General features: G+C 50.5%; 2 protein-coding genes and 2 long non-coding RNA genes across 6 annotated transcripts; 2 read left to right on the top strand and 2 right to left on the bottom strand.

Annotated features, from left to right (window-relative positions):
- Positions 1–8,170: 8,170 nt before the first annotated feature.
- On the top strand, positions 8,171–46,245 carry LRRC74A (leucine rich repeat containing 74A; the record flags this gene model as incomplete). Its single annotated transcript, XM_082451963.1, is given in 15 exon segments — positions 8,171–8,203; positions 8,472–8,519; positions 8,523–8,574; positions 10,109–10,237; positions 12,984–13,156; positions 15,427–15,534; positions 16,578–16,674; positions 21,217–21,266; positions 21,617–21,698; positions 26,884–26,969; positions 27,338–27,532; positions 31,030–31,125; positions 33,635–33,781; positions 37,952–38,059; positions 38,963–46,245. Coding segments are annotated over 15 exon segments (1,560 nt in total). The 3' UTR covers positions 39,119–46,245.
- A 1,140-nt stretch (positions 46,246–47,385) lies between these two features.
- Positions 47,386–55,372, bottom strand: LOC309655973. The gene is made up of 2 exons (XR_014261094.1): positions 53,351–55,372; positions 47,386–49,828 (listed from the first exon to the last, which is right to left on the bottom strand). It is a non-coding gene; the product is annotated as an uncharacterized lncRNA (long non-coding RNA).
- An 8,126-nt stretch (positions 55,373–63,498) lies between these two features.
- Positions 63,499–105,512, bottom strand: LOC309655959. Of its 3 annotated transcripts, XR_014261070.1 has the most exons (7): positions 103,387–104,958; positions 102,397–102,496; positions 81,559–81,766; positions 79,233–79,433; positions 78,504–78,716; positions 69,344–74,055; positions 63,499–65,326 (listed from the first exon to the last, which is right to left on the bottom strand). It is a non-coding gene; the product is annotated as an uncharacterized lncRNA (long non-coding RNA). The 3 variants fall into 3 exon arrangements; XR_014261069.1 differs by lacking the exons at positions 81,559–81,766; positions 102,397–102,496; positions 103,387–104,958 and adding an exon at positions 104,969–105,512 and having other exon boundaries at positions 79,233–79,438; XR_014261071.1 differs by lacking the exons at positions 81,559–81,766; positions 103,387–104,958 and having other exon boundaries at positions 79,233–79,438; positions 102,397–103,373.
- Positions 87,921–118,127, top strand: LOC309655876 (uncharacterized protein). The gene is made up of 8 exons (XM_082451746.1): positions 87,921–98,856; positions 101,648–101,773; positions 105,507–105,694; positions 105,916–106,050; positions 111,351–111,472; positions 111,970–112,034; positions 115,522–115,612; positions 116,126–118,127. The coding sequence occupies exons 2-8, from the start codon at positions 101,692–101,694 to the stop codon at positions 116,424–116,426; spliced, it is 984 nt and encodes a 327-aa protein (XP_082307872.1). The 5' UTR covers positions 87,921–98,856; positions 101,648–101,691; the 3' UTR covers positions 116,427–118,127.
- The last annotated feature ends 6,176 nt before the right edge of the window (positions 118,128–124,303 follow it).

Here is a 124,303-nt window from a genome sequence, read left to right as displayed (position 1 = left end):
GTTGGGGCACACAGGCTTAGTTGCTCCGCGGCATGTGGGATCTTCCCGGACCAGGGCTCGAACCCGTGTCCCCTGCATTGGCAGGTGGATTCTTATCCACTGTGCCACCAGGGAAGCCTGTTTTTCTGGGGTTTTATCTTGTTCCTTCATCTGGTACATAGCCCTCTGCCTTTTCATCTTGTCTATCTTTCTGTGAATGTGGTTTTTGTTCCACAGGCTGCAGGATTGTAGTTCTTCTTGCTTCTGCTGTCTGCCCTCTGCTGCAAATGTTTTTTAAACACAACTTCCTAGGCCCTAGTCCCAGGGTTCTGATTTAACAGTTCAGGGATGGGGCCCTTAAACACTCACCAAATTATCCTGATGTACAGTCCTCTGCTAAAGGACCTACCCTCAGCTGGGCTGTTCAATGAACATGTGGGCAAAATATGTCAGGCCAACTGATGCCATGTTCTTTCAGAGCCTTTTCCTGAGGCCAATTAAGCGAGGCTGGCTTCTTTTTGTTTCCTGATCCATTATCAGCTATGCTGGAAAGGATCACAAGCTTTGGAGTTAGACCACCTGGGTTCAGATCCTGACTCTGCCACTTCCTAGCTGAGGAATTACCTAACCTCTTGGAGCTTCAGTTTCCTCACCTTGCCCAACACAGGGTAAGCTCTCAGTGTTTACTATGACATTTTTTAAATTTAGGCCCAAAACAACTCTGACTACTGCTAATGTAGGGTCATCTTCCACAATTCTGGGCAGAAATAAGGGCCTTCCAAACTGTAATGTGGCACCGCTAAGAAAGCCATAACAGCAGATCCAAGGAGACTTGTTCAGGAGAAGTGCAGCCTCATGAATCCCCAGTCAAAGGAAAATTACAAGTATAATCTGCACCATCTGCAGCCTCATCATGTCAGAAATATTCCAAGAAGAGGGACCACATGAGCCCCTCGATTCATCCCAACTGTGACCACAGCGCAGGCAATGATAAACATTTGCCTCCACCACTGAGGGTTTTCAAGGAGCCAGAACCTACCAAATGGGGCAGGTGGGAGGTTTTTCAATACTTTCAGGGATTTAAAATGTTCTTTTAGAGGGAAATTCCCTTTATATAGGATAAGCCCTCGACGGTTCATATTTTACTTATGCTAACAGACATGTATGGAAGTTCAACATGGTGGCTGCTTTTATTAATTTATTGGTTGAACTGTGCAATATACAGGATGGCATAACGCTTCCTTCAGGATTGCAGAGGCTACTGACCAAAGCCTAGAGCAGTGCTGCCCAAGACAATTATCATGTCAACCACATATGTGCTTTAACATTTTCTAATAGCCTCATATAAAAGGTTGGGAAAAAAGCAGGTGAAATTAATTTTAATAATGTTTTATTTAATCACACTTAAAAATTTAGCATTTTCATGTCATCAATATTTTAAAATGAGATATTTTGTGGGTTTTTTCCTTTTTTTTCTACTAAGTCTTTGAAATCCAGTGTGTGTTTCCTGTGGACAGCCCATCTCAATTCATACTAGCCACATGTCAAGGGCTCAGTAGCTATAAGATGGTAGTGGCTACTGTACTGAATCCATGCAGGTGTAAAGGCCTCAAACAGCCTGTCAGATGGGATAGGCTGAAAAGAATTGCCTATGCTCAACTTTTATGATAATCTGAGACCCATACACTCCTAGTAATTGGTTACTAGGAACTCCTAGTAACCATACACTCCTAGTAACATTCTTCTGGGAAGAATGTGACGGATTGGTCTGAGTTGATGCATTCATTCTTTCACTCTTTCCGATTCATGCTTTCATATATTCATTAGAGATTTATCAAGCACTCATCAGTATTTACCCCAGCTTCACCCTGGTCTTATCTTGACCTCAGGTCAACTCCTCCCCTTTCATTGAAGACTCTAGCCCTGGACTCCCAGTCTTCCCTACCTCAAGTCCTCGCATCATTATTGTGGATAAGCCATCCCAAATCCTAGAAGCTCATTGTCACCACCTCCTCATGACCTAATTCCCACTGTACTTCAGACACCCTTGATGTGTCATTACAGGGTACCGCTCCACCTCTAGAATCATAAACTCACACCCCCACTCTACTGGATCACCTCATGGCTTTCTGCCTCTCTCACTTTCACTCCTGCATCATCTGTTCTTTAACTCCATTGAACCCATGAGCCATTTTTCAAATCACTCTCTTCCTAATATTGACTCTCTTGCCCACTGTTCTTTGATGACACCTGCCTAGGTTAGTAAAAGCCATTCTCCTTCTTGGCTCTTACATCTGGGCTGCTGAGCACCAGTGAAACAATTACCAGCCGCATAGATTGGAGCTATTAGCGTGCTGGTCTGCAACCTCACTTTAGCCCTCAAATTTCCCCAGCCATCCTGTGTTCTTCATTAGCTCTGTCTCCTATTTCCACAATGACCATTCTTTTCAAACTTGCTGTTCTGTTGCCTCCCTTCCTGCTCTGAAGATCAACTTTAGAGAAAAAATAGAACCACCCAGTGAATACTCTCTGCTCCCCGTTGCCACACCAACACGCTGGCCAGCATCAGCAACCACCTTTTCCTCTTTCCCTCCCAACACAGTGGCTGACCGCTCCACCACGCTTGGGATCCCCCACTCTTGCCTCCTCAGAGACTGTGCTCCTTCTGCTTATCCCTCTCCTTTTCTTCCCTGACTCCTTCCCATCAACACTTAATCATGCTCAAATCACTCCTATATTATGAGAGTCAGGCGATGGCCCCCTCCAGCCATTCCTCCATCTCCCCACATCTCCTTCAAAGCCAAGCTTCTTGAAAGACTTGTCTTCTCCTCTGTCTCCTTCCTCACCCCTCATTCATCTTCATTCCACTGAGGTCTAGCTTCCACCCTCGTCACTCCACTGACTCCCCACCAAAGTTCCCAATGCCTTCCTTGTGGATAAATTCAATAGACACTCTCCAAGCTTTATTATTTCTTGAATATTCTGTAACTTTGCATAACTCCCCCTTCTTAGAAGATTCTCTTCCCTCAAGTTCTGTGACATTCTCGTTTTCCTTCCAACTCTGTGGACATTTTGTCCTAGTACCTTTAATTTCTGTTCCATCCTTTCAATGATGGTATTTCTAGGATTTCATCCTTGGCCTCTCTCCTCTTCTTTAAAGTGCCTCTTTGTGAAACTTTCACCACTCCAATGGCTTCAAATAGCATCCATATACAGAAAACTCACACATCTACATTTTTAGCCCTTTTCTTGGGCCATAGACTCATAAATCCTTCTGCCTATAGATTTCTCCAGCAGATGTCTCAGAAACACCTCAAAGACCCAACACACAAAGTTACACTCATTTCCTTCCCCACCATCCGCTAAAAATCCACTACCCCATCTTCTCAGTCCTCTTCTTTGTGAGTGGCACAATCATCTATCAAGTTATCCTGGCTTCCTGCTTTTTCCCCATCTTTTACTTTCATATCTGATCTATCCCCAAGCCCAGGTGGTTTGGCCTTCTTTATACTTATTTAGTCAGTCCACTTCCTCCCCGCAGCCACTCCTAACTGGTGTTGATCCTCCTCCTACCCTCCATCCACTTTCCACACTGTGGCCGGAACAATCCTTCTACCATGCAAATCACGTCGGGTCATACTGCTGGTTAAAAACCTCTTTGCAAACCCTCACTATCTTCAAAATTCAGTCAAACTCCATAACATAGCATTGAAGGCCCTTCATTATTGCCCTCTGCTCACCTCCTATCTCATCTCTTAGCTCTTCCTTCCTATCACAACTCTCCCTGGAGGCGAGAATCACACTGCTAAACTGCCTGAGACTCTAACATGCTGTTGGGACTTTTATATGCTTTTTTTCTCAGCCTCAAATACCTCTCCTTCCCCACCAGGTCTACCCCATCCCTCTGCCTTCACCCAATTACTGCCTAACAGACTTTCAAGTCTCAGCCTAGACATTCCTTCCTCAAGGAAGCTTTCCCAGATCTCCTACACCCACCCACCCACAGACACACCACTGCCCACAGCCCCGGTCTGGGCCAGAAGCCTCCTCCTATTTGCTTCTGAAACATCCTCACTTACTTTGGGCTCAACACTGTCACTGTCTGTTTACTCATCAGTATCTCAGTAAGTTGTATACTTCATGAGGTTCACCACTCTAACCCCATCACCCAGCCCAGTGCCAGGGCATTCAACACATTCATTCATTCATTCATTCATTAGTAATTAATTAATGAAAAATCCTTCTTTCTGAAGAGCTTTGGTTTCATAAGGAAACCTGTAAAATCCAGACTTGCAAAGGTGGACGGACACACAATGGGAACTTCTCTGTATTTTCCAAAGATTTTTTTGCTTTACAAAATAATTCTGAAAGTGCTTTTCTTTCAAAGTCCCCCGCATATTTGAAATCTGACTTGATTTACAGTTATCATTTAAAGAAAAACAGCCCTTGCATAAAATTGGATATTCTTACACCTAATAATGAGACATCTGTTTCCTTCTGTGGCTGTGCTCCCTCACCCTGCCTCCTCACATGGCTCCTGACAGCCTTCTTTCTTTGATTCTTTTCTCTCCATTCCTTCCCTTGGAGTACTAGGGCCTTCCGTAATTATCCCATGCTAATGGCCATCAAATACAACAGCAATCTTTCTCCCAAAGGACCAGATAGAAAATGTTTTTGGCTTTGCAGGCCATGGGTCTCTGGAGCAACTGCTTGACTTTGCCATTGTAGCATGAAAGCAGCCACAGAAATACCTAAGTGAGTGAACCTGGCTGTGTTTCAACAAAACTTTATTACAGAAACAAGCAATGGACCTGACTTGGTCCTTTTGAACCATGAACAACAGCTGCCCTGAGTGGGGAACAACCTTGTCATGTTCAAGGAATAGCAAGGGGGTCAATGTAGAGAAGCAGCAGCCAGACCGACTTCACTTATATCGCAGATCTACCACTTTCTCGCTGCTTGACCTTGGGCCAGTAACTTAACCTCTCTGTGCTCAATTTTCTCCTCTATAAAATGGGAATAAAAATAGCATCTTATAATAGTTGTTAGACAATTTAAATGTGTTAATACATGTAATGACCATCAAACAATGCCTGCACTTATAAGTGCTATATAAATGGTTATAGGATAGTAAAGGGTCCCTCTGCCACGATCCCCACTAAAAGATAGATTGTAACAAGAATATTGGCAATAAAGAAGAACATGGTCATTCTCTTAGTATTTGGCCATACCTTGCTCTGGGTGACATTCTCTTGGACTCATTTCCAGTCAAAATCACAGCTCCCTCCTCCCCTGAGACTGTCTCTTTTGCCCTGCTCTGTGGATAACCTGTAGTCAGTCCACCTCCCACCTCTAAATGCCTTAGGCCCACCTCCCAGCACCACGGGGGCCTATCATCTCACAAACTAGTGGTTTAAAGTACATTTTGATTAGATGGTCCATCGCATGCTGGTTATGTGGTTTTGGAAATACTAGCCCTGCAAAAAGATACATATTTTTGACAGTGGTGAAAAGATAATACATGGAGAAAGGACAGTCTTTTCAACAAATGGTGCTGGATCATGTGAACATCCACGTGCATATATAGGTATATTGTATACTTCACACCTTATCCAAAAATTAACTCCAAATGGATCGTAGAAAAAGTTCTGGAAATGGATAGTGGTGATGGTTGTGCAACATTGTGAATATAATTAATGCCATTGGATTGCACACTTAAAAGGGTTAAAATGGTAAATTTTATGTTAGCATTTTTTATTATGACAAAAAAGATAATGCATCATAGACCTAAATGTAAAAGCTAAAGCGGTAAAATTTCTAGCATAAAACAGGAGAAAATCTACATGACCTTGGGTTAGGCAGAGAGTTTAGATATGACACAAAAACATGATCCATAAAAGAAAAAAATGGATAATTTTGATAAAATTTGACTTCATCAAAATTAAAATTTGTACTCTGTGCAAGACACTGTTAAGAGTAAGAAGCTAAACCATAGACTGAGAGAAAATATTTGCAAATCACAATTCTAACAAAGGACTTATATCCAGAACACATTAAGAACTCTCAAAACTCAGCAGGAAAATAAACAATCCAATTTTAAAGTGGGCAGAAGATCTGAACAAACAACAAAGAAGATACAGGAATGGCCAATAAACATATGAAAGGATGCTCAACGTCATTAGTCATTAGGGAAATTCAAATTAAAACCACCAGGAAATACCACTACACACTTATTAGACTGGCAAAACCAAAACAAAACTGGCAATATCAAGGACTGGTGAGAATGTGGAGCACTGATACTCTCATATATTCCCAGTGGGAATTCAGAATGGTACAGCTGCTTTGAATAACAACTTGGCACATTCCCAGAAATGCCTTTTCCCCACACCTTACTTGTCCAGAGCCCAGGAATAATAGGGACTCCTAGATGTCTATTTTATTCTTTGGGTTACAGTACGATACCATTGTTTATTTTGCTGTTCAAGTTCCAACCCTGGCTATGGGAGCTCATTCAGGTTGGCTCCTGGGCCTTTTCAAAATGCCCCCTCTGTTTTATTTTTGTTTTTGATCCCTTCCTTCTTTTCTGGCACCACAGGAATTAACCACATTTCCAAGGAAAATGGAAACCTAGACCTGGGCACTGGCATGCTCATCACCACTGGGTTGTCACTGCTTCTGGTCCCTTTCAGTGGATAAAGTTAGGAAATATATGTATGTATAACAACCCATGCATAACCCATATCTATATTTATTTCTATACCCATCTATCTGTGTATGTATATTAAGCAAAACCCAAACCCATGAATCTACACAGAAACCTCTGACTCCAATCCAGCATCACTCTTTGTGAGCCCATGAATACTCCCCAGCATGACCCTTATCAATTTTCAGTACTGCCCTTAGACCCAGGCAAGCGGTGTCGCTGCCCAGTGGCTATTTGGAGTGCCTTCCTCCAAATTTTCTAATTTGCCCTTGGTACCTGAGACCACATGGTACTTTGTCCGGGCAGAGCACCCAAAACTTAGACCAGGATCTACATACTCTCCAGTCACCATTTTTCTCCTTTAAGTACACTTTCTTATCCTCAGCACCAGCATGGGGTTGACCAGATATCCCAAGGGTCTCCAGGACTTGTGCATACCGAGTCATCCTAGGAGTGGATCACTCCCTCTGGCTTGTTCAGTATTTCTTTCACAGAACCACATGAGATTGGACCACTAGAATGATGTTGTCATGCTGATTTAGGATGACTCAAATTGTTTATTTGAACAGGAGCTCTGCCAAAAGTATTTATTTGCCCAGGACCCTCACAACCTAGGAGTGGCCCTGTCAATTTCTATCTTGTTTTATACATGTGTTGAAAGGTCCAAGTCTTAATCATATCTGCATCCCCCCCCCCACGATGGTGCCTATCTTAGTGCCTTGTATGTAATAGATGCTCCATAAATATTTTTCAGAATGAATGCCTGGAGGAATGAGTAATATCTCAGATTTACATATTTCTTTTGATCCAAGGTTCTAACTATGTTTTTCCTACACAAATTCCCAGATCTTCATCATTCTTCTGAGTGGCAAAGAGGGATTTTCATGTCCCCAAGCCCTCCAGTCACTGACCTGCCCGTTGATGTGCTGATAGCTTATCAAGAAGGAACAAACACGCCTCCAGGTTCTCTTGACAGTAAACTGCAAGTGCACTTCAACTCCAAGACATGTGAAAACAGCCAAGGGTGGGAATGATGGTTGAGTGGTTTCAAGTTAGACAGCCCGGTAGTTTGAACAATGTTTTGGCTGCAACAAATTGTAGTGATAGAACATATGTTTGTCGTGCTTTGCTTTTGATCTTCTGCTCCAAGGTTGAGGATACTCTCCCAAGGGAGAAAGAAAAAAACAAGAAGAACTGTGAAGAAGAAAACTGACCTCACCCATCACTGAAATATTTCGTACCTGAAGCACCTTGAGAGAAGAACATGGTGGCGGCTTAAAGCAGTCACCTGATTAAGGGCCTTGGGTTTGGTCCTGACTCAGAGGGAAATACAACTCCACCTAGAGGCCCCCGCACAGCACCTGCACACTCACAGCCAAGCCTGGGCTTGGTCCCAGCGGATATAAGAGAAAAGATGACTACCAGAGCCACCAGGAGGGTGGGAGGCTTGCTGTTGCCAGGTCCACCCACGTGGATCACAATGACCGCATGAGGTCATGGAATGTTAAAGATGAAATGAAAGTGGGTCCTAAGTCATAAAGTTGCAGGTGGGTGGGCATCCTTTCAACAGGGCTCCCAGGAATAGAGCTGTACCTCTCTCCTTGATGATCCCGGGAAGTAGCTACCTCTCCCAGACAGAGTTGGGGTCAAATCCAGACATGTCTCACCAAAACCCACTCTCCCCAGGGCTTGCTGGGATGGAAGGGTAACTACAGCCCCCAGCCCCCAGGATCTGTCTAGGTGAGAGAAGGGTACGCAAAGTTTGAGACAGAGGTGAACTGACAGGTAGCTTCTTAGGGAAGCAGCAGAAAGGTGGCAAGAAGCTGGCAGCAGCCCCTGAGAGGGCCCCGGCACCATGGACAATGACGACCCTCTTGAGCCTGAGACAAAAGGTGAAAATGCATCCCATTTCTCACCACTCAGGCCCTTCTGGCTGCCTCAGTGTAATGCCTAGTGACCACGTAGACCTGGAGGCCCCCTTCCCTCTTCTCCTGGGACCCTCTAGAATTGGGGTGATGTGTGACATTGACCTGACTTCAGGGCTTGCCAAACAGGGAATGAGAAAGTTGGATGCAACGCTGTACTGGAACTGGCTCATACTAGCTCTGGCTGACTTTAATTTTCATTCTGTGAGCTGGCCGATGTCAATGTTGGTAGTTGGAAATCAACCATGTTAGGAATATTTACACCACCTGAATTGGCTAACATTACAAAGCAGGATTTTTTTTTTTTTTTCTGGAGAGCCAGTTAAACAGTTACCAACATTCCACTGGTTGGATGGAATTCTAAAATTGTTTATCTAATGAGGAAATTAAGAAATCATCACTTTTTGAGGGCTACGTCTGATGGCTAAGCTGCTGTATGTCTTCTAAATGTCTGACCACTGCTACTTCCACCCCTTGTCACACAGACCTTGTCTTATAGGCTGGGAAATAAATGTTGGAGCTTGGGTCTATGGACAAGGGCTGAGAAGGACACAAACCTGCATGGAATCATTAGGAACTCCACTATCTTAGAAACCGGGTGGTCAAAACTTGCGACCCGTGCCATGAATGCTCAGCCCACCCGAAGAGAGAAGGTTGGTTGAGTTGTGACAGGCCATCCAGTGGTGCAGCCTGGCTTCCTGAAACCATTGCATCCTGCTGACGTGGGAGGACGAGCCCTGGACTTTGTGTGGCTTTCAGAAGCCCAGGGCTGGTTCCAGATCAGTGGCCCAACGGCAGAAAAATCACATCTAGCAAGTGCAGGGGACTAGTGTGAGGGAAGCCTAGGACACGTATTTAATCATAGCAATTAGTTTCAATCCCAGGGAGATCTGCAAGCCCTTCCTTCTGCGTGGTCATAAATTTGGACTGGAAGGAAGAGAAGCTAGGTCAGATCCTTAGGAATCAAGTTATCCCTCTCACTCTCTGGAACTGCTTCTGTTCCGCTTTATTTTACACTTGACCCAAGGCACCTGCCCTGCCCCTTGCCCTCCCAGCATCATCTGTGCCTGCCAATGAGGAAGTCTAGGCATCAGCACACGTCCTTCCCCTGAAAGAGTAAAGCAGACCCTGAACCCCACCTGAGCTAATAAGAAGGAAAAGAAGGAGCAAGCAGCCAACGTCCAAGGCTGGCCCAACACAGGGGATGGGACAGGAGAGAGGCCTCCAGAGAACACGAAGGGCGTTTAGCACAGACGATTCAGCCAGGAGGCAGCTCTGTGTCAGGGAAAGAGGGCTCGTAGAGGGGAGCCCCCTGGCAGGGCTGAAGGCAGGTTGTAGTCCCTTGGCACCTTGAGCCACGCGAGGCTGAGGGACAAAGGTTGCAGCCAGGACTCGGGTTGCAGATGAGAGAAACAGAGGCGCAGGGCAGCCAGTGGTGGGCTCCACCTGAAAGGCCAGCGGGTTTCGTTTCCAGAATCAAGGAGATGAGTTTTTCTTCCAGATGAGAGTGACACCGTGTCGGCATGGCAGAGCAGTGACGAAACACTCTACTGTGAGGCTGAAGCCCCCATGGCTGTCGAAAAAGAGAAACCAGCCCGGGAGAGCTCAGAAACAGACCTTGAGATTGAAGGTGAGCGAGCGTGGGCCTTTGGTGGGTGAGGGGTGGCTTGCCTCCTTCCTCAGAAGCTGGAGAAATCAGTTTCCCAGTTGGCCAAGGCTCTGCCCGGTGGGACCTGCTGCAGAGGGAACGGGGCAGAAACACCTGCGCTCAGTTTTATGCCACGACCTCCCCGAGGCTGGCCCGGGGGCAGCAGTCTCTGCTGCCCCATGCTCGTGGCTGGACTCATGAGCAGAGGGGTCCCATCAGCTTGTGGAAAGCTGGAGCAATAAGTGAACAGGGGCTTCTGGTTTTCTGAATGTTTCCACATGTGGCATCTTATGTCACCTTTGCAATAGTCCCGGGAGGTAGGCATTATTACCTGCCCTTTACAGAGGGGGAAACTGAGGTTTAGAAGGATTGTGTGAGTTGCCCAAGGCCACCGAGAGTTTGCCAATGTCTGCTGATCCTATGTTCCCCCCACCTTGTCGATCTACCTTCCCTATTCCATATTCCAGGGGCCCCTGGAGGATTTATGGCCCATCTTGCATCCTGGCGACATTCCTCTACTCACATTAGAGTTCTTGTTTCCCCAGCTTGAGAGCCCCGTGTTTTCCCTCAACAAATCCAAGCGTGTCTGGGTATGGGGAGGGGTGCAGGCTGAGTTGGAGCAAAGACTCTGTTATTGCAAACAACACGTCCACCCTCTTCTCCTTTCCAGTTTCCCCAAGGAAGGAAGTGCCAAAAAGGACACTTGGGAAGCAGGGCCAGAACAGTGCTGGCTCCACCTGATGGGCTGGCCCCAAACTTCCCAGGCTGAGGCCAGCCGGCCCAGTGGCCCTTTCCCTCCCATGTCCCGGCGCTAGGTGGTAGGTTGTGATCAGTGGCAGCAGAGATGCAGGGGAGGCTGCTCTGCCAAATTCCGCTGTGTCGCTCGTCTCCATGGTTACCGCCCCCCCCCCAGGGTCCACATACTTCACCCTCAACACAGACCTCCTCCCTTGCCTTCCTAACTTCTTTTCCGCTTCAAGGCTGCTGCTGATATTGCCTGCGACACTGAATTTTACCTGGTTGGCGGGGTGGCAGATGGAAACACTGGATGTTTTGTCCCAGACTCCAGCTTCTAGCTCATTGCCCCTCCCCACCACCACTCCCCGCAAATGATAACATTGTTGCAAGCTGCCTCTAAAACATAACCTAGGGAATACAGCTAGAAGGCGTCTGCAGAATCAACCGCAGCAGAGCGAGTGCAAGGACAAAGCTGGGGGTCACCTACTCTGCTTTGGCAAACAGGAGCCCCTAACGACTGAATCTGGCACCAACTATTCTGTGCCGGACGGACACTCAGGGCTCAGCTCCTCCAGCTTCTGGTTCCCCTACAGCTGGTGCTGAGATGCTAGGAATGGGGCAGGAAGGGCTTCCTGGGATGAACTGAGACATGAGCCAGGCGGGAATAGCAAGCTGGTGGTGAGGCTACGGAAGAGGGGAAGTTGCTCGCCCACCACGTGCTGCTCTTCCTATACAACAGGCGATTTTGCACCCCAGGGGACACTTGGCAAACTGAGGGTGGGGTGAGGGGTGGGGGGATGCCACTAGAATCTCATGGGCAGAAGCCAAGAATCCTGCCAGATATCTTACACTGCACGGAACAGCCCCTCACAGCAGAGAATTATCCAACTCAAAATGTCCTTAGTGCCGAGGCTGAAAAATCCTGGTCTGCAGCCACTGGGAAAAGAAGGCCAATTTGCAGCTGTGCCTGCAAAATCAACTTCCTTGCAAAGACCTTGTCCTTTCACCAACAAAGCTTTCATTGTCCGTCTTAGAAATGTCTGGGGTGGGTTGGCCAAAGACTCTGAGATCTGAAGGAAAAAAACAGATGCTGGCTTAGACCCCCGCTGGCCACAGAAAGCCCTGTGTCAACAGAGCTTGCTTAATGAGGACAGTGCTGTGGGGGCATCCAGAACCCAGGGAGGCCCTCTGCCCACCGACCACGAGTCAGGATGGTCTAAAGCCCAAGGAACAAAAGCCCCCAAGAGGTTAGAATGGAGAGGAGCAGCCCCCATTCTGTTCGCTGGTTTAAGCGCTAATCAGCTGTGTTTGATTTGGGGCTAGATCTGTCATTGGTAAAGTAGGGATGACAGTCCTTTTTGTGAGGAAAAATGATATGCAAGTCTTTGAAAGAAGCAAACCCACTCAAATGCAAGTTTGTTTCCGACGGATTTGGGGGTCTCTCCATCTTGCACTGATCTGCCACCTTCAGAAGCCCACTGTGTCCTACTTGGGCTTTTTCTAGTTGGTACTTCTCTAAATCTTTAGGTAAACTTTGTTTGTGGCTCACATTTTTACAGTGGTAGTGAAACTAAAAGTGCAGTGGAGACTCCCTCAACCATCACAAATCACCAGCTTTTTGTCTGGTTGGCCTTTCAAAGCTGTCCTGAGGTGGGCAAGGATGCGCTCACACGTCCTTGTGCTCAGTCACTAGATGCAGTCAACCTGGGAAGGTCGGGGCGGAGCACATTGTTTCTCCTAGGTAGTGTGGAGCCTAAAACCAGGGGCCTTCTCTCTTACCCAAAGGGAGATGTCCACGTGGGGCTTTCTGGATTTAGGGTCTCCCACCACTGGCTGACTTTCCAGTTGGAGCTGGAACATACACCCATAGGGACAGAGCCTCAGATAAGAGAGGACGCCAGTCAGAATCGAATGTGGTCTGGGTTAACAGGGAGATAAGGCAAAGGTAGAAGAGAGACTCTACTTCATCCACTTGCATCTTTTTCTGCAGATACCGAGAAATTTTTCACCACCGGACAAAGGGAGCTCTACCTGGAGGCCTGCAAACTTGTGGGCGTAGTGCCCGTCTCCTACTTCATCCAGAACATGGAGGAGTCCTATGTGAACCTCAACCACCATGGGCTGGGCCCCAGGGGTACCAAGGCTATTGCTATAGCCCTGGTGGTGAGCATACCAGTGCGGGCACGTGAAGCCTGGCGGAAGTGGGGACTTGACAGGGTGGTAGGCTCAAGAGTCAGAGAGCCCCACCTTGGGACCCTGCATTGCAACCTCTATGCCCACCTTGCCCTAAACTCTGCATGACTACCAGTTGCTTTCCCCAACAGGCATGGATGTCCATTAGCTCCTGGGAAGGAGGCTGCTAGAGACCTGGGCCTTGGAAGTCTATGCTGTTTCCTATTCAGAAAGCAAAGGCACCAGCCTGTGGGCCCTGGAAAAGCAATTGGTCTGGGCTTGGGCCCAAACGCTAATGTGAGAACACAATGCAAAATGTCAGCCAGATCTCAATTCCAAAGCTCACCTTTGCCATAAATGAGTTCACTACTGAGCCATTCCATTTGATGTCTGCCTTTTGCAATATTATATGTAAATCTTCAAGACCACACTGTAGAGTGGATCATGTTTTCCCACAGGAAGAATGTTCTCTCCCGGCTTGGCTTGGACGATAAGGACTTGTCCTTGAACTCATCATAGCTTTCTATAATTATAATTGATTATATACAAAACTGACTCCATCCCAGGAAAACAGAAAATGTAACAGGTGTATGTCAGCACAACACTGTTTGTTCACTTAGGACAGTAAAGAAAAATTTCGATTTTTAAAAAAAAGTACCCATTTTTGGAACCATAACTGCATTTGCACTTAGCACATGTCCATTAAGAAGTCACATGACGTGAGATTGTGCTGCTCTCTGGGGAGGGGGAGGGAAGGGAGGGAAGGGCAGAGAAAGAACAAAGGCATCTTGAAATTTATGGAGCATTGAAAGACTGATTAATGAAGTGTTAGGAATTCACCATTACCTCATGAGCTTCATGGAAAAAAATGGATAATAATAAAATCCACTCAGGACTTGAGCCACTTGTCTCTCAGTAACAGCAGTTTCTGTTTAGGGGGAGTTTTTCTTCTCTGATTCTTTGTATCATCCATTTGACAATCATTGTGACATTCCGATGGACTGAACTTTTATTTATCTTTGGTACTGTTTAACTTCTCACATGTTCTGTTTCCCTGGCTTAGAGGAAGAGTATTCCGATAAGAGGGATCATTTTCATACTTCTTTGGGTCTGTCCCTCCTCCACCTATCTCCATGCCCTTGGACTTGGTGGGCTATGAGCCCCTCGAGAGGAGGAAGGGTCTCTGTTCATCCCTGTTTCCTCGGCAGTTAGCACAGAGTGTGACAAATAGATACTCACCCATGTGAAATGAATGTGAATGGACTTGGTGATCAGGCCACCTGCTACACCACATACTGTGCTGGTCCCCAGGATGACTCTGAAAGTGGTCCTTCAGCCCCCATTTCTGCTAAATGACACCTAGACTGGGAGGCCCCCTGAGCCATCTCACTTGCCTTTGAGCACGACTGAATTTTCCCACCCCCGCAAGAGAGTGGAGGCCAGAAGACACTTCATGAAGGCCCTGGGGGACCATTCTGCCTCGCAGTAATTCACACTATCACACTTTCCCTTTGCCTGAAATGGGAGCTACTTCTCTCACTGCTTTGTGTGCTTTGAAAACCGCTCAAATTCAAAGACATGTCTGTTCTCAGTGCCTTTCTGCACAGGGAACGAGGTGGGGAAGGGAAGGAGAAAAGTTCTGGTTAGAGCTAACCTCAGTCCCTCATGCTGCAACGCCAGTCATATCCACTTGTCTTGCTCCCTGTGGGAAGACAGACTAACTTGGATGTAGATATTTATTTAAGATTTAAGTTCCAGCTCCTTCTAAACAGCCTTGAGACAACATCCTGACTATCAGAGAGTACCAGACAACCCTTAAGCCTAAACTAGAAGAAAGGCCTCTGAAGGAAGCAGGCACAGTAAAGGCGTCATGCTTAAATACCCTTCTTAAATAGCACGTTCTCCTTAAACTTGGAGTAGGTCACAGGCCTCTCTCCTTAAAGCTAAATAGTTAAAATCTGTTCAGCTCACCCTTGTGCCTCATCTTTTTCAGGACTTTATTTTAATGTCCCTTTTCTAAATCCCCCTTGGTACCCCTTTTGTGGAGGGAGGTGCCCAGAATAAGCATGTCATCCTAGCAAAACTCACTGGGATGGCTTGTCCCCTGCGCTATTCTCCTGTTCCTAGCCACGCCTCTAGAATTGCTAGCCTGCATCTCTGTACCCTCTGACGTGGCTGGGATCTTCGAGAGGGGTGATGGGCTCTGGGCAAGGGCACCAACTACCTCTGTCTCTCTCCCCCTTCCCTTGTGGTGGCTGAAGTCCAACACGACTGTTGTCACGCTGGAGCTGGCAGACAATTGTATCACGGAGGAGGGCATCTTGAGCCTGGTGGAGATGCTACAGGAGAACTACTACCTGCAGGAGATGGTACTGTGCCCTGTTCTACCAGTTCCTACAACCATGCTTAGAGTCTCAGAACACACTTCAGACAAGCCAGAGTCCCCTGCCCGAGCCCAGGCCAGGCTCCAGGCTTTCTGCAGTCAGTCTGGGGCCTCCCCTCCCCTGGTGGCGACTTCTCAGAGGAGGTTCCGCACTTGAGAGCCTGGCCAGGGGCACTGTGTTCCCTGTGGCCGTAGGAAACCCTGAGAAACCGTTTCCGTCTGGATCTCATAAGCCCCCTAAATGGACAAACTTGCTTCTCTAGAGTTGCTTTATGTAAAGCAACTGAATTAAACTTTCTTAATGTAAACTTTCTTAAAGAAAATAAAGCCATGAAATAATTTCATAAAATACAGTGTGCCTGGAGACAGATGTTGGTGATGGTTGTACAACAATGTGAACGTACTTCAGCCCATTGAATTGTACACTTAAAAACGGTTAGGATGGTACATGCTGTGTTACGTCTATTTTACCACAATTTTAAAAATTAAAAAAAGAAGGGGAAAGACAATTAGGATGATAATGGCTGGCTTATATAAAATCCCTCCCACTCGCCTGAAAGGACTATGTCCTTTTATACCCCTACTACTTCTGAGCACAGTGATTCATGCTTGTGAACCAATGAAGGGAATTACAATGATTGCTTACTCTAAATTCATTTTTCAATTGTTTCATGCCAAACCCTCCAAATAAAGTTGTCTTAGGTTTCAAAAAAAAAAATAATACAATGTGCTCATCTAAAATACCAGGGCTAAATTGGGGAGGTGGGGAGTCACTGAGGTCAACTTCAGAGAACTGAGATCGGCCTGAGGGCTTCACGGTGAAGCATTAGAAAAGCCAGGGTTCCTCTCCTCCTCCTCCTCCCCTTTGCACCACCCTAACCCTCCCCATCCTTTCACCCCAGCCCTGCTCTCCCCACCCCACCCCTACTCCCTCAGTGTAGGCCTCAAGTAAGCCCCCACCCCCATCATTTGTTCATGAGGGCCCTTTGGTGGGATTGTCACATAGTTAAGTGTTCTCTTGCCTTTTAGAATATTTCCGACAATGATCTTGGTTTGGAGGGGGCCAGAATCCTCTCTGAGTTCCTCCAGAATAACACCTCTTCGCTCTTTAGTCTTCAGCTTTCAGGTGAGCCTATGAAGGAGGAGGGGGAGGACATTGGGAATGTAATGGAGAGAAGGGTCAGAGCAGAGAGATCCAGGGTCTAACTGAGCCAGACCAGGTCCTGCTGATTTCAGACACCAGAACACTGCGTCTACACCCTGCTAGATTCTTCCAACCATTCTCGTCCCCTCTCCACAACCACACTGGCTTCACGGCTGTCCTGGACAAGCGACTTCTGATTCACTTTGCAATATTCCCACCTCTGCTGGAAAGTCTCTACCCCAGACACATGCACGGCTCCCGCTCCCCCTTCATTCCTGCCTCCGCTCACAGGTCATCTCCTTAAGGGGACTTCTCTGACCTATCAAAGCAGCACCTATCCATCACCATCACTCTCTAACCTGTTTCTCTTCCTGGTTTTTCTTAACAGCACTTATTACTACCTGACCTTCTGTAGTATAACTAATTTTTAATTAGTTTATTATCAGTCTCACTCACAGAAAAAAAAAAGTCACTTGAGAACTCTATTACCCACAGACCTGCCCTCACTCAGGTTTATGGTTTGCATTTATACTATCTGCAGGGTCCTGGAATCCCTATGGCAGGAAATGAACATGCAAAGTGGTCCTATATTGGTAATATCTTGGGGCACCCAACAGAAACAAACATAAACCTCTGACAGGCTCCAGGCTGTTGGGGGTTCCCACAGATAAAGCTCCGCTAAAGACGGGCTCACAGTCCAAAATTGCAAAACAAGGAAACACCATGAGAGCTGTCAGACTTAACAAGTAATAGCATGGGACCCTTGAGAACTTCAGGAAGTAACATTACCCTATATAGACTGTAAATTGAGTGACCATAAAATTTATCCATCAAACTGCACAGGAGCACTATCAATTAACTGAAACTTCTAGTAAATAGATATCTTGCACCCAACTCTAAATCAAGTTTGATATGATTAAGAACATAAAACATACAAGAACAAATCACTATTTTTTAATAGATCCCCCCCAAAATAGAACTTCTACAAATGAAAAATATATAATTATTGAAATTAAAGACTCAATGGATAAATTCAACAGCAAATTAGATACAGTGAATAAAATTAGTGACCTGGAAAATAGATAAAAGGATATTTTACCTATCTTTGCAGTATAGAAAGGTAAAGATATAGAGAATATAAAAGATAAAACTATAAAGGAATGAATAGACTCAATATAGCTAATAGGCAGTCCAGAAGAAGTGAATGGGTGAACAACAATATATGAGCAAATAATAGCTGACATGTTTTCTGAACTGATGTATTCTCAGATACAGGAATCCTAGTGAGTCCTAAGTACAGTAAAGTAAAAAGAAATCCACACCTGAGTATATCATAGTAAAAGCACCTAAGATAAAAAGATCTTAAAAGTATCCAGAGAGAAAATACAGAAACAGAAGTTATGTATTTTTTAATATAAATGTTACTACATATTAGATATTATTCTCCAATTTTCCTTTTTTCCCCGCTGAATATATCTTGGATTTCTTTCTATGGCAGAACCGATAGATTTATCTCATTGTTTTGAACTCCTGGGTAGTTTTTCATGGTATGGATATAGCATAATTTATCTAATATCCCCCTTTTTGAAGGGGAGTGCATTTAGGTCATTTCTAGTGTTTCAATCTTCCAGATAATTTTTAAAGTATTTTCTTATCCATGCATCTTTTGAGCACATGTTCTAGTATTTCTATAGACACCCAGGAGCAGAATTATTCAATATAAGGTATACCCGTTTTGGTGAAGTTAAAAAGTAATTTCCAAATTTCCCTTAAGAAGACTATACGAGGTTATAATTCCACCAGTGGAATGTCTGTTTCCCCTATATCTCCACCAGAAGGGTTATTACCAAGCTGTTTGTGAACCAGATGGTTAAGTGTGTTGAAGTCACAGTACTTGGGTTCAGATCCCAGCTTTGACACTAGGCAATTTATTTAACCCTTCTGTGACTCACTTTTCTCATTTATAAACTAGAGACAATTATATTACCTATCTCAGGCAGTGATTGTGAGGATTACGTTAATTAAAATCTGAATCACCTAGAACAGTACATAGGACGCAAGTATTCAATAACTGTTCACCACTATTATCTTTATTACATTCCCACATTACTATTGAAATAGAACATCTTTTCAGATGCTTATTTTCATTTTAATTTCTTCTTCTAAGAAATGGCCAATTGTTATATGGGGTTGTTTGTATTATTAAGTATTAGGCACTCTTTATATACTACAGATACTCATACTTGAATGTTACATATGGCTTTCTTCATGGTGTTTTCTTACATGAAAGTTTGTATATTTACTGTTGTCAAGTTCATCAGTCTTTTCTTTTATGGATTTAATTTTTGTAATCTTGCTTAAAAAACGGTTTCCTACTTCAGATTTAAAAACATTTTTCTTTACTTTCTTCAAATATTTTTGTATTTGGTTTTTTCCATGTAGATCTTCAATATACCTAGAACTTATTTTTGTTCATGGCATTAGGTAGGAGTCATTCTCTTTCCAAAACTCATAGCCAGGTGCCCCAGCATCATTAGTTGAATAATCTACCCTTAACTAATTTGAATGTCATCGTCTATTAAATTCCCGTATAAATATAAGTTCCTTTCTAGAGTCTCTATCTCACTTCATCAATCTATTTCTATGCCAACACTGTACTGTTTTAGTATGCTTAGAATGTTAAAATTATAATATGCTATATAATATAATAATTAGTTGTAATTAAAATGATATATCAAGTATGTAATATGCAATATATTAGTTTTATAATTATATGATATGCTATAATATATTTTATATTTGAGTGGACAAAGTCTGACCTTTTTCAAAGTAATCTTGGCTATTCTTGTGTGGTTTCTCCTCCAGTTGAATTTTAGAATCATTTTGTCAAGTTCCATTAAAAAGAAAACTTACTGGGATTTTGGTTGGGGTTATATTTAATATTCTAGGTAAATTCAGGAAAGAATTGACGTATTTAAAGTATTGAATATCTTCATTTAAGAACATGGTTTCTTCAGGTCTTTTTTATGTTCTTCAATAAATTTTATAGTTTTACTTCATTATAAGTCATGCATATTTCATATTAGCTTTATGTCTAGGTCTTTTATCATTTTATTCTTATGAGAATAGAATGTTTTCTATCACATTTTCTAATTATTATTGGTATGTTTGAGAGCTATTAAGTTTTGTACACTGAGCCTATTACCAATCACTTGATTGAATTATCTTACTGGTTCTAACATTTTGTTAATTTTCTTGGATTATTTAGGTAGGTGATCATGTCTGCAAACAATGGAAGTTTTTGTCTCTTCTTTCCAATATTTATAGCTCCTAGAGAGGTTTCTGGTTGTATTGGCTAAGACCTCTAATATAACATTAATACAGAAAGCTCTTTGCAAAAATACAAATTTCCCAGCCCTATCCCAGGCTGCTGAATCAGAATCTTTAGGGAGAGGGATCTAAGAATCTGTATTTTATCAAGCTTCCCAAATGATTTCTTACAGCCAATGCACTGTTGGTAACCAACGGTATAAACACAACAATTTGAATAATAGATTGCCTAATTTTATACATTGACTAGATTATTATCTCATTTTATTGCACTGGTACCAGAAACAGCCAAAGAAGTACTTGTGTTTCAGTGGGTTCATTCATCTGTTCATTCATTCAGTAAGGATTTACTGAGCACCTGTTATGTGCCAAGTACTTTTTAGGTGCTAGAGACATAGAGCTTATTAAGGTTTCAAAGGAGAAATTTGGGAGTAAGAGTTTGTGTCATTTATTCTCCGGAAATCACCAATGTTTTAGATTGCTTAGCAATCTAGGGCTGGGGTAAGATAAGGGAGGCACTCACCTCAGCCACAAAACTTAAGGGGCAACAAAAAAAACTCAGTAACCAAGTAAGTAATAGCATAATGCAACATTTTTAAAAGTGAAAATTAATGCAAAAACAAATCCATGATGAAAAAAAAATCAACACTTTAAATAAAAAACAGGATCCAACAGGGACAGATTGGGGTGAGGTGAGTGAGGTCTGGCCATGCAAGTACAGGGTCAGATCCTGCTTTTATTTAAAATTTGGTTCATCATAGATGTTTTTGCATTGATTTGGATTTTAAAATATTAAGATATTGCCCATCGTGATTACTGAGATTTTCAAGTGCCTCATTCATCCCTCTAGGTCCAACACTGCTGCTCAGACTTGGATTAGCATTTTTATAATGTTACACATTTTAGGCACTAGGCTAGGGGTTGATGCTGTCAATGGGTGCACAGGGTATGGTGTACCAACCCCTGGAACTCCCTGGACAGTCATGGCAGAGAGAGAAGGGAAGGACTGTTAAAGAGATGGTAACTGGTTGCCTTTTTTCCCCTGTGTTCGCTTATGCCCAAACATTTGCTTTAAGTACTTCCCACCTTTTCTACGTCTGATTGTTCCAAAGGCAAGAGACTGGCAGGGCTAGGATATGGAGAGTAAGGGAGCCTTAGTCTGGAGAACGTTGCTAATGCCCCCCTTCACTACAGGAAATAACTTCAAGGAAGAATCCGCAGAGCTGTTTTGCCAAGCCCTGTCGGTAAGAAGCAAGGGGTGGGTGCAGCCAGCCATGTGAGAGATGCCCCGGGAGATGGGTGGCTCTGAGCATAGGGAAGTGAGGCTACTTGCCTGATTTAGGGAGCTGGCGAGTGTTTAGACTCCGCCAATCCTATCAAAAACCTCGGCAAGTGGTAGGACTGTTTGGATGGTGCTAAAGTCTCGCAGCAGTCATCAACAGTTCAGCAGGAAATGAACAAGAAATTGTCCTCAGTCTAAGAACACTAGTCTACTTAATTTTTGACATATGGGGGCCCACACTGTTCTAAGAGAGGTATTTGCAGTCACAAAGAAGACAAAAATTACCTCTCTCTGCACTGTTTCTTTCTCTAGACCAATTACAGAATTAAGTCGCTGGATCTCAGTCACAACCAATTCTCTGATAAGGCAGGAGAGTACCTGGGGCAGATGCTGGGTGAGTCTTCTGCGGAGAAAGGAGCCAGCAAAGGAGAGGGACATGGGGTATGACGGCTTGTCAGAGCTGCATCTCCGGTTTCTTATTGTTACTGAACGTTCTGATTATAAAAAGTGATGTAAACCACACCCAAAGTACACTTTGAATGGAGCAGACACCTGAATGTGGGAAGTAAACTTTAAAATGATTAGAAGAACGTAGAGAGAAGTAACTTGCTGACTTCAGGGAGACTACGGATTATTAAACAGAAATGGGCAGAAACTGTAACAAAAATGATTCATATATGTGACAACAGTAAGTTTAAAACTTGCATGTGATAAAAGACATTGTGGGGCAATGATAGAAAACAAGCGATAGTTAAGGAGTAGAAATGTGCAGCATTTGTATAATAGAAAAGATTACTCTTCAGAATATTGATAAGAGATCCTATAGCTCCATTAGACAGTGTTAAATACTCCCAATAAAACAATGGTCCAGGAGCTTCCCCGGTGGCGCATTGGTTGAGAATCTGCCTGCCAATGCTGGGGACACGGGTTCGAGCCCTGGTCTGGGAAGATCCCACATGCCGCGGAGCAACCAGGCCTGTGAGCCACAACTACTGAGCCTGTGCGTCTGGAGCCTGTGCTCCGCAACAAGAGAGGCCGCGATAGTGAGAGGTCTGCGCACCGCGATGAAGAGTGGCCCCCGCTTGCCGCAACTAGAGAAAGCCCTTGCACAGAAACGAAGACCCAACACAGCCAAAAATAAATAAATAAATAAATAAATAATCCTTCCCTAAGAAAAAAAAAAAATGGTCAGAGAGTATGGACAGTGACCAAGGAAAGCCAAGCGCCCACGCTCTTTAGTAGTTATAAACATGCAGCATAAAACAACAAAAAGATCTCCCTTGTCATCTAGCAGAGCTGTAAAAATTTCCCGTCAGAGAGTATCAAGGGCGAATACAAGCAAGAAATAAGAACGCTCACAAGTCTACTAGGTAAAGGCACTTTGGAGAACAATTTGACAGTGTTTACTAACGTCGAAAATGTATATATTTTCTATGACGCAGTTCCCCTCTATACGTGTCTCAGAGACGCTCTCACACATACACAGAGAGAGATGTCTGAGGAGGTTTCACTGCAAAAGTGTTATAAAAGAAAAAAAAACCCTAAACGCTCATTCCTGGGGCAATGAGTAGAAAAGGAAAGACTCCTAGCAGTGGGGATGGGCTGCTAATCTAGATGGAGTGGTGAGGGAAGCCCCTCAGGGAAGGTGGCTCTTTGTTGAAACCTGAATATCAAAGAAGAAAGAGCCGTGCTAGGGTCTGGACACACAGTGCTCCAGGCAGAAAGAAGGGAGCGTGTCCTGTTTGAGGAACTGGGGGGACAGTGTGGCTGGAGCAGAGGGGACAGGGAGGAGGATGGAAGGAGAAGAGGTTGTTGCGGTGGCCTGCAGCCCCTCACGTCGGGCCATGGGAGCCATGACGTGGGAGTCGTGGAACGCCAGGAGCCTGGGATCCATTCAGCGCACGACGAGGAGTCGTGAAGGCTGTGAGCGTGGGGACGACACGGTACAGCGTGCAGGTGTAGACGTGCTGCATGAAGCCTGCAGCTGAGGAGGACAGGAATGGAAGAGGGAGGCCAGTCAGGGGGCTGGTGAGGTGGTCCAGGCAAAAGAGGACAACAGCGTGAGCTCAGGGAGGAGGCGGTGCCTGAGCGGTGGATGGATTCAGAATCTACTTTACAACTAAAGCAGAAAGGACTTGCTGATGTGAAGAAGGAGGGAAGGGAGAGATAGACTCACAAGTCTTCTGTTTCAGTTACTGGTTAGAGGCAGGTGTCATTTACTTAGAGGGGAAAACTCAGAGAGTAACAGTATTGGGTGGGGCAGGAGTTAGGAGTCAAGTTTTCTGTTTTGGCCGTGGAGGGCTTTTGATTCCCCTTCGACGCCTACACAGAGATATCAGGCTGTGTGAGTTTGCTGTGTGAGTTTAGAGCTTGGTGAACAGGTCAGGACTAGAAACATATATTTGGGAGTCATAGCCATAGGGAGGTATTTAAAGCCATGTGTCAAGATGAGGTCATCCAGACGAGGAGTGCAGATAGAGTTGAGTAGGTGGCCATCCCACTGGCCCCTGGGTCACTCCAACATTTTTAGGGGTTGCAGAGGAGGAGGAGGAGCTGGAGACGGAGTGGTGAGTCAAATAGGAAAAGTGAGGAACCGAGGAGCCGTATGAGGGCGTATTTTCAAGAAGGGGTAAGTGGTCAGCTGGGTCAAGTAATGCTTAGAGGTCAAATAAGATAAGGACAGAAAAGTGACCACAGGGCTTAGCAACATGGAGATAATTGGTGACCTTGACAGGTGCCATGTTCGTGAAGTGGGCGAGTATGGAAACCCAACTGGAGTGGGTTGAGTTGAAAATGGGATGCCAAGAAGTGGAAATGACCACATAAGCAACTCCAGACGTTCCACTGAGACAAGGTTCGAACAGAAGGACGGGTGGCATAGAGTCCAGGAAGGTTTTTAAGAATGGAAAACGCTGATCGGAAGGAGAGAAGAAGAAACTGAAGATGCAGAAGAAGTAGGAGATGATTAGAGGAGCAAAGTCTTTGAAAAGGCTGGAAGCAATGGCATCCAGAACAAAAACGGAGGGGTCGCCTCTGAGAGCAGTAGGGACTAATCATTCACTGAAAGAAGGAGGCGGCAGGAGTGGGTGCGGGGGCAGGGGAGCTGGTAGACTGCACGTCGGAGGACGAAGCTCTCTCATCCCATTGCTGCCGTTTTTGCAGTGAAGTACGAGGCAAGATCTTCAGCTGAGGGTGGGAGGAGGGGAAGAGTAAAGTGTAAAAGAACTGTTGGGCAGTTTGAGTCTCCATTTGAAAATTAATTGTCAAACATTTTAACATCAAATTTTAGGGATTCCCGGCTGGCACAGTGGTTGAGAATCTGCCTGCCAATGCAGAGGACACGGGTTCGAGCCCTGGTCTGGGAAGATCCCACATGCCGCGAAGCAACTGGGCCCGTGAGCCACAACTACTGAGCCTGCGCGTCTGAAGCCTGTGCTCCGCAACAAGAGAGGCCGCGATAGTGAGAGGCCTGCGCACCGCGATGAAGAGCGGCCCCCGCTCGCCGCAACTGGAGAAAGCCCTCACACAGAAACGAAGACCCAACACAGCCAAAAATAAATAAATAAATAAATAAAAATTTTTTTAAAAAATCAAATTTTAAAACAAATTTAAAATGAGACAGACTACATTCTGTTTTAATATGGTTACCATCATAATATATATGCAGCTTTTAAAAAAATCTTTATTATTATTAAAGCTACCAAATATAAGATGATTACTATGTGACAGGCATCAATACTAGGCTTTTTACATCAATCCTCACAAAAAAAACCTTGTACAGGTTACCATCTCTATTTTATAGATAAGAAAACAGAAGTACGGGAAGGATAAGTAACCTGTTTAAGGTCACAAAGCTAGTAAGTGTTGAGAACAGAATTAAAATTTTAATTTTGTGGCCATTTAAGAGAGGCAGGCTTGCAAGGTTTAACTTAAGGGACTTCCCTGGTGGTCCTGTGGTTGAGACTTTGCCTTCCAATGCAAGGGGGGCAGGTTCGATCCATGGTCGGGGAGCTAGGATCCCACATGCCTCGTGGCCAAAAAAGCAAAATATAAAACAGAAGCAATATTGTAACAAATTCAATAAAGACTTTAAAAATGGTCCACATCAAAAAAATCTTTAAAAAAAAAAAAAGGTTTAACTTCAGTGAGGGACTTGGCACAGAAGAGGAGAGAAAAGTAAGAATAGGATGAGGGAAACAGGCAGGGAGAGAGAATGAAGGCAGGACAAAAGTTTGTTCTCAATATAATAGAAGGTATTGTGCACTTTCCTGAAAGTCTGTCCTGGTGGTTGACACAAGAGAAAGACACGATCAGTACAGAGTGCTCTGTCCATAAAAAATAAAACAAGGGCTTCCCTGGTGGTGCAGTGGTTAAGAATCCGCCTGCCAATGCAGGGGACACGGGTTCGAGCCCTGGTCCGGGAAGATCCCACATGCCGCGGAGTAACTAAGCCCATGCGCCACAGCTACTGAGCCTGCGCTCTAGAGTCCACGAGCCACAACTACTGAAGCCCGCGTGCCTAGAGCCAGTGCTCTGCAACAAGAGAAGCCACTGCAATGAGAAGCCCGCGCACCGCAACGAAGAGCAGCCCCCGCTCACCGCAACTAGAGAAAAGCCCGCTTTCAGCAACGAAAACCCAACGCAGCCAAAAATTTAAAAACAGAAAAAGTTAAATAAATAAATAAATAAAACAGAATAACACATTTTTCCTGGGCCTGAAGGCGATTCCTCCCACTCAGTAATCCTTCAAGAGCACTTTAGTCTCTCCTTCCAACGGTGTCCTCGGCACATCCGCCCTCCCCAGATAAAAATAACAATGATGAAGTGTTTAAATAGGATGCTTTCCCAACCCTATGTAGCACGTGAGCAAAAGCATCTTTAAGTTAAAAAAATGTGCAATTTCTGTGCAAACCCAACTTCTAGACAAGCTTGATGCCTCCGCACTTCCACCTGGCTGTATCCCTAAAGCTCTCCTGGATAGAAATTCTGGGGCCTCCACTGCTCCCGTAGGTCTCCATGAAAAAGACATCACGCGATACCACACGCCATGACTATCACAGTGTCCCTATGTAAATACAAGGTTTGCCATGCTCTCTCCATCTGTTTTAATGGTTGTGTAATTTGCCACCAGATGGATATTTATGTTATGCTTTACCCTTCCCCTGTGGGTCACAAACCTTACTTTTATACGTGATGCCAGGGAAAACATCTACAAGCATGTCGCTCTTCTTAAATCCTGTACTGTCTCCTTAGGAAGAGTCTCAGGGGTGATATTGCTGTGAGATAGAGTAAACAGATTTTAACAGGAAAATGTCTGTGACCAGATAGTATTTGCCAAATAGAGTATACCATTTGCTTGCCACCTGCAATGTATGAGTATTTTACTACGTTGTTGCCAGCCTTGGGAATCATCTTAGAATTTTGTGTTTAAATGAATAACTGACGAATGATTACCTCCGTGTTTTGCTTTGCATGAGGATTGAGCGATGCTTATCCCCAATGTGAGGGACCTCTGCCAACCCTGAGACTGGGTTCTCTGGGGTGTGGTGGACGCTGAGATGACTCCTTCCCTCCCACAGCCCTCAACGTGGGGCTCCAGTCGCTGGACCTGAGCTGGAACCACCTCTACATCCAGGGAGCGGTGGCCTTGTGCAGCGGTCTCCGGGTAAGCACTCCGGGAGTGGTGTGTTGAGCCCCGATGAGGACGGCCAAGCCCTGGAGTCAGCCATCTTGAACCCCTTCCCCATGGGTAAATTCACCCTGCTGAAACCTAGTTGGCATCTTTGGGGGTACTTCAAGGCGGCAGTTTAACTAGGGGGTAGGGAATGACCTCAGGCCAAAGGGAATGAGCCTCAAGAGTACTTGAGACTCTGAGCCCAGCTAGGAGGGATCTGGAAAGATCCGGCTGATCTCCCTCCTGGGGACCACTGAGCACCCTGTCTGGATGACAGCAGGGGACAAAAATTGGGGCCCATTGGCTGGATGAGTTGCATGCAGTCTTCATGCTGGTGCTGTTCTCCCTTCTCCCTGCAGGCTAATGTGTCCCTGAAGAAACTGGATCTCTCCATGAACAGCTTTGGGAACGAGGGGGCTGCAGCCTTAGGGGAGGTCCTCAGGCTCAACAACTCCCTGGCCTACCTAGACCTCAGCAGCAACAACATCAGCAATGAAGGGCTCTCCAAAATCAGCAAAGGATTGGAGTTGAATGAAAGCCTCAAAGTTCTGAAGGTAGTCTTCACCCGAGCTGGGAACGGGCCATCTTGTGCATGCATTTGTGTGTGTGTGTGTGTGTGAGTGTGTGTCCGTGCATTCATGTGTGTGTCCATGCTTCCACGTGTGTGCATCCATGTGCACATACCAGTGCATCTGTGTGTCTCTGCACCCATGTATGTGTGCATCAGTGTATGTATGTGCCCGTGCATTCATGTGTGTGTCCATGCTTCCATGTGTGTGCATCTGTGTATGCGTCCCTGCGTCCATGTGTGTGCATGCACGTGTGTGTCTGTGTGTATTGGCGTGGGGGCAGCAGGACGATGGAGCTGGATGTTGCTGGAGAGAAAATCTACCTTGTGCTTCATACGTGCGTACGTTCCTGGCTGTCTCTCTGCTGTAAACCCAGTGTCACCCTCTGCTCTCACCTGGCACAGGGTAGCGTCTTCCTTCCTCCCATCTGGGTCTCCTCCAGTTTCTTTTTCTTTTCTTTGCTGAGAGGGCTGTGGGATCTTAGTTCCCAGACCAGGGATTGAACCCCAGCCCTGGCAGTGAAAGCGCTGAGTCCTAACCACTAGGCCACCAGGGAAGTCCCTCCTCCAGGTTTTCTCCACACTGCGGCCAGAGTGTGCATTCTGAGCGTAAATCTGACTTCCATCCCCACCCACACCTACTCTCCTCCCACTTAGGCCCCCCCCGACCATGGCCTCCATTGTTCAAATCCCGTTCTCTCACCCTGTGTGCTTCTCCAGCCTCAGTTTACCCCCCACTCTCCCCCGCACTCCAGCCATGGCCTCAGGGTCTTTTTTCATCTCCCTTCCCGCAGGGCCCGCAGTGCTCCCTCCAGTGGCCTCAATTACTGGTCTGCCTCAGGGCACAGCTGGAGCAGCAATTCCCCAGGGACCCTGCAGGAACCCTCAGAACCTGTTTACCCCTTCACGCAGAACACACCGGAGTTCTTCCTTATACTCTCATTTGAGTGACTGACTGTCTGTCACCACTAGTTCGAAAGTTTCCTGAGGACAAAGACGTGTTTGGCTTTGCCCATTACTATATCCCCCGTACCTAGCAGAGTCCTGGGCATAGAGTAGATGCCCATTGAATATTTATTAAGTGAATGAATGAATACATATTTCATTTTAAATCAATTTGCTCATAGATGCTAATTTATAACATAGAAGCTCATGGGAAGTTGGGAACTGATGTGAGATGAGGACTTCTATGAATAGGTCCCCTTTCTGGGACTCCTACCACAAGCCAGGTTCCATATCAAGTGATTTGCCTCCTTCTTCATGGCCCAGCCCTACCAAGCGGGCTCCAGTAGCCCCACTTGTCAGATGAGAAGACTGAGGCTGTGTGACTTGTCAGGCCGTGCAGCTAGCAAGAGGCAGAGGGATGTCAGCTCTACCTGGCTTTCCACTGCAGCTCCAACTCCCGCAAGATGTGGAGGTGACTCGGGGGGACCAAAGACCTGGGGGTGCTGGTGGAAGAAGAACGGGAGTTAGGAATCAGTGAAGGTGAGCCACCATCCGAGAGGACAGCCACCTTAGAGCTGCTGAGGTGACGACAGGGAGTCAGATTCCAGCCAGTGGAGGGAGCGTGGTGACTGCAGACCAGACCAGGTGGCCGTCTAGTGACTGGGGGAGCTCAGAGGCCGGCCTGGCTGGAGGGCCACCAAGTGTGACTCAGAGAAGAGAGACTGACCCAGCCTGCAAAGGACTGAACCTCGGTCGGTGGCCAATGAAGCCAAGGAAAGTTCAGAGAATCTGAATGTTAAGACTAAAATGCTGCCTCTGCAAAATGGCAACAGGGATTTTCTCTGGTTAGTGGGATATAGGCGATTTTAACATTTTTTTCTACTGCTTTTTAAATTTTTTCTACGATGACCAAATATTTTAATTTTTTAAATTGTTTTAAAAGTGAAAGAAAAAAAACTTAAAATATACCTTTTAGTTTGGTCATATGTGGAGGCCACATCAGTTTTGCCACAGGAAGTATCTGTTGCTCTCCACAGCCAGCCCCAGTCCTCCTTTTCTTAATCTTGGAAAAATAAGGAATTCCCCCCACCCGTGAGTCAAACCAAAGATTCTAGATGCTAAGCCCTAGGAGGGCAGGGCTCCAGGCTGTCTTTTCTCACTGGAGTACTGAAAGAGCCTGGGAGCCCCCTGACATAGAGTTTTGGTCAGCCTCATCAGGAAACCATCAGCTGAAAGTCTTCAACAATAATAAGTAACATTCACTGGCTGCTTACTATGTACCATGCACTCTTTTGAATGCTTTACCTGAAGTTATGTATTGACTCTTCTGCGCAGCCCTAGGCGATAGGTACACGGTAGTGAGGGAACGAACACAAGACCAGAAAACTAGTCAGCAGAGCCAATGGGCTCCGTGCTCCCTGCTGTTAACCTCCACACCACGCCTCAGTGGCTCCCAGTACCGTGGAGATAAAGCCCTGAGTGCTTAGCTAAGCCCCCAAGGTCCTGTGCAATCTGACCCATCGCAGCTCTGTAGCCTCACGCTCTCTCCTCCTGCTCATGAAACGTTTACTTTTGCCCACACACCGCTGCACCTTTGCACTTGCCTTCCCTTGTCTTCTTTGGTGCACCTTATTCCCTCCTCTGGTCCTGTCTGCCTTCTTCATCCCTAGCTAATCCCCATTAGTCCTGCAAGGCTTAGCTCAAGTGTCCCCTCCACCATACTGGATGCCCCTTTCCTTGTTTTCTTTTCTTATTTTTTTTTAAATAAATTTATTTATTTTATTTATTGTTTTTGGCTGTGTTGGGTCTTCGTTGCTGCGCGCAGGCTTTCTCTAGTTGCGGCAAGCGGGGGCTACTCTTCGTTGCGGTGCATGGGCTTCTCATTGCGGTGGCTTCTCTTTTTGCGGAGCACGGGCTCTAGGCGGGCAGGCTTCAGTAATTGTGGCACGTGGGCTTCAGTAGCTGTGGCTCGCAGGCTCTAGAGCGCAGGCTCTAGAGCGCAGGCTCAGTAGTTGTGGTGCATGGGCTTAGTTGCTCTGTGGCATGTGGGATCTTCCCGGACCAGGGCTCGAACCTGTGTCCCCTGCATTGGCAGGCAGATTCTTAACCACTACGCCACCAGGGAAGTCCCCCTTTCCTCGTTTTCTACGGTATCAATGGGTACCTCTGTCATTGCCATCATCGCACTTCAGATTTCATTTGCTTGTTTGCCTGTGTCCCCCTCTAGAGTGTAAGCTACCTGAGGGCAGAGATCTTGTCATGTTTGCCTGTGCATCCCTCAGCGCTTAACCCAGTGACTGGCACGTGGATGTTTGTTGGATGGATATTTGGATGGATGGTTGGATGGATGGATGGATGGATGAGCAGTGAGATGGACAAGTGAATGGATGACAAATAGACAGGGAGATGGGTGCTTACAGAGAAGTCTGGGAGGAAGACAGAGATTGTGATTTGATGGGAGGAAATGGCAACCATGTTCTGAGCCAGCCTCTCCTGTCCTCATCTCTGCCTCCTTCTGCCTCGCCTTTCCTCCCACAGCTTTACCTGAACCCTCTAAGTATGGATGGGGCTGTGTTACTTATCCTGTCCATCAAGAGGAACCCCAAATCCAAGATGGAGGATATTGACATTTCCGTAAGTGATCAAATTGTTTGCTTGCACTTGGGAGCAAGCCAGTTACCATGGCCACTGTGCCAGCTCTAGCCCTCAGGGCCCTCACAGAACTGCTCCATGAAAAGGCTACTCCTTTTAGAGTACAACTCTGCCCCTTCCAGAGGTCCTTTCCATAGGAATAGCCATTCGGTCAAAAACATCATGGTGTGAAATTATTTACCAGATCCTGGGAACCCAGGACCTGCACCCCCAACAGTGGGCCTGAGGGCAGAGAGGAGGAACACCAGACGCAAAGGCAGGGGGACCCCCCCAGAACAGACTTGTCTACCGTCAGCTTTGTTGATGGATGGCTTTGGGCCTTAGAATGCTTCCAGAATCACAGGATTTTTAGACTCTGAGTATTAAAACGTGTACAGACCTGTGTTTTCATTTCATGACTCAGCCTACTCAGAGTAGTATTTGAGTGTAAATAAACCTTGATGGAGGAGGGAAGCCTGAGGAGGTGACTCCACTCTGCCAGCTTCTCTCACCAGAATCATCCTAGAGGTGGGAGCTGGTGCCAACAATATCTTATACTTATCTACTACTCTATACTCTTTTTTTAGCCCCAAAGTCATTTTATAGACACCAGTTCATTTAATCCTACCCTGGGAGGTAGGTAGAGTGTATCCATGACCTAGGGCTGCCATGGCGAAGTACACAAACCAAGTGGCTTAAGTGACAGAAATTTATTGTCTCACAGTTCTGGAGGCTAGGAGTCCAAGATCAAGGTGTTGGTAGGGTCGGTTCCTCCAGAGGGCTGTGAGGGAGAATCTGTTCCTGCTTCACTCCTAGCTTCTGGTAGTTTGCTGGCAATCTTTGCTGTCCCTTGGCTTGTAAAAATAACCCCCTAATCTCTGTCTTCAGCCTCAGTGGCTTCTCCCTGTGGGCATGTCTGTCTCCATATCCCAGTGTTCCCTTTTTCACAAGGACACCAGTCATATCAGATTAGGGCCCACCCTAATGACCTCATTTTAACTTGATCACCTGCCAAGACCCTATTTCCCAATAACGTCACATTCACAGGTAGTGGAGGTTAGGATTTCAACATTTTTTTTTGTGGGGGATACAATTCAACCCATAACAAGTACTTTTCCTCATTTTCCCATTTTACATGTAAGGAAACTGAAATAGAGAGGTTAGGTCACTTGCCCAGGACCACACAGCAAGTGAGAAACACAGCAAGGAGTAAAACGCAGGGCTTCTGCCTCCTATTCTAGAGTTCTGTAAAGGTACAGTGTTAAAGTCCTTTTCCATTTGCTTAATGCCACACTAATGTGATGTTTTATTAAGATTTTAATACCTTACAATTCTATCAGTGATGATATTTTGCATTTGAAACCCAAGCTTTTTGGAACTGAATAATAAGTAAAATTTGCCACCGATTTTAAAACATTACAAAAACATACCTGCTTTTCTTTTCACTTCGTTCCCTCGCCCCTTCCTCCCTGCCCCAGCCTCCTCCCTGTGCTCATGGTTCTTCCTCTTCAGAGGCCCTCTCCACCTTCATCCTACAGCTCTGACCTGCACCCCGTGAAGCTGCCTCTGAATCTCAACCACACGTCCCCAGTTCGTTAGCATTTGGCTCCTTCCCCCGCCCCCCGCAGTGCAGGTTGGAAGGTATGAACCCCAGCACTGCCTGTCTGAGGAAATGTTAGAAATGGTGCTGTTTAGGCCCCAAGACGACATATAAACCCATGAGCTGGGATCTCACTGCCACTCCACAAGCCTTCCAGAACAAATAGGTCTGAATTGGCCTTTTCCTTCCCTTTTGTCCACGATGCTGCCATAACTCTAAGTGGTGTTGGAATCCTTTCATTGTAGATGCTTCTAGAAATTTCTCTAGAATATCTCTAAAGGGGAGGGAGTAAGTCTTCAGCCCTTAAGCATGGATTTAATTCTTTGAAATGCCAAAAGATACTGAGAACCACATCTGAGGAATGAAGCAGGTTAATCACACTGAGGGAGGCCAGGTTTGATCAAACACCATTTCACAGACCACATGTTCTCCTGCGGCCTCCAACCCGGCTCAGAGGCCACTTCCACAGGGGGCGTTCCCAGTGCGTTTTGAGCCGTGACGGGATGGTTGGAATGAGGGGTGCTGTCTGCCACGGCACCTGCTCTGAAGACCAACACTGGTGTAGGAATGGGCTTTTCAGGGCCTTTGTTTGGGGACCAATCTCGTAACCCCACAGCTGTGTCTCATCTGTCACACACAGACACAAATGCTCACCTTCTGAGAGCGGAGTGAGTTGACAGTATGTGACAGGCCACCAGCACCCAACTAGGACATCTGATCAAAATCACATGGGAAACTTACAAGTCAAACCACAAGCTCTAAAAAAGGTGAACCGTCCCAGTCTCGGAGCAGTACCGCAGAACTAACTAGAAAAGACAACACACTGACCTTGCTTGGGAGAGTCCGCTGGTCTGGGAGATGGCACAATGGCAGTGCCCTCCCCCTGACGGGTCCCCTCTCTCCCCGCTTCAGAATGTGCTGGTGTCAGAGCAGTTTGTGAAAATATTGGATGGCGTGTGTGCTGTCCACCCCCAGCTGGACGTGATGTACAAAGCAGTGCAAGGCCTCTCTAACAAGAAAAACCTCTTCACGTGGACGAGCCCTGTGAAACTGATCCAGGTGAGCCCTGCTTTCCTCTAAGAGCCCCCAGGGACCCCTGGAAAGAGCTGACCTTTGGCTCAGCTTCCTAGAGTTTCTCCTCCCCCAGAGCGTCTGCACAGTCCTCGCTGACAAGGAACATCTCAGCTGTGGAATATTCCTTTTGGCTCCCAGAGGAAGGACTGAGAACTGGCTGAAGTGGGAGGGCCTTGGAATAGGATGGTTTCTACCAGCCAGGCTCCTCCATTGCAACCAAAGACAAGTGACTGAAGTGCTCTGTACTTCAGTCTCTTCATCTGTAAAATGGGCATGATAATAGTACCCACCCCAGCAGGGCTGCTGTGAAGATTAAATTCTATACTACACATGACTTAGAACAATGCTTGGCAGGTAATAAGCACACAATTCATGCAGGCTCTTTCCAATAGCTGGTAAGGATGCCAAGACGTCCTGACCCTCTGCTCAGGATGGCTATTTGGTGGCTTCAGCTAACAAGGAACCCTCAAGTGTTTTATACCTAATGGTCACCTTGCCCCTGGTTCAAGTCTTAGATTGTGTCTGGCAGTCACAGGAGGCAGATGTAACAGTGGAAATAAAAACTCAGAGAATGTTAGAGCTGGAGGGGATGTTATAGCTCCTCTGGTCGGACAGCCTCACAGAGCAGTGACTGCCCAGGCCTGGTGTTTCTACCGCCAGCTCTCACCTGCTGCTGGGTGCAGGGCCATTACCACCTGAGGCAGCAGGAGCTGGGAAGGTGCCCTGTAAACACATTTCTTCATGGTGTGTGCCACTGGGGCTGCTTCCTGCCCCTGGATGGTCTGCTCTGTGCCTTAGTTTCCAGAACCAAAGAGGAGAGCTCTTGCATGAAAATTATCATTGTATGAAAAGTTCTAGAAGGCAAAGTAGTATCAAGTATCTTTATATCTTTTCAAGTAAGATGATGTCGGGTGGAACTGAGGGGAAACCTGTTTTGCAAGAAGAGCGGGAATGGAGTTATCCGATGCAAAGTGGGGGCTTGCTCCTTGTTTTAAAACAGTGTAGAAAAGGGACCCCAGAGGAGAGCCTCAACCATACATACAATGTAAACCACAGTCCTTCCGCTCGGGGGCCCGACAATCGGGTTGGGAAGATGGGACAGATACAGTCATTTCTGATAGAAAGTGTCATATGATAAATAATAAACAAGTGACAAAGGTAGCAAATACAATCCAAACTAGAGGTCACCGCAGGCGAACAGAAAAGGATGCTTCCTGGCAGAGGTGGGGCTGGGCAAGGGCCTTGACAAGCGGAAAAGATGCAGGTGAGCAACAGAGAGAGGGAGGGAAGAGGATGCCAACCAGCAAAGGAGCAGAGTGGGAGTCGCTCGCAGTATGTCTGGGGGGTGGGAACCGGACCGCGTGGCTCTGGCCTCACAGGGAAGCCTGGGAGTCAAGGCTGCAAGGAGAGGCTAGAGCTGGATGCAGCAGTCCTCAGATTTTAGGCTCAGAGGGAGGTCTGAGTCCACAGGGAGCAGGGAGCCGGTGCGAGTTGTTGAGCAGAGGGTGTTATGTAAATGCAGCAGGACCGAGGGGTAATTTTTCTGGCAACGGGGAGGGAAATGAACTGAGGGGGTAAATATGAGACTGGGAAAACCAATGAGGACACTATTGTAGTATTCCAGATATAGAACAGTAACTTGGCTGAAAATGACAGTGAGAGTGGAGGTACAGATGTAGGAGATGTCTTTACGGAGCATCTCCAGGACTTGGTGAGTGGTTGTGTGTGTGTATGTGTGTGTGTGTGTGTGTGTGTGTGTGTGTGTGTGTGTGTGTGTGTGTTGGGAGAAGGGAGGTCTGTGGGGAGAGGAGAGAGCCAAAGATAACTCCCAATTTTTAAGCCCAGTGGACTAAAAGAACGATGGTAACATTGCCAGCAGTAGGGAAGTCCTGCAGGGAAAAGGGACCGCCCCCTGGCCCCGCCTCCCGCTCTGGCCTCATCCCTCCCATACTCCCCGGCTCCTCTACATTTCAGCCCCACTGGATTTCTCCCCATTCCTTTTTTTTTTTTTTAACTTATTTATTTATTTATTTTTGGCTGCGTTGGGTATTGTTGCTGCTCACGGGCTTTCTCTAGTTGCGGCGAGCGGGAGCTACTCTCCATTGAGGTGCGCGGGCTTCTCATTGCAGTGGCTTCTCTTTTTGCGGAGCACGGGCTCTAGGCGCGCGGGCTTTAGTAGTTGTGGTACGTGGGCTCAGTAGTTGTGGTTCGTGGGCTCTAGAGTGCAGGCTCAGTAGTTGTGGCACACGGGCTTAGTTGCTCAGCGGCATGTGGGATCTTCCCGGACCAGGGCTCGAACCCGTGTCTCCTGCATCGGTAGGCAGATTCTTAACCACTGTGGCACCAGGGAAGTCCCTCCCCATTCCTTTTTGCATCAGTTCTCTCTTAACATTAACTCTGAGTCCCTCTGCCTAAACACCCTTCCTTTGTGTCTCACTCACTCCTCCTCACTCTCTAGGTCTGCACCGGAGTGTCACGTCCTCGGGCAACCCTTCTCAGGTTTCCTGGTCAAGAGTATATGCCCTTGCCACACGCTCCTGCAGCCCTCTGCTTCACCCTTTCACCGCAAGACTCTGAACTCCTCCAGGGCAGGAGCTACGTTGGGTCTTATCAAAAGCACCTACCAAAGTAACGGGCCCTTATGCCCATCAAGGCTCTTAGTTGCTGACCACAGAATCCACTCTGCTAGGTTAAGCGAAGAGGGATCTATTACCAGCGATAGACCCCAGAGACATTAGGAGGGCTGAAGAAAGACTCTATGCTTAGATTCCAGAAATGGCTCTCCAGACACCCCAACTGGCTCGCCACGATGGCTGCTGCCTCTGCCTAGGTCAGGAAGCCGCCCAATCAGGAATCGCCCGCTGAATCGGGAGGCCACCCCCATGGCTGCCGGCAGCCTGCTCTCTCCAGATCACATGGGTCACACATACGCATCACCCAAGGGCTTGGCGAAACCCATCCCATTCTGACCCGTAGCTTCAAGGGGGCTTGGGGAATGCTGGTTTTTAGTTTTCCAGCCTCTGTGTTATAGAGAGGCGGGCTGTGAAGGAAGCGGAGTGGGTGTTGAGAGCCCGCCCGTGGTATCTGCCGCAGCACTCAGTAACAGATTGCAGAATTCAGCTGACTGAGGTTTGCTTTAGACATGTAGGATTGAGGTGTCGGTGGGGTTCAGCATGGACTTGCGAGCAGCTGCTGGGGACGCAGAACTGGAAACGTAGGTGGGATTCACCCCGGGGTGGGCTGGTGTAGGCAGCGCACACCAGAGAGGGAAGTGTGGGGAGAGGAGGGCAGGGACCAGGGACTGATCCCCAAGGAATTCCTCTGTGAGCAGGGTGTCTGCAGAAATATCTATCGAGAAAGCTGGGCCTTGCCTATGGCCTTTAGAGAGTCGGAGGGGAAAAGAAACAAAAAGATACTAAAAAAGGACCCAAAAGAATATTTTAATGGTATTGGAAAGTTCACAATATATTAATACAGTGCATTTTATAAAATAGTATGTTTTAGTAGATAGATAGATAGGTAGATAGATAGACAGGTAGATGAAAAAATATACATCAAGGTGTTACCTCTGGATGGTGGGATTGGATTTATGGGTTATTTTTAATTTTCTTCTTTCTATTAATCTAAACTTTCCTTAAAATGTGAGTAGGTAATATCTTTGAATTGAAAACAGTGAAATATTATTTTTAAATACTCTAACACAGTACGTCTCCATATAAGTATTTGTAGAAAACGAGAATTCTGTGAACACCAGGAGCCTGTCCTGCCTGTCCCACTACCTGGCTGAGGTTTGGTCTTTTGGTCTCTGAGTTAACAACAGGCCACCCATGTACATAGAGCACCATCTTTGCTAGTCTTAGCAGGACAACTTCAAAACTAAATAATACATGTAAACATGATCACCACCCTATTCCCTCCAAACTGTGGGAGCTCAGCAGTGTCGACTCCAATCCTTCCACCTGTGGAACGTCGAATGGCAGGAGAGCCTGCTCAGTGTCGGTGGGGCAGACACACAGAAGCATCGTGGCGTGTGGTTCTGCCGGACCTCAGACCTTGGTCTGGGCAGGCAGGGGTGGGAAGCAGGGGTGGGGGGCGGGGGTTGGGGGGAGTTGGTATAGATATTACAAGGCTCCTGGTGTCTCCTCCTTCTCTCAGAGCTATGCAGACCAACACAAAATCTCGGTCCTGGACTTCTTCAGGAGCTTGAACCCTAGTGGAGAGACGACGATGCCTGTGGGCGAGTTCCGGAAAGCTATGATACAGGTGTGTGGATTCCTAGTGGACGCAGGCACTATGTGTGCACGCGCAGAGGTGTGTGTGTGAGAGAGAGACAGACAGGACACGGCATGAGCACCTCAAAGAGCTTCTTGGGATTGGCTGTGAGAAGCCAACTTATCCACTGCTTTCTCTAGACCCAGAGGGACACCTAAGGCCTCCTTCCACTGCCTGCTGAAGTCATTCTCTGTACTGCACGCCTGGGTGCCACTGGTGACCCAAGATGCTGCCTGAAGACACACATTCTTCATCTTCTAGGTCTTTCTCCCATTGCATGTGGCTACTGGGCAGATTTTAAAAGGGAGTGGGAGAAGAGACCACATCCCGAAACCTCAGTATTTCGCCTTTGGCCCTATCATCTTGCCTGAAATCCCACACCTTCACATGTGGGATATGATGGAGGTGCTGAGGGCCCCCTGAAATGCAAGCATGAAGAGGTCTGTCACCACGGCAGCCCTAGGAAGGACAGGTCCTGCAAGAATAGGACTTCATGGGGGCCCAGGTGGGGGGATAAGACCCTCGGTGACCCGTGGTGAAGAGGGCCGGCCAGACTCGGTAGCAGGGAGGTAAGGATGAACTTCCCATGCTGCAAAGTCGCCGCCTCCTCCAGTTGGATCCCCATCTCCTTCACCCCTATTGCTCCCCAGAGAAAAGAGAGGCTCTGGAGTCTGGGCAGCGACCCACGGACATGGGCGGGGACGCTTCTTCCTGCCCTGCGTGGTGTGGGTTCAGTTTCTTCTGAACCGAGGAAACTGTTGCCAGCTGTGGTCCCAAGGGCAGTGAGGCATTGTGGGGTGTGTGTGTGTGTGTGTGTGTGTGTGTGTGAGACGGGAGAGGTCTGGGGGGAGCAGAGAGCTCCATTGACCTTGCACGTTCTCTCTGCTTCCTCAGCAGAACAAGGTCCCCGTAAACCGGTACCAAGTCAGGGAGCTGATAAAGATGCTGGGTGAGAAGACAGATATGGTGGACTTCAGGTCAGCCCGGCCCCGCTGTCCGGCCCTATCTGGGCCTCCCTTCTGCCCTGGGCAGGCCTCCGGTTCCCTCTAAGGCACCCTGGCTCCTGGGGCCGCCCTGGAGCAGATAGGAGGTGACACAAGGAGCAAATGGATAGGCCCTGGTGTGGTGAGAGGGGCAGTTGGGGGCGTGTACAGGTATCACAGTGGCCCAAAGAGGAGGTATCACTGGGGAGAAGGGGGCGTCACACAGACAGACAAGAGGACAGAGGATGGCAAGTACCAAGCCTGAAGTGTGGGCCAGCATGGTGCACTGAGGAACTGCAGGTCTTTCAACGCTGCTGGAGTTTAGGCAACCAGGCAGGTTGTGACTTAGGCTGAACTCCTTGAAGAGATCAGAAAGGACCGTGATAATGGTCCTAACAGCAGCCAACATCCATGAGCCCTTACCACGTGCCAAGTACCCCGCCAGTCACCAGACAGGTGCCTGAATTCTCACAGCACCCAACGGGCACTAGTATCACGCCCATGCTGTGAATAATGAAACGGAGCTTTAGAGAAGGAAAGCACAGAACCAAGTGCTTGTGGCCAGAAAGGGGCAGCTGTGGCCTTAGCACCCCTGTCTGCGTGGTCCCAGGACCCACTCCTCCTCGCCAAGGCTGCAGGACCCTGCTGGTGTGCAGGTTGGTCCATAAGGCCCTGCGGCTTGGTGTCTCATGGAATCCCTAAGGAGTCTGTCAGAGGAGGCCCCCATCTGGTCCTGCCCCACAGCCTTCTCCCAATACCTCCGTCCTTGCCCCCATCAGCATCTCTCGTGTGTGGAGAAGCCACCGCACAGACTGACCCAGCTGCAACCCTGCTCTAGCTAGTAAGGGTGCGGCCGTGCGCAGAGCTCTCAGTCTCCAAGTGTTGAGAATGGGGTGATAACCACAGCACCTGAGAGAGTTTCATAAGAATCAAGTGGAGACAATGCACATAAGGGGCTGGCACATGATGCTGTCATTCAGGAGCGACACCATCATCCAGCAAGCACCCCCGACACCCGCAGGGTGGCTCAGGCTTGCACACCACCCCAGGCCCCCCTACTCTGTGCCTGTGTCCTGGACCTCCCCGCCTGCCCTCCCTGAAGTACGGCCTCCTGTTCCTTGGGATGCTGGTGGGAAAGAGCACAAGGCAGAGGTCAGGAGACCGGGTCCAGGTCCAGCAACCCTCCAGCTTTACAGATGAGGTCACATGGCCATGGAGAGGCAGAACTGGGGTCTCAGGACCCAAGTGGGGAGCTCTTGTGGGCACCTCAAGTTCCCCTCAGGTCACACGCTGCAGCTCTGTTGGTTCCAATTGAAGAGCAGAGTCGTCATTTTTACTGTTGCATGATTTTTTCATTGTCATTTTTTGGTACAAATAATATCTACTTGTAAAAATTCTAAATCCACCAAAGTATACTAGGGAGAAAGTGGAAGACCTCTTTTACCTGCCCCCACAGTCCCTGCTGCCTCCCAGAGGGCGCTCGTGAACAATTTCAGGTGCACGTTTCCATAGCTTTTCCCACGTACTTGCAATCAAGTGTGTGTGTGTGTGTGTGTGTGTGTGTGTGTGTGTGAGTGTGTGTTCTCTAAGTGTTAAAAACAGGGACTCTGGGACCAGGCCACCTGAGTTCCAATCCCAGCTCCACTCCTGTGGAACCTTGGGCAATTTACCCAACCTCCTTGTGCCTCAGTTTACCCATCTATATATGGGGCTAATAACAGTACCTATGGTGCTGGGAGCTTTTAAGGATTAAATGAGTTAATGCCTATGAAGCACTTAGAACACTACCTGGCAGGTGGTAGGCTCAGAGTACACGTGTTTTACTATTATATCATTTTACCCTCATACACACACACACACGCACACACACACACACACACACACAGCTTCTTATTTATCATAAATAGAATCATACTGTCACGTTCCTCTGCACTTGCTTTGCCTTACAATGTGTCTTGGTGAACTGTCCATGTTGGTATGTTTAGATCTATCTCAGTCTTTTTAACTGCTACATGGTATTTCATAGTGCAGAAAGAAGTCTCATAGTGCAGAAAGAGACTCTCATTTTATGGACATTTAAGTTATTGCCAATGTTTTGCTACTACAAATAATAATCAGTCACCAACATTCTTTTGTGTGTCATGTTTGCACACGTGTGTTTCTCTAACATGGGCTGGGTGGCTCAGACCCAGAATGAGCGTGTGCACATTCTAAACTTAAATCTGCTACCAAAACCCTGACGACAGCGTAAACCCATCCCCATCCCTGTGCCAGGCCGAACCTCACCACGTTCAACACTCTGCCGAGATGAGAGATGGGTTTACAGATGGTCTCACTTGGACTCGAGCCTGTCCAAACACTCTTGTCGATCAGCCACGAGGCTACGCTGGTGCTCAGCATTATCCCCTTACCTTTCAAACCAGTTTCTTGAAAATGACGAAGCCATAGCAACACATCTGGTCTGGAAAGAAGTCTCAGTGACAGAGAACTCCTGGCACGTTGGCTGCTGGCTGGGACGAGGCGGAGAGCTGGCTGAAACCTCGGCGGAAAGACACCAAGGCTGTGAGCGAGGCAATAAAGTCTAGCTTGGGTCTCCGGGCTGCTGGTGACATGCCCTTCCCCCAGGGAGCATCCTCCTGTTTTAGGGGGCACATCCTTGGTGGCCTCGTTAAGAGCCAAAAGAACAAATTGGGAGAGCGTGGGGTTGCTGGGTGGCGGAAGAGAGCAGTGGGGAGAAGGTCAGTGCACAAAAGCAGTCATCACAGTGCTCGTAAACTGTGTCAAGGGGAGATTGCTGAGATTCGGGAGGCAGTGGCAGAGGGAACAGATGCTCAGGAAATGAGGACAGGGGCCTTTAGAAGCAAATGCCAGGGGGTCACGTGGAGAGAGCCCAGGGCAAGAGACAGAGAGAACTGGCATCTAGCCGTGGCCCGGCATGAGCTGGCCACCTGAACTTGGAGCCTCATGGTTCCACCTGAAAAGTGGGACAGCTGAAAAAAGGGATCCCCATCTGTTCTAGGGATCTGCCATTCTGCATTTCTTTGTAAAATTCCTTGGAAAACTGGGGAGGCATGAGGAGCTTAGCAAAAGATGAGAAGGTTTAGCCAAGAACAGCATATACTGAGCAGGTGGGGGGAATGGGTACCTTCAAGGATTTTGATTAACCTCACCAGTCATCCTTGGGATGGACAAGGGCAGGAACTGTCTCGTGCGCCTCCTTTGCACCTGCACAGTGCCTGCTCATAGTAAGTGCTCAATAAAAAATACCTGTGAAATGAAAAACCTCATTCACTTGGCAATTGTTTTGGGCAAGTGGTGGAAAGCTGAGAGAGTTTGGGGGTGCCCAAGAACCCACACTTTGGAACACCAGTGAAGTGCTGGAATGGCATCTGGGAATCAAGGCACCAGCCCTCAGGTTGCACTTTGTTTCTTCATCGAGGGTGGAGGTGATGCTAAGACTTCTCACTCCTGGCAGAATCATTATTTGAAATAATCTGTGTCCCCCTCCCCACAGCATATTTCCCCTCCCTTCCCTTATTCAAAGTCTTAGCTTGAAGTTGAATTTTCATTGGACGGTTGTATGGACTCAGTCAAAATTAGGATGATGAAAAGAAAATAAAGAAATGCAATAAAGAGTTTGTGAGCTGAAACTCACGTCCACCCTACTCATCAGGGTATGTAGATGTCTTTGCTCTGACTCCCCAGATAAATCAAATCCCCTTGAAGTCAGGGAGCCTGTCTTTTAAGTTTATTATAATCTATAAAATTCTCCATCAGGTCCATGCTCGTAACTGAGCATTCAATAATTACTGGTGTCTGGGTGGAACCCTGAAGATTATCAGGCTATGAAGTATCAAAATTTGTTATGGACTATAGATTAGGGATCAATAAAAACAGCAAGTTTTCTCAAGTTGCTTTTATTCATCTTTAATAGAAAAGAGAAAAAGCAGCACATTTTCTCATCAAATGTTATTTTTTGTTTGGGTAGCTTTGGGGGAATGATGGAGATATGGGGAAGCCACCATCCCCGACCCTCCAGGCCTCCCCTTGACACTTGCCACCCCCCATCACGTAGGCCCAGCCAAAACCCTGCCTATCTGCGGGTTGCCCTGGAACTTGCCCAACTGTGGAGTAGTTACTACTTATGGCCACTAGGTGTCACGTCAGCTCCAAAATCCGCCTGAAGGTTGTGCTCCCATCAGACTGCTTTGCAGTCCTTCCTATGCAATTTCCCTGATCTCCCAAACTTCTGCCCCCACGGAGCCTGACATGAAATCAGAGCCCCAAAGGGTCTAGCAGCCTGACACCTGGGAAGACCTGTCCAAGGCTTGGTGTCCTCATTAGGAATCAAAATTATTCACAGCTACCTCGCACTCTTGTTGTGAGGAAGAAAATCCGGTGCTTAGCACAAGCTCCATAAACATTCAGTCCCCTCCCTCAGCCAGCCCACCCTGGGGCTGGGCAAGACTACAGAGGAGGCCTGCTCCATCGGGTGAGGGTACTGCACAAGGAACACGCCCACTGACAATGGGCTGAGTCGTGCTTTATCAGCTTGCCATGTCAGGAGGCTGCAGGCAGGAGGACCCCAGCAGGAGCTGAAGACCAAGGCGGAGGGAGAGGGGCCTTGCAGGAGTAGGAGAGGCTGTCAGGTCAAAGATGGCCCAGAGGTGCTGGCCCAAAAGCCCAGCACCAAAGGGGGTCAGCTGCAGTGCAGGGGAATGGTACCCTGGGCATGCCCTCCTTCCATGCCCAGCTCAGTTTGGTTTTGTGCACTAACTCTTTGTTTTGTTTTAATTTTTATTGGAGTTTAGTTGATTTACAGTATTGTGTTAGTTTCAGGTGTACAGCAAAGTGAATCTGTTACATATATACATATACATCTCCACATATACATATATCCACTCTTTTTTAGATTCTTTTCCCATACAGATCATTACAGAGTACTGAGTAGAGTTCCCTGTGCTATATAGTAGGTCCTTATGAGTTACCTGTTTTATACATAGTAGTGTGTATATGTCAATCCCAATCTCCCAATTTATCCCTCTCCCCTCCCTTTCTCCCCTGGTTTTCTACATCTGTGAGTCTACTTCTGTTTTGTAAGTAAGTTCATTTGTACCATTTTTTTAAGATTCCACATACAAGTGATATCATATGTTATTTGTTTTTCTTTGTCTGACTTACTTCACTTAGTATGACAATCTCTAGATCCATGCATGTTGCTGCAAATGGCAATATTTTATTCTTTTTTATGGCTGAGTAATATTCCATTGTGTATATATATACCACTTCTTCTTTATCCACTCCTCTGTCAGTGGATATTTAGGTTGCTTCCATGTCTTGGCTATTGTAAACAGTGCTGCAATGAACATTGGGGTGCATGTATCTTTTCGAATTATGGTTTTCTCCTGATATATGTGCACTAACTCTATGCATCCTCACAGGGACCCTATGCAGTGAGGTTTGTAATCATCCCCATTTTACAGCTGGGGAAATGCAGGCATGGAGAAGTAAAGCATCTCGCCCAAAGTCTTCTGCTAGTAAGCAGCAAGGCTGAGATGCAGACCCAGGCAATATGACCCTGGTTCCCTGAGGTCTTAACCACTGTGCTCCCCTGCCCCTCTGTGGCTTCTGCACAGCTTTGTATCTACAGGGAGAAGTTTAAATGCACTTTCTCTGTTTACATCCTTTCTGTAACAAACAGAAAAATAGCTCAATTGATAAGCAAGCATGAGCTCCAGGCCAGGCTGGACTGGCCAGTGGGGAGGGAAGCGAAGGCAGAGATGGTGATGCTCTATGTGACTGAATTCTCAAGGTCAGGTTGGTGCGCCCTCCCTGCCCCCTATGTTGCTCAGAAATTGAGCCAGGGGAGGTAGGATGGGAGATGAGAAGGAAGAGTGTGGAATATCTCTGTGTGCCAGAACCATAAAGTGGTTAAGCATGCAAATCCTGTCATGCGACAGTTGTCGGTTTGAATTCTGTCTGGCTTCACCAATGATCAGCTCTGTGACCTTGAGCTAGTCACTCAACCTCCCTGAATCTCAGTTTCCTTATCTGTATATATTGATGATAATGGTACCCCTGCCCCCGCAGAGTTGCATGTGAAACACTGAGCCCCAGGCCTGGCACACAGTAAGTGCTTAATGTAAGCATGACCTCATGACAGCAGAGTTCCTCTCCTATGAGGGAGAAGTGCGGGGAGATTGAGGTCCAGGAGGGTGTTAGGGGCCAAACTGAGCAGCCATCTTTGAAACACCCAACTACTGGGTCTTTGAAACACCGTGGGAGGCGTTCCAACCTTGGGCTTTGGCCTAAAACTGGCATGAAATTGAAAGAATTTGCCCAGAATCTTAAAAATCGGAGGGAGGTGGGAGGGCCAGGGACCAGCAGCACTGTGTAGGCAATGCAGGGGATGCAGTGGACATCTGGCCTTTTTCTTGACTCCTGAGGTCTGAATCCCCTTCCTGGACTGGGAGTGCCCCAGCTTACAGGTCCTGAGAGGGGCAGCTGGGACTTGCAGCTGGGACGTAGGCTCATTGCCTACACCAGACACGCAGTCTCTGGGCTCGGTTCAGGAGCCAGCCTCCAAAGAAGCAAGGACCACGGAGAACTTCCTCCAGCAGCTGTGGCTTTGCAGCTGGATGGAGTCCCTGAGCAGTGACGGCGGTGACGCTGGTGGGCGTGGTTCTGGGTGCCAGGCCTGCGGGTCATCAGTGCACGCTGCAGCCTCTGGTATGTGGCTGCAGTGGCAGCTGCAGTGTCCTCAGGGAACCAGGCTGCCTTGCCAAGCAGGGGGCTTGGGATTGGTTTCGCTTGGTTTGGTTCTAAACAAAAGAAAACAATGATTGGCAAGGCAAGCCTGTGTCCTAAACACTGGCTGCCAACCAGTGGCCTTGAACTAGAGGAAAGGAACAGCTCTCCTCCAGGAAGCAGACATCCTGGAGGGGAAGGGAAACCGAGGGTGGTGTGGGATGGAGGGGGCTTCTCTGGGGCTCAGCGGGGCCTTTTAAGAAGGGACAGTGGTGTGACCCCTGGAGGGGCTGCTGTGTTGTTTTGCCACCTCTTAGGGGGTCTGTGGATGAGCTGGGGTGGGGCTGACTTGTTTCTGTATGCCCAGGATGAATGAGACTAGCCCTTGTGCGTGCGTCCACGTGCTACCATATAATCAAGAGCATGACAGGTCTTTTTCCCAGTTCCTGGCATGTGCCTCAAAACCCTCGGGATTTCCTGAGTGACAGGAGTGTCTTCGTGATGCTAACGAGGTGACCCAGGGTGGGCCCCTACCTAGATAGCTTCCTGGAAACACTAACCATATGAGCAGATGTTGGGACTTTCAGCCAATAGAAGGACAGGGAGCTGGAGATTGAGTTCACTCACTAGCCAGTGTTCAATCAGTCATGCCTGTGTAATGAAAAGTAATGAAACCCCAGTGATAACGCTGGACACCAGGGCCCAGGGGAGCTTCCTGAGAGGTGACTTGCCTCGACTCCACAGGGAGAGGGCACAGAAGCTCTGCCTCCCTCCCAGATCTTGCCCTGCATGTCTCTTCATGTGACTGCTCCTGAGTCATAACCTTTATAATAAAACTGCCAGCATCAGTATAGCACTTTCAGTGAGTTCTGTGAGTCATTGCAGTGAATTACCAAACCTGAGGAGTTTGATGGGAACCCCCTGCTTTGTAGCTGGCTAGTCAGAAGTGCAGGTGTCCTGGGGGAACCCCACTTGTAGCTGGCAGCAAAGTGGGAGTAGTCTGTGGGGGACCGAGCCCTTAACCTGTGGAGTCTGATGCTGACTCCGGGAGGTTAGTGTCAGAATGGGCACTGCAGCCGACCCCAGGTCGTGTTACCCCAGGTGCAGTGGAAATGGAACGCGTGTACACAAAAGCATGCTCACATTTGAATTACAGGACACGGTGTGTGTACTTGAATGTGTCCATGCCCAACAGCAGGGGCTTGCCTGCGTACTAACCCCCAGACCCGCCTGCTTTCTTGCCAGAATCCTAACAGTGGGGTTTCAATGCAGCCACTCCTGGCGTGTACCGCTCTCCCGGCTGTACCTCGATTTTTCCAGCAGAGGGCGCTCCAACCCCACAAGTCCTCTGACTACGTACAGCGGCTTCAGCTCTAAGAAAATAGGACTCCAAACTGGCTCAGGGAAATCAAATTCTTATTAGGTACCTGAAAAAGGCAGCAATGCAGCTGGCTTCAGCGACACCAGGGGATCCCGGGCCAGAACCCTCAATCTGCCCCCTCAGGGAAAGATGCAGGTTCTTGGAGCCTGAGCTTAGACAATCTGGGGACCCTCTTTAAAAAAAAAAAAAAGTTTACAAATATAATGTTAGGTATAGAAAGTGGATGTATATTTAGAATGAAGAAGAAAATCACAATAAATGACACATTTTAAAAAGCTGACAATGGCATAAACATCAAATCCACCCGGTGGCCTTGCAAGGGGGCCCCACTGAGTAGCTTCTGCAGGTCGTCCCGCAGAGAACAGACACCTTGCTGATGCAGAGTCCAGTTTGCTTCCTGGGTCCATCTTGCCATGAAAACGGGCTGGAGGACTCAACCCCGAGGATTCGCCCTTGTCTGGTCCTCCGCACCTCCCTCCTCACCGCTGTCCTTGGAGCAATCACTTGTAGTCACACCATGAACACGTGCGAGGCGCTGTCGCTTTTCTCTCTGTCACACCCAAGAGGCTGCCACCGCCACACCCTGCCTTTGGGGAGGCAGCAGGCAGCTCTCCCGGCTTCTCCTTCCACGAGTCCTGGTTCCACCATGGTTCCTCCATCCACTCAGTGTTACTTCAAGACTATAAAACTCACAGCCCCACCCCCCACCCCCGCCAAAGACTTTTCCCAAGAGCACTGTGATGCAGGGGGAAAACCCTTCTTGAATTAGTGGAGAAAAACTTACAATGTAAGGGGGAGGGAAAACATGTACATTTATTTACACTAAAGGGTAGGTGACTTCAGTTAAATTCAATAAACATTTATTAAGGGCTTACTATGTGTCTGGTGCTGTTGTGGGTATGTTTGGGATACATCAATGAATAAAAACAATAAAACCCAGCCTTTACACAGCGTTTACATTCCAGCAGGAAGAGACTGACCACAAGTAATAAATATAATAAATAAGTGAATCATATACAATGTTAGAAGATAATAAGTACTATGGGCGAAAAAATAGAGCGGCGTATGGTGGTTCATTGCTAGGGGTGGGGGAAGTTATGATTTTAAACGGGTGAAGGGCGGTATTTGAGGAACAGCTTGAAGGCAGAGAGGGAGAGCCATGTGGATCTGGGGGAAGAGCTCTTCAGGCTGAGCACAGGCCCCAGGACAGCAGCCAGCCTGGGGCCTCTGAGGGTCAGTAAGGCAGCCCAAGGCTGGAGCAGAGAGGGAAGGAGAGCATGGCGGGAGGTGAGGTTGGAGGGAGCAGGGCCCGATCAAGTGGGGCCTTGAGGCCTGTGGGCAACGTGGGTGTGAGTGAGATGGGCCCTTGCAGTGTTTGGGGCAGAGGAGGGCCAGACTCCGACATCTTTGAAAAGGGTGTTCTGGCTTCTGTGTTAAGAATAGGCTTTAGGGATTTAAAGGCGGGATCAGGAAAATCCACTGAGAGGCTATTGCAATGATGGAGGCAAGAGCTGAAGGAGGAAGTGGTGGGGTGATGGGTGTGGGCGGACCCTGGATGTATCTAAAGGTGGCACCAACCATGCTTCCCATCAGGTGGGGCACTGGCTGTGCGAGAAAGAGAGGCATCACGTGGCCCCCAGGCTCAGGCCCCCAGCAGCTGGAGGAATGAAGTCTCATCACTGAGCTGGCTGAGGGGAACTCTGCTGGAGCAGATTTGGGTGCCGGGGGCGGAGAGAGAGAAAACTGGGAATTAGTTTAGGGATGTCTATTAGACATTGCAGAGGGGAGTGGAGCAGGTGTTGGACTCCAAGCCTGGGCTTGGAGGAGGGGTCTGGACGGGGGTGTGTTTGCAAGTCCTGGATATTATATAGATAATATTGAACGTCACAAGACCAGATGAGGTCCCTGAGGGTCTGAGTGCAGAGGGAAGTGAAGGGACAAAGGCCTGAGTCCTGGGGGGCTCCAGAATCCTTAGCAAGGTCTGTGAGAAGAACCAGCAGAGGGGACTGAGGGGGACAGACTGGTGAGGAAGAGGAGGCCCCAGAATGGGGGTTTCTGGAAGGCAGTTGAGGAAAGTGTCCAAGCCAAAAAGACTCACCCCCAAGCCTTTCCCAAGAATAGTGTGTGGAGGTGGGCGGGACGAGGGGAGCACAGGTGGGCTGAGGGCAAAGGTGACAGAAGAAAGGGATGGGGGTGTGGCCATTAAATATCCAACCTCTCAGCAGGGCTCCACCCTCTGAGGTACTTGCAGCCCAAAGCCTCCTAGGAGGTACCGGCCACCCTCCCCGGGTTCCCTGAGCTCGCCATCACTCCGCAGGTCCACTGGTGACACATGGCCCTCCCCAACCGGACTGTCAGCCCCTGGAGTCTGGGTTGAGCTGTCCACGCATGGATCTCCATGCTTAGCACCGTGCCTGGGGCAGAGGGGGAGGACCTCAGAGATATTGAGTGGATACAGTCAAAGGATGGGAGAAAGAGTGGACAGATCCTTGCTCTCAGCAGCCCAGCTGTGGGGTTTCCCGAGAACGGTTCCAGCAGACACACCGCCCGGCAGCCTGGCAGTGCCCACTGCAAACACGTCTAGGGTGAACACCCACAGATGCTCCAGACGGCAGGAGTACTGGCTCCGAGGCTGCGGCTCCAGCCAAACTATGGAGTCAGAAAGAACCCTATGGTGTTCCAAGGGCACCGGGAAAGCTGAGGACTGGATTGCTCACTGGGAGATCAACACAGGTGTTTCTTCCAGAGGAGGCCTCCCTGGTGACACACGCCCTGCCACCCAGCCTCACAGGGCTGGGGAGGCAATAAATGTGTCAGGAACCAGCCAGTCCAGTGGGGTCTCCCATGAAGGAGAGCCTCCCCAGAGCCTCAGTGGTAAGGACCCCTGATGGGGGGGGTGGACAGGGTGACTGACTCCTTTCACGGAGCCAAACTCAGTCCTGCCCCCTTCCCAGCCTGGGCGGATGCAGGGCCCCATCCGGCCCTACTCTGGCCCAGCAGAAGTGTGTCAAGGGAGAGCGGGTTAGACGGAGGCAGTGCAGCCAGGTGGTAGGGGTGTGGGCTGGATGTCAGGCCAACCTGTGTTGCAATCCTGACTCAACCCCCTCCTTCCTTCCTTCCCTTGTTCTTTATGGGGGTCTTACTATGTGCCAGGCTCTGTGTGTGCCAGGGGCCACGTGTGAATTCAAAGGGCAGCGCTACTCAGCGACGTGGAGCTTAAGCCCGATCAGGGAGGCGCACGTTGAACAGACAGCCACACAAACATTGCCACCACGATGACGTCCGCAAAGGAAGGGCAGCGTGGGGGAAAACGTGGCAGCCCTGTGGCCTGGAACCCGCTTCTCAGCTACTCTGACTCTCACTTATAATAATAGGACCTACCTCCCATGGCTTTTGTGAGACTACATGGGACCCTGCACACAGACTGCTTGGGCCCCTCGCCAAGCCCTAAGTGCACCCTAACTGGAGGGTGGTGGGCTTCCTCGTCCCTGAGACTGGTGGGAGCCCGGGGATGAGGCCGCAGGAAGGAGTGAGTGTCTCGCCCAGGCTGTGGGCTGAGGGGCTGCCAGGGCAGAGCCGTGGTCCCTCTGGACCTGGCCTTTCCCCGCGACTGGAGGGGCGGTTTCCTGCCTCTTCTCCCTGACCTCAGCCTGGCTGCTGCTAGCAGAGCCCAGCGCAGTTCCCAAGCAGGACACTCCTGGGCCCAGGCCCCACTGTCCCCCAGGGCAGTCACCCCGCCAGGTGATGGCTGAGCCAGACGCTGTGCGGTGGAGACAAAGGACAAAGCAACCGGGCTTGGCTGTGCGGACTCCTGGTCTGGAGCCGGCAAAGCAGCCCTGAATGTCCCCGCTCCCGCCCGCCCCTCGGGAAGGATGGCACTGATGGGAACAGAAGGCCAGCGTGGGAACTTCTCCGCCACCCGAGCCCCACCCAGAGCCCTGGGGTTGGCACACCACAGGCGGCTGAGGGGAGCTCCGGACGCAGCTGCCACCACCGTCCCTCCCCAGTCGTCTGGGATGGGCGGTACGACACAGGATGGTGAGTCCCCAGGCCTTCCTGCTGCCTCAGTTTCCCTGGGAGGAAGGTCAGGGTGGGGCATCAGACATTGCCACTGAGGACAGTGTCAGACGTGAAGAAGCAGAACTGGGGGATGTCTGTCTGCTCAGACCTGCCTTCCAGCCAAGTTCGCAAAGACGTGGTCCAGGAGAGAGATGGGGTGGGGCTGAGGAGGGCCAAGGATTTTCTGGGAGCAGGGCTGGTGTTATGGGTGCAGCCTATGCAGTCACACAGGGCCGGACTTAGAAGGGCCTGGGGCTTGGTTTCATGCTCTGCTGTCACTCTCTTAAAATTCTTAACAATTTTTTAACAAAACCCCCACAGACTATGTGGCCCGTCCTGTCGGAGGGAGAGGACATTTACACGCAAAGGGCCTTCCTGTCTGGGGGACAGAACTGGGGGAGCTGCAGCGGCCAACCCATCACCTCCCCGCAACAACTCCAGTGGAGGTGAGACTAGAGGCCTCCTCTTGGCTTCGGCCAGATGGAATCTGTGATTCTGGAGGAAAGGAGAGATGAAGAACAGCCCTGACCTCAGAAGCTTGCAGGTGAGGGCAGGGGTCAGGGAAGGACACGTCCCTCCGCCTTAGGCCCTGGTGGTCTCCCTAGGAGAGGGGAGGGGGGCAGTGACCACCCCCTTCGGGTTGGAGTTCTCACGCCGCGGTTCAGAGGCAGGCGGGCAGAGACGCCGGCGGGAGGCGGCAAGGCCTCACAGCCAGGAAGAAGACTCTTCAGGGGCCTCGGCCAGCTGGGCCAGCCCAGGCCCGCTCTGGCCTCTGGGCTCCAGCCAGTAGGTAATTCAGAAATTCCTCCAGAATGCTGCCCCGCCTGCTTGCCTCGCTGTCCCAGCCTGAGCCAGCCTGCCGGGGCCGCCGACGCCTGCTTTCCACCTCCTAGAGGCTGGCCAGCCGCTCCCGCGCCCACACACACACACACAACCCCCTCGCTCACAGCTGGTCCAGGGACAGATGGTGCCGGGAAATGAGCTAGCAGGAGCGGAGCTGTCCGTGGGTCCCCAGCCAGGGCCAGGCTCCACAGAAGAGGGTGGAGAGGAGGCCCAGCCCTGTGTGTGTCATGGGGGAAGCGGCGAGGCTTGAGCCTTCGGGACCTGCTGAGGCCCAGCCTGGAGCCTGGCCCAGTTCTCAGAAGCCGGCCCAGCGGAGTCTGCCCTCGCTGGCAGAGTCGGCCAGGCGTGAGCCAGGAGCCCCGGGCAGGGCCTGCCCCAGCACCCCCATCTTCTGTCCCCGAGGCTGAGAACTGGGCCACCAGAGACTCCTTCCCCGGCATCTCCCAGGATCCCAGGCCGCTAATCCCCTCTCCATTAAGATGCAAATTTTCTCAGAGGCCGGGAGAGGCTGGGACTCGTGGCAGCCTTTCATTTTTCACATCTGTGGGAAGCTGTGGCCAGCTGACCTCAAGTAAAACCCAGAGAAAAGGGCGAGGGAGGGAATTCGGTCAAACTGCTGGCAGCAAGACTTGCTTCTGCAGGGGAGGAAGGAAGGGGGCAAAAAGGGTAGATGAACTCTGCTCACAGGACAGTTTCAAAACCATGTCCCGGGCGGGCTTTGCTACCAGGGCCTCCAGCTTTGCGAGGCCCATCCCGGACAGGGCGCCAACGGCACAAAGCGGGTCAGAGCTCCGGAGCCAGAGCCCAGCTTTGCCACTTAGTGGCCGCAGGACCCTGGTCGGAACGTGACACTTAAATGGGGAGCTGATCGTCCCCTCCCAGGGTCACTGTGGACGCAGACGTCACCAGGGACTCTGAGGGGCTTGGCGCCACGCCTGGCTGAGAGGATACGCTCCCGATGCTGACTCTGCCCTTTTCCACGGCGGTAGCTCTGCCCACCCCTGGCCCGAGCTGCATTCCCCCACGTTCCCACGGCCCAGCAGCGATTCCAGGCCTGGTTCTCAGACTCGGGGTGTTAGCAAGCTGGATGTGGACGTGTCCTGGGAAGAGCTCCCCGGGCCCCCAGCACGGTGGAGCCAGCCTTCTTCCCTCGCCTTTCTCGGTACCATGTCGGCACCACATTCCCAGAGACCAGGTGAACCTTCGCTGAAGGACCCCGATTCCAGGTGCCTAACGTTGTCAAAAGAATCCAGGAATACCCTGACTCACCTCCAGGTTTACCAAGTCTACAAAACTGCAGAACACCAATCTTCACGCCTCATCTCCTTGAAGAATAAGAGGGTCCCCCAGAAGGGCCTCTACATCCACAGGGCCTTTAAAGTCTGAAAGCCAAGCACAGTCCTCTCTGCCTTTGCTGGAGGGCGACTCTGCCAGCCACTCCGGCCTGACCAGACGACACTCCGCCCTCCACTGCCCCCCCACTGCCTGCTTCTCAGAAACCTCTGACTCAGTTTTCCCTGAGCACAGCTTCCCCGCAACTATTCTCCCCTCCTATCTTGACCTCTGTTCCTGCCTGAGGTCTGACTCTTGGCCCCAGACCTTCAGCCATGAGCTCTACACCTTTGACCACTGATCACTCCCACCTGTCACCTGGTCTCCCTGACACCAGCCAGTGCTAGTCTCCTTGTGTGTTAAGCTTAGAAACAGCTGATAAAAATGGGTGTTGTCGGGACTGCCCTAGTGGTCCGGTGGTAAAGAATCCACCTCCCAATGCAGGGGACCCGGGTTCGATCCCTGGTTGGGGAACTAAGATCCCACATGCCGCAGGGCAACTAAGCCCGCGCGCCACAACTACTAGTTCGCACCTCAACTAGAGAGCCCGTGTGCCGCAACTACAGAGCCCACACGCTCTGGAACCCACACGCCGCAACTAGAGGGAAGCCCACACGCTTCAACGAAGACCCCGCGTACTGCAACTAAGTCCTGACGCAGACAAAAAAATAAAGAAAATAAATAAAGAATATTTTAAAAATGGGTGTCGTCATCCCCTTGGGGGTCACAGCATTCACATTTGGCTGCTGGAGGGTACAGAGTGACACCGCACTGGCTCCTCGCTTCCCTGGCTCTGCAGGGTCTCCCGAAGGCTGGGGGGAGGGGGGGACCAGCTCAGCCTCCGAGAGCTCCGAGGTCCCTCCTGGCTCTGTGATTAGCTGAGTGCAGGTACCTCGGAGTGGCGTGAGTCTACGGCCCTAAGGATGAGAGCACAGGGGGACTGACTGGGTGGGGAGCTCTGACCCTGAATGAGAGCTGAGGAAAGAGAGGGCAGGGTGTTTGGTGTCAGACCAACGGGGGTAAATCTTAACTCAGCTGGTCCGTGACCTTGACCTCACTGGTATTCGTTTCTTCCTCTGTAAACTGGGAACAATCACACCTCACAGGCTGCGGTAAGGAGTGAGGGCTGTGTGTAGTCCTTGAGCGACAGTGGGTTCAAGCATGGTCAGTTGTCAATTACGCTTCATCACTTTTATGTGCACGTGCTAGCTATTCTTCATGCAGAATTGAGCTGACGTGTGCATGTCTAACAAGGTTCAGAAACATAGCAGATGTACTATATGTGTTAGGTTTCCCTGCACTGGGTGCCGTGAGGACATACATCCCCCATGGGCTTGTCTCTCTCTCCATCCCCCAGAAGGAGCCAGAAAGAACACCCTGTACTTAGCAGGGAAGAACCATGAAGGTGAATCTTAGGTTGTCACCCCGTAATGTCCCTTTGCTTCAGGAGATCCGTGAAGATCCCAGGGTGGTCATCCCGGGATGGACAGGAAGGCTGAGCCTCCCGGGATCCTTAGCGCAGAAATTCCAGGGGAAGGCTGGACTCAGTTTTCCAGGAACATTATTCCACATTCCTTATACTCTGACACGCAAACATGTAAGTTTTCCTTTTCCTATTCCTAAGCTTAATTTTTATCAGAAGTCACATTCACCCCTCTATCATCTCAGATAACATAGAATTTAATTCAATAACTTCCAGATAAACTTCCAGTCACTGCAGTGGTTTCTAAATTGTTTCATGCTTAAACTCCATTAAATCAGGATATCCCTCCTTATCCTCATCCTCTCCAGGGCTGGTTCTAACGCTGGGGGTCCAGGCACTTTCCCAGGATGGGTGTGTTGGGGTCCATGGCTCAATTTTGATCTACTCCGTGCGGTCCACACTCTGTCCTTTGGCCTGCCTCCCATGTCAGGCCCCGCCAGCCCTTAGCCTCACCTCTGCATCATCCTTGCTCCTGCAGAAAGACCTAGGGGTGCATCCCATGGAGGGGTCTGGGGACTCCCAGTGGGGCTGCACAGGACCCCATGGAACCATCACTAAATTTCTGGCACTGTCTGCCTTCCCAGAGCTACAGCCAGAAAGCAAGGTGCTGGCCCCTCTACTCTTAGTTGTTCAAACATAACTGGGGCTTCTAGTGTCTGGCCCCCAGTGATTCAGCCCAGCCAGCGGGGAGGTGAGAAGATCCACACCAAGTTCCCCACCTCGTGCCCAGCCTTCTTCCTCCCTGACCCAGTGACCTTCTCTGTCCTGGGGGTGATGGGAAAAGGGGGCAAAGGAAGGCGGTAATTAGTCTCGCCTGATCATATGTCCCATCTTTAACCTTTAAAACAATGTAAAAGCTTCAAGCCTGCATTGATATTCATCATCTTGCAGCTCGAATGCTGAGGAGTGTCCTAGGGCTCATTGGTCAGCTAGTGCTTGACTGTTGTCTCACGGCCCCAGGGAGAGGGTGGAGTGTAAAACCCTCCCCCAGGAGCCAGTGCTGAGGTCATAACCTTCAGTGTCCTCTGCTGCGAGCTGGGGCCCAGAGCTGAGAACGAGAGAGCCTGAGAGCCGCCTCCTTCCTCTTCCAAGGAAACAGAGAAGATGATGGTTGCTCTCAGCCCCAACTTCTCCCCATAGACCAGAAAGAGCTGCCCAGCTGCCCAGCAGCCTGGCTTTCTTCACTGTCCCTGGCCCAGCCCCTTTCAGAGAAACTCACCTGCAGCCTCTGCTCTGGCTCTTCCTCCTCCCTGCTCACTCCAGGCCTCCACGCCCTGGTCCAGAAGGGGAGCTTAGAGTCGGGTAGGACTGGCTTTACCTGCCTCTACCGCGGACCACCTGTGTGACTTCAGGAGGCCACTTAAAACTTTGGGCCTCAGCTTGCTTGTCTGTACAATGGGAATAATACACTTCCTTCCAAGGGTTATGAGAATTAGATAAGAGGATGGGTGTCAAGTGCTGAGCTCAGTGCCTGGTTCAGAGTCAAGAGAGGGTAGTTATTTTTATTCTTACTATCATTGTCCCCATCATAGCAGGGAAACAAGTTAATAAACTGTGCCCTAACAGAGCCAGTTAAAGGAGGCCTGCTGGGCAGCTGTCCAGGAGGAGGCTCAAATGCTGGGTGTTATAACATCACTGGTCCTATAACTGGACTGGATAGCTGTGCTCTCCAGCACTTCCCAGTAAGAGGACCCACTTTGACAAGCTGCTTGGGGGCTGGATAGAGACCCTTGCTAAGGAATATGCTCAATACAAGAGCTGTTTACTAAAGCACCTTCCAAAGAGGACGGGCTGGAGACTGGCAGAATGTTTGTTGGTGGCGAGGGGTCAGCAGCTCGGGGCAGGGCTAAATTTCCCCGGAGAGTAAAGGAGAAACAGGCTGCCACCAGCTTCCCCTCCTCTACCCTGCACCCGCCACTCAGGGCTCTGCCTCTCCTTCAGACTAATGTCAAAAAATATTTAAATAACACAGTGTGAAGGCACTCTGAATTATTAACAGGCCGGGATGCCACACAGCCCTGCCTGGGCCTCCTGTCTCCCCAGGGGCTGCTCCCAGCAGAAGTGTAGTCAGATAAAATGTTGGGGGAGAAGCCTGGAAGTGGGAGGAGCAGGATGGGGGCTGGGAAGCCACGTCTTCAAGGTCCCACCCTGTGACCATCTTCTCTGAAGGTTTCCCCCTCTTGCCCTGTGAGACCCTCTCTGGAGCAGGGCTGCTCAAAGTGCCATCGGGGGCCCTTCTGCAAACCACTTGCTCAGATCCAGGGACAAGTACAGAAAGTGTCTGCAAGCATTTAGATACTTTCCTAGCAATTCAACTGTCAATTTATGTCAGTTGAATCCAATTTAAATAAATTGTATTTCTTGTTCGTTTCATTTTTTTCAGCAATTCTTTCGTGTTATATTTTACAAAAGAAGACAGCTGTCATTTTTTAAAAATTTTATTGAAGTATAGTTGATTTACAGTGTTGTGTTAATTTCTGCTGTACAGCAAAGTGACACAGTTATACACATATATATTCTTTTTCATATTCTTTTCCATTATGGTTTATCACAGGATACTGAACATAGTTCCCTGAGCTATACAGTAGGACCTTGTTGTTTATCCATCCTGTATATACTAGTTTGCATCTGTTAATCCCACACTCCCAGTCCTCCCCTCCCCCACCCCCTCCCCCTTGGCAACCACTAGTCTGTTCTCTATATCAGTAAGTCTGTTTTTGTTTCGTAGATATGTTCATTTGTGTCATATTTTAGATTCCACATATAAGTGATATCACATGATATTTGTCTTTCTCTTTCTTACTTCACTTAGCATCATAATCTCCAGGTCCATCCATGTTTCTGCAAATGGCATGATTTCATTCTTTTTTATGGCTAAGTAGTATTCCATTGTGTATATATACCACATCTTTATGCATTCATCTGTCGATAGACATTTAGGTTGTTTCCATGTCTTGGCTATTATAAATAGTGCTGCTATGGACATAGGGGTGTCTGTATCTTTTTGAATTATAGTTTTGTCTGGGTATATGCACAGGAGTACAATTGCTGGATCATATGGGAACTCTATTTTTAGTTTTTTGAGGAACCTCCATACTGTTTTCCACAGTGGCTGCACCAATTTACATTCCCACCAGCAGTGTAGGAGGGTTTCCTTTTCTCCACATCCTCTCCAGCATTTATTATATGTAGACTTTTAAATGATGGCCATTCTGACAGGGGCCCGTCGTTGATTAGAAATTACAAAGAAAACAATTGGCTCTTGACCACAAAGAGCTGGAGAAGCTCTGCTCCAGATGTCTTTTCATCTTGGTCTTAGCAACCGTCACATCAACATATTACATTAAAATGTGCTGCTTAGAAAGACGGTGCACAGGAGGCGCCAAACGCCCCCTTCCCTGGTCAGCTCCCCGACCTTAGCTGTCCAACTTGGAACCTCCCTCCTCCATCAAGCCCTCCCTGCCATCCAGTTCACAGCTCTCTCTCCTCTCCTGGAATCCATAGGACTTTCTGTCTCTACCACTCATTTGGCACTTTAGCTAATAAAAATAATAATACTAATTGAGTGCAAGGCTTTGTGCTGTCACATCAAACGTGCACCTCCATTGTGTTGTCTCTTGGGGCTACTTTTCAGCCTCTGCTGCAGACACTGGACTGCTGTGTGTGGAATCCTCCACTCCTAGCTTTGAGGATCCCGGGCAGCAAGCCTACCCTCCTGGGACCCCCCCACCCCCGCTGGGCACCGGGCACCGAAGGCGGCAGACAAACAAACAGACAAATACACAAATAGACAAATACACAAATAGACCCAGTGGCAGAACTGCTGCCGGGGAGCTGGCAGTGAGTGGGGGAAGGGAGGAGCAAAGGAACGCCTTTCTCTTTCTTCAACATTTATTTCCAAGCACCAGGGTATTTTTTCTTTTTGTTTTAAAACATACTGATTCTTTTTTAAGTCATATGTTCACAAGGTAAAAAAAAATGTGAAACCTACAGACAATAGACATCAGATAGGGTGTGTGCCGCCCACCAGACCCCTAGGACCCCCCCACTTTGGAGACAACCACTCCTCCCCTCCCTTCGAAGATGTCTGTGCATCTGCGGGGAATTTTGTGTCCTCCTCTGCCGTCATTTTCGCGTCTGTGAGAACGCACCACAAACCCCTTTGGCGCTTAGCCTCTTCTGTTTCAACAGCAGATCTGCAGGCACCCATCCGCCCCCATGGACTCCTCTCAGACTCTTCTTTCTCATAGATCCAGAGCTGGAAGGTTCCTCAGAAACCTGCTCTTCCAGGGATGCCCAAATGGGGACTCAGGTGCGGGTGCCTGCCTGCTGGGTCAGAGTTACCTGACACGTGACCACACCTTGGCAGGGCTCAGTGGGAGGGCACCTGAGAATCCGTATTTCTTTAAATAAATTGAATAAATTCAGCCTGGTAATCTCAGGTGAGCCTTGTGCCCTGGCAGGTTGTTTACTCCTCTCTAGTTACAAGTGAGGAAACTGAGGCTCAGGGAGGGAAAACAATTGCCAAGGTCACACAAGAAGTGAGTGTCAGGGAAACTCCTAGCCTGGGGTTGGCAGGGTGGTGCATTTCCCACTGCTCCAGACCTTAGTTAGTTTCCAAGGACTACCCTAACTAATTACCACAAACTGGGTGGCTTAGGACAACAGAAATTTATTCTCCCCAAGTGCAGGAAGCCGGAAGTCTGTAATCAAGGCGCCCACAGGGCCCCACTCCTTCCGAAGCCTCCAGGGGAGGATCTTTCCTTGCCTCTTCTAGCTGCTGGAGGCTCCTAGTGTTCCTTGCCTTGTAAACACATCCCTCCTATCTCTGCCTCTGTCATCACATGGCCTTCTGCCCTGTGTGTCTCTGTGTCCTCTCCTCTTCTTATAAGGACACTAGTCATTGCATTTAGGGCCCACCCTAAATTTAGGATAATTATACCTTGAGATCCTCAACTTATTGCATCTGCAAAGACCGTATTTCCAAGTAAGGTCACATTCTCAGGTTCCAGATGGACGTGAGTGGGGCAGGTGGTTATTCAACCCACTACAAACCTTCCTTCATAAACAGCTCCATAGGCAGACTGGAGGCCTGCTTTGGGCTCCCAACCCCCAGCCTCAGAGGTTTCAGGCAGCCTTAAACCTTGGGGCCAGTGGACCCTGAGAGGCAGCTTCAGGCCAGGAGCTGCACATCCAAGTTGCTGGGCATAGTGCCCCAGCTTCCCTGTGCCAGGTACCCACCCCCAGCTGCTGTTAGTGTGAGTTGCTCTCAGCTGACTCCTTCTTCTGAGAATTGCCCCAGCCTACTGGAGATGCCTGGCTGGAAATGCTGGTTGTTTCCAGACAGAAACAACAATCGAATGATACTGGGATACAATAAGCCAAACTCCGTGTTTCAGGGAGGGACAAACTTTGCAGTACCATTCATATTCCAGAGCTCCTCATGGGACCAGCTGAAGCGAGACCTCTGCTGAACCCATCTGTTTGCCAAGCATCCTCCCTGCCCCCTCCTGCTTCTCTCATTCCCTTACAATTCCACCTGACAGCCCTCCTTTGAAACCTCACTTGCACAGGAATCCCTGCCTCAGGCTCTGCTTCTAGGCAATCTGACCTAAAATAGTGGGGAATCAAGGTCGTGTGTAACAGGTGGGGGAACAGACACAAGGGCTCTCCTGCCTGAGCCAGCAAACCACCGAGCCCTCCGGCTCACTCAGCCCTCCCTGGCATTCATTGGGTGAGCACACCGTGGGCACCAGGCACCCTCAGGGAGGAGGGGGTGGAGTGGGCATGAGGAGGAGGAAGAGATAAAATAAATAGTTGTCTCCATGGAGCTTGTATTATGGAAATAAGATGCACAGTCATGAGCTGACTTGAGAGCAATTGCAGAGGGATGTGTCAGCATGCCAAAACCAGACAGAAGCTCTTGGTTATCTGGGGAACAAGTCATAAATGGTTTCTGAGCAGGAATTCATTTCTAGGTACCCTCACTACCCCCCACCCCCGACTTGGCCATATTCTCTTGGCTAAAATACCGTGAGGTGAAGGTCAACAGGGCCAACTAGAGTCCATCTGCCACAGACCCCAAGGGCTGGCAGGACTCAGGATCCACAAGTGCCTAAGCCATTCTTGCTAGTTAATTGGTTGGTTGATTAGTTAGTTAGCTAGATAAAGACAGAGAAAAATTGGGGGCGACCCAGGCAGAGAGAACAACATGGACTAGGGCTAAAGAGAGTGTGGCCTGGTTAAGGGAGTGCTATATGAGGAGGAGTGCTATATGCAGGAGGGTGAGGAGGATTGTTGGCAATGAAGCCCGGGAGCTGGGCAGAGAGACCACAGTGATGCGGAGGGCCTTGAGCGCTAAGCACAGGGGTTAGGGCTTCACCTTGAAACTTGTGGGTAGCCACAGAAGGATTTTAAAAGGAAAATTATTTGATCAGATTTTCATTTTTGAAAGATTACTTTGACAGTGGTTTAGAGGGTAATTTGGGAAGTGGTGTATTAGTTATTTACTGCCACATAATATGTGACTGTAAAACTTAGCAGCTTAAAACAAAGAACATTTATTATTTGACATGGTTTCTGAGGGTCAGGAATCTGGGAGCAGCCTAAGTGGTGGTTCTTGGATCAGGGTCTCTCCTGAGGTTACAGTCAAGCTGTCTGAAGGCTTGACTGGGGCTGGAAGATTTGCTTCAAGATGGCTCACTCACATGCTTTTGGCGGAAGGCCTCAGTTCCTCCCCACGTGAGCCTCTCCTTGGGGCTACTCACAACGTGGCAGCCAACATCAGAGCCAGACACCCAAGAGAAGATGAAAAGGAAGCCAAAGGGACTTAATCACATAAGTCACTTCCGCCATATTCTATTTGTTAGAAGTGAGTCAGTAAGACCAGCCTACACTCAAGGGGTGGGGCAATTAGCCTCCACCTTTTGGAAGGAGGAATGTCAAAGATTTGTGGACATGTTTTAAAACTGCCATACGTGGCAGGAAAGACAGCCTCTTCAATAAATGGCGCTGGGAAAACTGGACAGCTACATGTAACAGAATGAAATCAGAACACTCCCTAACACCATACACAAAAATAAACTCAAAATGGATTAAAGACCTAAATGTATGGCCAGACACCATCAAACTCTTAGAGGAAAACATAGGCAGAACACTCTATGACATAAATCACAGCAAGATCCTTTTTGATCCACCTCCTAGAGAAATGGAAATAAAAACAAAAATAAACAAATGGGACCTAATGAAACTTAAAAGCTTTTGCACAGCAAAGGAAACCATAAACAAGATGAAACGACAGCCCTCAGAATGGGAGAAAATATTTGCAAATGAAGCAACTGACAAAGGATTAATCTCCAAGATTTACAAGCAGCTCATGCAGCTCAATATCAAAAAAACAAACAAGCCAATCCAAAAATGGGCAGAAGAACTAAATAGACATTTCTCCAAAGAAGATATACAGATTGCCAACAAACACATGAAAGAATGCTCAACATCATTAATCATTAGAGAAATGCAAATCAAAACTACAATGAGATATCATCTCACACCGGTCAGAATGGCCATCATCAAAAAATCTACAAACCATAAATGCTTGAAAGGGTGTGGAGAAAATGGAACCCTCTTGCACTCTTGGTGGGAATCTAAATTGATACAGCCACTATGGAGAACAGTATGGAGGTTCCTTAAAAAACTAAAAATAGAACTACCATAAGACCCAGCAATCCCACTACTGGGCATATACCCTGAGAAAACCATAATTCAAAAAGAGTCATGTACCAAAATGTTTATTGCAGCTCTATTTACAATAGCCAGGACATGGAAGCAACCTAAGTGTCCATCAACAGATGAATGGATAAAGAAGATGTGGCACATATATACAATGGAATATTACTCAGCCATAAAAAGGAATGAAACTGAGTTATATGTAGTGAGGTGGATGGACCTAGAGACTGTCATACAGAGTGAAGTAAGTCAGAAAGAGAAAAACAAATACCATATGCTAACACATATATGTGGAATCTAAAAAAAAAAGAAAAAGAAAATGGTCAGAAGAACCTAGGGGCAAGACGGGAATAAAGATGCAGACCTACTAGGGAATGGACTTGAGGATATGGGGAGGGGGAAGGGTAAGCTGGGACAAAGTGGGAGAGTGGCAAGGACATATATACACTACAAAACGTAAAATAGATAGCTAGTGGGAAGCAGCCGCATAGCGCAGGGAGGTCAGCTCGGTGCTTTGTGACCACCTAGAGGGGTGGGATAGGGAGGGTGGGAGGGAGGGAGATACAAGAGGGAAGAGATATGGGGACATATGTATATGTATAACTGATTCACTTTGTTATAAAGCAGAAATTGACACACCATTGTAAAGCAATTATACTGTAATAAAGATGTTAAAAAAAAAAGAAAGAAAGAAAGAGAGAAAAAAACAAAGAAAGAAAGAAAGGAAGGAAGGGTGAAAGAATGGAAGGAAGGAAGGAGGGAAGGAAGGAAGGAAGGAAAGAGAGAGAGAGAGGGAGAAAGAAGGCGGGAGGGAGGGAGAGGGAGGGAGGAAGGAAAGAAGGAAGGGAGGGAGGGAGGGAAGGAAGAGGGAGGGAGAGAGGAAAAATTAGTAACTCCAAGTAGTATAAGAGAGGAAATGTAACCATAGTACACTCTAGGGCTCATCTGTGAACAAGTTTTACATACACATAATAATCTAAACACTAAATAATGGTTTAACCAAAAAAGGACAGGTGTATAGGAAATGTGTTTGGATGAGGAATAGGGGATGTGGTTAGAGAGCTAAATCCTAAGATTCCACTAATAGGAAACCATTTGATAATATCTAAAATTATATACGTATGATAAAATTTCTAATACTTAGACATCTGGAGGTAATTAGCTTAAAAAGTTAAATGCAGTTGCCTCTGGGGAGGAGAAATTGGGGTAGGGAAGTTACATTATAAGCCTTCTAGCACATTTGATTTTTTAAAACACATACACCTATTACTTTGATTAAAATAATAAATGTAAGTAAATAAAAACAGAATGGCTAGTTGGTGAGGGAAGTCGAGCTAGCACATATAGACAACTCTGTCCTTCTCCGTGAAGGGAATAGAGAGGTAGTGGTCTCCAGAACCTGGTGAGTGGGCTTGAAGTGGATGGCAGTGTTAGAAGGCTTCTTGGCTGAGTCACAACAAATCCAGATGGCAAAAGTTCTAGCCCCTTTATTTTGGATCAGTGCCCTCTAGGTAGCAGCAGGTGAAGAATAAGAGCAAAGGAAGCCAGGTAAGGATCTTGCAAAGCAGTAGCCAATCCCAGTTGAATTGAATACTGAAGTCATAGCTTTTACTTGGTAAGCCAAACTGAGTTTATGCTTTCTAAAGAGTCCTAAAAAGGTCCCCCTTTTCTCCCTTAGACATAGAACAGTCTTGGAAAGACTTAGATGGTTTTGACCATGTAAATGGGCACTCTCTTCAGCCAGAGAGTGAAATGGGGAGCAGCAACCCTAAAGTAGAGACAGTGTCTGTTGTTTTAGCCAGTCCAGCATCTAATTCTTCTTCCTGGTGGAACTGCACCCCCTCTCTCAGTTCATGAAGGACTGAGTGGTCAGCCAGGCTCCATGGGGGAGCACATGACTCCGGGCTAACCAATGAGAGCACTGAGTGTCCTTGACCACCATGATTGGTCAGAAGTGGGCATGTGACCTAAGCTGGGCCAATGACAGACCTCCTCAGCATTTTTGCTGACTGGAGAAATAGTACTATCTCACTGCATGGGTTGCTATGATGTAAGTCTGAGGTTGCTGATAACTATCTGGCCACCACCAGGCAAAAACTGCTTGAGAATGAAGCCTGCTCAGGGATAAGCAGCAGGGAGAGAAGGAAGGAACAGGCTCCTGATAACATCATCTGTGCACCTGATCCAGTCACACCTGAAAACAGCAACCCCTAAGACTTCTTTTTTTTTTTAATTTTATTTAAATTTTATTTTTATTTTTGGCTGCGTTGGGTCTTTGTTGCTGCGCGTGGGCTTTCTCTGGTTGCGGCGAGTGGGGACTACTCTTCATTGCGGTGTGCGGGCTTCTCATTGCGGTGGCTTCTCTTGTTGAGGAGCACGGGCTCTAGGCGCGTGGGCTTCAGTAGTTGTGGCACATGGGCTCAGTAGTTGTGGCTCACGGTCTCTAGAGCACAGGCTCAGTAGTTGTGGTGCACGGGCTTAGTTGCTCCGCGGCATGTGGGATCTTCCCGGACCAGGGCTCGAACCCTTGTCCCCTGCATTGGCAGGCGGATTCTTAACCACTGAGCCACCAGGGAAGCCCAGCCCCTAAGACTTTTAGTTAATTGAGTCAAGAAATTCCCTTTTTGGGATTTTATGCCACTTACAACTGAGAAACTTTTGAGTGATACACCTCTCCGGAGACAACATGATATGAAGTGGGACACCTGGAGGGAAAGGTAAAACACAAAGTCAGCATAACCAGATTATCTAATCCAGCCATCTAATCACAGCCAACCTCTGCAATTCTCCTTCCAAGGCTAATCCAGTGCTGGGAGTTGTTTTATCAAGGGAGGCTTATTCCCTTACCTGTGCATGTGGAAAAAGGCCCACTGCACAATCCTGCAAAGACTCATAATTAGGAGGGTCATGTGATGGTATAGCTGAGCCTCTCACATACTCAGATATGTAGACCTCATCTAGTTCAGCCCTTATCTGATCCAAACATTGTTCCTTCAGTCGGCCCAGCTTAGGGCCATCCAGTTTCTTCTGAAACTCCCAAGGGTGAGGACTGCCCCGACTCCCTGTCAACTTTTCCACTGAGGCCAAGAACAAACGGCATAGCTCGAAGATTCTTTCTCCATCGTACTGAGCCAGTTTCTGTTTCTCTGAACCTTCCACAGTCCCTAGCAACACAGGAAAAGTCCAAACCCACTTCCAAAGACAGTCCTTCAGGCGCGTAAGGAGAGCTGCAGTGTCCGTTTTACTAACAGGGATGGAGTTCAACTGCATGAAACAGAAACCAGACTACAGCGGCTTAACCGAACAAATGCAGAGAGAGATATTTCTTCACATTACAATAGGGCTGGGCGGCCCAGAGCTGGTGTAACAACTCTGTGAGGTTCTCAGTGTCCCCATTCTATCCCTCTACTCCACCACCCTTAATAAGTAGCTTTCATCCTCGCGGTTGCCTCAGAGTTGCAAGATGCCTGCTCTGTCTCCAGACCCCAATCCACATTCCAAGCAGGAAGGAAAAAAAAGGAAAGCAACAAGAAAACAAAACTTTCCCAGAAATACCCAGCAGACTTCTGCTTTTGTCACATCGGCCAAAATTGTGTTGCATGGACTACACTAGTTGTGAAGAAGTATAGGATATCTTTTGTTTATCTGTTGAAATCTGGACTTGCTGCTGCCTCAGGTAAAATGACGGTGCTATTGGTAAAAAAAAAAAAAAAAAAAAAAAAAGTGAGAATGGGCATTGGGTAGGCAACTAGCAGTTGCTTCAAAAGCTTTCTCCAGACAAAATTCTTTTATAGAGAAGCAACATTGGAGCAAGGCTGACACCTTGACTTGAGGGGGCGTGGTCAGATAGACCCCCAACTCCAAGTCCAACCCCACCCCTTCCTTTCCTGTGTGAGTCTAGGGGATATTCTTAAGTAATCTAAGTTCCTGTTTGCTTGTTTCTTAAAGAGGATAAATGTGCTTTTCTCAAGGGTTTCTGGAGTGATTAGAGCATCTCCATGCAAAATATCTTAACAATGAGACACTCAACAAATGGTAATTCTCCTACTTCCTATAATTGCTCATCACTGACATGTTTCTAATCCTTTCCTCCTGGACATACTCCCAGGATCTGCTCTAATGTCTTTTTCGAAATGCAGCCCCAGTATGGAACACAAAACTCCACTGTGTCTCCACATTGTGGAGACGATGGGGACGTTTACCCTCCTTGCTCTGGGCATCGTACTTCTTTCTCACACCACCCAGCGTCTTTGGGGTTCTCATGAGCACATGATAACAGCAGGCCTGGGGAAGTCTACATTCACTTCTCCTCCCCTTGGGCTCTTGGCCCATCAAGAACAGGCTGGAAGGAGCTAAGCAGGGACCTGCACTCAACTTTATTAATGCACAGCTGGATGCAGAATTGGCAGGACCTCCAACTCCCCTCCTCAAATCTAGACCCTACACAATCCTGATGAAACCTCCAGAGAGAAACTGGAACCCAGGGAGCAAGGGCCTGGCTGGGCCTGGCCACGGAAGAAGGCCTGCTCGGTCTGCTTAATCCAGCGCAGCCCAAACTGGAGCTGCTCCCACACCACAGCTGACCGCTGCCCATCCCAGCAGTGTCATGCCCTCCCCAGACTACCCAATCACATTGGAGGAGAGTGAGAAGGGTGGGGAAGGAAGCTGTGGTAGGCCAAATAATGGCCTCCCCAAAGGTGTCCATATCCTAATCCTTGGAACCTGTGAATAGGTTACCTTATGTAGCAAAAGGGATTCTGCTGGTGTGATTAAGGATCTTGAGATGAGAAGATTATCCTGGATGATTCAGGCGGGCCCTATGTAATCACAAGGGTCCTTCTAAGAGGGAGTCAAGAAGGTCAAAGGCTGAAGACAGAGATGGGATGATGGAAGCAGAGGTTGGAGGGATGTGCTTTGAAGACAGAGGAAGGGGCCGTGAGCCAAGGAATGCAGGTGGTCTCTAGAAGCTGGAAAAGGCAAAGACACTGATTCTCCCCTGGCCAAATGGATTCTTCCTCTTGATTTTAGCCTCTTAAAACTCATTTCAGACTGCTGGACTCCAGAAAATTAAGAGAATAAGTTTGTGTTGTGTTAAGCCACTAAGTCGGTGGTCATTTGTTACAGAAGTGATAGAAAATTACTATGGGTGAGACAGGCTGGGACCTGGGACCCTTTGCTGCAGTGCTGCAGTGCTGGCACCTGGACATACCTCTCCTCTCCTCCAGCTACAAAATACAAAGAAACTGTATGGGACTAAAAATAACTGCGTGCCTGCACACAGTTGGGGCAAATTCTGTACCCAAAAGATACAAAGAGACCAAAAAACCCAACTGCCACTTCTGAAGAGCCGGGAGCAAAAACTGGGTGTCAGGAGCAAAAGCAGGGTACTGAGCATGCCCCCTGCACTCAACACCAACAGAGGGGTGGGCAAAACCCCTAAGCCACCCCTCCAGCCTGACCCCTCGACACACCCCTACCCCCGCCCCATGTAAGGAACAAGCTTGCCCCCCTCAGCAAGCGAGCAAGCAAGGGAACCTGTTGTTTGTTCTCGCTCCCCCCTGCTTCAGGAGGGGCCCCAATAAAGCCTTGCCTGAATTTCTTGTCTGGCCTCTAGTCAATTTCTATCGATTGGGGACGGCCAAGAACCCTGGTCGGTAACATGGGGACTGAAAGAGAGAGGACTGTAAGAAAAGGAGCATTTGTAATCACCCAGGACTCCAAGGCTTTCTACAAGCTCAGTCATGGGTTTCTTCACTGCGTCTGCCAACCAGATGCTTCCTTCATCCTTCAAGGTTCGGTTCAAACGTCGTTTCCTTGTGTAGCTTTTCCTGGCTAACCTGACCTGGAGGGGTTGGAGTGATGTGATCTGAAGACAGAGGAAGGGGCCACAGCCAAGGAACGCAGGTGGTCTCTAGCATGCACAGGGCACTCTGTCTACACCGCTGTTCTGGACATCGCAACTCGGTATGTAGTTTTCTGTCTGTGTGTCTGTCTGACTTTCTCATCAGAGGGGGAGCTCCTTGGGGATTGAAGCTATAGTAATTTCTCCTAAAAGCATATTGGATCGAGTAGAATTAAGCCAGGCCCTCCCCAACCCAGACTTGCAGTACTGAGTGTCTCTGCTTTCATTTCGACCCAACCCAGCCATTCACAGCTCATCGCCCCAAATAGGAGCACTCCCTCTGCATCTTTGACAAGCTCTCTTTCAGTGTCCTGTCTTGGCATCAATATAAACGTTACCATGGATACCTAGTGTTTTATTTGCATACCTACAATCCAAGTCCTTCCCCAGGAGTTTTGAATCAGAACCAAGAGGTTCCAGCCCAGACCGGTTGCTCCTTTGAACCTTTGAATAGAGGACTTGTTAACCCAGCTGCCATTGTTTTCATTGGAAATTTTTTCCTCCCAAGTTCTGTACAGATGGGGAGGGAGAAGCAGGAAGCAGAGGGCAGAGAGGGGAGGAAAGACTCTCTGTGCTTCCACACTGCCCCCTCCCTGGTTTCAGTGCATCCCTGAGGCCTAACAGCAGGCCTACCCTGGAATTCTTGAGATACCTTTGGGGTCTTTCCAATAGATTTCCTGTTTTGCTTAGCTCAGCTAGAGTTCATTTCCATCCCTCACAACGAAAGCAGTCCTAAAAAATTTGGAATGGAGTGAACAGAGTGTTGGCGCATCATATATATGGTACATTCCCAAACCAAATATGGTAAAGCCTCACTTACCCAGAGGTCATGAGTGTGTTCTCTTGCCCTCGCAGAACGCTATGGAAAACCCAGAAGGAAGAAAGAGTGCCTCTTGTTCTATCTGCCTGACTGCAGGGCGAGGCCAGGAGGAGACAAATCATAGAGCAGAGTGAAGATCAGGAGACGGACATGGATTGGAACATTGGGAGCAGAAGCCAAAGATGCCAGGATCCAGTGGTCAAACAGAGTAGGCAGAAACCAAAGAGGAGTGGGCCAGGGTCCAAGCAGGTGGGAGGAAGCCACCCTTCGGGCACCAGAGAGCCCTGATGAATGTTCTCTGTGAATGGACACCCGTCTTGAAGGCCAGGACCGTTGTCACTGGCACCTCCCATCTTTACTAGAGCCACTGAGTTCTGAGGCCAGTTCCTGAGGCCCGGTCAAGCTTAAGTCAGGCTCACAAAGCTCATGCACTGGTTCAATGAGTAGTCCATGGGGCTGGATTCCACACTTCTTCACTCTTATTTAGGAAGCAGTCCTAGCAAGCTTGATTAACCAGTTTCCCAGTCCACGATGGATTGGAAATCCCACATTAGAAATGGGGAGAGATGCTATTAGAGGACTCACAGTGATAGTGGCGGGAACTGAGGAGCCACCACAGGGCTTCTCCACCTCAGCACAGATGACATTTGGGGTCAGTTAATTCTTTGTTGCAGGGAGCTGTCCTGTGCATTGCACAATGTTTACCAGCATCCTTCTGCCCACTAGATGCCAGTAGCACTCCCTCTATTCGTGCCAACCAAAAATGTCCCCAACATTGCCACAAGTCCCTGAAGGACAAAATCATGCCAGGTGGAGAACGATTGTGTTATAAGAAGAGAGTGACAAACAGTTTTAAAATATTCACAAGAACAACAACAAAACTGCAACAGCCCAGGCCAGTTAGTTAAAGGGGCAGAGCCCAGCACCAATCCCTGGCCCTCAAGGGTGAGTCGTTTATGGCAGAATCACACCATGCTTTCCACTAACCCAGAGCTTCCCTGGCTGGCCCTCCTGCCCCTCTATCACGCTGATGGAAATCCCCCCAAAGTGACAGAGTTGTGCTGGCCATCACATTTAAGAAGGCCCCTTCTCAGAAAGAAAGTGGGAGAAATGTGCCCCCAGAGGGCGGCAGCACTTCCCTGGGGAGGATGGAACAATGGGATTTTTTTTTTTTCCTCTCTTTAGCATCCTTTGACAGTGACTGGCACATAGCAGACCCTCACTAAGCTGAGTTGAGTTAAATGCAATGTTAAAGGTTTCTACACTGACTCCATATTGTTTTGGGACTCACTGGAGGCCGAGATCCTCTCAATACTTGGAGGCCCATCTGCAATTCTGCATCCCTGTCCTGGGGCCTCTCTCCCATGACCCCTCCCACCTCTCCCAGAACCTTGACCTCCGCCCCGCCCCACCTCCACCCTGCCCCATGCTTATCATGTAAGTCAAGAGGACCCTTCTCCCTCCCCTCAAGGGGTGTGGAGGATTGAGAGCTGGCCCACGGAGTCTTGATTTGTAAAGAGATACTGCGGTCGACATCTGGGGCCTCTCAAATCCTAGTCTCCTCTTTTGTTTCAGAACGTCAAAAACCTGAGCTGAGTCGGATTAACTGCCGTCTGGCCCCTGAACAGGATGGTTGTGTGTGCACACGTGTGTGTGAAAATGTGTGGGTGACTGTGGGCGTGCTCGGGAGAGGGAGGGAGGGAGCGTGGGAGGATGTGGGACAATGTTCGCGTGTGCGCATGCGCTTGCAGGGCCCGAACACAAGGTTTCAGCTTCAGTTTATTCAGGGCCTGGATTCGGTTGCTGGAAGCAGGTATTGGGTTGGCCAAAAGGTTCGTTCAGTTTTTTCGGTAAGGTGACTCTAGTAGCACTTAGTTGTCTTTAACTTCATTCAAAACAGTTTTGTTAGTTTGTTTGTGACAACTGTCATATCAACCTGCATTTAAAAAAAAAGACTCATCACAATTGGTGAATTTTTGTGTAGCCATTTTAATATGGAAGAAAAGAAGCAACATTTTCGGCATATTATGCTTTATTGTTTCAAGAAAGGTAAAAACGCAACCAAAATGCTAAAAAAGATTTGTGCAGTGTATGGAAAAGGTGCTGTGACTGAGCGAACGTGTCAAAAGTGGTTTGCGAAGTTTCGTGCTGGAGATTTCTCGCTGGACGATGCTCCACGGTCGGGTAGACCAGTTGAAGTTGATAGCGATCAAATCGAGACATTCATTGAGAACAATCAACGTTACACCACATGGGAGATAGCTCACATACTCAAAATATCCAAATCAAACATTGAAAATCATTTGCACCAGCTTCGATATGTCAATCGCTTTGATGTTTGGGTTCCACATAACCGAAAAAAGCCTTCTTGACTGTATTTCCTCATGCGATTCTCTACTTAAACGTAATGAAAACGTTCCGTTTTTAAAACAAATTGTGACGGGCGATGAAAAGTGGATACTGTACAATAACGTGGAATGGAAGAGATGGTGGGGCAAGTGAAATGAACCACCACCAGCCACACCAAAGGCCGGTCTTCATCCAAAGAAGGTGATGTTGTGTATATGGTGGGATTGGAAGGGAGTCCTCTATTATGAGCTCCTTCTGGAAAACCAAACAATTAATTCCAACAAGTACTGCTCCCAGTTAGACCAACTGAAAGCAGCACTCGACGATAATCGTCCGGAATTAGTCAACAGAAAACGCATAATCTTCCATCAGGATAACGCAAGACTGCAAGTTTCTTTGATGACCAGGCAAAAACTGTTACAGTTTGGCTGGGAAGTTCTGATTCATCCCCTGTATTCACCAGGCATTGCACCTTTGGATTTCCATTTATTTCGGTTTTTACAAAATTCTCTTAATGGAAAAATTTTCAATTCCCTGGAAGACTGTAAAAGGCACCTGAAACAGTTGTTTGCTCAAAAAGATACGTTTTGGGAAGATGGAATTATGAAGTTGCCTGAAAAATGGCAGAAGGTAGTGGAACAAAAGGCTGAATACGTGGTTCGATAAAGTTCTTGGTGAAAATGAAAAATGTGTCTTTTATTTTTACTTTAAAACCAAAGGTACTTTTTGGCCAGCCCAATACCTCAGCTGGAGGCCTCTTTCATCCCAGCGGCGTGGGCCTGGGCATTTCCTTTTGCACTAGAAACGGGTGCTGCCGTTAGTCATGCCAGTGACCGGACAATGGGGAGGCCAGGCTGGAGAGCCAAGGCTCCCTCCGAGCTGGTACAGGGCCACACCGTCAGACTTTCGTCAGGGACAGTCCAGGAAAGAATGGCCCGTGGCAGGCGTACAAGGCTCCTGGACCATGGCCACTAGACAGGAGGGTCACATTGCTGGACGTCAAGGTTGACGCACACAGCCTGGCATGGGCCCCAGGACCTGAGCAGATCTTTACAATCACCTTGGAAGAGGTCGAGGGGCGGAGAAATTTGCATCATGGGAGTTCCCAAAGGCTCTGTCCTAAGAGATCTGATCTGAAATCCAGGGTTAGCCGTGGAAGAAGTTGGCCTGGTCCTGAGTCCAGTCCCCAGTGGGTGCTAGTTTCCAGTGCAGGGTCCATGACAAATTCTTGTTCCTGCAGCCAGGAGCCAGAGACACTGAGAATGACAGTTGCAGGAAGACCCTGGGACAATCCTTCAGGGTGGCCAAGATGAACTGGGAGTTCCAGAATAAGCAGCAGAAGGTACAGCAGAGAAAAGGATGAGGATTCACACTGAGAACACGCTTTGGGGGACGTGTCCCAGGCACCGTGCCCACTGCTGCATCATATACCAGCTCGGGGATCTTCAAAGCAAAGCCCAAGGGCACTGGGGCACTAGACGATTCAATGGACAGATGAGCAAACCGAGGCTCAGAAAGAGGAGATGATTTTCCTGATATCACACAGCCATTAAGAGCAGAGCCAGCATTCAAGCAAGGTCAAGAATGAGGTACAGAATGTCCAGCAATCAACAGACTGGTTAAATAAATAATGGTTTATTTATGGGATACTGAGCAGCCATTGACATTTCTTGGTAGAAGAATATTTAATGACCTGGAAAGATGTTCAAGATATACAGTGGAGTGGAAAAAAAAAAGAAGCAGGTTACAAAACAGCATGTGCAAATGGGTTGTTAAAAAATAAAATACAGAGGTGTGATTTCCAAGAAAAAAAATCAAAATATTAGCAGAGACTATCTCTGGATAACAGGAGTAGGTGTGATTTCTATTCTATGTCTTCATCCATTTTTTCTTACAAGGATCATTTTGTAACAAGGACACACCTGACAGAAGGAGCCCAGGTTGTGTTTTTGGGGGGGAAGGGAGGGGCTGGATTCCAGGGCTGAGTGGACCGGACGGTGTGGTAGGAAGCAACACCGTCCTCCAAACACTTGGACTTTTTCTGGATCAGGCAGCAGGCAGAGCTGGGTGCCTGCCTCTGCTAGCGGAAGCCAGGCCTGGCTCTGCGTGCACCCGTGATTGAGTTCCACCCCTTTGGGCCTGTACTCGCAGGGCAGGTGGGCGTGGGGAGAGAGCAGCGTTGGACTGGGTTTATCCTGGGTGTGCGTCGTGGGGAGAGCCAGGGACAGTTGCTTAAATGCACGCCTTTTTGCCAAGTCTTCAGTTTAGGGGTGGCAGGGGGCTCGCTCAAAAGTCACGAGCGGCCGTGTGAGCTCAGTCCTCTGGAACTGTGGCTCTCAAACTTCTGAGGCCCAACAACAAGCCTGCAAACATTTACAAATATTTTATAATACTTTAATAATCTGAAAGTAAATTTGTTGATAATATAACCTACCTACAGGCATAATATATATTGTCAGTCAATCTGATGCCCTAACTGTATTAGAAAGGAAAAAAATAGTTTCTAATAAAACAACAAGTATTTCAATATGTAAATGCTCAGGCAAGACTATACAGTACAAGACAGCATCCCCTCACCTCCACCACCGCCACCAGAGGCACACACAGATTTCCAAAACTCTCCCTAGGGGCGATTCAAGCCAGAGGACCACTGATTAGAGTAATCATCCCTGGTGTATAGTGAATGCTTTCTCAGAGCCAGGCTCTCTCTTTCTCTTTCTCTCTCTCTCTCTCTCTCTCTCTCTCTCTCTCTCTCTCTCTATATATATATATATATATATATATATATATATATATAAAAAGTCATCTAATCTTCACAACACTATGAGGTAGATGCTCTTATAAGCCCCGTTTTACAGATGAGAAACAGAGGCCCAGAGAGGTTGAGTTACTTGCCCAAGGTTGCACAGCAAGTGAGCCAGGGAGCTGGGATTTGAACCCTGGCAAACTAGCTTTCCTGGGGGAGGAGGCTCAGCCTGAGGGAACTGAGTCAAATCTGAGGAGCATGGCCCCAGGCTCTCTGAGCTGCAGTGTTTCTCAACCTCAGCACAATTCATATTATGGGCTAGATAACTCTTTGTTGCGGGGGCTGTCCTGGGCGGACTGAGATGTTTAGCAGCATCCCTGGCTTCCACCCATCAGATGCCATTACACCCCCAGCATCGGCAACGACCAAAATGTCGCCAGACATAGTTAGAGAGCTACTGGGTTTGAGAATCAAGGCAGAATCTAGAGAAGGCACAACCTGAGCCAGGTCTGCAGATACGGGAGAATTTCTGGAACTAGAGAAAAGCGGGGCAATGCCCTAGGGGAGGGATGGGAATGACATGGGTATGGCAGGAGTGGGTGGTTATATGGAGGACATGGGAAAGAGGGTCTGGGTGGCCATGTGCACAGAGATAAAGAGAAAAATTGAGATCATGTGGCCAGAAGGAGCGGCAGCTGCCTTCCTTCCTGGTTCCTCTCCCAACTTCACATCCTGCCCTGAGAGGACCCCTGATGAAGACAGCACCGGAAAATGATTTTGGTTGAAAATCCCACATTGATCAGAATTTACTTGGCTTTTCCAAGCCCACTGAACCCCCCTCTAAAGGTCTGCATGACTTTCCAACCCTCAGATGAATCACTCCCACACGTGGAGATCCATCTCCCTGTTTTGTAACCTCCCCTCATTCTTAGCCAGTATCCCAGCCACACCTTCTTGGGCCCTGAGAGCCATTTGCAGTCTCCTCGGCAGGCAGGCGGAGAAGGGGTGGGGGACTCCTGGCCTGTAATGCTGAGAAGGGCGAGGAGCAGGGGAGACAAATGCCTTGGGCTGATCAGTGAGGAGCCCCCTGCAAAACCCCCTTCACCTCCTGGCTCTCAGCTGAGTCCCTCTGGGGGAAGAGGCGATTCTCAGACAACCCTTTGGCCACTGCACTTGGCTCTTGACTGGAATAATTAGACCTGGAGCCAGGAATGATGTCATGCCTCTGCGGGAGACTAGAGGATGACTTTGAGCAAGGCATTTATTGTGGCCTCAGCTCCCTTCTTTGTCTAGTGAAGTGGGGTGGACTTGGTAAGTTTTAACACTCTTGCACTGACATTCTGATTTGAAGATGAAAGCCTAGGCAAGTCCCCCTTGGAAGAGTGTGGCAGCCATGGCTTTGCATACCCAACTCACTTCCCCTCCTTCTTCCTCTAGTTTCCCTGTGAGCCTCTCTCCTTCCCCAGGTGGTACTGATGCGGCTGTCAATATGATGCCCTACCTTATTCCAAGAGTGTAAGGGTGGGCGAGTGTCCCAGGCAGAGGACCCTCCCTATGTTGATTGGTTCATTAATGGACATGCTCCTGTGTGAGCCAGTTAAGACTCTTCCCTGGGATATGGAAGACAGAAATGATGTTTAAAGGGACTTATTAGGCTAGAAAGGTGTGAGTCTAAGGCTACCAGCTGTCATCTTCCTGACACAAGAAGAAAGCCCATCTATAGAATAAAGCCAGGATACAGAGCACAACAAAGCTGAGAGCCCAAGAGACAGATAAAGCCTTGATAACATTGTTTGAATCCCTGGATCAAACTGTGCCTGACGTGATGCCCAGTTGTGAGTTAATTCTCTTTTTGCTTAAGCTAGTTTAATTTGGGTTTCTGTAACTTACAACTGAACCAGTCCTAACTAATACAGCCCTTCAGCAGTAGGGCTATGCGAGGGGGTATTGAGTATATGGAGGGGTAGAATCTGCCAGCTTAAACCTCCAGCCCAAGGCAACAAACGTCAGAACCGCCCCACATATCTCTCCTGCCATGTGCTTTGACAGTCCCTTAGCTTCAGCCTTACGGAGGGGCACTTTTCTAACCTAACCCATGACCCAGTGCCATCATGCATGTTTTTCAAGCCCAAAGCTTGATAGCAGTTTTGAAAAAGGATGTCCTTGCCCCAAGTCACGTAGCACCCAGGAAAACAGGCAAGTGGAATCTGTAATGCACAGCTTTGCTATGGACTGAGCTGTTTCCTCTCAAAATTCGTATGCTGAAGCCCTAACCCCCAATATGACTATATTTGGAGACAAGGCTTTTAGGAAGCAATTAAGATTAAATGAGATGGTAAGGGTGGGGTCCTGACCAATAGACTTGGTGTCCTTTTAAGAAGAGGAAAAGCTAAATCTCTCTGCAAGCACGGGCTCCAAGGAAAGGCCACATGAGCACAAAGCTAGCAGGCAGCCGTATGCTCACAAGGAAGAGGGCCCTCACCAGAACCTGACCATGCTGGAGCCCTAATCTCAGACTTGCAGCCTCCAGAACAGTGAGAAAATAAATGTCTGCTGTTTAAGCCACTCAGTCTATGGTATTTTGTTATGACAGCCAGAGCTGACTGAGGGACACTCCTCTCCACCCCCACCAGAAGGCCCCATGTGGTGGTGAAGAAATAATTCTTAGCCAAGAGTTCTCAGCAGTTACCACATGCCAGGCTATTCTAAGCGCTTTCCATACCTTAACTCACTGAGTCCTCATAACAACACTGCGAAATAGGCAACATTACAGGTTTCCCCTGATATCTGAAAGCAGAGAGTTCCTACGAAAGCTTTTGTAAGCTGAAATGGCATAAGCAAAGGAGTTACCTTAGGAGCTGAAGCACAGATGCTCAGACACAGTTCAAAGCTATGGTAACTTGATGCTGAGATGCTGACTGTAATTCCTGGGAAGGAGCTTGGTGGGGCCACCCTCATTGCTTGGGGTGCACGCTGCCTCTATACTGCTTGCTGCAAAACTAACGCTGAACGCTATCTTCACTTTACGCCTTTTTTTCATAAAAGCAAAAATCCTCTTTGGATTTCAGTTAGCAAAAACAGGTACTAATGTAGGTCTTTTGTAAAAGCGAAGTGGCATAAAGCAAACTTTCAAAAAGTGGGAGATACCTGTATAACCATTATACAGATGAGGCAACTGAGGCACAGAGAGGTTTGGGAAACAAGGTCACACGGTAATACTGTAAAACTGGATTCTAACCCGGCAGTCTAAATCCAGCACTCCTCAACCCCGAGAAACTGAGGAAGGAGAGACAGGCAAGACTGCCCACGACCACCTGAGAGAATCATGAGAAATGGAAGACCCCGCATTCAGACACTGGACAGTGCTGTGTGGGAGAACAAACTTGGTTCCCAGCTTGGCATAGTCCACAGGACGTGACCTGCCGCTGCGTGCCCTCCAGGGAGATGCCATAAGGGCCATTCTCCATTCAGTAGCCCTGTGAGCTTGCCTAAGTCATGTGAAAAATACAAGGTAGACAACAGGATGCTCAAAGCCCTTCCCATTCATTCTGTGGTTCTAAAAGCACAGCCCCTCGGCATGGGGGTTGCTGCCAGAGAAACTGTGTGGAATCAGATCAGCCAGCATGTCCCCACTGGGGTCTGTTAATTCTGGCTCAGGGCCTGGCACGGATTCCAACTCACCCCTGAGGGTAGCAGAATCTGCTTTGCCCCCCAAACATCCCCAAGCGCTGGAGCTGAGGGCTTACTCCAGGCCCACTCCCTCTGAGACCTTTCTGGAAGCCTCATCCAACCCTAGTGGCCAAGTGCCACTACATCACGACCTGGCCAGGCCCCAAAAAATTCTTGTGTGATGGGGCGTTGAATCCTTCCAAGACTCATCTCCTTGTCTCCAGTGGTCCCCAGTGCCTGGGACCCTGGGCTGGTGTAAAATGGTGGGTTGCAACCCCTTGTAGGAATGGACTCAGACCCCACCCCCGTGCTCAGATGCCCTGTGGGATGCTGGAACCAGCGACTCGGCCCATAAAGGGCCTCTGGGGTCTCCTTGTAATGGCGCCCAAGACCCACCAGGTGTCGCTGTGTAGCCGGCGCGATGAAGGGTGATGGCGGGAGGATTTTCTCCACCACCGACACTAGGGACTGGGGAAGCAAAGGCAGGAGGCCCGGGCGGAGCAGAGTGGTGGCCCTGTCCTCCGGCCTGCAGGCCAGCGGAAGCACCCCCTTCGAAGACACATGTCGTGATCCGTGAGCCTGGGGACAGCAGAGGTCTCCGTCCAAGGCCTGAAATGAGATAAGGCGGAGGTGGGAGAGCAATTTCCGATCTGTCTGCCAGGCCACGTTTCCCCATCCCAGCAAGCCCGCCCTGGGACTGGAGGCGCCCTCCCACCCGCTCCAGGAGCTCCCCTCAGCTTCCTGGGGCCCTGCCTGGGGCTACCCCAGCCCCACCCACAGAGGCCAGCGAGCCATGTAGACTGCATGCATCTCTTCAAGGCCAGAGAGCAGAGCCCCTGATCTCAACCCCAAGCAAAGCTGGTTCAAAGTCAGGCAGGGCTGGGAGACTCAGACTGGTCACTTCCAGCCTAACCAGAGCCCCAAAGGCTTGTCACCCAGAAGCCAGCAGGCCCCGACACTGGCTTCCGTCCCATCCTTCTCCGGCCATGGAGGGAGACGGGAGGAAATATGTTTTTTTGTCCTCACCTATTCCAGCCTCTAAATCCTGAGGCTCCACGCACTGGAGGCCCTGGGTATTGCAGTGGAAGGATTTGGAGCATTTTAATTTCTTCAGGCTCCACCCACCTGAGGACAGCTGTGGGCTCACTCTGCAGCTCCCAGAGGTCGAGTTGCATACAGTTCTGGCACTTCTGGCTCCCCAGGTGGGCCTCAAGGGAGGGAATGTCAGAATGAAGAGGGGTGGGTGTCCCCCACAGGCCTGGGGCTCAGCCCCTCCAGCTCCAAGCCCTTCTGTCTCTGACAGCACGCAGAGGCCACCATCTAGCTCTTCCCTGGAAAGGAAAATCAAAGGGGTTGAGGCGGGGGAAGAAGGCAGTAGCTCTGTGAGTGACTCAAAGCCCCATGGGTGAGATGGAAAAGGAAGGCAGGGGATGGGAAGAGGCCCAAGAAAAGCAGGGGAGGCAGGATGCACCCTCCGCAGGTGTTGGGAGGCAGGGGTGGAACAGCCCAGTGAGGAGCCGGCTGAGATAGGGGGTTGAGGGGTTTGGTCTGGGTAATGGCTACTGAAGGTATCACGGGGGTCGTGGGTGCATCTAACTAAAAAATTCTGTTAGCATAAATCACCCACTGTCCTTCCTTTATGCATCAAAGCACAAATACAAACTGATCACCCACTGGAGGCTGCACTGTGCCAGGCAATATAAGGGAGACACCAGAAGCATCCTGTTCCCAAAGGTGTTACGGTCTAGGTCTAGGCAGGGAGACAAGACTTAAGAACAAGAACACTTGTGTGTGTGTGCATAGCATGCAACATTGGCTGAGAAAGCTCGTGATAACTGTACAAGTGTGTGAGACCCCCAGCTATTAAATGTTTGCTCATGGCTGCTCCCTGATCATTCCTAGCATAAAAAATACAACAAACATACAAGACTCCCAGAAACCCTGCCTGATTTCCAGTGTCTACTCAAGATTTTGCACCTATGTGTCTGTGCATGTGTGTGTATGTGTGTGTGTTTGCATGTGTGAGACCAGGCATATCAGTAGCATCTGTAGCTTTGTGCTTGGGAGTCCTAGATGAAGAGGTTTCTAAGAATTGTTGCATGTCAGAGCAGCAAAGGAACCCAGGGGTCCCATAGGCCTCTCACTATACAGAAGGGGAGGAGAAAAGTCCAAGGGGCTAAATCATATGCCTCGGGTCACTCAGCAGTGAACAAGGTAATAAAATTGGCCATGAAGCTTATCTCATGTAAGGCTGACACGTGGGCTCACTGGAGGGCAGAGGTGGAAGCGGTGTTGGAAGTGGACTACGGGAACACTTGTTTCCTCTACAGCCTATGACAACAGTGGGGAAGGTGGGGACACGTGGTGTCGCTGTGCCAACCTGGGACACGACAGTCATGGGGAGACAACGAAGGAAAGTGGTTAAGGGCTGGGTTCTGGAGACAAACTTCTGTGGCTGGAATCCTGGCCCTATTACTTACTAGATGCTTCTTAACATCTCTGCACCTCCGTTTCCTTATCTGGAAAATAGCCCACCCATGCCCCCGACTCCAGCCGTGGGACAAAGCTGGCACCCCTCAACCTGCCTGCTTTCAACCTGCCTTACTTTCACCAGGAGGAGGCTAGAGCTTCTATCTGTGTTGTCAGGTTTGGGAATTACAGGGTAAATCAATGAAAAAGGAAGCTCATGAGCTGGGAAGCCCAGAGGGTGAACTCTGGGTCCCAGCAGTGGTCTCCGGCCGAGGTGGGCTTGCTGGAATTCTGCTGGCCAGGAGCATTAGGCAACAGACTGATGCAGCTCCTTTTAACTTTTATCATTTGCTTTACTCTCTTCATTTCCACCCCTGCCCTGCATCATCATATGTCAAAATCAGCAGGAACCATGGAGCCGGCCTTGTCTTCATTTTAGGACAGAGGACCCTGAGCTCAGACGAGAATATTTTTCCTGTGGCTGGTGGGAGCCTCGCCAAGCCTGCCGAATCCAGGCTGGCCACAGCTCAACCCTCTAGGCCGGGTACCAGGCCTTCCTTAGCAACTGCCCCTGAATCACGGCAGAGAGCACTCACTCGTGGGATCTGGCCCCCGGGGTGGGTCCCTGTAAAGAAGCCACAGTTGAGCCTGAGCCGGGCAGAGCTGGCGAGAGGAAGCACGTGGGCTCCGCGCTGGCACGGGGCCGCCTGCCCCTCCACCCCTGCAAGAACCCGTGACAAACAACCTTGCCTGGTGCCCGAGCGCCTGCCAAGCCCTGTCGCAGTAAAACCCTGGCAGACTCCGTAAGGAGTCCAATTTCAGCCCAGCGGGTGGGGAAACCAAGGCAGCGAGAGCCCAATGTGACCAAGCTCACACACAGTGCTGGCAACCAGAGGCGGGGCATCCAGGGCTGCAGGCTGACCCCTGAGCCATTGGGCCACTCCAGCCAAGGCTCTGGGCCTGGCACAGAGCAGGAAAGAACATTGCCTGGATTCCTGTCAGCAGCAGAGCCCAGAGAAAGACCCAGCGCGTTCCATCCAGGGGTCCTCACTGCGGTCCCCTCTCTCCAGGGGTAAAAGAGCCACTGGGGACCCCCAGGAGCTCCCTGGGGCATCAGGTCCAGGCCAGGAATCCAGCTCTAGAGCATTCCAGCTCCCAGCTGAGTGCCTGGAACAGCAGACATCAAAAACCTGGCAGGCAGAGGGAGAAGGGAAGATTAGATCATTACAGCAGAATGAAGGCAACCAAGAAACCCAGGGAGGGGAGGAGGGACAGAGGCCAAGAATGTGTTCAAGGCAACCTGAAAACTCCTTCAGATTAAAGCTGGCCCAGACACTGGCGGCTTCCCCACTGCCTGAGTTACTGGCCGAGGAGAACCTGGTGCGTCTCCACCCTTCTGGGGGCCCAGAGCTGGTCCACACACGTGTGTGGCATCGGCACCTAAGTGTCACGAAGGCATTGGGAACAGTAAGCAAGTTCGGTGCTCCGTGTGCAGACGCACATTTGGGCATAGAACACCCATGTGCAGGTATACACAGTAGTGGGTGCGTGTGTTTGTGTGCAGTCTACAAACATGTTTTCACCAAGCTCAACGAGAAGCAATCAGTCATCTCCGTGGAATCTTAGCAACCGCCATCCCCAGAAAAGGCTCCTGCCAGCTGGAGCTGCGATGAGTCAGCAGAGGCGGCTGGGGTGGGGGAAGGAGGCGAGCTCTCGCCCTGGAGCCGGCCTCTCCCTTCTCCCGGCCTGGCTGCCTCGACTGGGTCACTGCTTTGGCACCGATGTCCGAGAACACATTCCTGGAACTGGCCAGCACAGGCCGCTCAAGGGTTTTTCCCTCCTCCTCCCTTTCCTCTCCCCTCCCCACACCCGCCCTTCAATTTTTCCTTCTTGCTGCAAAACCAAAACACTGCACTCACGAGTTCAGGAGCTGCGGCCAAATGGCAGGAGCCAGCGGCGGAGGGGTTGGGACATAGGCGCTGCCCAGGCCCAAGGAGGCCAGGGGCTGAGGACACCTCCCGCCCACCCAACCCCCACCCCACCCCCCGCAGGGCCCTGCTGGGGACTGCTGAATTCGGCTTAAGTCCTATGGTGCTAAAGTGTCATTGCCTGGGGCTCCAGGGAACAGGAGTTCAAGGTGGCTCCCAGGGAACCGGACTGTGTCTGCCTCTGCCCCATAGCAGAGCCCGAGGTTGCTACCACGGATGACGGGCGGGAGGCTGAGAGGAGGAAGAGAGAGGCACCATGATTAATCAGGGCTCTATTGCCTGAGCGCATGTTCATTTTATCTTCACAGCAACCCTCGGGGTGGTAGAATTATCTCCTTTTACAGGTGGGGAGATGGAGGTGTAGACAGATAAAGGGATCTGGCCCAAGGTCACGCAGCTATTAGCAATGGAGCTGGATGGAATTAAACCAGGCTGGAGCCGCCTTGAGGGTTTTTACCGATGGACCACGCATCCTTTCTTCCTGGGCTGCACCCACCCTGCGCGTGCCAGGATCACTGCACCGACATAAAATAAATACAATAAAAACCAAAATGGCTATTGCTGTCCCCCATCCCTCTCCCCTCCCGAGAGCGAACAGATCTGGGTGAAAAGCCATCTGCAACCTCAGCAACAGTGGCGGTGGAGGCAGGGGCGGGAACAGCCTGGCCCAGCCTGAATCCCTGGCCTCTTTACTGGAGGCAGGAAATGAATAAAAGCTAAATGAGTCTGAAAATGCCAGGAGGCAGTGTTTATCCCCTTCTCCCTCCCCCTCCCCCTGGCAAGGACCGTGTATAGTTACAGTTTAATCTTGGAAATGCCAGACAGCTGTTCCCCGTTGCTAAGAGACTGGCCCACATTATGCAGATGTCAGGGACCTCAAATGTCTGCCGGAAATTACAGATCATGTTGGAGGAGCAGAGGGGCCTTCTCCCGGCTAGGGAAGCGCAGCAGGAGACACCCCGTCCCCCGGGGTGGGGGTGGTTTGTAGACGGCAGAAATAAGGGGCCCACCCCTTCCCGGGTCTTCCCCTCTGAGGATCTGGATCCTTCACTGTGCCCACTCTGCCACCCTGGCTCCCTCCTTCCTGCATGTCCCACTCCACATCCATCCAGGCCTTCTGCCTCGGACAACTGTACAGATGCCCATCTCTACCCTTCCCCTCCAGCTTTCCTTCTGGAGCATCCTTCTTCCCTCCAGTGTCCTCTGTCTGTCATGCAATCTTCCCTGCCACCGGGATGCAGCTGAGCTGGCTGGGACCGAGCTGGGAGGAGAGACGGGCCCCACCCAAGGAGGAGGGGATCCCAGTCCCTGAGCCCCCCTCACCTGGAGCTGAAAATGGATGCACATGCGCGCGCTCACGCACCCTCCCTCACCGCCCCCACGGAAACCTAAGGGAAGGCCATTGCCATGGTAACCACAGGCTACAAGAGCTGCTGCATCCCTGGTCCCTGGGGAAGGGGAGCTGCCATCTGGGCAGAGGGCGGGGGAGGAGGAGGGGATGCCCTTTTCCAAACCCTCACTGTAACATGGACCCTGACTGAAAGTGACAGAGGAATCTATCAGGGCCCTGGAGTGGGAGGGGGCGGGCACAGCTCTTCACTCAGGCTGGAGAGGGGCTCAGAGAGGCCGCCGGGTGGTGCCAAGGGAGCAATGGCACCCGCAGGGTCTGAGGGATGACTGCCGGCCGTTGTGGAGGGGTGGGAGATGGGATGGGGCCTGGGTGCAGAGTGGGCGCTGAGTGCCTCCTATTCCCCTGAGAGTCCACTGGGTGCCTTGAGGGCAGAAACTTAATTGCACTGCCCTTGCATCCAGGTGGTATCTGCTCTCCCTGCTGCCAGCTGAGTGACCTTGGCTTCCTCCAGGCTCATAAAATAAAGCCAGGCATACTTTATGTGTCATGGATGGTGGCTGTGAAGATAACAATGGCACGCGCGCGCGCGTGTGTGTGTGTGTGTGTGTGTGCCCATAGATCAAAGTGCTTTAGAGAAAGGTTCCTAGAAGCCCCATGAAAGCAGGGCCATATTACCAGCCAACCAGCCTTCCCTGGAGATGCTGGTGAGGCTGGTGGGAAGGCGATGCTATTTACACAGCTTTCCTTCCACGTGGCCAGATCTTCCTCCCTGCGAGTGGACACTACCCTCAAAGAGGGCCTCACTGACTTTGTGCCCTGGCTCCTCTCGCCAGCTCCTCCCCTTGCATGTTCCTACAGCAATGGTGATGTCAGATGGGGAAACTAAGGAACAGAGACTTCCAAGACCTGCCCGAACCATCACAGACCATTAGCTCCTCCATGGCCCCTCAGAGCTGCCAACCCTGTACCCGTGTCCTCCAGCCTCAGCCCCTGCCCTGGATTTAAACCCCAGGAGGGCCATGACCTCTGTCTCCACCAGTTAGATGCCCAGGTCCCTCCCCAGTGTGAGCTGGGCAAATAACCAGACCTCCTTAGCTCTCCCTTCCCCTTCTGGAAAATATAATAGTACGGACGTCTTAGGGTTGCTGTGAGGATTGGATGAGATAAAACATGTAACCTGGGCTTCCCTGGTGGCACAGCTGTTAAGAATCTGCCTGCCAGTGCAGGGGACACAGGTTCGTGCCCTGGTCCGGGAAGATCCCACGTGCCGCGAAGCAGCTAAGCCCGTGCGCCACAACTACTGAGCCTGCGCTCTAGAGCCCGTGAGCCTCAACTACTGACGCCCACACGTCTAGAGCCCGCGCTCCGCAACAAGAGAAGCCACTGCAATGAGAAGCCCGCGCACCGCAGGGGAGAGTAGCCCCTGCTGGCCGCAACTAGAGGAAGCCCACACGCAGCAACAAAGACCCAACTCAGCCAAAAATAAATAAATAAAAAAAATTTTTTTTAAGTATATAAAAAAACACGTAACCTGCTGAGTTCCGGCTAAGATGGCAGTACATTTCAGTTCCTGTATTAAAGTGGAGCCAGTCACTGGGCACTGCCTCCTAAGAAAGGTGTCAGGTTTCAGCAGTGTGAGAAGGGGGAACTCCTTGGGCTGCATGCACACCTGCTCTCCCCTCAGCACGGCAACTGGTTTCTGCCTCTTTGGAAGGTTCTAGAAGGGTTGTCCAGGACAGTGCACCTGGGAGAACTCTGAGGACAGGCACCAGCCATAAAGGCCTGGGAGGTTCTTTGGGACCTCAGAGAAGATGCTGTTCCAGAAAAGGAGTGGATGGTGGAGGATGGTGGGCTGCCGCCCCCCCCACCCCCTTTCTGGCGGCCGTATAAACTGCTGAAACTGCTGAGCCAGGAAGGATTTGGTGCCGAGCAGGAGCCACCGAGACCGAGCATGGCTGGCTCCCAGTTCATTCAGCCACACGCGGCCCTCTGAGGCCTTCACTTGGCAGGAGGGAGGACGGGGCAGCTGCTCAATCTCATCTTTGTTCATCTTTCTCTCTCCCCTCAGCCTCTCCCCATTCTTTCATTTCCTTCCCCCCAGCTTTCTCTCTCCCTCATTCACTTTCTCGCCCTTTCTCTGTTCCCTCCCCCTTTCATCCTTCCCTTGAAGCTGATTTCTTGCTTTCTCATCCTTTCTTCTTCCTCCCAGCTCAGAATCACACTTGGCAGGCAGTCCTCCCTCCCACCTCCCTCCCTCCCCTGTGTCCTTCCCTCCACCCTCTCCTCCAGCAGCTTCTCTTCCCTCCCCCTCTCCATTTCCTCCCTCCTCCTCCTTCCCTCCTGTTTCTCCTTTCTCTCCCCTCTTATCCTCCACCTTCTCTCTCTCTATCTCTTCTTCACTTAAAGGAGACACTCTGAGTCCCCAGACAGACAAAGCCAGGTCAAGGCCATCCATCAAGCCCTCCCAAGCCCTGATCTGGGAGACTGGGGTCCAGAGACCAAGGTCAGAGCTGAGCAGAAAATCAGAGTAGGTTGGAGAGAGTCTGTCTCGGCGTCCAGACAACCCCTAGGGCACCTGAAACCCTCTCCCTACCTGGGGTTCCTATGCCAGGCCACCTGCTTCTTACAAACGCCCCACCTGGCTCCCAGCTGCTCCCTGATGCGTATGCTGCCAGTGGAGCAGGGAATGTCTGAATCCTGACCCTCCTTGGCTCTGCTTACCTCCTTGCTCTCTGCCCTGGTGAGTACAGGTGAGAAGGCAAGAAAGAAATCAGAAGGGATAATAACCTGCTTCGAACTGGAAGGAAATGGCTGGGGGAGGGTTGTTCCATATATGAGGGGCACGTTGTAGTAGGAAAAGCATGAGGCTTTGAAACCAGACAGGCTGAGCTTGAATGTTGACCCTACTTCTTAGTAGCCAATGACCTTGAGCAAGACACTCTCTGCACCTCAGTGTCCACCTCTGTACAATGGGGATAGTAAAAGAGCACCTCCCTCCCAGGGCAGTGGTGAGAACGCAGGGAGAGAACGCAGAGGAAGTGCTTGGCACTCGATGGCTGCCCCTACCTAAGCGCCAGTTTTCTCTCCTTAGAGAAAGAAGGCTCCGTGGAGGAGATGGGTTTGTTCTGGGTGTTGAGGGATGGATAATAATAGTAATCATACTTTTATTTTTGTTGACACCAGGTGCTATGCTAAGCACTTTGAATGCATTGTCTCCTTTAATCCCCAGCAACCTTATGAGGCAGTTCTTTTTTTTTTTAATCTCTGTGGCTGGAAGTTGAGGCTCAGCAAGGCTAGGCAATTTGCCCCAAGTCACACAGCAAGGTGGAGAAGCAAAATCCTTAACTCCTCTGCTATCACTTGGGGTGGGGGTGGGGCATAGCAGAGTGACAGCTGGCAAGATCAAGCCAACCTGCAAACCAGGCACGAGCAGGCAACAGGGAGGGCCTAGCTGTGGCTAGGGGGAAATTCTAACTGAGGCCACCGCAAGCCCACTGCTCCCCCTTGGGTCCGAATCTGAGCCTTCCTGTCTCCTGGGTCAGTGCTCAACCAGCGCCAGAATTCTTTCTGTTGAACCAGGTGGGGAAGGGAGGGGTGGGGTCCGGGTTCCCATCTCTGGAGCACCACGTCCCGGACACTCCCCCTCCTTCCCACACACACCCCCTGCAATGCTGATAATCCCCGAGGTTCCGTCCCGCCCCTTGTATGGCAAAAATGATCTCTCTTGTGTTTTTGCCACCCTGTGTTGTATAACGGGGATAATCGGCTCCTTCTCTGGGGAATCAGGGCAGGCCCTGTGGGGCTACTGCCTGAGATTACAAACGGGCGTGGGGAAAGAGGGCAGTGGCCGCGGGACCGCGGGCGGCAGGTTATTTATGGGAAAGAGCCGGTGGTGAAACCTTAAAAGAGTTTCTGGTGAGCAGAGGGGAGCCAAGAGGACATGAGCCAAACAGGTGTAGTTGCTCCACCTCGGTACCCAGCCCCCCACCCTTCCCCCCGACCCAGCTCAGATTACACCACGCCTGGCTTTCAAATAGAACTCCGCAGTTTCCATGGCAACTCACCCACGTGGTCTCCGCCTTAGAGGCTGAGGGGGGGAGCTGTGAAGGGCAGCTGACAGGAGGCAAGAGGCGCTCCTGGAGGGTGAGGGCAGAGTCTCACCCTCCCAGGCCCTGCCGCCCCTCCGACCTTCACCCTTCCCTCCAGGGACCCTGGCTGAGGCCCCACAAAGACCCCAAGGAGAGAGGAGAAGGAGCTCCAGGACAAAGAGGCGGCAAGATCACTTCCCCCAAATGTGTCCTTGACCTGAGCCTTCCTGTGCCACTGCCATGGGCCCTGGAACAGCATCTTGTTATCGTCTGGCCTCTGTTCTCTTCACGGAGAGGTCAGGGGAGAGCCTGAGTAGGAACGTGCCTTCTGTTGTGTCTCATCATCCCTTCCTGTGAACCGGGGTCGGCGTCCTGTTCTGGAGCTGGGGTTTGAATTCTTGCTCCGCTGTTCTGAGCTGTGTGACCTTGGGAGAGGGGCTTGACCTCTCTGAGACTGTGTCCTCTTTACAATGGGGATGGGCACATCCACTTCTCCGTGTTGTCAGAGGGGAGCACATGAGACAACATTTGGGAAAGTACTATGTGAAAAAAGAAACATGTAAAAGAGAGAGCAGCAGAGAAGCTCCAGGTGAAATAGGAGGGCACTCAGAGCCCACTCTTTGCCTCTCTCTGTGGCCAGGGGCCCGGCTGTACTACAAAGAACCTGCAGTTCAGAAACCCTTGTATTAAAGCCCTGATTTTTTTTTAAGCCCTCACCTTCCTGTACTGTGTCTTGATTGATCTTCCCAGGACTTGACCCTTTACCAAGAGCATCTCCTTCTGGCCAGAAATCTAGTGTAGAACCAAGTGCCCGGTGAACGTGCCTCGCCGCCCTGCCTCCATCATTCTGATGCTTTGGGCCGGTGAGGCTTTCCCTGGAGAGGACAGCAGCACATCCTTCTCTGGGTGTTTCTGCCCTTTCCCCCCTCCTGTCTTTAGATTAGGAGGCTCCCTTGTGGTCTCTGGCTGGCAATTTCTCTCCAGCCCTGCTTGTGGGGACTCATCGGGGCTTGGTCCCCTGAGAGACAGCCAAAACCCTGGGAAGCTGAGCTTGGCAGGGAATGCCAAGGGCAGGGGGAGGAAGAAAGAGGCCAAAACGCCTGCCACACTCCCTACCCCAGCAAGAGGGGCTTGAACTTGGCCATTTGTGTCTCTCTTCCCCCCAGTCTCCAGGCACTGGCTCAAGAGGAACCCCACAGGGTTCAGCCACCCGCTGGAAACAGCATGCCCCTTCCCTTCTCCCAAGAGGCCCTGGGTTTCCCTGAGCTGCTTCCTCGTGCCCTGGGACCCTGCCCAGTGGGCTGCCTGCCTCCCTGCCTGGGCCTCTCTGCCTCATCCATCAAGTGGGGAGTGATCTCCAAGGGCCCCCTTGGCTCTAAAACACTGACTCGGCAACTCTCTGCAGCTGGCAGAAGCGCCTGGCCTGCAGCCTCCCTCCTTTCCTTTGTCACCTCATTCGGCAGTGCCCCCGAATCCCGGAGAGGGTGGCTTTCATTGTTTTTTCTTTATTTTTATCAAAGGGTATTTTTTGTCAAAAATTGTGTCTCCCCTGAGACAACGCAGCCTCTGAGCAGGCTCCCCTTGTTTCCATGGTGACAGCAGCTGGCTCACATGTGTGGTTGCTGTAGAAACAAGGCTGGTGGTTCTCCTCCCCTCCTCCCCTCCCCTCTCACTTTCCCTGCCTTCCTCGTCACCTCCTTCTCCTTCACACCACAAATATTAGCGAGAGAAAATTGAAAACTTCACCCTACCTGAGAGGCAAGAAAAAGCAATGGAAGTTCCCCACCCCTGCCCGGTGCCTTGGGAGCCAACTGGGTCCTGGCCGCTGGCTGGGCCATCACCATGACTGGGCCCACGGGGCTCATCTGCAGGGGCCCTTCCTTCCCCACGCTGCGATGTAGCTGTTCTGATCCCCAGCAGCGTGGGGTACAAGCAGCCTTGAGCGCTCTAGACAAGGAGCCAGGCGAATCCTGCCTCGGACGGGGTAGGGGCCTGCGTTCTCCCCGCCCAGGACAGAACCTACCCCAGACATGTGTCCGGCACCTCACGTTACATACAAAGCCTCTTCCTGCCACAGAGTAGATGTGTGAAAGAAAAGGAAGGCTTCTGGGGAGGAAATCAATGGCAGTAGAGACGCAGGCAGAGGAGAGAGGAAGCATACGGGAGAGTTCTGTCTTGCTCGTCAATAGATGTTATATAGGTTATCTGTAATTTTTCCCACTGACATGTAAGCTCTTAAAGAGTGGGAGCCCTACCTGACTTGTCGCTGATGAATCCTCAGTGTCTGGGGGGAGAGAGAAACAAATAATATACACCAAAATGTTCATAGTGACTTTTCTAGGTGGTGATCTTATTATAGCCTTTTTGCTTCTTTTCTGCAGCCAACGTGTATTAAATGTATAAAAAGAATAAACAACAGGTTTATTTGTTTGATCTTGGAGAAAAAAGGGAAGGGAACTTGAAAGAGGCCCGAGACTGGCCCAAGTCGGAGGCTCTTCTCCCTAAAGGCTGGAGCAGGTGGTGGCATGACTACCTGACCCGGCCTCTCGTGTCACACGCTGGGGCCAAGAGAGGTGAGGTTATGCTCCACTGTGGCCTAAAAGAGGCGCCAGGGATCTTAAGTTAGAGCAGGAGAGGAAGGCTGTCAGCCCAGGGAAGGGCAGGCGGGGTGAGACTCTGGCATCTGCGTGTATCGAGGTGACGGCAGCGGGGCTGTGAGGCCCAGGACACAGTAGCAGCCCAGGCAGGCCTCACGCTGCTGTATGTACTTCAGCCCAAGGTGGGCGCTGGCACCCCCTCCCCATGCCCCCGTCCCCGCCCTGTCTCTCAGGCCTCAGGCAGGGAATTTGGCTCCACTGTGCTAGAGCATGTGTGAAAGCTGACTGCAGGCTGACGGTGCCAAAGGGGCAAGTTCCAGATCTCCGTCTCCGACTCCTGAGAGGCAGGGCGGGGAAGGCCTTCTCAAGGTCAAAGAAAGTGTCACGCAGATTCTTGTCCTCAGCCACGGGCACCCGTCTCTGTCTCCTTCCCCCCACCTGCAGTCAACACACTGGGAGCGGACCCAGGCGCACCTCGGAAATCCGAGCATCCTGGGGGGCGGGCGGTGGGGGGATGTAGGGGCCTGAGAGATCATGCGAATGTTCTCACCGTCCCCCCATTCGATGGACAGACAGACGACAGGGGAGGCGAGGGCTGGCCTTGGCTCACCCCTGTCAGCTAATCCTGCCAGGCTTAAAGGCAGAGAGAGGGACAGGAGGAGAACAAAGAGGAGAGGCCGAGGAGGGAGGGAAAGCAGGAGAAAAAGGAGACCCGCTCTCCCTGCCACCCAGCCGGCCACGGGGGAGAGAGCCTTGCCTTGCTCCGCTGTGCTCCTCAGTGAGGCCACCAAGAACAGACTGGGAGGCGCTGAAGGTCAGGGATGGGGGGGAGCACGAAATGTGGAGGGTCAGGATTTTTTGTGATGGGGGGTTGCATTCAGTGCTTGGTAATTTAAAAAGCTGAAAAGTCAGGTTTGTACTTTTTAGGTCACAAAACCTTCATAGCAAGAAAACCACCATATCACAAGGCTCTGATTTGCCTGGTACTACCCAGTCTGAGCCAAGGCCCTGAAGCAATGCTGTCTTTCTGCTGTCTCCTCACCAAAGCCAAGTAAAAGTGCCTCTAGGGTACCGTCCAGCTTCCCTTCTCTCTGGTGCGGGAGGACCAAGGGTCAGAAGGCCTGGCAGTGAGTCGTGTCCACTCTAAAGTCTCAGAGAAATTGCCTCTGCAACACCCCGGATGAGAGCTTCCTCCACCCTCTGCTTGAATGCCTCCTGTGACGGGGATCTCATCTTCTTACGGATACGTCCTCTCCCTAATCCTGGGTTTCAGTTTTCTCTCGCTAATATTTATGCTACCCTTTTCATTTAAAAAGAAAAAAAAAAAAAAAGCTGTGCTTTCTATTCCGTTATCTTTACAGAGAAGATCAATGACAAATAGCATCTGGGTCTATCTGTCATCCATGAAGGCTAAACTAGCCCTCACCCCAAGCAGGTTTTCCTGATTCTAGCCAAACTTTTAAAACTCCCTACTTTCCCTTCACCCCACCCTCTGAAACACTGTTTTGCCCTTGGCCCTTTCTGCAAGCCTGAGTCCCATGAAGGGGGCAGCAGGCTGGGTTCTATTCTTGCCATCTCAGACGCTCCTTTATTCTTGCCTTTGGTTCTGCGTCCTTCCCCCAGCTTTGAATGTGTCCTTCTCCAGCCTGAGCTCATCTGCCAGCTCTGTGACGATGCGCTTCATCTCTTAGGCTCCTCCCCTTCTCCTTCTCATCAGGACCTTTCACGGTTACACAGTCAGAATTTTGTTTCCGAGGGCCTCCCAGACTAGCCCAACATTCTTCTTTTAAGGCTCACCTCGAGGATCATGCCTGTCTTTTCCTTCTGTGTTTGGAATGTTACCTGACCAAGTTAGGTATGCTAGTGTCCTCCTCTCAGTTGCTTTGAAGTGGGAGAGTGTACTCTTTTCCTAAGGCTGCAGTAACAAATTACCACAGACTGGGTGCTTTAAAACAACAGACATTTATTCTCTCACAGTTTGGGGGCTAGAAGTCTGACATCAAGGTGCCAGCAGGGCCGTGCTCCCTCTGAAGGCTCTAGGGGAGGATCCTTCCTTGCCTCTTCCAGCTTCTGATGTTTGCCAGCAATCCCTGGCGTTTCTTGGCTTGTAGGCTGATTACTCCGATTGCTGCATCCATCATCACATAGCTTTCCCCGTAGGTCTCTCTGTGCCTGTGTCCATATTTCCTTCTTCTTATAAGGATACTAGTCTTTGGACTTAGGGTCCACACTGCTACTCCCGTATGGCCTCATCTTAACTTGATTATACCTGCAAAGACCCTATTTCTAAATAAGGTCACATTTGCAGGCTCCTGGTACATGTGACTCTTGGGCGGGGGACACTGTTTGACCCAGTGGGCGCCCTCACCCTCATCTTTCACTTCTCTCTCTCCCCTACGCCCACCACCCTCAAAAGCTTTCCAGTCAGCCCGGCTCTTCCTCCTTCACCCTGCCAATCTGCCCCATTTCACCATCCTGACAGACGGGCCCTTTCCATTCAGCGCCGACTCCGGGGCCAGTCTGAGTCCTGGCTTCCCTGTTTCGATGTGGAAACTTGAGAATGTTACTTCACCCCTCTGGGCCCCACTTGCCTGGCCTGCAAAGTGGGGATAATAGAACCTGCTTTATAGGATTGTTGCGGTGATCAAGTGAATTCCTCTTTGCAAAGAGAAGAGCGATGCCTGGCACGGACAAGGCCGCAGAAGTGTGAGGTACCATTTCAGGCCTTTGTCATTTCAAGCATAGATCACTGCGGCAGCTCCCGAGCCAACTGCTTTCCAGCTCCAGTCTGTCCTCGAAACACAAATCTTACCATGTCACTCCATGTCATCTAAATGTGTTCCCCTGCCTTCAAGTCAGGTCCAAAAATTTGCAGCGGAGAACATAGGACCTTTGGCAAGGTGGCTCTGACCTACTTGTGCCCCCCCATCTCATCTCTCGCAGTCCTGTGCGTGTCCGCGCGTGTACACACACACACACACACACACACACACAAACACACAAAGCCACACTGTGACGTAAACGTAGCTCTTGGGAAGCCCCAGGCTCTTTCCTGCCTCTCGGCCTTTGTACTGCGGCTCCTCTCCCCAGACGTCTGCTCCTTCTCCCTCGAGATAGATTAAGCTGGGTCCACCGTCTCCAGGACACTGACCCCCGCCCCCGGAGCCTTCCAGCCTGCATCTGGGCTCTGTCATCTGGGGCCCTGCCCTGTGTCTGCCCCTCACAGCTGTGAGCTGCTCCAGGACCAGGACTGTGTCCTTTCTCTGCATCTTTGGAACATTCCCTGGGACACAGCAGGTGTGGACGTGAACGAAGCACACGTAAGGAAACGATACCTTATCGTCCAGACCCTGCAGGACTCCTTTGATCTGCCTTCCTCGGGTTCTCACATTTGACCTGACACCCACCGGTCTTCACCAGGTCCCTGGGACCCTCTGTCTCCTGCCCGCCCCCGAGCTTCCTCCTCTCCAACTTCCTGCTGTTCTGCGGCCTTTCCTGGCATTCTGGGCCTCGCCAAACAGCCTGCTAGAGACTCCACCCCTCCAGTTTCAGCTGAACTCTGTTCCTTTCTGCCCTCGCTTGGGCCACTCATGGGTTATCTGTCCTTCCCTCCAGGCTGCTGTTTGCCCCTGTAATCGGACTGTTTGCATGCACGTGCTGTCTGGGGACTCGTTCGTGGGAAAGCCTTTCCTAGCGCAGTTGTGCGGGGTCGGGTGCCAGCAGGAGAAGGCCCAGGAGCCCCTGGTTGGGGGAGGGCGGTGCTGGGAGGCAACAAAGATCGTAAACACTCACCCCCGGTGGGGGGCGGGGGAAGGGCTCGCACTCAATACCCACCACCCCAGGGCACCACCCCAGGGCACCTGGGCCCCCCGGGGCGCCTTGCTGGCAGAGGAGGAGGTGGTGGAGGAGGAAGCCTTTCTCCTGGGGTGTTGCCCATGGGAAAGAGCCTCATGGGGCTGCTCCAGGGCCCGACTGCAGGCAGAGGGAAGAAAGGCCTCGGGGTGCCCTGGGCTGCGGAGGAGCAAAGGTCCCCTTCTGGAAGGGAGGCTGCTCTGGGTGACAGAATTGCCCCTAGCCCCAGGCCCCAGTCAGAAGGGCTTTAACAGAGCCTCGCCCGACCCTTTTCTTCCTGTGGGTGGGGGGCACGCAGGAGCAGGGCTCCCTGCGTGCAGTCAGCCGGCCCATCGCAGCAGCAAGGCCCGACCGGGTTTTCAGCTGCCAGCTGGTGGTCTCACAGGGATCTTAAACTCGCCATCTTCCCCCTACCTCCCAGCCCCAGAGCCTCAGGGCTTCTCTTCTGGATACAAGGCAGCCCCATGCCCCCAGCACCTAACTGCCTGAGCCAGAAACCAGGAGTTTCTTTTGAGGGCTCTCTCCCCACCACGCACATTGAGCCAGTCACCAAGAATTGTCATTTTTACCCCCGAACCGTGCCCCGCAGCTGCCGTCCAGGCCCTCGACCACACCAGACTGTGACACTGGACGGCTCTGATGGTCCCTTCACTCGCCCCTGCGTTCCCTCTCTCCCAAATCACAGCGCAACCACCCAGGCTGGAGGCAAAGGTGAATATACAATAAATGGCTTGTTGATCTCGACGGACAACATAGGACACAATCATATGATCCATGTCTCCAGGTTTCCTGACCACCCTACCGTCTCCACTAGCAGCCCGAGTGGATTTGCTCATTCACATCTGATCTTGTCTCTGTTCTGTTCAAATCTTCCATAGATTTCCTCTGATCTCAGAAAAAAAAAAAAAGTCCAGACGTGTAACTTGAAGGTCTCCTGGGGCAAGATGGTGCTGCACGGGAGGAGAGCTGGGGGCCTTTTCCACCCAGACCTACTCCAGACCCTTCCTGATGGGATTCACTTTCTTCTCTTGACTCTTAAGCAACACCCCTCCCTTAGAATTTCCCCAATTCCCAAGCTGCTGGAAGTGAGCCCCCATCTCTGGAAGTTTCCCTGAGTAAGTTTATCTCTAAGCCTTCCTTCTACCCTGCTTGGGAAGGTATTGACGGGTGGGCACTGCCTCCTTCTACCTTAACCAGCTGGAAGGCCGACCATGCAAAACACCTGGGCCCAACCGAGGGACCGCAAGTCTCTCAACCCAGAGCCCCAAGGGCAGCACCGAGCTCTCCCTTCTCGCTCCAGCCCCCAGTCTCCCCTCCGTTTTGTACTCGAGGCCCATTCCCTGCTTTGATGGACTGGTAACCGTTTGCTGGCTGCCCCAAGCTCTTCTCTGCATTACTGATGGGCTCCACTCCCTTTACTACTGACACAGGCTGATCTCCTGCTCCATTCAGAGAGTGAGAAAGTCAAGGCCCTGGTGAAATAGTGCCCCTTCTTTGCCCCTCCCACCATCCCTTTTCTTCTCTGCCCTTTTCTTAAGTCAAGAGGGTCAAGAAGAGGGTCTGTGATGGCCACACACGCCTCCGGGGTCACTGGGGCCCTTTAGCCATTTGCTGCTTCGCATCCAGACCTGCTGCCCGCTCTGTGGGCCTGGCTCTGTGGAAGGTTTTGGGAGGGCTGAGGGGTGAGCTAGGAAAATCCTTCCTGCAGAGCAGATTTGGGTTTCTCCCATGCTGCTCACAGCCCTGGGCTCTGCCTTTCAAGTGAAGCAGGTCCCCTGGGGACCACTGGACCTAAGGAGACAGGAGAACAGGTCTTCTTGGTCATGTTCCTGCCCCCATGGCTTTGCTCTCCTCCGCCCTCACCCCCGGGGCTGGTGACAGGCCACCTTGGGCTGCTCCCACCACTGGGCTGTGTTCACCCCACTCCCAGTAGCTGTTCTCTTGTCCAGTCTTCCCTAGTCCATCCCCAGGCCCACCTCCCCAGCCCCAGCTGCACACTGGGGGCACCGGGCAGGTGTGGCACGCCCTCCCCCTGAAGCAAGGAGGCAGGAGCTGGGCCACCTCCTCCAAAGCTCCACAGCTGCCTGCCCTGGTGACCCCACATGGCTTCCCTGGAGGACGCAGACAGACGACAGGGTCCAGAGGGGCCCTACCGTGGCAGATAGGTTAAAATCACCGGGTCACTGTGCTCAGAGCACTCACCTAGTCATCATATTTACTCTTTAAACAACTCTTTGAAGCAGGGAAACAAGCTCAGAGATGTTAATGTGACCAAAGTCACACAGCCAGCAAGGCCCAGATTCTCTGACTCTAAAGCACCGCTTTGAGCCAACTCCTGGCAAAGGGGGTCTTTTTCTAAGCATTCCCCATGCCCGCCCAAATCCTCCCTTGCCACCTTTCCAAGGGCCGGTTCAGCAGAGCCTGGGGATGCCACGCCCAGCTGGCTGGGGCTGCAGCAGTTCCGCCTGCTCCAGAAGGACCCAACTGCTAATCAGAAGCACTGGTATCCAGGCAACCAACCTCCCTGGCTTCAGATAAGCAGAAACAGCTGGGAGCTGCCCAGGCTGGGAAGCTGTCAGTGGGGAGGGAGATGGGGGAGCCAGCCAGCCAGGCGGCCTTATTTTGAGCCTGCTATTCTCACCTTCCCTCCCAGGCCACGGTTTGAGAGAGGGCCTTTCCCCCAAGCTTGTCCTTGCCACTGCTGCAGGGGAGAGGTCTCCTGGGGCTCTGCCCAGCCCTGAGCCCAGCACAATTTGGGGGAAGGGGGTGGGGGGTGGGGGGCACTGCTGACCCTCCCTCTTTCTGTGAGGAAGGGAGGGAAGAAAAGTTGGTCACAGGTGGCCAAAGTACAGGGGTTCTGGGGTCACCTAATACACAGCACTAGTTGAGGTTCACTTTTCAGGGCCTCTAGGCCTCATTGAGAGGATTTCCTCTTCCCCCACATCAGGCCAGCAGCAAGCATCAGTTCAGCTGTATCCTCACCCTACCTGTGATGGCAGCAGTAATTCGCAGTGGGAGGCGGGCCTACAGGCAATGTGGACTACCAGACCAGCTGGGCTTGGCTCAGTCTCAACTCTGCTGGTTACCAGCCTGGCCACACCCCTCTGAGCCTCAGTTTTCTCATCTGTGAAATGGGGATGATAATACACACCCCCCCCCCCCGCAGGCTGGAGGTGGGAAATAAGTGAAAGTACATGAAATGCCCAGCACAGTGTATGGAGCTGTCGGTACCAGTAGGGCTTTCTTCCCATCCTCATGTTTGGGCCTGCCCCTGCCCAGCCTGGGACATCTCTCCCACACAGGTTCTGTCCTCTCCCCAGCTATTTCTGTCTCCTGTTCTAAAGGTCAGTGCCTTTCCCGGGATTTGGCAGCTGTTGCCTCTTCTCTTCCTCTAAGTGGTGTCAGTCCCATGCTCCAGGGACAGTGGCCGCCCCAGGTGGTTCCCCCTCCCTCTCCTTTACCCAGGACTGGCCTGGGCATGCCTAACCCACTTTACACACAGTTTTCCAAGGCTGCCGCTCGGCCTGGAGCATAGCCATTTTTGACTGACTCACTGACCGCAACCAGTGGCCAGAATGCTCTTGTCGATCCTTCAGCCCCGGGACTACCAGGGCTCACTGCTGACCACAGGGCCTCTTCCCCCAAGTTCCGCCTCCAGGTGATGCCAGGCCCTCCCCAAGGGCTGATGGGCTTTCCCTATAAGGCGGCTTAAAGGAAAGGACAGGAAGAGACGGCACGCCCACCCCAGTCAGGAAATCATCACGGTAAACTGCAGGATTACACTCCGCTCCCCTTCCCACGCTGCCCCCTTTCCTCTGCTGGCGGGAGGCGTGTCATCTGGAAGCCCCCCTCCACCCCGCCCCCGCCTCAGGCAGCCAACAGGTGCTCCTCATCCCCAGCATCTTGCAGACCAGCACCCCTGCGCTGGGGGAGGCGGGAGAGGAGCCGGTGGTTGAGTGATCCGCCCTCGTAACCAGAGCTTCAGCAGCCAGGCGGTGACTAAGGAAGGCGGCGGGGAGGGACGTGGCTTCCTGCCAAGTGCTGCTAAAAAGCCTCCAGGAGACTCACGCTCGCCAGTCCCCGCAAGCACCCCATGGGATGTGACCGACCCCCCAACCGCAGGCTCGCAGCTTCCCCGTGTCAGTAGGGCTTCACATCCGCCATTTCATGCAGCCCTGACGACAGGCCCCTCAGAGAGAGGACCGGTTGTCATTCCCATTTTACAGAGAATGCGACTGAGGTTCGGGTTCACCCAGTCCCCAGTCCCACTGCGCCTGTTCTTCATTTTCACAGCGGAGGTCCTTCGAGGGGTCACAGTGCGTCCTGACCGAGAGGCAGGGGTCAGGGGCTGACCCTCCCCCCCACACCCTAGGTATGACGTCACCTGAGGGCCTAGGAGGAAAGGTGAGAGGATGGGGCTGCCCGAGGCCTGGACCGGGACGGGGATGCTGACAAGCACAAAGGAGAGCTTAGCAGGGGTGGAGGAGGAGGAGGAGGGGTTGCCCGGTGCCCCAAACCCAAGAGACGCAGGAAAGAGAAAGAGGCAGCCTCTGGACCTGGGGGAGGGGCGGGGGCGGGGCAGCGGCCACCTCTTCCTCCAGCCTGGCCCCAGCCAATTTCTCCTATTCTTTCTGGTCCCCCGAATCTCCTCCCCCTCCCCTCCATTTATCCCACTCCTGCTGCAGAGTTTCCTGGAGAGGAACAGAGAGACACACAAAATCAAGATAAACAGAACTGAAGGGGGCTCGGGAGGAGCATTCCAGAGCTAAAAATAACAGGGTCAGCTGGCTAGAAGTGCTAGGAGGCCTCCGGGCCCGCCCCACCCCTGCAGGGCGGCCCCAGCCAGCCCCCCACCCATCCCGCAGCTCTCAACTGGGTCTCCAAATCTGAGAAGTCAGGAATACCAATCTGCTGTCTCCACACTGGCCCCCAGGTGTAGGGCCACAGCCAAGGCAGGCGGGGAGCTCATGCCAGCTAGGCCCTCCCCCTCTATGGTGGCCACTGGAAAGTCTGGGCAGCTCCAGTGGGGCCACAGCTCAGCAGCTGACCCTCCCTCCTGCCTTTTCTATTGTCGTCGTCATCATCATCATCATCATTTTGATAACAGAGGAGTTTGCAGCCCTATCAGCAAAGGACAGCTCCTTCAGACCAGGACGGACCTTGTTCCTCCTACAAGCACAACACCCCGGCCCCCTAGAGTGGCACTAGATGCCAACTCTCTCCCCTCCAGCAGCTCAGAGGGATCCACTGCAGCAGCTGAGACCAGTCCTGGAGCAAAGCAATCACATCTGCCAGAGTTCAGAGCCTCTGGAAGTGTTAGCCCACTCTCCGCCGCAGCTGGGACCAGGCAGCCTGTGTCTTGGCCTGTGTGGGTCCGGGTCCCTGAGGACTCCCCGGGTACAGTTCTGTCCATCTGGGGGCAGCTGCGTCTCTGCTGGGAAGAGGTCGGGGAGCTGGGGTTGGCCTGATAGCTTAGGCAGGAGAGCCCTTTCCTCATATCCATGATGCCCCTGGAGTGTCCCTGCAGGAGTCTGGACTGTGCGTGGACGAGTTTCAGGCAACCATGCCTGGCTGCAGTAGCCCCACAGACGTGAGGATGCCCTTTCCTGAAAAGCGGGGAGGGCTTGGACCGGCCTGCACAGCATCAGCCCAGCCCACTGCTCCGCCCACGCTGGGGTTTGCTCTTCTCCTGGCCATGGGCAGAGAGGAAACAGAGACTCTTAAATCCAGGGCGAGCAGGGCCAGCTTAGCTGTGACTTAGCCGCGTAGTCTTTAGCCAGCCGGCAGAGGGGTTTTTGGGCGGCTGTGGGAGGTGGCTGCTGTCCTCCTGAGATGCAGGGAGGCTACAGAAAAGGAGTGTTCACAATCGCAGGAACCCAGTCTCCTTTCTGACTGGCTCCTGGGTTGGGGATACCCCAGCATCCTGTCAGCCTCTGCTTGAATACATCCAGTGATGGGAGGCTCATCCCTGTGAAAAATCTCCGGTTATTAGCAATCTCTTCCTTGTTGTGTTGAGCTAGACTCTCCATCCCTGTGCCTCTCACCATCTGGTTCTGCCCTCTGGAGCCACAAAGCTGCTCCCCTTAAGCAGGAAGGCCTTTCAGAGGTAGAGCACTGTCTCTCCAACGATTGGGTCCAGGCATGCTTTCAAATGCGAGAATTGGGGAAAGAATTAGATGATTCAAAATCATGCTGCAGTGTTGATAATAACACTTCCCAACTCTGCTCGTGACCCTGTGTCTCACGCCATGCACACGGGGGCTCTTTAGGTAGCGGGGTGGAATCATTTACTGCCCAGCCTGGATAGACTCTGGAGGAAAGATTCTCACATGTCCAATAAATATTGGGTCTTTCTCTGACAGCAGCTGGACACTGCATTGTTTACCAGACTGATTGGATTCCTCAGGCCAGAGACCTGGGTGTCCTGGAGACTCACCTCATTCCCTCCCCACCCCCACCCTGAACAGGTCCTCTCAGTTCCCCACACCACCCCGTACCCCCTCCCCCCGCAGGTCTCATTTCTACTCACTTTTCTCTGTCCTTATGGCCAGCACCCTAACCTAAGTTGCCTTTACCTCTCACCTCCTCACTCTCCACTTCCAGATCCACCCCCACCCCCCCCAGTTCATTCTCTACCTAGAAGCCAAAGCATGGGTCAGAGCCCATCATTCACCTGGGTAAACCTAACAGTGGTTGTCAGTGTGCCTCGATTAAAAACTGAACACCTCACCATGGGCTATAAGGCCTTCAACACCAGGTTCTGCCCCACCTCCTTGACCAGTGGCCTTCCGGAGCATGCCAAGTCTTTTCCTGCCGCAGGGCCTTTGCACTCGCGAGTCCCTCTCCTTGGAACATCATTCCATTAGGTCTTCACAGGCCTGGCTCCTTTTAACCTTCAGGACTCAGCTCGACTGTTACCTTCTCAGAAAGACCTCCTGTGACTACCCTACTTTAATTAGAGCCTCTGTTATAGGGCTTTTTTCATTTCATCTCTGTCACTTACAATGTATTTATTCATGTACTCATTCTTTATATTATTGTTTGTCTACCACACAAGCATATAAGCTCCATGAGAACAGGAGCCCTGTTTGTCTTGCCCCCTGCTGGACCTGCTGCTTCCCACATTGGGCCTGGCACGCATGGGCACAGAGGGAATATGTGTTGGATGATAAATAACACCCTTGCCCTTGCCCAGTCTACAGGGATATTTGGAATCCAGCCCTCCTTGGAAACAGAGAGATGGACATGGAAACCACCCAAGGGCCTCCTGAACTCCATCAGAGGAGGATTGCATTGAAGAAAAACTGGCCAGTTCTCTTGGGTATATCTGTTCACTCATTCACTTAGTAATTCCTTCAGCAAAAACTGAGCATTCCTGGTAGCCAGAAACCATTCTAGGGACTGAAACTTTAGTGGTGAACCATACTGACAAAGTCCCCGCTTCAAGGACCGTACACTCGCACAATTAACCTTGGGTAATAACCAAGTAAACAACAAAACAATTACAGATGGTGGTAAGGGTACAGCAAAAACGGAAACTAGGTCTTGGGAGTAGAGTTTGAGGAAGGTAGTGTGTTAGAGAAGGTGGTCAGGGGAGGTCTGAGGGCTGTGAACACAGGGCAGGTCTGTTATGCACGAACTCCCCCTCACCCACCCCCATTTTCTCACCAAATATCAAGATGCTACGGGTAGAAAGACAAGACTAGGCGGGAGGGAGCCAACGAAGTGTACCCTTGGCTGGCTGGGTCCCCATAAAAATGACACAGGTACGTAGCTGTGTCCCTGGGAAGCTCTGTGTCCACTGAGCCCTTTAGAACCTCCCGGCAGCCTCAGACTCATGGAGCCTGTTGCATAAAGGAAAGTGGCAGAGATTCCTCCTGTAGAGCCCAAGGTCAGCACTGCCAGGTCCTCTGTGTTCCATACCCACCTGCCCAATCTGCTTACTTAAAGCGAGGGGTGGCTGCAAACCGATGCCCTCCCAGGGAGACCTGTCTTATGGTGCAGGACACGGGGCTCCACCCTGACACGGCTAGTAAAAGGAACTCTGCAGGGAGTAAAAACAGAACTGTAATTAAGTGTGTGATACCCGATTTGGACACTAAGACGACCGAAACAAGACAAAACAAAATGACTGCACATGTAGGTGACGAAGTTCAACCAGTTGCGCGTCTGCACGTGAGGGGCCAGCGCCACTCTGTCTGGGCACCGGCTCCTTCAGGTTGCATGCATCTAGGGGGCAGTGTGTATGTGAGTGGCGCACCCTTGTATTTCTTGTTTCCCGTACTTTCTTATCTCTTCCCCTTTCGGCAAATGTAAACAACCCCACTGTGATCTAGTCCTCGGTGGGCTCTGGGGTGGGGGAGAAGCTAGACAAGAATGGTAGGAAGGAGTTCTCTTCCAGAACAGTTCATGTCCCTATTTTCTGTCTTGGGGAGCACAGTCTCACCTACCTGCTGCCCTGGGAGATGTCCTGGCCTCCTCCACTTCATCATCCTTTCGCTCTAGCACCAGATACAGTCACTTCTTCTTAGAGAGCTCTGATCTCCTCCCCACCTCCTGCTGGCGCCCTAGGTCAGGCCATTGTCCCTCTGCTGGATTGCTGTATAACCTCCCCTTAACCTCTCATCCATCTAACCCTAACCATCCCCCTCACCTCCACCACCTCATCCCTCCTCCACGGGCCCTCCATAGGCACAGCCATCTTTAAAAAACACATCTGGCCTCGCCCTTCCTCACCCAGGGCCCACAGGCCATCGAGAGCCTGGCTTGTCCCCCTCTCCATTCCTGACCCCGCCTGTCTGGCTCCCGTGGCAGCCCCTCCTTCCACGCTGGGCTGGATGAAGCATGAGTTTCCAGAGGTTCGCACGGCACCTCCCTGGACCCCATCTCCCCCAAGGAGGGCAGCACGGTGCCCAGAACATGGTGGTGACGCACCGGGCCAAGGCGACCTGTCAGATCTTTCCTCCTCAGCGAGCCGGGTAACCATGTGGAGGCAGCCGAGGCCCCGCGGAAGGAGCCAGCAAGCCGGGCCAGGCAGCAGCTGGCGTCGCCATGGAAACCGTGCGCAGCGCCACCCGGGGCCTGGCCTTTTCACTCTGCCTCTTTGGCCGGCTTCCTCAGCCACCCTGAAACCCATTCACCCAAGCGAGCCGGGGCCTCGCCCCTGCCCCCCACCGGCCCGCCCTTCTGTCGGCTCCGGCCGGCTCTTCCTCCCCCACCCCTTCCTCCCCCTCCTCTTCCTCCCAGCCACCCTCCCTTCGGCAGCCTTTGCCAAAGCGATGGGAGGGGAGAGCTGGGCCAACGAAGGACTCAGATTTTCAATTCTAAGCAGATTTCCCCTCCACAGGCAGAGAGCCCTTTCATGCATTTTTTTCCCTATTATCATAAACGCAGGAACTTGCATTAGGATGAATGAGCAGAAACTCCTGTCTTTGTCAGAGCCTTGGCAGAACGCCAGGCGTAGAATGACCTAAAACATTCAGAACTAAATGGAGCTGGAGAGGGGGTGGAGATCCCTCGCCAGTGAGAAATGCAATAGTGGGGGGCGGGGGGGGCCCTTGTTTCTAATTATAATGCTAGTATTCGCTGTGTGCCCAGACACCCGACTAGGCCTTTTGCACAGATTCTTGTTTAATCCTCCCCAAATTCCTATGTCCTATATATCCACGCCCCACCCTCACCCCCACCCATTTTTATAGATGTTGAAACAGAATCAAGGCCCAAGATCACACAGCAAATGACTGATGGAGTGAACCCTTCAGACTCTGGAGCCTGAATCACAACTTCAAGGTCACCTTCCTGTGGGCTGATTCAGGGCGCTGCCACCAGTTCCCATCACCCAGGCCCCCTAACCTCCCACCCCACCCCACCCCCCGACCTCATTTCCATTTGTCAGTGTGATTTTGCAAATCAGACTGATTCATCTGCTTGATGCCCCCAAATCAGATAAAGATGGGAGACCCCTGGGCGGGGGTGGGGTGTCTTCCAGACCCAGTCCAGGCACGTTTGTGCTGCCTGCAGGGCAGAGCCCTCGCTCTACCAACGTTCACATCACATTGTCTCCAGCGCTACCAACATTCACATCACATTGTCTCCAGCGCGCAGACTCTGAGACGGGGGCAAGTGCTCAGTGAATGTTTATTGCGCGGGCGTTGAAGGGCCCCCACATCTCCCCCCGCCTCCCCACAGATCCAGGTCCACCTTTCCCCACCCTCTTTGTGCCCTGGAGCCTGACCTCTAAGGACTGTGTCAGGGAACTCTTGCTCTCTGGCTTCTGCTTGGATTCAGCCAATGGGATGCTGCAGCCAGAGGTGAGAGGCAGGAGGAGAAAGAGGTGGAGGTCTTTATTCTCCGCTCACTTCCCTGCCAGGCCAGGGGTTGGTGGTGGCTGCTTTCCTCTGCTACAGGCCTCAGCTCCTGTCCCATCGTCCTCTCCTACAGCTCAGCTCGGCCACACTCCCTTGGGCCCACCCCCTACCCTGCTGTGAGCCCTGGGATGCTTTTCAGTTCTCCTTACCTTGTCTACAGCTTCAGAAATAGTGCTCTCAAGGAGCTGCCCTCCAGCACCCTGTTCGAGCCTGCAATCTTCAGTTTCCTGCCACGACTTGGTCAAATACAAGCTCCTGCTCACTGTCATGCCCTCTTGCAGATGGCAGGAATACAGCAGTGAACAAAGCAAACAAAAACACCTTCCCTCATAGAGCTGGCATAGAGTAAGACAGACAATAAGCAAACAAACAAAATATACCATGTAGGGAAGCAATAAGTGCTATGAATGAATGAACAAACGGATAAAAATTCGACGCATGCTATCATTTAGACATCACAACTAGACTTTAGAGATGATCTAGTCTAAACCCCTTACTTTGCAAATGAAGGAAAGGAGGCCCAGAGAGGATGCCCAAGGTCACACAATGAATTGTTGGTAAAAGCTGGGCTAGATTCCAGCTGTCCTTGACTCTGTCATGGCTGTGGCCAGAGCCGTGCAGTTCAGCCCATGGAAATAGGGGGTGATGCAAAAGGCTTTTCCCGTCTTGTTCTTTCCCTTCTTTAAGGACAATCTTCCAGAAGCAATAGTGGGGCAGCAATGAGTTTCCTGGGAGGCTCAGGCAGCAGGGCAGAAAGGAAAGCGTCACCAGCAGGAGCAGTTGGGCGTGCCCCTGTTCCACGTTGGAGGCACCTTGCCACCCACCCGAGCAGAGGGCACTGTGGGCTCTGGAGCCCCCAGGATGCTGGAGCAGGGGTGAGTGCGTGGAGAGGCCTGTGGACCAGGGCACTGGGGTTGCAGAGCGGTGGGAGCTGGGGGAAGGGCTCGCCCTGTGGGCCTGGCTGTTTGGGAAGGGCATGTTCTTTTGTTGCTGACTAAGCCCCAGCCCATGTGCAGGGCTTGGCTGGGAACCTGTAACTGCCCTGTTGACTGGGTCATCCATTTCCCAAGCCCCACAATTCTTCCCGTTCCACCAGCGCACCACCTTGGCATGCCCCCAGTGCCCCACTGGGTGGAGGGAAACAGCAAGAACCAAGTCTGAAGTCTGCAATATGCTGTGTACAACTCATGCATTACCTCAAAACGTGATAATCTTTGCAACTAGCTATGAGGTGAGTTATTATCCCCATTTCACAGATGGAGAAACAAGCTCATCAGAGTTGTGTGACTTGCCCAGGGCCAGAGAGGAGGAGGATTCAAACCCAGACTTGCCTAACAGGAAAGTCTGGTTTCTTGCCCCACATGCCTCTCAGGCTCCTGCCAGTGGGTTTTCTGGAACCTGCCAGCCCACCCTTCCAATTGGCCCAGAACATGGGCTGCGGGCCATACCCCTCCCCCCTTTCCGCTGTCTCCTCAGCGTTGGCCGCCCCTGGGCCTGCAGCGTCTCGGGTCCATGCCCAGTGTAGCTTCTCTGCCATGTGGGCCTGCACCAGGATCTTGGCCCCAAGGCCAAGCTGGGGTTGCCATGGCAGTGCCCTACCCCTGGACTGCCTCGTGGGCCCCACAAGCCACTGGAATGTCTCAGAAATCCCACCATTCAGGCCAGCATCCAAACCACCTCTCCCAGACAGCCACTCTAATTATGAGCAACAGGAAAATCTTTTCAGATCGTGTCCTGGTTTTCAGTTTGGAAAACAGATGGCCACCATTGCGAGGCCCCCATACGGCCTTTATTTCCCTTTTCCCTTCCATTCTGTCCTCTCTTTGTCTCTCTGTCCAAGAGCATGTGGTGGTTACAGACACAGACAGAGCCTGAGCTCAAATTTTAGTTTTCCCACTTCCCAGACATTTGACTTTGGACTCGTCCTTGGGTTTGATTTCCTTGTCCTTCACAGGGATGATAACGATCATATCTGCATCCTTGACTTTTATGTGAAATAAAGTGACTTACTGGATCAGAATCTGTCCCCTTCTCAGCAAGGCCTTCCCAACCCTCTCCTCTTAAAATTACAAACCTGTCCCCACCCCATCACCCCTTTCCTCTTTCCCCTCTTTATTTTTCTCCAGCACATGTCACCATCTTATACACTATTTCAGCTGTTTCCTTTGATTGTTGACTGTTTTCCCTCCACTAGAATGTAAGCTCCATGAAGGCAGGGATTTTTTAAAACTCTGTTTCCATGACTTGTCCCCTGTGATTAGAACAGTGTCTGGGGCACAAACACTCAAAAATTTTTTCTTGAACAAATGGATGAATGCGGATGTGCCAGTGGCCCAGGTATACTGCTAGGCTGTGATTGTGAAGCACCTGGCATGGGGCCTGGCCCCAGGTTGGCTGGAGGTTGGCTGAAGCTATTGTCTGGTTCCTTTCACTTTGCTCTGCCCACACCCACACCTCAGGCCTCCCAGTGTCACCCTTCAGAAGCCCTGCTGGGAGCCCGCAGAGGGAAGCCTTGGCTGAGACAGACAGCATCGTGACCCAGGAGCCGGCCACTCCCGCTTCTGACCCATCCCACAGGACAACCCCCAGCTGCCAGGCCCTCGCTCCCCTCCTTTCACTCACGCGGGAGGTTGAGTCAGGACAGAAGACGGGGACAGTGGCCTCAGGCCACCCTCTCACTGCTCAGCAACCCGGCTCTGGCTGGGGCTGCCGCAAGAAGGAGCCCCAGGCACAGGGCAGGCTGAGAACTATGCAGGCAGCTCCAGGCAGGGGACCTGGGGACAAGGAGCTGCCCTTCGTGACTGGGGTCCCTCTGCAGGCAGCTGGCGGGCTGTGCGCTCCCTGGGGCCACCTCCTCCACAGGGCCACTTTCACTTTCTATTCTCTCCACCAAAGCAGGACCGGCCAGGCCAGGGGCGGCAGCACCAGCTCATGGAGATGGAGCAAGGGCTGGGGGGTCAGAAAGACTGGCCCTGGGGGAGAAAGGGGGCTCAGCAGCTTCCTGTGCCCGTACCCCTGAGAGTAAATCTCAACTAAGGATACTCCCTTACACTCCTCCGTCAGGGATACTTTCCAGAGCACCATCGTGATCATGGTCTTACTGGATCCACACTCTGGGGCAGCGGGGCTGGAGAAGACAGGAGTGAAAAATCAAAAGCAGGGAATGTCCTTCAGGCTCAGAGGTGACCGAAGCCACAGAACCAGGACACGAACACCTTGTACCGTTTCCATTTTGCCAGATTTCCTCACTTTAACCAGAGGTCCACCTTTGAACTCGTTGCCCTGCTCAATCCCTGTCCGCCTAGGAGGAAACTGAGGCATGTGGCCTGGCAGGACCTGGAGTGGAAATGGGGCTGGCACCTCCCAGATGCTCCTGAGGGAAAGGAATTCTCCACTTCTGGATTCCCCAGCAGAGCCAAATGTGTCTCAAGAGAGGAAGTGACATCTGGAAGCAAGGGGCACCCAGAGCATCAATAACTCCAGAAGAGAAATTGTGTTCATTCTCATTTTCTAGATAGTAAATAACTGGCTTAAAGGCGCAGAGCTAGCAACCGAGACAGAGGGAATTCTCAGCCAGGTCTGGATTACTCCAAAGCCTTCCTGCTGGTCTCGGGGCAGTAGCTACCCCTGTAGCTCGCATCCATAGGCCCTGCTCAGGGACACTCCCCGCAGGCCCTGTCCCTTTACCTGACGGAGTCTCTCCAAGCCTGCCCTTTGAGGTCTTGTGTTCCCTTTCAGTCCTGACCCTCATCTGCGCACTCATGGATTAAATGTTACTAAGTACCACTTGTCCCAGACACTGTTCTAGGGACTGGGGACACGGCGGGGTCACACAAGACAGAAAAAGTCTTTGCTGTCAGGAAGCTTTTATGGGGACTTCCCTGGTGGCCTAGTGGTTAGGATTCCAGGCTTTCATTGTGGTGGCCCCCGTCCAGTCCCTGGTTGGGGAAGATCCCGCAAGACACGCAGTGCAGCCAAAAAAAGAAGAAAAAAAAATCTATAGAAGAAGCCTTTATGGAGGGAGGCGTAGACAGACAAAAAATATGTAAACAAACAAAGATAAATCCAGGTAGCAGTAAATGCCATGAAGGAAATAAAGCAGAGGAAGTGCATGGAGAATGAGTGGCAGTAGGACGGTCAGGGTCAGTCTCTCTGAGGAGGTGAGGGACATTTACGCAGAGATTAGGGGAGCCAGGCAAAGATGGGGGTGGGGACGAAAGCTCTAAGCCCAAAGTAGGGCTGCCTGGCCAGGACAGCCCCTGTTCACACATGTTGTCCTGGTGTCATTTTTAATAGTGAAATTTAATTTCACTGTCAAGAGTGGCACGTTTGGAAGATGTTCCTCATGAGGGGTTGAATTTAGTCTCAGTGCAGCGGGAAGCCATTGGAGGAAATCATGTGATTGATGTCTTGAAAAGATCTCACTGGGGCAAATTAGGGGGGCAAGAGGGCAGAAGAGCCAGGCCAGGGGCGGCTGCAGCCACCCAGGAGTACGGTCATGTGCCCTCGCGCTAGATTCCAGTGGGGGTCTTAGGGAGCGGAGAAGGAGCCCAGGGATCAACCCCACTTCCCCCAGCCAGCCCTGGCCATTTCTGAGACGACCCTCAGCGCCAGGGACCTCTCCCCACCTTTCCATCATCTGTGCCGGCGGAGCCCAGCCAGCCCCTGCCTGCCTCCCACCTGCGTCCAGCCCCTCCTAGGCCCGGCCAGGCTAGCCCCCCACCGGCCAGGCCCACCCCACCTCCCTGCAGGAAGCCGGCTGGCAGCCCTGCTGCTTGACCTTGAGCTGTAGGTCTGGCATTTCCAAAGTCAAAGTGAGTCACTTCCTCCCTGGGGCCTCCCCCTGAGCGGGCAGCTGGCGGCCGCTCCCTGCCCCCTTGCTGGGCTGGCCGGGGCTGGAGCTGGCACAATGCGCTCTGCATGCTAGATGCTCCCACCCGAACCGCCGCCCCAGGCTCATTTGTCACCCGCTGCTGACTCAGCACTTCTGGGGAAGGCTTTCCTTTTGCCTTAGAGGAGGAGGCCTGGAAATGAGGCGGCTCTGGCTCTTCCTTCCCTTCCCTCTAGGACATGTGTGCGCGTGGGTGTCTGTGTCTCTGTGTGCCTGTGTATGTGAGTCTGAGTGTCACTGGGTCTGTGTGTGTCTCTGATGTGTGCCAACATGAGTGTGCATTTCTGGGTCTGTGTGTGTCTTCTAGGTGTGTGTTTGTGTGTATGTGTGTGTATCCTATAGGTCCTTGTATATGTCTGTGGGTGTGTGTCGGACTCTGTCTTGTGTGTGTGTGTGTGTCTGTCTGTCTGTCTGGGTGAGTGTGGGGAGGGGGCTTCCCCATCACATTGCGGGCCTTTCCCCTCCTCTCTCCTTCAGGCCCAGCATCCTCCCCTCAGACCTCACCCTGACTCCTGAAATGACCCTCACCTTACCTCCCCTGGTCCCCTCAGCCCCATCTGCTGCCTGCACCCTCTAGCTTCTGTCCTCTAAACACAGGAACTCAGGGATTACAAGCATGAGCTCTGGAATCAGACAGATCTAGGTTTCAGCCTTGGCTCTGCACTTGTCAGCTGAGTGACCTTGACTGAGATTCTTACTTTTTCTGAGCCTCAGTTTCCTCACTTATAAAGTAGAAGTGATCATATCTCCCTAAAAGAGATAAATAATCTCGTGATGGAGCCTGGCATACCGCATGCTGCAAAGGGTACCTGCTATTTCTTCCTAAAGCAACTGGCCCAGTGTCAGGCACACAGCCAGGGTCTAATGAACAGTAGTCAAGAACAAAAGCACTGAGAGGCCGTCTCCTTGGCCACTGGGGAAGGGAAGGGTGTGGGAGATGGTGACCTGGATTGGGAGCTGGGCAGGAGCTGTGTGCATGACAGCTAAAGCAAAGAAAGACAAGTGGTGACCTGATTTAGTGCTGCCTGGGGCAGCCAAGGAAGCAAGGGAGGAAATCGAAGGCCAGGGCCTTGGAGCTGCCCTGCCCTAATCTTCCCCAAATTGAGGCTGCTTGACACCCAGCTCCAGCAAGCGTCCAAGGGGAGCAGCAGAACTCCTCCCCACACCCCACCCCCAGAGCAGCCCTCCTGTTGTGTCCCTGGGAGACCACTCACATGCATTTGTTTAGATCTTCTTAACAACCCTGTGAAGGAGATTCTTGCACCCCCATTTTGCAGCTGGGAAAACTGAGACTCTAGGAGGTTAAGTTCCAAGATCACAGTGCTGACCTGTGGCAGAGAGAACCCTGGCATTCCAATTCCCAGTCCAGTACTCCCTGGATGTCTACACCATCTGCCCTCTTCCCGCACACACAGATATACGCCAGCTCACACTTCGGAGGGCCCTCCCTCCCCACCCTCAAGCACCCACATACGCTGGCACCACACTCTCCCTAGCACTAGCTCCTGCAGCAAATTCCTCCCAGGGCCAGCCAGTTCCTGCTCCCCTTTGCTAAAGACAGACTTTCTTCAGAAAGGTGAATATTTATTGTCTCAAGGCTTGCAGTGTGGATTCTCACTCCATCTTATTGCTATGTCCAGCAGGAAAAAGGAAAACCAGCTTGGGATCGGGACACTGGGCCTGCTTCCGGTGGCAGGGGAGCCTGGGGCAGGCAGCCCCACACTTCAGAGTTGCTGCCGAGGCTTGGTCCTGGAATCAGAGGGTAAGAGGTGGAACCAGCTGGCGGGCAGCCCAGGGATCCAGGCAGTGAGAGTAGTGAAAGAGTGGGGAGTTGGAGGGCAAGGGACCCCAGTTCATGCCTCTGGAGTCATGAACTCACAGTTAACTAGCTGTGTGGTCTCGAGCAAGTCACTACCCCTCTCTGGGCCTGAGTGCTCACAGCTGTGAAATGAGGGAGGTTGCTCTCAGGTTCCTTCCAGCTCACATACAGTCCCAGAGGCTACTAGACCTCCATCATGGCTAGGTCAATACTATCAGATGCTACCAAAGATGTAGATACCAGGAGACACTACCGCCACCACACTCTGCCCCCGCCCTGCCTCCTACTTTCCCTGGGAAACCAGCAGACAACGGGCCATGTGGGCAGAAGGAGACAGCATTAGGGGTCTGGGTGCCTGGAGATGGGACTTACAAAAAGCCCAAAGGGGAAACAAGCACCAGAGAGCTTCTTTTGCTCCTGATTGGCCCTTCCTGCTCCAGGGAATCCAGCACCAAGATGGAGACGGGACTCCAGTTCTCTGCTCAGCTCAGGCCTGCATCTGTAGGTGAGGCCAGGAGTCAGTTCCGCTTTGGGGGCCTGTGACTCGTGGGGAGAAAAGGGATGATAAGCATCTCCAGCCTTCCTGATTCACAGGGTTATCCGAGCATGAGGTAGGGCCCCTTGCAAAGCAGACATGCCCATTTCTGTCCAGACACAGTTCGGGCGGGCAGTGGGCGGCTGCAGCCTGTCCTTACATGGGGCTGAAGGGGCCCAGCCACCCAGTGACTCACTCACTTACCCAGCCAGCTAAAAGCCAGGCCCCACCCTTCCCTTCTTCTGCTACCCACAAAAGCCCCTTAACATAGCACTCTTGTCACATGGAGACTAAGGTAGGGAAAGGTTGGCAGATGACAACCAAAGGTAAAAAAAACAAGAAGTCATGTGATCACTTACCCAACTCAAGATCCACCTACCTCTGAGCTTCCTGGTGTGTGATTTTATTAACCAGCCCCTTACTATTTAAGCTGCTTGAGTTAAGTATTTTATTTTTGCCGTATTCTTGCAGCCCAGAGCAGCCCACTCCCCGCTGCCCCCGCCCAATATGAACCTGGTGGGCCTCCTGGGAGCGTTACCCTTATCTCAGACACTCTGCTAGTAACAGGGCTCCTTGCCTATCCTAGAGGTGCCTGAGAGTCCGGGGGGATCAGAGGAACAGATGTGGTAACCTGATGAAGGTGGTGACTTTTAGGACTGCAGGTCTGGTCGAGGGTGTATTAGGAAGTAGAACATGGAGAGAGGACCTCAGCAGGAAAATTGACAAATTCCAGCTGTCAGGGGTTGAAGACCCTGCAGAGTGAAGAACTGACATCCCCAGAGCAACTGTGGCTTAAGACCCACTAGTGGATCATGAAATCAGTTTCGTGGATTGCACCCAGAATTTTTTTAAAAAAGAATAGAAAGGAAAAACATAAGCGTGGGTTACATATGGGAAAAAGGAAAGTATGGTTTCATACAGCTTGTTTCAGTGTATATAAACACTCATCTGAGTAACGGGTTGAGATGCGAAATGCATTTCTCACCGGGGGTGTTGGTTTTGAAAGTTTGGAAGCCACTGCTCTGGAAACAAAGGCGTGGAGCCCATAGGGCGCCCTTTGTGTGTAAGAGGGGCAGGGGTCTCTTTGTCCTGACGTTCGGTTCCAGCCTCCCCAGGTGTCTGGGGGGGAGCAGTTGACCCCCACTTTCCTAAGCATAGAAGGAGGCATCCCCTTTACATCACCCCGTGCTCTTTTCTGCTGCTTTCCTTAGCAGGAGGGGAGGGGGAGGGCTTTTACTCAGATTCTCCATCTCCAGAATGTTTTCATGTTTCCCAAGAAACTCCACTGGGCAAGTTGGTCAAGATCTTTGGATACAAGGTCATTTCAGAGCCTTCTCAGTGGCAAGCGCCCACCTATCCCATTCCTTGTCCTAAGAACCTGCTGAGAGGCAGAGGCCAGCCACCGAGGAGGTCAGGAAAGACAGGTCTGGCCCCTCGGGAAGTCTTTCCTCAGATGCCCTCCCCTCCCATTTCCATAATTTGGCAGAATCTTGAACGTAGTGGGGCGGGACAGAGAAAAAACTAGAAAGCTCAACTTCTGCCACCAGGGCCGGAAGCCCCACTGTGGCCCCAGCTGGTGGTTAGCCCCTGTTTGTCATTTTGCAAATCTGGTCTACCCACCTCCAGTGAAAACTCCCAGCGTCACCCCAGGGGGCCATGACTAATTACAAAACACATTTTCTCTCTTTTTCATTCTGCTCACTTCCCTGCCCACAGTGCCTCCCCGCACTAGCCCCAGCTCCCTCGCTAGACTGGGTTGAATGAACCCTTGGCCTGGCCCCTCCTCGCCAGACTGCACCCTCTGGGGTTCTTTCCTCTCGCTCGGCTCTCCTTTCACTTTCTAGTCACTCTCACTCTCCCTTGGCTTCTTCCCCTGGAGCCCCGGCCCTTTCTATACACGGGGGTCACTGCTGAAGCCCTGAGCTGCACCCAGTGAGTCAGGTTTTGATTCCACGCCAGTCAACAAATATTTATCCAACGCATTCTGTTCCAGTCTTCAAGTAAGCAATGATAGCGACCCGGGCAAGGTTCCTGCACACACAGCTTCTAGAAGCCTGGTGATACAGAGACACAATCAAGCGATTAGAAACAGTGCACTGCAGCTTGATCCATGGTGCTAGTAAGGCCACGGAGAGGGACAGCTAAGCCATCCTGGGGCAGCCCGGGAGGGCTCCCTGGAGGGGAAGAAGCCCGCACTGAGGCCTGAAGGGCTTGGAGTTGGCCGTTAGCCAGAGGAAGAAAGGGAGGAGTCGTTCCAGGCCAAGGGAACAGCCTGTGAACGGTGGCCTGTCGGTGAGGCTGGCTGGAGCCCACCGAGTGGGGGTTAGTGAGAGGAGCTGGGGTCCCCAAAGGCAGGAAGGAGGCAGATCTAAAAGGACCTTGAAAGCTTGCTAAGCTATCTGGATTCGGTCCTGAGGGTGACGGGGAGCCACTGAAGGGTCTTAAGCCAGAGTGACATAATTGCACAGACAGGGTTAGAGGGCAAGACCGGCCACGGAGAGGTGGCTCAGGATGGGGTAGCTGCAATGGGAGGAAGCGGATGGACGTGAGCCATACCGAGGACGCAGGGGTGATTGGGTGCTGGAGGTTGGGGAAAGGAAGCAGGCAGGGGTGACCCACAGTTCCTGCATAAATGGTGGCCCTCTCTGTTCCCTACAGGAGGAAGAGGTTGGTGGGGGGGGGGGAGGGCGTGGGGGGGGGTGGTTGACAAGATTCTGGACAGTTTGAATTTCACATGCCTGCGGGACACTAAGCCATTGGCTACAGTGCTCTGTGCCCCTGAACGGGGGCCTGGGGCAGAGTTCTAGACTGGCCGCCACCTATGTGCAGTGGTAATGGAAGGCAAGGTGAGGTGCAGTGTGAGAAGACGTGAGGATGTGAGGGCCTACAGTAGAGAAGCCACTGGCAGAGGATGGCATGACACCAGCAAAGCACCGGAGAAGGAGAAGCAGGAGGACAACTCAGGGTGGGTCGGGGCAAACCCGACGCTTCCAGGAGAGGGATGCGGTCGGGTGTGGCGCGCTGCTGAGAGGGCAGGGAGAGGAGGCCAGCAAGGCTTCCATGAGATGGAGGGCCGTTTTCGTAGTGAGAGCAGTTTCGGTGATGGTGGCAGAGGAGAGTGACAGAGAGCAGTTTGGTTTTGAGGTTGGGGAATGGCAGGTAGGGAAGGGAGCGTCCTGAGACCAGGCCAGCTCAGCAAGGCCTGATAGGCCCCAAATATCCTCTTAACCTTCCCGTAAAGTGTCATTAAAATGTCTTTACGTTTCTTAAGAGATTATTTCTTATTTTGTGCCCAAACCTGCGACCCCTGGAGGCCACATGGAACTTGACAGGTCCTTGTCCCCACCCCGCCCCCATTCCAGAGCAGGTCCAGAAAGTATTTACCAGTATCACTCAGTCTCCTGTTCCCCACATTAAACACTCCCATTTCTCTGCATTCTTCTTTCTCTATTCTCAGGCCTGTTTCTGCCACGGGTTGCTCTCTTCTCACCACAATCCAGCTTGTTTGCTCTTAGAATCGTGCCCAGATCCGAACACCGCCCACCTGGGTATGTTTTGCCAGCATGCAGGGTGGGACCGTCACCTCCCTCCTTCTAGACGCCGTTTTCTGCAAAGCCGCCTCTCCCTGGGTGCACTACCCTCAATCATAGATCTAACTCTAAGACTGGAAAAGAAGCTGAGATTCTTTGAGACCTAGACTAGAGTTCAATGTCTTAATTTGATAGATACAGAAACTGAGTACAGCTAAGGCCACAGAGCTAGGGATTGGCAGGTGAACAATCAGAGCCACCGGCCCATGCGGTGGGCACGGCCAGCAATGGCCCAGGGTAAGCTTGTAGCCTTGGTTGTGGTGGCAGCAGCGACAGTGACTGCGTGTGGCAGAGCGTCACTCCAGGAGCTGTCAGTGGGAGCATATACTGGTAGAAACATTTTGGGGGGGGGGTATCAAAAAGAATTCAATCCAAAAAAAATACAGGGCTGTTTATAGATCAATTTTTAAGGATGTTGTACCAGCTATGGCTAATTATTCCATAATATATTTTCTCCTCTTCTTCTTTTAGCAATAGAACCCCCCAACTTTTAGTGGGGCACATCCTACTCAGTATAAAGATTACATTTCCAGCGAGGTGTGGCCACATGATCACGTTCTGGCTGGTGGGTGTGGGCAAAAGTGATGTGCAGTTTGTGGGTCATGTGCTTGGAGGGAAGGGATCTTCCATTTTCCCTCTCCTCCACTTCCGACGGCTGGAATGTGGACCTGGAAGGTATGGTGTTGAGTCTTCTATCAGCCACATAGGCAAGGGCTTCAAGATAAAGAGAATTTGCCTCCCTGACAAAGCAGAGCCACCCTGTCTGCCATGAACTGCTTAAACACCTACTGAAACCGGAGAGATAACTTCTGGCTCGTTTAAGCGCCTGTTACTGTGCGTCTTTGTGAAAGAACTGCATCCTAACTAATACAGACGTTCATTTCAACATTGTTTATAAGTTTTTTTTTTAATGGAAATGCCTGAATGTCCATCAGAGAGAGAGTAAGTAAGGGAGCCATGGTAACTCCACACAATTAAGTACATGAAGTCATTAAAAAAAAGAATGAAATAGGTGTATATATAGGAACTATGTTCCTGATAAAATATTAAAATGAAAAATGCAAGTGATAGGACAATGTAGAAGATGCTATGGCTTGCTGGGTTTCCGGGGCAAGTCACTTCCTCCCTCTCCTGTAGAAGCTACAGGGGACACATTCTGCCTTGCTTTGGATGGTGTGGTTTGAGGATAGATGTGGCTGTGGCAGCCTTTTTGTTCCACGAGGGAAGACCCTAGAGTTGGTGAAGGGGGGAGGGGAGCAAATACTGAGTGGAGCCTAAAGCGAAAGTCCACCTATCAAAGGACAAAAAAGAGCCAGAGAACCAGGTCTCTGAGGATACTGAGTGGCTGGATCAAGCCTGAATGGAAGTCAGCTTTGGATCTGGACCTGTGCGGTTACTGAGCCTTCAAACTCCATTTGTTTATTGGTTTAAGTCAATTTTAGCTAAGTTTTCTTTTGCTTTATAAAGATGACTCATAGGATATTTATTATAGCTTATTAATAAACAAAATATTGTAAAATCTCAGTTTCCTTAAAAACAGATTAAAGAAGTGATGGTACTTCTAACCATGAAATTCTACACAGCCAAAATTAAAAAAAAAAAACAACAACTCTGTATGTGTTGATATAAAAAGATATACCCAAGGTATTTCATTAAGTGAAAAAAAGTGAAGATTATGTAAAGTGTGCTACCATTTGTGTGAGAAAGAAATAACGTGTAAATGAATATGGTTCTAAAAATGCTTGAAATATCTCCTGAAGGATACTCAAGAAATTGATAACAACAAGAACCTAAACAGCTAGGAAACTGAGAAGAGAAGGATGCTTACTTTTCACTGTCTACCCTCCTTTACTCTTTGAATTTTATACCATGTGTATGTAATACCTGTTCCGAAAATAAAGTTTTAAAAAATTTAAAAAGAAGAAGACTCCTAAGTGATAGAGTGAGCACACGGGAATTTTATAATTGTCACATGTACCTGCATGTGTGTGCAAGTCGTGTGTCTAGATGTTCCTAAAAGTCTGGAATGATGTGCACCAAACTGTTAATAGCGGTTACCCCGAGGAAGAGGAGTTGGAACGTGTGTGTGGAGGGGCAGGGGTGTGCATGCAGCGGGGGGTAGCTTATCAACTGGACACTTACCCCGCACTAACATTTCTTGCCAGGCGCTGTTCTACACTTTACACGCATCCATTCACTTAATCCCCATCCCAGGAGCTGATGAAGAGCACCTCCATCACCTCTACTTAATAGATGGGGAAAGGAGCGGAAAGGAGTGGCTAGTGAGGGCAGAGCTGGGATTTGAGCGGAGACAGTTTGGCCTCAGGTGGCCTGTCCTTACACACGGCATTATCCCACCTTTCTGACCCCCTGGGTGGGGCTGCTGGGTCCCAGCCATGCACTGGCACAGGAAAACCCCTTTGTCACAGAACCCTTCACAAAACCACCTCGAGGGCTCCAGGGAATGCCACCTGACTCTCCCGCTTTCCCCAGGGTTAGCTGACAGATGCCACTCCCCTCGCCTTCCCCACCTGGAAAACAGGAAACTGGAAGTTGACAAGCCCTGTGGGACTGCATTTTGTTTCAGCTTTGTTTACACTCCCCATTTATCAATACATTGGGAAACATATAAAGAATTGACAATACTCAGTGCAGATGAGGTTATGAGGAAAAAGGTGCTTTGGTGGGACTGCAAGTGCTTTGGGGGAGACAGCTGGATAAAATCCATCCCATTTAGGAAAGGACGTACCCTTAGAACTAGCCATTCCGGTTTTAGGAAGGTATCCTACAGAAACATTGAACAAGTATGCTGACTGCAGCATTCCCATAAATTGTAACAGGCTGTGGAATTCTAGGCAGCTGTCAAAAGGAATCAAGTGACTCTGACTTAGGAACAGGCACAGAAAATGTCTGTGGTAGAGTGTTTTATTTTTTTAAAGAAGCCAATTTTTTTTAAATTTTAAATATTTATTTATTTATTTATTGGTTGCGTTGGGTCTTCGTTGCTGCTCGCGGGCTTTCTCTAGTTGCGGGGAGCAGGGGCTACTCTTCGTTGCGGTGCGCAGGCTTCTCATTGCGGTGGCTTCTCTTGTTGCAGAGCACGGGCTCTAGGGTGTGCGGGCTTCAGTAGTTGTTGCTCACGGGCTCTAGAGTGCAGGCTCAGTAGTTGTGGCTCGTGGACTTAGTTGCACCGCGGCATGTGGAATCTTCCCGGACCAGGGCTCGAACCCGTGTCCCCTGCACTGGCAGGCGGATTCTTAACCACTGCGCCACCAGGGAAATCCTGTGGTATAGTGTTTTAAAAACGAGTTGCAAAATAGTATGTAGAGAATAATCCAAGTTTTAAAAAAGCAATAAAACAATGTGTATAGAAAACATGTATATATATAGAAAATGGTCTGAAAGCATATACGCCAAAATGATGGCGGTAGGAAGCAGAATTCGGGAGGAAATGGGAGGTGAAATAGAACTTTTCATTTTTCATCTGTATGCTTCAATATTGTCCACATTTTTATAAGAATATCTTAGCTTTGTAATTAAACTTTTTAAAAATTAGTAGTTAATAGATGAACTTTTCATGGCCCAAGCATCAGTTTGCCAACTGTCTCCTCTCCCTCATCGCCCCCTCCCTTCCACATGCTGTCTCATCTCCTTCTCCCATTTACTATCTTTGGACCTGAGACTCCTGAGCTGGCTGCAAGGCTCCAGAGCCCCTCCAAACCACACTCACTAATCCCTGCCTAATCCCAGCTCCCCAGCAGCTCAGACCGGCTGCTGTCTGCTCCTGTGGGAAGTGGGCAAGAGTCCCCTTGGTTTATACCCATCATAAAAAAGGAAGCAGCTGTGGCCCTATGGATACTCAGAACCCCAGGACATGTCAGCCTCTAGAGAGGGGGCCTGGCCTCTCCCCGGAGAGCATATTCCTTCCTCTCCTTCCTGAGCACATCCACTGCAGTCAAAGCATTTTCTAAGAATTGGGCGAGACTCCAGAGATGGTCTTGTCCAAAGGTCTTACTTTGCAGGTGAGAACACTGCATCCAGGCCAAGCCTTTACCATCTGCTTCTTTCCAAGTGCCATCCCTTAATTTCAGAGTCTGAACGCTCACTCTTGTTAACTGTTCAATAAAGGATTTCCATCAGACATGGTGCCATCTGTATCAGTGCTTCTTAGCTGTGATGGCACAGAGGGATCACCTGGGGAGATTTGCAAACTACTGACACCTGGGCCCTACCCCTTGTGGTTCTGATTTGTTTTAACTGGAGGGCGGCCTGAGCACTGGGATTTTGTTACTCCCTAGGTGTTCCCAGCAGGCAGCCACGGTTGAGAACCACTAGTCAATACGGTATGTTGTGATGTGTGCGTGTGTACACAGGCTGTGTGCATATATAACCCATGCATGGAGACCTATACACACACACAACATGCAAAGATGGATTTCCCAACACACAAAGTAACACATACTGCTGAGGTCACCAGCAAAGCAAGACACCCAAAAAAGTGAGAAAAAAAATTTTAGAATGTGATATTTAAAAATGAGAAGGTCAGCATGGGGAAAATCAGAATCTTCACTGGGTTTCTTTGCTTGTTTTCGGATGGGGTTTTTCTTGTACTACACGCGGGGGAAGAAGGCCCACAACCCTTTCCAGACGGGGCCCTAGTCTGGCTCCACACATCCACAAAGAGCGCTGGTTGCCCACAGTCACGCAGCAGGTTTTCTGGTTGAAGTGTCCAGTTCCTATGTATGCGGCAAACCCTCACCTGGTTCCCCCAGGCCAAAGTCCTCAAAGGCAGAGTCCTGGCATGGGGCTGGGGGCCAGAGGGGCCTAAGAAAGCCATGTTCCCAGTCCTCCAGGAGCTCCAGGCCCTGCCCCCACCCCACAGGAATGATGTGGCCGAAGGAACTGAGCCCCTATACCTGCAGGTGGCCCCAAGTACTGGGGACTGTGACCTCAGGGTGAGGGGTACACATGTATGACATGTATGCACGTAGGCCTGCCTGAAGTAGAGGAGAACTGGCCGACTTCAAGGTCATTTCCAAATCTCAGTTTGATGAGTCAAGCATACAGAGTGAATCCAAAGGAAGTCCTATGAGGCAATGATTGGTTGGTTTTCATCTGGGCAATAAGGGAAGGATTCACGGAGGAGGTAAAATTTGAACTGTGCCTTGAAAGACGAGCAGGATTTAACAGGGAAAGGACAGAAAGAAGACAGAGCTGCCCCCACTCCTTCACTCCTCCCGCTTCCCCTCCTTGACCTCAGAGAACCAGGCTCTGCCCCAGGAGCCCTCTGCAGCCTTGAGGACAGAGAGCTCTCAGGGTGGCCTGGGAAGGAGGCAGAGGGTGCCCCCTCACTCCCCTCCTGGAGTATCTATCAGCCCCACAAGTGAGCATCCCTCTCTTGACCTGCTGGGCTCAGTCCTGACTCCTCTGACCTGGCTTTGAGGTGCCCAGCCTTCTTCAGAAGCCCCTTGCTCCATCCCTCAGTGCATCACAGCTCCAAGTCAAAACTGGGGGGAATCGCCCTGAGGCCTTCCCTGTAGGCCCTTGGCGCCAAGATCTCAACCTGGAATTACCTCAGAAAGACCTGGAGAGCTTACAAATATCAGAAGCCAGGACCCCACCCTCACACCTGCAGAGTCTGACCATCTCAGGTGGGTCCTATGTTTTGTGAAGGTTCTTCCAGGGATGCGGATGGCCAGCCAGGATTGAGAACCAGGGTCAGTGCCCCAACGTAGGGGAGAGAGGAAGGCAGGCAAGACAGAAGGAAGGCAAGACAGAAGGAAGGGGCGAGGAGGGACAGCTGCCCAGGGGAAAAGTGCAGAGGTGCTGGGACAGGTGGAGGACAAGGCCCAGCAGAGAGGGGATTCTACAGAAAACAAGCGCTCAGTGAGCGGCACTGAATCCTGCCTCTGTTCTCTGGGCTCTCGAGGTGGGGGAGGGGGGCTAGGGACAGCTGTTCACCACCAACCGGGACAGAAAGACACAAAGGCTCCCAAAGAGGGCCTCCTGTTGTCTATGGTCGGTGCTTCCCTGAGAGCAAAGACTTTATCTCATCTGTTCACTGCTGTCTCAGCAGCACCTGGCACATAGTAGATGCTGCTGAACGTAATGACTGAATGAACTTTAAATGCCAGCCCGTTTCCTCTACCGGGACTGTCAGGTTTCTCAGTCTGTGAGTTTCTCGTATGGAACAGGGGTTAAAATAGTGGTGCTTGGGCAGAAGACCTCAATAGACATTTTTTAAAGAAAACATGCAGATGGCCAACTGGCACATGAAAAGATGCTCAACATCGCTAATTATTAGAGAAATGCAAATCAAAACCACAACGAGGTATCACCTCACACCGGTCAGAAAGGCTATCTTCAAAAAGTCTACAAATAATAAATGCTGGTGAGGATGTGAAGAAATGGGAACCCTCTTGCACTGTTGGTGGGAATGTAAATTGGTGCAGCCACTATGGAGAACAGTATGGAGGTCGCTTAAAAAACTAAAAATAGACTTACCATATGATCCAGCAATCCCACTCCTGGGCATATATCCAGAAAAGACAAAAACTGTAATTCAGAAAGATAAATGCACCCCAATAGTCATAGCAGCACTATTTACAACAGCCATGATATGGAAACAACCCAATTGCCCATCAACAGATGATTGGCTTAAGAAGTTGTGGTATATATACAGTGGAATATAACTCTGCCATAAAAAAGAATGAAATATTGCCATTTGCAGCAACATGGATGGACCTCGAGAATATAATGCTTAGTAAAATAAGTCAGACAGAGAAAGACAAATATGTGATATCACTCATATGTGGAATCTAAAAAATAGTACAAATGAATCTATATACAAAATAGAAACAGACTCACAGACAGAGAAAACAAATTCATGGTTACCAAAGGGGAGAGGGAGGGGGAGGGACAAATTAGGAGTATGGGATTAACAGATATAAATTGCTATATATAAAATAGATAAGCAACAGGATTTACTGTGTAGCACAGGGAATTATATCCAATATCTTGTAAAAACCTATAATGGAATACAATCTGCAAAAAGAAATCACTATGCTCTACACCTGAAACGAACACAATATCGTAAATCAACTATACTTCAGTATTTTCTTTAAAAAGAAGCTACTTAAGATACACACACACACAAAATAGTGGTGCTGGGGAGAACTTTGGGAAGGTGGGGCAGAGAAGGATACTTGGCTTGGGCTCCTTCCCATCCTCCCACCAACCCCACTTCCTTGGGGTTTTGGAATCTGGATGTAAGGGAGGGGGGTGCAGGTGGCTGCCCACAGCTGCCCTTCCAAACCAGAAGGTTGGAGGAGGAGGAGGGAATGGGGCGGGGAGAGGAGTGAGCAGAGAAGAGGAGTGAGCTAGGAGCTGCCTGCCGGGCATCACGCAGCCCAGCATGCAGCCAGCTCTTCTCACCAGCACCCTGCCCCAACTGAAGGTAGCTGCCTGCAGACTGAAAGGTGCCTGATCTGTCCACGGAAAGGCGTGAGGCCAGGGAAGGCACCACGTGGTCTCTGCGCTCCCGGCATCTTACTCCAGAGCCTTAGTAGAGAGGACCCAAAGCCTGTCACTCTGTGTCCCACCCCCACGAGGGAACCACCCCAGGCACATCCACTCAGGCCTGGAAACACTTTTCCCACAGGTGGCAGGAGCACAGGGCAGCCTGGTCCCAGCCTTAGCGGGTCTGATTTCCCACACATCCTGACCTCCAGACCCCAGCCTCCAACCAGGGCCCATGCATCCCTAACACACACACACACACACACACACACACACACACACCAACAACCATCCCAGTCAAACTCTCATCCTGCCCCTTAGGTCCCGGCTGCCTCGAGGGATGAGTACAACGCGGGGTTAGCGAGTGGCTTTGTCAGGTGCATTCCTCAAGGCCCACGAGGGAGCTGGCATGGAGGACGCACTGGAACAGATAGCCTCTGGCCCCAGCTCCTCTCCGGGGTTGGGGCAGGGTGCTGGTGAGGAGAGCTGGCTGCATGCTGGGCTGTGTGATGCCCTGACACGTGGCCAAGGCCACCGTTACGTGGTCACAGAAGCTGGAGTTGTAAAGTCCCCTCATTTCACAAGCAGCAAAACAGGCCCCACAGTTGATGAGCACAGAACTGGCACTTACGACCAGCTGCCCACCTTCTGGAGCAGGGCTCCTGTACCAGCCCACCTCAGGGCCTTTCACTGAGCCCTGGGGAGTACCAGTTACCTGACCTGGCACATGTGTTTCTAGAACCGTCTTCTGGAGCACCGTATGAATCCATCAACAGGCCTCCCTGTGCCCCTACCTAGCCTAATAACTTAGGACTGGGTCATAACTCTCCCTTCCCTCCCCAAGGTCTTTGCATCAATATCATTGAGCTGCTGGATTAAAATGCAGATTCCTGAACCCCATCTCGACTTTTCAAATCAGGATGTCTGAGGCTGGAGCCCAGGAATCTGCTTTCTTACCTAGTACCCCTTCCCCAGACCCTCTACAACTACCTACAACCAGCCCCAAATCTGGCTGATGTGCCTCTAAAATGCAGGTCCAGACCCATCCTCCAGAGATTTTAGTTAAGTTTGGGGGAGGTTGGGCCTGGGAATCTGTATTCTCTGCAAGCATTCCCCGCTGACTCTTGGAAA

This window comes from Balaenoptera physalus, assembly GCF_965194825.1.
Source record: "Balaenoptera physalus genome assembly, chromosome: 2".
NCBI lineage: Eukaryota > Metazoa > Chordata > Mammalia > Artiodactyla > Balaenopteridae > Balaenoptera > Balaenoptera physalus.
This window is presented reverse-complemented; position numbering and strand designations above follow the sequence as displayed.

What these genes read in the sequence shown, in the direction of transcription:
- LOC309655876 (XM_082451746.1), top strand. Translation starts at nt 101,692, where the DNA reads ATGGACATGGAAACCACCCAAGGGCCTCCTGAACTCCATCAGAGGAGG. An exon ending in AAACTGGCCAGTTCTCTTGG is followed by an intron (nt 101,774 to 105,506) that starts GTATATCTGTTC and finishes CCCTTCTTTAAG; the next exon opens with GACAATCTTCCAGAAGCAAT. An exon ending in GCTCAGGCCTGCATCTGTAG is followed by an intron (nt 112,035 to 115,521) that starts GTGAGGCCAGGA and finishes CTCTATTCTCAG; the next exon opens with GCCTGTTTCTGCCACGGGTT.